The sequence below is a fragment of the Eptesicus fuscus genome, chromosome 13 (genome assembly GCF_027574615.1).
Source record: "Eptesicus fuscus isolate TK198812 chromosome 13, DD_ASM_mEF_20220401, whole genome shotgun sequence".
Classification (NCBI taxonomy): Eukaryota; Metazoa; Chordata; class Mammalia; order Chiroptera; family Vespertilionidae; genus Eptesicus; species Eptesicus fuscus.
In genome coordinates, this window is record NC_072485.1 from 82,713,046 (window position 1) to 82,844,801 (window position 131,756).

The window sequence follows — 131,756 nt, forward strand, 5'->3', positions numbered from 1 at the left end:
CACAGAGGGGGGTGCGGAGGGAGCCCTCACAGAGGGGGGGGGGCGGAGGGAGCCCTCACAGAGGGGGGTGCAGAGGGGGCCCTCATAGAGAAGGGGGTGCGGAGGGAACCCTCACAGAGAAGGGGTGCGGGGCAGGGAGCCAGGGTGCACGTGCCCAAGGACACAACTGTCAGCTACACCCCATGACGACGACGTCTCCGTGGGGACAACAGAGAGGGCCCGGCGCGGCCCAGGGCGCAGCTGGGAGGCGGTGGGTGGGGCCCGGGCCCAGGCCTGTGTCCTCGCTGGGACCGTGGGGAGTGGGGGCCCGGGCTGGGAAGGCGGGGAGTGGGGACGGGGCTGGGACGGCGGGGAGTGGGGGCCGGGGCTGGGACGGCGGGGAGTGGGGGCCGGGGCTGGGACGGCGGGGAGTGGGGACCGGGGCTGGGACGGCGGGGAGTGGGGGCCGGGGCTGGGATGGCGGGGAGTGGGGACCGGGCAGGCTGTGTCCTCACTGGGACCGTGGGGAGTGGGGACCGGGGCTGGGATGGCGGGGAGTGGGGACCGGCGCTGGGAAACGGGGAGGACTGAACAGACTTCTCCGGAGGACGGACCGAGGCCCGAGGCCCTGATCCTCGGGGACGCCGATCACAGGACAACGCGGTGCCTCCTCCCCCGTCAGAACGGCCATCAGCACAAGGACAGGTGCTGGCCGGCTGCGGAGGAAGGGACCCGGGCCCTGCTGGGGGTGCAGGCTGCAGAGCAGCAGGCGTTTCCTCAGAACGTCCCACATGGACCTGCCATGGACCCGACCCGGGGACCTGCCCTCAGGCACCCGGAGCGCCCATCGGAGAGCAGCACCCCGCTCGCAGCAGCACCCGAGGTCTGGGCCCGCCGAGCCCACAGCAGACGGAGGCGCGTCCGCACCAGGAGGGCCCTGCAGCAGGGAAAGGGGGCTCCCTGGGCCGGCGTGGGGGCCGGACAGCTCCATGCTGGGGGCAGTGAGCCAGGCCGAGGACGGCAGGCACCCCGTGCCCACCCACGTGTGAAGCTAACGGACAAAGCAAGCGGGGGGACGGGGGGGACCGGAGCCGTGGCGGCGGGAACGGCGTGCGGGGTCCGGAGGGCAGGCAGGGGCGCAATGGCGGCGTAGGCCCCGAGGGGTGAGGGCCTCACGGTGGCACCCGAATGGGGAGACGCCTGCACCCCCCCCAGCCTGGCTGTGCCCGGGACAGCGAGCCTGCGGGGGGAGGAGGGGGGAGGCGGAGGGGGGTGCCAGGGCTGAGCGGACGTGGTAACCGCCCCTGTGGCTGTAACCTGGCCTGGGCCTCGAGGGTGGGAGACACACACTGGGACCCAGTACTCATCCCCCAGAAACACAGGCGCCCCCGGGGTCCCCACTGGACACCCCCTCCTGGGAGGGCCCCCCATTTCTGTCCAGCGTGCGTGCTGGCGGCGCAGTGGCCACGGTAAACACGAGCAAGACAGAAGCAGCAGGGTTGATGCCAATGACCTCTTTCATCAGAACCAATATGTCGGACCTAGAATCTCAACGTGTAACCAAAAACGGTATTGACGGAATGTTTCAAATCTTACAAAAATTATTTTTTATTTTTCCTTCAAAACCCAACAACACTTCTTCACAGGATCGCGCCACAGCCCAGGGCGCAGTGGCCACCGTGTCCCCACGGAGCTGGCCGCCAGGGGGCAAGGCCGCTGTGCGTGGTCCCCGCCTGGGCTCCTGCAGGTGGTGGGGGAGGGACAGGGGCAGGGTCCCCGTCAGCGGCGACCACACTGGACCCGCTTCAGCACAGGTAACACCTCTGGCCGAAGCCCACACAGGGCCACGGGGTGCGCTGAGGCAGGAGGACAGAGGGTCCCGGGAAGGCGCGGCGGCCCGTGCGCCCCATCCTTCCCCTCCAGCATTTGGCCTGATGTGAAATGCTGCCCTGTGCCCCGCATCCTCCCTCTCCCACCCCAGCCGCCTCCTCCGGCATCCAGCGCCCATGTCCCTGCTCACGGCCCCCACCCCTGCCAGAGAGGGCCTGCAGGCTGCAGGGTCCCCTGGGACAGGCAACCTGGGCTGCTGGGTCCAGGCCCAACCAGGAGGCAGCCGCCCCACCCGCAGCGTGTGCTTCGGCGGAGCGGCCTGTGCCATGAGGGTGGGCTGTGGGGCGGGCTCACGCTGGGCTGGAGTGTGGGGTCCACGGACAACAGGGAGGGCCCTGCGGGGGGGGGGGGACCTCACAGGCGTGGGCCTGGGCTGGGGGAGGAGCGGAGGCTGCGGGCTGGGAAAGGCCTCCTTGAGGAGAGAAGGCCTGGGATGAGTGACAGACAGGAAACTCACACGAAGACGGGAGACCTCGGGATTTCCTCCCACCCGATCCGAGCAAAACAAGAGCGTGTGTCCCACCCCCTGACACCCAGCCAGACCATTAATTTTGAAAAGATCAGGAAATGGAAACTTAGAGAAATCAGAACTCCCCCAGGAGGGAGGGGCCTGACCACAATCCCAGCAGCTGCAGCCACTCTGCTCCGGGCTCTGACTCAGGACGCGTCCACATTCTTCACCTGGGACCCCACCTGCTCCCCAAACCGGAGATGATCAAGGAGGAACACGAGGTGACCTTCATGGGGGGTCCCCAGAACTCGGGGCCCGTGATGTCCACCGTGGTCAACGTCCAGGCGGACACGGCGGTGCCCGACCACATCGTCTGGTCCCTGTTCAACACCCTCTTCTTCAACACCTGCTGCCTGGGCTTCGTGGCGTTCGCCTACTCCGTGAAGGTGGGTGTGTGCGCGGGGCTTCCCCGGAAAGCGAGGGCGAGCCCCCACCGGTCTGCTGCCCGGCGGCCTTGGGGTGGGGAGCCCACGTGTGTGTGAGTGTGTGTGCGTGTGTGTGTGTGTGTATGAGTGAGTATGAGTGTGTGTGTGTGTGTGTGTGAGTGTGTGTGAGTGTGTGTGTGTGTGTGTGTGTGTGTGTGTGTGTGAGTGTGAAGGTCACGGTGAGGCTGCCTGGGGGCGGCAGGATCAGCCTTTGTCCCCTGGACTCCAAGGAATATCCTGTTGATCAGCCAGAAATTACGCTCCTCTGACTCCATGTGGCCTCAGGGCTCTGGCTGGAGAACAAAAGTTCTCAGAAAACCCAGATCCCTGGGGCCCTGCGAAGGGGCGGGAGGGGGGCCCTGAGGTTCTGGGGAGGCTGAGAGGCTGTGAGGGAGGCCCCCTGGCCTGGCCTGCTCAGGCTCCAGGGAACAGGGAGGGGGTATCTGACCTGGCTGAGGGCAGGTGGAGGCTGGTCTGGGCGGGGAGCAGGCAGGTGGGGGCTGAGTCACAGCACCTGGCTGTCCCCAGGGCCCGTCCAGACCCCTCACCATCTCTCCTCCCCCAGTCTAGGGACCGGAAGATGGTGGGAGACGTGATTGGCGCCCAGAGCTATGCGTCCACCGCCAAGTGCCTGAACATCTGGGCCGTGATCCTGGGCATCCTGATGACCATCGGACTCATTGTTCTCCTGGTCATTGTGCTCCCGGGAGTCATCCATGCAGTGCAGCAGAACCCCTACGGAGGCGGCTTCTAGTCGCTGCCACGGCAGGTGCCGAGTCCTCCCACCCCCCGCTGGCCCCGCCCAGGCGCCCACCCCTCACCCTGCCCCTGTACACACACCTGTCTGCAGCTGAGCTCAATAAAGTGCGCCTGTACGTGACCATCTGGCATTCCCTGGGCCGGGGCACTGCCCAGTCCCCAGCCCGCCCCTGAGACAGGCCCCCTTGCTGCTCGGAGGGTCCTGGCACTTTCTCAGATGTCCCTGGTTTCTGGCCTCCAGCTGGGAGCAGCCGCTGGACCAGGGGCCTAGGAGGGGTCCCCTCCTTCCCAGTGTCTGACCCTGACCCAAGGGGCACTGGGCCAGATCACCCTTGGCCCCGGGACAAGCCTTGCTGACTCCGAGGGGCTGGGAGCAGTGGTGCTGGGTGAGGGCGGCTGGCGGGTCCTCTGGAGACCGCGGTGTCTGCACGTGGGTGCAGGGGTGCAGCCCAGGCCCCAGCCCCTCCTGACCCGCCCTCCAGCCCACCAGCTCTGTCCTTGCTCCTCTGCAGGGGGCAGGGTGAGGGGCAGCCAGTGGCCCTGGAGGGACAGAGGCCTCAGCCTCGATGGACAGAAACCCTGAGAGGAAGGACCGGTCCTCCCACCAAACCGCCTGGGCCTGCTGGCTGGAGCTGCCGGTGCCAGGAAGGGTCTCCCAGGGACGGGCGCCCTCGGGCTTTGGGCCTGAGCCTTTGCCAGGGCCCGGATGCAGGTGGGCTGGAGCCATCCTCACCTCGAACCCAGGCCCTGCACAGGCGCCTGAGAGGCTGGGGCCAGGTGGCCGGGGCTGGTCAGGGAGGTGACCCCTCTGCAGGAGCCTTGCCCTTGGACCCGGCTCGCCTGGGCTCCAGCTGCGGGCGAGGTGGGGCTGCGGGCTCTGGTCTGTGGGCAGCAGCTGCTCCCGCTGGTTCTCGGTCAGTCCCCGTTCAGTCCCCGCCGCCAGAGGGAGGGACCACCCACACCCACACCCACACCCGCTGTGACCTCCCTGCAGCACCTAATCCAGGCCCAGCGCTGTGCTTTGTCCGTGGGGGTGGGGATGCCTGTCCTCCTGCCAGGCATCCCGCGTCAGAGCAGGAGGGGCTGAGGCCCAGGGAGGAGGGTCCTGCAGGGGGGAGGCTGGGGACCCCCTCCGGGTCGAGGAAGGCTTCGCTTCTCCAGGGACAGGAGAGGAGGCGCCGCGCGGGGACGCCGACCCCGGCCTCAGCGCCCAGGGCGGGTCGGAGATCCCCCGCGGGACCGCGGGCAGGAAGGGCGCTGCGCGCTGGAGGGAAGCCGCCGGAGGGGCTGGGACTTGGGACGGACGCGCCGCCGGCGGGAGACGCTCTGGTGCGGCCGGCAGAGCCCGTGGCCTCGGCCCTTGGAGACCTTCCACGGACCCCGAGGCTTCCCGCCGGCGGCAGGTCCCGGTGCAGCCGGCCGGGCTCGGGGGACGCGGCCGTGAGCTGGGGGCGGTCAGACGGCGGAACAGCCGCTCTGGCCCGGATGTGGGCGTCCCCCCCCCCGAGGTGGGCGTGGCTCGGCTGGTGGGCGCGGAGGGGACCTGGGCGGGGCTGGGGATTTGCTCGACCCCATTGGCGGGATGGGTGGGCGGGGCCTTGTTGGTGGGGCGGGGCCTAGCAGGGGAGGCATGGTGAGCGGGACAGGGTGTAGGCGGGGCACTGCGAGGGCGGGGTAGGCGTAGCGGGAAAGGCGGGCAGCTGGTTCTCCAGGGCTCGAACCGGGTGGACGCGGCCGAAGACCGGAAGGGAGGAGCAGCCTTGGATGCAGCGTCGAGTCGGCGGGACCGAATATGCAGGCGTGTCCAGGCCGGTGGGCGGGGCGGGCTGACGCTGCTCCAGTCGCCCAGCGGAGAACCGGAAGACTGGGAGGCGGGGCGGGGCGGGGCGGGTGCTCTGACCACGCCCATCCCGGCTCTTAACGTGGGGCGGGGCGAGGGCGGAGAGCGGACGGATGCTCCTGCCGGGAAGAAGGCTGGCCGCTCCCGGCTTCGGATCCAGACCCCTCCTGACCTCTGGGCAGCAGGCAGGGGTGGGCTGTCTCAGGGGCAGCTGGGCTCTCACAGGACCCTCCCCAGGTGAAAACACAGCCTTTCACATACATGTGCTTTATTGAACTCCATTGTAGACACCTGTGCGTCTACGCAGCTGGGAAAGGGGTGAGGGCAGCCTCCTGCCGGCATCCCCACCCCCACGGACAAAGCACAGCCGCTGGGCCTGGATTAGGTGCTGCAGGGAGGTCCCAGCGGGTGTGGGTGTGGGTGGTCCCTCCCTCTGGCTGCGGGGACTGATCGGAGAACCAGCGGGAGCAGCTGCTGCCCACAGACCAGAGCCCGCAGCCCCACCTCGCCCGCAGCTGGAGCCCAGGCGAGCCGGGCCCAAGGGCAAGGCTCCTGCAGAGGAGTCACCTCCCTGACCAGCCCCGGCCACCTGGCCCCAGCCTCTCAGGCGCCTGTGCAGGGCCTGGGTTCGAGGTGAGGATGGCTCCAGCCCACCTGCATCCGGGCCCTGGCAAAGGCTCAGGCCCAAAGCCCGAGGGCGCCCGTCCCTGGGAGACCCTTCCTGGCACCGGCAGCTCCAGCCAGCAGGCCCTGGCGGTTTGGTGGGAGGACCGGTCCTTCCTCTCAGGGTTTCTGTCCATCGAGGCTGAGGCCTCTGTCCCTCCAGGGCCACTGGCTGCCCCTCACCCTGCCCCCTGCAGAGGAGCAAGGACAGAGCTGGTGGGCTGGAGGGCGGCTCAGGAGGGGCTGGGGCCTGGGCTGCATCCCTGCACCCCACGTGCAGACACCGCGGTCTCCAGAGGACCCGCCAGCCGCCCTCACCCAGCACCGCTGCTCCCAGCCCCTCGGAGTCAGCGGGGCTTGTCCTCGGGGCCAAGGGTGATCTGGCCCAGTGCCCCTTGGATCAGGGTCAGACACTGGGAAGGAGGGGACCCCTCCTAGGCCCCTGGTCCAGCGGCTGCTCCCAGCTGGAGGCCAGAAACCAGGGACATCTGAGAAAGTGCCAGGACCCTCCGAGCAGCAAGGGGGCCTGTCTCAGGGGCGGGCTGGGGACTGGGCAGTGCCCCGGCCCAGGGAATGCCAGATGGTCACGTACAGGCGCACTTTATTGAGCTCAGCTGCAGACAGGTGTGTGTACAGGGGCAGGGTGAGGGGTGGGTGCCTGGGCGGGGCCAGGGGGGTGGGAGGACTCGGCACCTGCCGTGGCAGCGACTAGAAGCCGCCTCCGTAGGGGTTCTGCTGCACTGCATGGATGACTCCCGGGAGCACAATGACCAGGACAACAATGAGTCCGATGGTCATCAGGAGGCCGAGGACCACAGCCCAGATGTTCAGGCACTTGGCGGTGGACGCATAGCTCTGGGCGCCAATCACGTCTCCCACCATCTTCCGGTCCCTAGACTGGGGGACGAGAGATGGTGAGGGGTCTGGACCGGCCCTGGGGACAGCCAGGTGCTGTGACTCAGCCCCCACCTGCCTGCTCCCCGCCCAGACCAGCCTCCACCTGCCCTCAGCCAGGTCAGATACCCCCTCCCTGTTCCCTGGAGCCTGAGCAGGCCAGGCCAGGGGGCCTCCCTCACAGCCTCTCAGCCTCCCCAGAACCTCAGGGCCCCCCTCCCGCCCCTTCGCAGGGCCCCGGGGATCTGGGTTTTCTGAGAACTTCTGTTCTCCAGCCGGAGCCCTGAGGCCACATGGGAGTCAGAGGAGAGTAATTTCTGGCTGATCAACAGGATATTCCTTGGAGTCCAGGGGACAAAGGCTGATCCTGCCGCCCCCAGGCAGCCTCACCGTGACCTGCGCACACACACTCACACACACACACACACACACACACACATACACACACACACACACACTCACACTCTCTCACACATACACACACACACACACACACACACACACACACTCTCTCACACATACACACACACATACACACTCACACACACACACACACACTCACACACACACACTCACACACACGAGGGCCCCCCACCCCAAGCCCTCTGGGCAGCAGACCGGTGGGGGCTCGCACTCGCTTTCCGGGGAAGCCCCGCGCACACCCACCTTCACGGAGTAGGCGAACGCCACGAAGCCCAGGCAGCAGGTGTTGAAGAAGAGGGCGTTGAACAGGGACCAGACGATGTGGTCGGGCACCGCCGTGTCCGTCTGGATGTTGATCACCGTCGTCCTCGCTGCCATCGAGCTCTGGGGACCCCCCAGCACAGACACCTCGTGTTCCTCCTTGAGCACCTCATAGGACGGGGACACTGCGGTGCGGGCGCCAGGGAAGAAGGGCTGGGAGTTGGGGTTCATGGTGTCGGAGCGGAGCAGATGGCGTGCGGATCCGGATCCCAGGATAACGGAGCCTCAGTGGTGCCGCCTTTTCCTGGCAGTTTCGTTTTCCCCAAAGTTGCGTTTTGGCTGAGTTCCTGGAGGGCGTCCCGGCTGAGGGAGTGTCAGGTTGCACAAGAGCCCAGCAGGGAGAGGCCGAGGCCTGGGGGGAAGGGGGGCTTCCGGCCCCTGTGACTCCCGTCAGGCCGGTCTCAGCTCCCCCAGGTCCTCTTTTAGGCTGTGATGGACCCGGGGTGCGTCTCTAGCGTCTGGAGTCACCCCCTGAAGGGGATGTTACCGTAAAAAACCTTCAGATCTGTAAAGAATTTTCCGAGTGTATTTGTGCAGACTGGCGACAGATGCCAGGAAGCAGAACCTCAAGGAATTGAGAGAATGCTCCGGAGAATGGGCAGTTCATACGTTGTTTTTAGAAAATACCATCCAAAGGGAAATGGGTAATTGGGTTACTTGAAATCCATTGGTGATAGATTAGGGAGGCGGGACAAAGCAAAGCGGGGAACCTCTGGGATTGGGTAAAAAGTGAAATGATGGACGCGTCCTTCTTTTACGCAGAGGGCTACAGGATGGTTAACAGAGCTAACAGTTGATGATGAACATGATAACAATAACAATGAGGAAACATCCTGGTGCTATTTGTTGTGCCCTGAGGGGTGCGGGGAGGGGAAGGGAAGTTACAATTTACCCAGAAGTTTCACGGATTTGTTCACTTAGAGGAAAAAAAAAAAACGGGCTCAGGAAAGCTCTAGGTTGATCTTTGTCGGGGAAAATGCCGGCCTAGGACATGCCTGCCCACTGTAACCTGTTTGTAGTTGAATATTTAGTTTTCAGAGCATCCGTGGTGGTGATTTTAGGGCTTTGAGTTTGCACAGCCGCCAGGCAGGCCTCCCCGGAGCGGGCAGGTCAGCCTGTGGCCCCTTTCGGCCCCAGTCCACAGGGAGCAGCGTTTGCCCCGCGGAGGATGCGGCTTCGGCGTCGGGATTGCGGGAGGCGTCCTGTTTTGTGAATCAGAGACGCTCTGAAAAGGAAGTTGGATTCCCTTTGCAAGACTCATTCCCGCGGTCAGGGAGTCCGTGCTATCCGAAGAGGAGCTGGCCTCATCACTAGCAGCTCCTATTGATGAGGAAAATACGACATTTTTGGGGGGGTGGGGGGGCAGCTAGCACCCTCACCCTGTACCTAGTTAATCAGTTTCCCTAATGCACATTCCTGTTAGCCTAGAGCAGTGATGGGCAACCTTCTGAGCTTGGTGTGTCAAACTTCGCCAAAAAACTGAGCATACCTCGGGTAGTGTGTCACTTTGAGGAAAAAACTAACTCCAAGACTCTAGTCGCAAATGTTTCATCCTCAGGAGCAGCAAACATGTTTCATCCTCGGCATGCGGCCACGTGTCATCAGAAATGGCTACGCATGTCAGTGCTGACACACGTGTCATAGGTTCGCCATCACTGGCCTAGAGTCTAGTTGTCCCAATTTCTCCTTTAGGGACATAAGCATAAGTGACCAAGGGTCCCTCAGCCAGTCTTTATTTATTTATTTATTTATTATTTTAATTTTAAGATTTTTTTATTTTTATTTTTTTAAAATTTCTTTATTGATTAAGGTGTCACACATTTGTCCTCATCCCCCCATTCCCATCCCCCACCCCTCCCCACGGATGCCCCCACCCCCCTGTTGTCCTTAACCATTGGTTAGGCTCGTATGCATGCACACAAGTCCTTTGGTTGATCTCTCCCCCCTACCCCCACCCTCCCCTTCCCTCCCTCCGAGGCCCGACAGTCCGATCGATGCCTCCTTGTTTCTGGGTCTGTTCTTGTTCCTCAGTCTATGTTGTTCATCATTTCCCCTAGATGAGTGAGATCATGTGTCACTAGAGATATAAGAACTGAATGTGAGACGAGCAATAATAGTTATGCTGACAGGCAAATGAATCAGTCTGTAGTGAGCTTCTTTCTGGACCAACAGTTCTTTTGAGACCCAATTTCAATGTCCACCAGTTCCTTATGTGTACATGTCGGCACTGACCCCTCAGCTCTGGATGGTGGACAAATGGTGGTAATGCAGGTCCGACTCCCTCTGGTTTGGTCTCGCCCAGATCCAGGGACACGGCTTCACCTGGACTCAGGGGCACGCGGCCTCACCCGGACCTGGGACCCAGCCTCACCCGGACCCGGGGGCGCGTGGCCTCACCCGGACCCAGGTGTGCGTGGCCTCACCCGGTCCCAGGATCCAGCCTCACCCGGACCCAGGGGCGCGTGGCCTCTCCCGGACCTGGGATCCAGCTTCACCCGGACCCCAGGGCGCGTGGCCTCTCCCGGACCCGGGGGCGCGTGGCCTCGCCCTGACCCAGGGGCGCGCGGCCTCACCCGGACCCGGGACCCAGCCTCACCCAGACCCAGGGGCGCACAGCCTCACCCGGACCCAGGACCCAGCCTCACCCGGATCCAGGGGCGCATGGCCTCACCCGGACTCAGGGGTGCATCAGCCAGTCTTTAAACAGATACTGACACGTACTACCTAAGGTACTTACTTAATATTGACTGAGCATAAATTACACAGGGGACAGACATGCAATGCACGGATCACTCACGGTTTATTTACAGAGTCCTGGTGGTTTCTAGACCTCGGCAGGCCACCCGGGGATCCGCACCGACAGACACACACACTGGACGTTGGACGTTGCAGCTGCGGCTCGGCGTCTTGCTTGAGGCCTCAGTTTCCGGCTCACTGTTTGGACTCACAGTCCAGGCAGAGCTTGGGCAGATTGCAGGAAGGGGGGTGGAGAGTGACCGTCTGTGGAGGAGCAGAGCAGGCCTCTCTGATCTTCCTCTGGTGCTTCCTCTTTTTATGTGCCTAGATGGGCGTCTTCGGTGTGTCTTATCAGTGGGTCCCAGGAGCTCTGTATATCTGGCTTTACATAGGCCCCTTCCTTAATTATCTGGTCTTGCAAAACCTGTTTACCTAAATGCTCACATTTACAGAGGCCATAAGCCAGGAACCGTACACAACCCCCAGAGGGGGGTATCGGCACTGGCGCCAGGCCAGGCCTTTAGGTGTGGTCTCATGTCCCGCATCCCAACACACGGGGCTTTTTGCAAAGCCCTCGAAAGGTCCGGAAGTCTGATCCTTATTTGGGGGACAAAGAAACCAGAGGGTAGAAAGAGAAAGCTTCCTCCCTATTGGCTCGCTCAGGAGATGGACACAGGCTCCCCGGCGTCAGGGCGCTAACACATCTGGAAAGGAACGGGTTTTCCCGGATCTCCGGGTGCTCCTGTGTATTTTCCGGTCGCCTGGTGAGTTCTGTAACACCGTCCACGCCGAGCAGGCGGAGGCAGGTCTGTGTCCGTGCCTACCCTGTGTGCTGTGCTCCCCTGGCCCCCTCCCTTTATGGCCTCTGACCCCCCCCCCCCCCCATGGTTTGTGTTCAGCGGGAGGTGATGTTGATGGTGGCATTGTGGGCCTTTCCTGGGCAACTCGGGGTTCTGGGGGTCTCTTCCCCGGTATGCAGGAGGCACTGAAATTACTAATCTCTTGGTTTTGTACTGTTCATCTGGCTTTTGTTTGTGTTAATACTTACCCAAGGACATTTTAAAATTGCTTTTAGAGAGAGGTGAAGGGAGGGAGGGAAGGAGGGAGGGAGAGAGAAACATGGATGTGAGACAGGAACATCCGTCGGCTGCCTCCTGTGCATGCCCTGACCAGGATGGAGCCTGAAACCTAGGCATGTGCCCCGACTGGGTCTTGAACCTGCAACCTTTCAGTGCCTGGCCGGACGCCCCAGCCCACTGAGCAACACAGGGCGGCGCTGCTGTGCTTCTGTGTTTAATTCAGGGCGTCTCCGCCAGGGACCTCGCAGCGCTGCCACATCCACCTGTGTGCCGGCGCTTCAGAAGGTCAGAACTCAGCTGGTCAGACACTCCCCCCATGGTCTGTGGGACAAAGAAACCAAAGGGAAGATTTAGAGATTTTTTTTTTAAATATATTTTATTGATTTTCTTACAGAGAGGATGGGAGAAGGATAGTTAGAAATATTGATGAGAGAGAAACATCAATCAGCTGCCTCCTGCACACCCCCCACTGGGGATGTGCCCGCAACCAAGGTACATGCCCTTGACCGGAATCGAACCTGGGACCCTTCAGTCCGCAGGCCGACGCTCTATCCACTGAGCCACACCGGCCAGGGTGAGAAGTTTGGAGAAAGGAAAGGGTCATTGACCAAGAAGGCGCCAACCAAGAAGTTGGAAATCCTATCAGCTCCTCCGCTCTGTGGTGTTCACTGGACTCGGTTCCGGGTGCTCAGGGGCTTGGGGGGATGGTCATGGGAAGCCTGGAGGTCATCTCCTCATCGGGGGGCCTTGGAGCTCGGGCCTTTCCGGTAAGGGGCGTCCGTCTCAGGGCCCCCCGGACAGCAGGCCCTCTGCTTCGGAAAGGTCCGCGTGCACACCCAGCCCCGCCCGGCTCTTTGGTTCCGGGTGCGCACACACAGGTGTGGGCTCTGCGTGCAGCCCGAGGTCAACATTCTCACCTCTGCGCTGGCGCGGGCGTGAGGCCTTGGCCTGAGGGCTCTGAAAAGCGGCTCCGCGGCCCGTTAAGCTGGGCAGCGCCATTGGGAGCTGGACCTGAGGTCACAGAAGGGTGAGAGAGAATTATTTTCTTACCGCAACCACCCTCCCCCCAGCCCAGGCCGAGCCTGTGCCGCCCGCCTCGCTGTCTCCAGGCAGGGCCTACCAGGCGTCACACAGACCCCACCCTCCCACCCCAGGAAGAGCCTCCGCTTCCCCAGCCCACGCCGCGGCTGTGTGGGCCACAAACAGAAGTTGCGGTATTCCCACACCAACACCCACTTACTTGAGGAGAAGAAAGGGCTGCCACTGGACGGAGGGGGGGGGGGGCCTGGGCCGTGTGCCAGGAGCAGAGGGAGAAGCAGCACTTTCTCTCCCAGGGGAGGAGGAAGCTCCGAGGAGGGACGGTCCACCACAGAGCCCTGCTGTGGCCCCGACCCTGACCCCGACCCCAGGGCTCCTCCCCTCCGGCTCCGACTTTGTGCGCACCCAGGGCGGGAGGGCTCCCCTCGCCCCTCCTGACCTCTGGGTGCATGCAGGTCTCTGTTGGCAGCCTGGACATGCCACCCGGCTGGGGTGGCTCGGTGCTTGGGTGTCACCCTATGAACCAAGAAATCCCGGGTTGGATTCCTGGTCAGGGCACGTGCCCGGGTTGCAGGCTCGATACCCAGTAGGGGGCGTGCAGGAGGCAGCCGAACCCTGATGCTCTCCCATCATTGATGTTTCCATCCCTCTCCCCCTCTCCCTCTCTCTGACATCAATATAAAAAAAGAAATTAAAATTGGACATTTCCATCTCTTGATCAACTACGTTCTCTGAAAGCATCTGCAATCAACAGTCAGACCTTCCGATTTCCGTGGCCTTTGACCTTCGCTGCCGCTGAGGACCTCTCTGGGGCTGTGTCGCACCGGAGGGAAGGCACAAGGACCACAGGTGCCCCCGGCCAGGTTTCAGAAGCCACAGATGCAGAGCCGTCGTAGTAAAATATAGAAATGTTTAAAAATGCTTAAAGAATGTTAGAAAAGTTTAAAAATGTTTGAGTTACCTTTCCTTGAAACTTAAAGTGTGATATTAAAGACACAGTCCCCACTGCCCTGAAGCATGTGTACCCCAGAGATCAGGACTTGAACTGACGCAGAGTGACTTGTCAAGATAAACACTAAACTCCCTGGCCCCCTTGCCATGTTTAAGATTAACATGTGCGCATTGACGTAAATCACTGATAGCCCCCTGAGCTGCTACAGGACGAACAAGCTTTCGATATGGACCCGGCCAGCTAATGAAGCTCGCCTGTCAAGACAGCTACAGAGGCCCGTCCCTTTGTGGGTCTGACAAGCGCCGCCGCTCCACGCTCCTCTCCCTGCCAGACGACAGAGAGCGGCTAACAACCCCCGATTGATCGGGACGCGACCCAGCTCTCCGGTGAGGAACGCCGGCCCCCTGCATCCGGGCCAGGCCAGCTCAGCTGCCGGACCCCAGAGGACAGCACCACGGGGATCCCTCACCGAGCTTGTCCCCGCAGCTCAGGAACTTGTGTGAGTGATAAAGTGCGGTGCAGTTCCTCCGGCAGTTAATTGAATCATTTTGCATGTGCTTACAATTTAAATTAAAGCTTCTGGCCCCTCTGGTCCTACGCCTGCCACTTGGTCCTGCTGGGCTAGGGCTCCACGGCTATTTGGCTTCCCTCTCCGGCCGTCTTGCGCCCCCCCCAACCCCCCCACCCCAGGCCGGCTCACGCAGAACCTGCTGGGGCGGGTGGCTCCCAGGATCCAGGCATCGGCCCCTCTTCTCTGCGGCGGCTCCCCGCTTCCTGGGCTTGTTTTCTTCTGTTTCGGTTCCTCCTCCTGCAGGTGTGTGGGTGCGCACGCTCTGAGGCTTCCGGAAAGACCCTCGTCACTCGCTTACCTCTGAGCCACAAGCTTACACTGAGCCACAGCCCCACCGCGTAATGCCGTCTGGAATGTGTTCTCCGTGCTTTCAAACTCCACCTGAGCCTCTCTGGGAGCTGCTGAGGGATCCGGGATCCTGCAGGAAGGGGAGTGTGGTCCTCATGGGGGTCTATTTGGGGAAGTCCTCCGCGATGCTTTTGCATCCCCGCCGCCGGCTCAGCGTGGGCCACCCCGCCGCTCTGCACCTGCGGCACCCTCTTCCTCTCTCCTTCCTGCGAGGCTACTCCTTTCGTTCTTCGAGAGCTTCTTCCTCTCCACGTCCTTCCCTTTTGTTCCAGGACACACTTCCCGCTCCGTTTTACAACCCCGTGACCGCCAGGTGGCCTCCAGGTGGCCTCCAGGTGACCGCCAGGTGACCTCCAGGAGGCCTCCCAGGTGACCGCCCACGTGACCTCCATGTGACCTCCCAGGTGACCACCCAGGTGACCTCCTGGCCACCTGGGGGCTGATCTTGCAACACAGGCCTCTGCCCTTCGGGGGGGTCCCCGTGCCGCTTCTAATCCCGGCATCATCAGGGTACAGAAGGCCGCCCTCCCGTCACGAAGTCCGTGCCCGGCACTGTTCTGCGTGTGGACGTGGCTCAGTAGGTAACGCTCCCCGCACCCTGGGCAGCGCTGGCATCTCCGCATTTCGGAACAGGAAATGGACGCCCGGCCGGCGTGGCTCAGTGGCTGAGCGTTGACCTAGGAACCAGAAGATCACAGCTCAATTCCCGGTCAGGGCACATGCCCGGTTTGTGGGCTCGACCCCCAGTGTGGGGCGTGCAGGAGGCAGCCGATCCATGATTCTCTCTCATCATGGATGTCTCTCTCTCTCTTCCTCCCTCCCTCCCTGAAATCAGTAAAAATATTTTTAAAAATAGAACACAGCTGCAAAGCCAGGAGGTCACTGGGTTCGATTCCCAATCGGGGCACGTGCTCGGGTTGCGGGCTCCATCCCTGGCAGGCGGCTTGCAGGAGGCAGCCCATCGGGGACTCTCCTCGACGTTTCTGTCTCTCCCTCTCCCTTCGGCTCTCTGAAATCCACTTTGAAAAGACCGCTACTAAACTGGACCCCTGACCCCCGGGTCACCGGTTTGCACGGACGTCCTTGCCCTGTGCCAGGTCCCTCGGCCGACCGGTGACAGCCCTCCAGGGCCTGTCTTTCCCGGAGGTACAGCACCCACCGTCGCTGTGTGGCACAGCTCCCGGTTCTTCCCGGGGTTCCCATGGTCTTCGGCAACAAAGGTGTCGACCGGAGCTCCCTGCGCTGGTTTTCCGGACTGTGATGTGACCCTGATCTCTGTAGGGTGGTGTCTGCTGGGTGTCTCGATGTACAATAACCGTTTTGGGGCCCAGCCAGCATGGCTCAGTGGTCGAGTGTTGACCTATGAACCAGGAGGTCACGGTTGGATTCCCGGTCCTGGCACATGCCGGGGTTGCGGGCTCCATCCCTAGTAGGGGGCATACAGGAGGCAGCTGATCCATGATTCTCTCTCATCATTGATGTTTCTATCTCTCTCTCCCTCTCCCTTCCTCTCTGACATCAATAAAAGTATATTTTAATAAATTAATGAACTAAAGTCGCCATTTTCTTGGCACATCATTAATATGTGGTACAGACCCTGTAAGACTGCAGAACAGGTGCCTCCCCGAACTCTGACCTGCACGTCAGCCCACGGGTGGATCTTTCTAGGACGATCATTTCTGGGACATTTGCCTGCTGGCGCCTTTCCGTTTCCCTCTGTCCTCACTTCCTAGCTGCGGGCCCACGGCGAGGACAGCTGGCCCTTCTCTCCATGGCCCCGTCTAATCGGTTTCTTACTGAGACCCCAGAGGCCCTTCGTCCTCCTCGTGGCTGACAGTCCAGGGCGCTCAGGAGGCGTGGCTCGCGTGGACGAGACGTTGGTGCAGGCGCTCCCGCGAGGGGCCGGGTCCCTGCAGCCTCCTCTGCTTCCCGTGTCTGTGGGCCATCCCTCCATGGCGGGGCCTCAGGACACGCCAGGCCCATCGGCATGGCCGCCCAGCCGACCCAGTCCTCTCCCAGGAGCCCTGGTCCTTCATGGAGGAAGGTCTCTGGGCCGAGGCCGGGCCCTGGCGGGCTCCTCGCCCGGGGGTGTCGAGCGTCCAGGCCGCTCCGCAGGGGGAGACGGAAATACATGTACGTGAACTAACACGTGTGTGTTTCTGTCCATGTTCTGTGTCGCGATGGGGAACCACGACTTCCTAGGGCCCCTGGGGGCCACCCAACCTACCGGCCGCCCCGTCCCTCGGTGCAGACTCCGTTCTGAGCAGGGAGCCGTCCAGGCTGTGCACCGAGCTGGGCAGGCTCGGCTCTCCTGCAGGCCCGACGCGGGCTCCCGGCCCCACCCTGAGGTCCCTCCGGAGCCGGGACGCAGCTCTCCTCCTCGGTCCCTGCTGATCCAGGAGCCGCCCTTCCGGCCCGGGAGGGTGTCCTCCGTCATAGGCTCGGGGGATGCTAACTGGCCCGATGGCTCCCTGTGGATTTGGGGGTGCGCGCCGGGCCCTGGTGCGGGGGAGGAGCCGAGCCCGCTACCCCGCCACCGGCCTGGGGCTGGTTCTGAGCTGCGGCCGAGGCGACTGAGCCACAGGAGGAAGCAGCCTCTCCCTGACGGCCTGGGAGATGACGGGGCCTGAGCCTGAGCCAGAACCGGGCCTGGGCCGACCCCTCCTCATGGGAGACCTGCCTGCACGCTGACCCCGCGGTCCCGCCCCCGGCCCCGCCTCCTCCCCGCCAGGCCCTGTCCCAGGCCTCACCTCCCTCCCTGCCGCGCCTCGTCCCTGCATTGGGGCCCCGCTGCCCCATATTTTAAAATGTGCTTCCCTCCCGCCTGCCCGGCCGCACAACCCCGCAGGGTGCATGGGAGCCCCCCCCCCCCCCCGCAGGCCCAATGGCTCAGTCTCTAGAGACAGACACCCAGAGACGCCCTCCTGCCGGGCCCTCGCCCTTCACGCAGCCCCTCGCCGGCCACCCCGCAGGTCCGCAGGCGCCAGGCACTGGCACCCCCTCCTGCGCCAGGCTCACAGATGGGCAGACACCCCTGTGCGCCCGGGAGGCAGCCCCGCAGGTGCCCTCTGTGCTTCGGGGTCTCGCTCAGCGGGGGGCTGGCAGTCACCCCCATCCGGGTCCAGGGCCCGGCCTCGTCCTCTTCCCGGCTGCCTGGGCCCCGCTGTGGGGTCCGGGCTGATTCCACCTCCCCCACCCTCCCCGCGTGGGGGCCGAGGGGTGCGGGTGGGCCGTCAGCCCCGCGTGGCACTGAGTCCCTGTGCACACGCCCTTCTCTCTGTGGGAAGCGCACCTCAGGGTGCCTGGTCCAAGGGTGGTCCCCACAGGGGTCCCTCGGGGCCCCGGGGGGATTGGTTCCAGGACCCCAGGGACCCCCGATGCCGGATGCTCAAGTCCCTCACGTAAAATGGGGTGTTTCCTGTAAAGGGCCTGGGCGCAGGCACAGCAGGGTGACCCCACAGCGCTTCATCCCCTCCGCACAGTGCCAGGCAAGGGGCCCATGGCGGTGTTGCTTTCTGGAACTTTCTGGGGTTGTTTCTGAATAGTTCTGCTCTGAGGTCGGGAACACACGATGGGCAGCCCGTGGTAGGGAGGGCCCACTGTGTGCATTTGGGTTCAGTGTGACCCATGGGCCTCCCAGGTGTGGGGTGTGGGGTGTGGGGTGTGGGGACGTGCGGCCTCCTGCAGCCCCCCAACACTGGGCAGCTCATTGCTGCGTTTGATGGGCGGGTGGCCCTGTCTCGCTTTAATTTGCATTTCTCTAACGCGAGGGGACACAGTCCTTTCCCTGCTGGGCGGGAGCTTTGGCCGGGACCACGCTGTCCCCTGGCCTGGACCCGGATTCCCCGTCCGGAGTGGAAGATGGAATCCCCGGACAGAAGGTGGGGAGCCGGTGGAGGTTCATTAAAGATCAGGCAGACGCCCAGTGGGGAGGGGAAGGCCCCCCACTTCCTGTTTCCTGGTTTATAAAGGCTGCAGGTCCCGCGCTGACAGCCCTCTGATTGGCCACTGTCCCTTTGGAATGGTTACTGTAGTGACCCCGAGGCCGCCCCCTCAGGGCCCTCCCTTTCCCTCTGACTTTGTCCTTCCTCCTCCTCCGGACTTTGTCAGCGAGACCTTGTGGCTCCTCCTGGCCCAGCCCGGCTCCTGGCCCTGCAGCCGCGTGGAGACGTGCCTTCTGCAGCCTGCAGCCCCCAGTTCTCCCCTCCCCCAATCCTACACCCCAAACCTGCCATGTTCCCTAAGATCCTGTGTCCACATGTTTGAAGGTAGCTTTCTTTTTTTCCTCTTTCTTCTTTCTTTCTTTCTTTCTTTCTTTCTTTCTTTTTTCTTTTTCTTTCTTTCTTTCTTTCTTTTTTAAAATATATTTTTATTGATTTCAGAGAGGAAGGGAGAGGGAGAGACAGAAACATCAGTGATGAGAGAGAATCATGGACCAGCTGCCTTCTGCACGCCCCCAACTGGGGATCGAGCCCGCAACCTGGGCATGTGCCCTGACCGGGAACGGAACCTGGGACCTGTCAGTCCGCAGCCCGCAGCCCGATGCTCTACCCACTGAGCCACACCAGCCAGGGCATTCCTTTCTTTCTCTTCATGTCCGTGGTGCTCATGGTTCCCTCCATTGTTCTGGCTCAGCTTTAAGGTTCCCGGCACGGGAGGGGCCTTAGCCAGGGGCCTGCGGTTTAGGCCTGAACATTTCCTCCTGGTGTGTCCTCGGCCTTTGCTTTGTTTGTGGTGTTTGAAAGCCCCGTAGACACCGTCCATTGAGCCAAGGGGCCCTGCCTTCTCCTTTTCTGCGCCTGGACGTGAACTCTTGTCCAAGGCCTTTCTTCCCACCGTGGCTCGGCCCCCCCCCCCCCCCCCCCCCCCCCGTGTTCCCATTTCCTGTCAGACCCCAGCCTGCTCACCTCCAGCCTGAGCTCGGGCAGCCCGGGCTTCCTTCCCCTGCGCCGTGTCCGCCTGCCCAGCACCAAGCGTTCCCTCAGGGCCGGGCCGCCCTCGAGGCGTGCCGCTCCCGCTGGGTGCTCGTCTCTAAGGAGGGTGGCCAAGCTTCTTAGCGCCGGGCTCCCCCTGGTGTGGCCCCGCCCCTGCCAAGGGTGTCCCCTGGGCTGTTCCTTTATCTCCATCCTCTGGTCTGGGAGGGAGAGGGTGACAGTGACCGTCCAGGGCCCTGGGGAGAGGAGAGGTGGGGGGCTGGGAGGAGGGGACACCTCTCTGCAGCCAAACTCTGCCCATCCACCAGGCCGGCATCTTCCTCGCCAGAGCCATCAGCCTGGGCCCAGACCCAGGGCAGTCGGGCCCCCTGGCCCCCTCGGGGAGTGGGGGGGCGCCAGCCTGAGCTGTGTCCTCTGAACGGACCAGCCTGGCTCCCTCAGCCTCCCCTTCCCCCCGGAAGCCTCGCCTGGGTCCTGGGGAGCCAGGCCTTTGCCTGAGGGTCTGAGAAGTGCGGACACCCCACTTAGGCAGCGTGTGCAGACTGGTGATGGTTAGGGTCCCCAAAGGAGGCACGCACGAGGCCAAAAGAGTGAAGAATTACGAATCCACTAGAGGCCCGGTGCATGAAATTCGTGCACTGTGGGGAGGGAGCCCTCAGCGTGGCTTGTGCCCTCTCACAGTCCGGGATCCCTCAGTGGATGTCCCACTGACACCTCAGTGCCGCCACGGAGGTGGGAGAGACTCTGCCAGCACGGCTGTGCTCGCCAGCTGTGAGCCCGGCTTCTGGCTGAGCGGTGCTTCCCCAGTGGGAGCTCAATGACCACCAGGGGCAGCTTCTGCATTGAGCTTCTGCCCCCTGGTGGTCAGTGTGCATCATAGCAGCCAGTCATTCTGCCTTTCGCTGGATTTGCATAGTAGCCTTTCATTACATCGGATTAGGTCACCTGGGGACCAGATGGGCTGAGCCCGAACATGGCGCCAGCCCCCGGGGACAGGGAGCCCGAAGTTTTAAAGGTCTCCAGGCTGGCCCTAGCCTGTTTGGCTCAGTGAATAGAGCATTGGCCTGCAGACTGAAGGGTCCCGGGTTCGATTCTGGTCAAGGGACATGCCTGGGTTGTGAGCTTGGTCTCCAGCGGGGGGCATGCAGGAGGCAGCCAATCCATGATTCTCTCCCATCATTGATGTTTCTATCTCTCTATCCCTCTCCTTTACTCTCTGAAATCAATAAAAAATATTTTAAAAAATAAATAAAGGGCTCCAGGCCTGCTCTGTTGGGGTGGGGGGGGGGGGGAGCTGTCTGGCAGGGCCGAATCCAGGGGAGTTTTCTGGTCTCAGCAAGTGGGATGCAGTCTGAGCCACAGGGAATGTGGTTGTGAAATGACGGAAAGGCCAGCTCCCGGTGTGTGGGGGCGATGTTTGCTCAGACCTGGTGCCGGGAACTCGGCCCGCCTCCCAGGAGCCCGGGGTCTCTCCCAGGGAGGTTCTGGGCCTGTGGCTCTGACCCTGGAGGCTGCAACCCCACAGGCGGGAGGGAAGGCCTGGCAGAAGGTGACCAGGGCCCTCCCCTCCCCCTCCCCCTCCGGGGCAGCCACCGGAAATCGGAAATCGTGAGAAGGAATCAGAGCACAGCCTTTCCCACTGTCCCGGAAGCCTGAGCACCACTCCTACCCAGTTCCCTCCGGACCTGACTGCCAGGGGCCGGCACACCACCCGGCCAGCCCTGTCTGGGCAGGTCCCAGGGCGGATCGGCCCAGCCCAGCCGCCAGCAGCGGAGCCGCCCAGGCCTGGGTCACGTGGCGCCTCCATCGGAACCAGCCGGGCCTTTGCTGCCCCAGCAACGCCTGTCCCGCCTTCGAGGTTGTTTTCCCTTCTCGTCCTGGACTTTTTGGACTTGAACTTAAGAATTTTAGTCCAGCCCTGACTGGTTCGGCTCAATGGATAGAGCGTCGGCCTGTGGACTGAAAGGTCCCAGGTTCGATTCTGGTCAAGGGCATGTACCTTGGTTGTGGGCACATCCCCAGTGGGGGCAGTGCAGGAGGCAGCTGATGGATGTTTCTCTCTCATCAATGTTTCTGACTCTCCCTCTCCCTTCCTCTCTGTAAAAAATAAATATATGAAAAAAGAAAAATAATTTTAGTCCAATTTCTTTGAGTCTCAGCTCCCGGTGGGAAAGGATCCTTTGATTTAGACAATTTCTCACTGGTCCTCGGCAGCGGACGGACAATGTTACCAGAGTGTCAGGTGCACAGGCCAGTGGCTGGACAGAGCTCACCAGGTGCCCACGCTGATGACCCTCGTGTCCATCTGACGGCGTCCGTAGCGGGACAGTGTCACCAGCTGCACCCCCTGAGCGGGCCTGGAATCGGGGACCACTCTGTAAGTGCCAGTTCCTGCCTTTGAGTCCCCTCCCCGCTTCAGCCCCCCCACCCCCACCCCCGTCTGTTTGTTGTGTCATTTTGTCCTTTAGATCCCACGGGTGAGTGGGGCCCTCGGGCCTTTGTCTTTCTCTGTCTGACTCGTTTCACCCGCACAGTCCCCCCGGGCGCACCCACGCCTCGCCAATGGAGAGTCCACTCCTCTTCGTGGCCGAGTCCTAGGCCACGGCACGGCCACACCACTGCTTTCTCCCTCCTCTGCTGGCGCCCGGCTGCCTGTGCGTCTTGGCTGTTGTGAGTGATGCTGCGATGTATGTGGGGGTCACGAGCCTTTTCCAACTAGGGTTTGGGCTTCTTCGGAGCAGCAGCCAGCAGTGGAGCGGCTGGTCCTGCTTTGTCTCTTGGGAAAGCCTTTGATTGAAGGGCGCTCTGTCTGCTGTGAGTACTGCACCGCAGCAGCTCTTCCTCTCGCTCCCAAATCCACGAAGTCTCCCTTCCCCTGGAGAGAGCGCCTGGGGAGGCACGTGAGCATTTCTTCCACTATTGTCAGCGGAGTCCAGTGGCATTGGCAGAGCCACATCCTGGAAACGCACCGTGCCATAGGCAGGTACGTTGTCAGCCTGACCCTTAGCTCAGGTGCCCGGGAGTGTGGGGGGTGGGTGGGTGGGTTTCATTATCTAAGTTCAGCCGGTCGAAAGGAAAGAACGCAATTATCCAGGCTCAGCCAGGAGTGATGATTACAAAGAAGCCACAAAGAATGAAAAATTACAGCTTGATCTTTAACCATGATTTCTCATCATTTCCTTTGTTTTAAACTCTAGTAAAACTTCCTGGAATTACACTGTATAAAATAAACACGCTGCGGCCTGCCGGTGCGCCCCGGGTTGCGTGCTTGCCGGGTGCCTTGCCCACAACGGAGTCACCGCCTCCCTTCGCCCGGGACCGAGGGAGCACGCAGGCCCGGCCTTAGAGGGGAGCCCTGGGTCCCACCGGCCCCTGTGCCGGATGCAGAGTCCATGCGGTTCCTGTCCAGGTTAACCAGCTGCTCTGCCACCCCCATCGCTGCCCGGGGCGGGGCCAGGGGCCAAGGTGCAGGCGCTTCTCGGGGCGCCGCCTCCCCAAGGCTCAGACCTGAGGGCACGTCTGGGCCACGTGCGCGGCTCTTCTGAGCTGCACCCCGTCCCTGCTGGGGCCCCCGGCCCGTGTTCCCGCCCCCACCCCCTCTCTGCGCGGGTCCGGGTGCAGAGCGCGTCCTCCCCGCCTCCCGGGCCCTGAGCCCCATCCCGGGCCTCCCCCCGCCCCCCGCTCCCCGCCTTCTAACAACACCCAGGCCGCCCCCGCCCCCCCCGCCCCGCGCACGTGACTTCGGGGAAACAGAACGTTCTCCCCCAAAAGGCGGGAGCCTGGGAGGTGACCACCGCGCCCGCCCCCAGGCCCTGCGGCCCCGCCCCGCCCCCCAACGTCCGGGTCCCAGCGCCCATTTCCCCGCCGGGCTGTCCCCGCCCTCGCCCCGCCCCCAGTCCCCGGGAGGGTCCGCCCCGCCCCAGGGCCAACCTCATCCCTGCCCCCAACTCCCCCAAGGGGCCCCAGCGCCCCCTTCGGTGCCCCCCCTTTCTGTGGCCTGGGGGGTGGAGTGGGGGTGGGGGTGGGGGTCCCGGGACCTTCTGCCGCCCTCCACCCGCCCGCACGGCCTCGGGGCGGCGCCAGGAAAGGGGTCGCCTTCTCCGGACACAGCGCACGGGCTGCCCCGGCCCCGGCCCGGCCCCTCGGCCCGGCGGGCGCAGACCCTCAGCCCCGGCGGGCGCCCGCCCACTCAGGGGGAGCCCGGCGGGTCCCTCCAGCCACGCGTGGTCCTGCGCCGCCCCCTGGTGGCCGCCTGGCAAACTGCGAGCGCGGGGTTGTGGGGGGCCGAGAAGAGGGTGAGGGGTGGGCCCCCAGAGGAGCGGTGACCAGATGGCCGGCAGCCCCCCAACCCCGAAGTCAGGGCGGCCCGGGCCCTACAAGACCCCAACGCTAACTCCATCCGGATTCTGACCGCTCAGCCTCCACCGCTTTTCTGAAGACTCACGCCCAGAATGGACAGGCTTTAGGCAGGGGGGACCCAAACAGGAGGCGTCTCGTTTTGGTTTGGGGGGGTGTGTTTATATGTTTTTATTGATTTCAGAGTGGAAAGGAGAGAGAGAGAGCGATAAGAACATCAATGATGAGAGAATCGTGGATCGGCTGCCTCCTGCACGCCCCACACCGGGGGTCGAGGCCACGGCCTGGCGGGGAGTCCGTTTTAACCTGTTGCTGTGGGCCCAGGGCCCGGGGGAGGACCCACCCGGATGGTGGGAGGAGCCGGTGGCTGGCCGGGTGTTGTCCGCGGGGTCAGGGGGTCAGGGCCAGCGTACCCAGGTCAACCCCAAGGACGCCCCCACCCCAACACTGCACGATGCCCCCCAAAGACCCCCATTTCAGTGCTGCAGGACACCCCCAAAAAGACCCCCATCCCAGTGCTGCAGGACACCCCCAAGGGCGCGCCCCACTTGTTAAACAGCCAAGGGAGAGCAGAGCGGGGTGCAGAGGGGCTGGGGCAGGGCAGTTCGGGCAGCTCCCCAAGCCCACCCACCCAGGAAGAGGAGGGGGACAGCGGCCAAAGGCCCAGGCCGCCCGCGTGGAGCGACAGAGCAGCAGGGAGACGGCAAACAGACCGCGACCCTCAGACTGAGGGGGGAGCCCAGGCGTGTGCTGTGTGCGCTGTGAGGAGGGGGGAGCCCAGGCGTGTGCTGTGTGCGCTGTGAGGAGGGGGGAGCCCAGGCGTGTGCTGTGTGAGCTGTGAGGAGGGGGGAGCCCAGGCGTGTGCTGTGTGAGCTGTGAGGGGGGAGCCCAGGCGTGTGCTGTGTGAGCTGTGAGGAGGGGGGAGCCCAGGCGTGTGCTGTGTGAGCTGTGAGGAGGGGGGAGCCCAGGCGTGTGCTGTGTGAGCTGTGAGGGGGGAGCCCAGGCGTGTGCTGTGTGAGCTGTGAGGAGGGGGGAGCCCAGGCGTGTGCTGTGTGAGCTGTGAGGAGGGGGGAGCCCAGGCGTGTGCTGTGTGAGCTGTGAGGAGGGGGGAGCCCAGGCGTGTGCTGTGTGCGCTGTGAGGAGGGAGCCCAGGCGTGTGCTGTGTGCGCTGTGAGGAGGGGGGAGCCCAGGCGTGTGCTGTGTGAGCTGTGAGGAGGGAGCCCAGGCGTGTGCTGTGTGAGCTGTGAGGGGGGAGTCCAGGCGTGTGCTGTGTGCACTGTGAGGAGGGGGGAGCTCAGGCGTGTGCTGTGTGAGCTGTGAGGAGGGGGAGCCCAGGCGTGTGCTGTGTGAGCTGTGAGGAGGGGGAGCCCAGGCGTGTGCTGTGTGAGCTGTGAGGAGGGAGCCCAGGCGTGTGCTGTGTGAGCTGTGAGGAGGGAGCCCAGGCGTGTGCTGTGTGAGCGGTGAGGAGGGGGGAGCCCAGGCGTGTGCTGTGTGAGCTGTGAGGAGGGGGGAGCCCAAGCGTGTGCTGTGTGAGCTGTGAGGAGGGGGGAGCCCAGGCGTGTGCTGTGTGAGCTGTGAGGAGGGCAGGAGCCTCCCAGGAAGAGAGGGGGTGCGAGCCCAGCCCCAGGTACCTGGCGGAGGAGAGGGCTGTGCGCAGGCCCTGGGGTGCGCAGGGCCGTTCGCTGCCGGGGGGCGGGCACCAGAGGGAGGAGGTCAGAGGTCAGGGCCGGATGGGGGCAGCGGCAGGGCCTGAGCCTGCTGAGTGAGTGGCTGACCTCCCGCAGGGGTTGAGCGGCTCAGCCTCGTTCTGTTGGCCCTGCGGTCTGACCATTCAGCAAGGACATGCGGAACCCACAGCAGACAGCCTCCCTCGCTAATCTGACCCTCAGCTGACCTCAAATTGTCTCAGACTGGGCCACCCTGTCCCAGGGCGGACATGCTGACGGCAGGGACCACGCCCACTCATATTGTCCCACACATGCGCCCTCCGTCCCCTTGCAGGGTAAGGAGACCCGCAGCGTGCCCTCAGCCACGCTCCAGGGAGCCTGCCTCGGACCATGGGTCAGAGGGGGTGCAGGCCACACCTCTGACCCTTAGCTTCCTTTCTGAGGGCCTGACAGTGACAGCACCCCAAACACAGCGGAGGTGCTCCCCACGCGGCCCGCGGACCCTCCGGCTCCGTTGTCCTGTGACCGCGGGAAGCGGGGTTGAACCTGCCGCCTTAGGGCTGTGCCGACTCACCGGCCTGGCGGGCAGGGTCCTGGCATTGTCCCTGGGCACGGACCCCACTGCCAGGAGACCACCTTCACCCTGCTGCCGAAAGCCAGGAGTCTGCCCCCCACCCGGACCGCCTGGGGGTCCGAGGTCCGGGGTTCAGTGGCAACCACTAGAGGCGCTGGGCCGCCCTCTGCACAGCTCAGTCTGTGACCCCAGGTTGACCTTGGTCTGAGTCATCAGTTCCTGGGTTTGTTGAGGCTGTGGGAGCAATGTGACCAGCACCTGCGGCCTCCGTAGTCACTCTATGTGGCTTAACCCCAGCCCCGCTGCGCACACCCCAAAAAACAAGTCCCGCCCGGCCGCCGGCGTGGCTCAGGGGCTGAGCGACGACCTAGGAACCAGGAGGTCGCAGTTCCATTCCCGGTCAGGGCGCATGCTCGGGGTGCAGGAGGCAGCCGATCCACGATTCTCTCTCCTCGTGGATGTTTCTGCCTCTCTCTCCCTCTCTGAAATCAATAAAAAAAATACATTTTAAAAAAGTGAGTTGCAGGAGGGGAGAACGGAGGTGCAGAAGGAAGGTGGGGAAGGTGCCAGGCGCCCTGTTTGAAGGAAGGGTGACGGGACCCCATAACAGAGGAGCAGGGCCAACTCCATCTGTGCCTCGAGGTTAAAATGAAAGGACGAGGGACAGCGTGGTGCTGTGCGGACAGACTGCGACTTCGTGGACAGCCTTCCCTGGGGTGGAGTCTGTGTCCCCTCCTCAAACCTGTGCAGCCAGGGCGGGACAGTGTGCAGGGACTCACGGCCAGGCTTGCGGGAGCCCAGAGGCCACGCCCTGGATGGCCACGCCCAGGGGCAGAGCTGGGCCATCCCCTCCCCCTCCGGGGTGTGGAACTTCCCGAGGACCCAGCGCGGTCCAGAATCACCTGTTACTGGCAAGGCGACGAGACCTCGGTTCTTGTCTTCTAGAAGGAAAGAGTTCAGTCAAGACACAAAGGGCAAACCGGGCTGCCTCGGCTCAGTGGATAGAGCGTCGGCCTGCGGACTGAAGGGTCCCGGGTTCGATTCCGGTCAGGGCACATGTCCGGGTTGCGGGCTCCATCCCCAATAGGAGGCGTGCAGGAGGCAGCCGGTCAGTGGTGTTTCCGCCTCTTTCCCTCTCCCTTCCTCTCTGAAACCAATCCAAATATATTTTTAAAAAAGAGAGAGACAAAGAGCAGCAAAGCAGGCAAGGCTGCGTTGTCTGCAGCGAAGACACACTCAGGACAGTGGACAAGGAAGGGCTCAGCACAGCAGCCACAGGAGGGCCCAGGCTGGCCCCGCCTCACTGGGAAGTCAGGGGGGGGGGGCCTTGGAGACAGGGCCAGGGGGTGAGCCAGGCATGAGCTGCCGCTGCCCGCTGCTCCCCTGGGGGAGAGCGTGCTGGGTCCCTTGCATGGAGGGCGTTTTTCTTTCTCGCTCTTGCTCTCAGGTGGGAATCGTAAGGGAGGGCCCAATAGGATGTTCACCAGCGTTCTGGGGGTGCTCTTTCGGGGGGGGGGGGTCCACTAGCTGGTCGGAGCCAGGGCTGGGGGTCATCAGTCGATGCGGCTGGTCCTGAGGCTGCCACCGCGTCACTCGCTGGTTTTGCTGCTTGCCTGGGCCTGGAGCTGGAACAGCACGGAGCCCTCGAGGTTCTCTTTGGGAGGAAAGGGCAGGGGGTTAAGCTGCATGACGGGGGTGTGGAAGGTCAGGGGTCCGACCACCTGGCCAGAGACCTGCCAGGGGCGGGAAGGCCACCCGGGGGCGAGGTCCCCGTTTTCCCAGCACCTGCTCCCTGGTGCCCTTCTGTGCCTGGCCCAGCGCCCTAGCTCTGCTCCTCTGCCAGCCTGTGACGCCCCAGCATGCACGTCTCCCCTCCTGGGCCGCGACACTCGGGGCCGAGGGAAGCTGTCCTGTTGGGCCCTCGGTTCCTGACCTTCCTGACCCACAGGGCGCCACAGAGTTGCTTTACACCTCGAATGTGCGGAGCAAGGGAAGTCAGGGCCAGGCGGCTGGAGGGGCGGCGGGTGGGGGCGGAGCTGGGCACGGGGCTGGCGGAGCAGGCGGGGCCAAGTGCATCGGCACCCACACTCCACCAGCCGGGCAAGAGCCACGCCCCGGACCCTGCCACTCAGCCAGCGGTGCCCCCTGTGCTCCTTCCAGCGGGTCCTGCCCCTCTGCCTGGGCCTCTCCTCTCCTCCCCGCTCCCTGCCCTGCCCACCTGCCCCAAGCCGGATCCCTGGGTGGCTCCTCATCCTCCTCAGGGCGAAGCCTGTGCTGAGACCCCCCCTGAGCCCCCCTCCGCCCAGCTGTTGGCCCTGCGCACCCAGCCCCCCACCATCCTCATCGCGGACCCAGACCCAGCCACTTCAGTCCCCCAAATTCCCCTCTCTCCCTTCACCCTGAGACCCACCCTTCTGGTTGGCTGTTTGCAAAGGGGTTGTTCCGACTCCAAGGCCAGCTGTCCCACATCTCCCGCCTTCCCCGACATCCACCAAGCCCGTGCCCTGCCCTCACCCTGTTCCCCTTGCCGCACTGCCGCCCCCTCCCGCAGCCTGCACCTCGCACGGACTCCATCCCTACAGCCTGGTGCCGCCCTGTGTCCCCGCGTGTCCCCAGTCCCCTCCACTCCTGCGACCCTCCCGTCCCGCTGTGTCCGCGCCCTGTCCTCTCCGCACCCTCAGAGCATTCCCGTCTCGGTCCTCTGTGCCGCCCCCGCCCTAGTGCGCCGGGCCCCGCACCGCCGGGCCCCAGTGCTTTCCTCCCGACCCGAGTTTCCCTGCCCCGCGCAGTCCTCCGCGCCCCCCCCCCCGACCCCCCGCCCACCTGTGCATCTCTGACCCGGCCCTCCAGCCCCAGGGCCTCCGCACCTCCCATCCCCCCCGCCCCTCCCCGCGTCCTGCGCTCCCCTCGCCCCGCATCCCGGATCCCCGCGCCCCCGCGCTGCGCGGCCGGCGAGCCCAGGTGGATGCGCGCGCGTTGCGTGGAGACGGGCGCCCGGCACAGCCCAGCACGCCGGCCCGCCTCCCGCGCCGGGATTGGCTTCCCCGGGGCCGCCGGGACCCGATTGGCTCGCGCCGCGCGCAGGCCGGGCCCGTTTCACGGTGGGTAGCCCCGCAGCGTGGATGCTGCTCGGTCCCGCCGCGGCCCCAGGAGCGTGGAGCCCGAGCGGCGGGCGGGGGCGCCGCCGGAGCCGCTCCGCCGCCCACCCCGGGCCCGCGGCCAAGGGCAGCCGGGGGTCGCGGCCGCAGCCTGTGGCCGCGGGCGGCGGACAAAGGGCCATGCGGGGCCGGAGGGTGCGGCGCGGGGAGCGCGGGAGCGCGGGAGCGCGGCGGCGCTGAGCGGCCGGGCGGGCGGGGCCGCGATGCCGTGGTTCCCGGTGAAGAAGCTCCGCAAGCAGGCCAAGCTGCTGCTCCTGCTGCTGCTGCTCACCGGCGCCGCGTGGCTCACGTACGTGCACCTGAGCCTGGGGCGCCGGGGCCGCGCGCTGCGCCAGCCGCTGGGCTACGGGCGAGGTACGGGCGGGGCGGCGGCCGGGGGCGGGGGGCGGGCAGGGCCCCCAGCACCGCGGGTCCGGGTCCGGGTCCGGGTCCGGGTCCGGGTCCTCGTCCTCCCACCGCGCCCGGCTCCCGGCGAGACCCAGACCCGCCTGCACACCCCGTCCGCCCTTCCCCGGCTCCCAGCGCGGCCACAGCGGGGCGGGGGGCGGGGGGCGCGGTCCGGCTGGTCCCGGAGCCCGATGACGTCATCCGCGAGGAGCCGACCCTCCTGGGAGCGCCCCTGGACTAGGCGGACTCGGGGTCCGGCCTGGAGCCAGGAGCGACAGGGGGACGGGGCTCCTGGAGGGGACCTCCAGGACCTCTGTGTCCGCAGCAGAGCCTCGCTTTCCCCACCTGCGGGGTGTGTGTGGGGGGGGAGGTGGGGGGCGAGCTGGCCCGTGCAGTTGGAAGGCTCCCTAGAGGGGGTGCCCTCGGTGACCTGGGATCCGGGGTGTGTTGGGGACCAGCCTTGGGTGAACTCGCCCAGGCTCCCGGCACTCACTCCACTGGGGCAGACGGTGCACCCAGGAAGCAAGTCCGTTCCTGGCGGGCCAGTGGGAAAGAGCCAGGGGCGGGAATCCTGGAAGGCCCCTTGGAGGAGGTGACCTTTGACACATTCAGGGAACAGCATCCCAATAGCAGGAACAGCAGGAAAACCCAGAGTGCGATAGGAGGAGGGACAGAATCCCTGGAACCCCAGAAGAGGAACGGAGGAGAGGGGAGCACCTCAGGGAGGGAACATGCAGCCAGGCTGCACACCCTTCTCCAGGGAGTGAGGGTCCTTAGGACGGGGAAGGGGTGAGCGTCCTGCCTCCCAAAGACTTAGGAGAGTGCCTTTGACCATCCCCACTTGCTGAGGCCCCTCTGCCTCCCTGTGGTGTCCCCATCACCTGGCCTCACAGACCCCAGGCCACACCCCTCACAGCCACCAGGCGCTCGAGGCCTCCAGCGCTGCTCAGCCCCTGAAAGAGCCACCGCCGCCCCTCCAGCGAGCAGGACCTGGGGCAGGACCCCAGAGCGTGACACAGAGCAAAACCAGCCCCTGCCTGAGCTGGCTGCGTGGTTTTCTGAGCAACCACAGTCCTCCCCAACCAGACTTCCTGATCAGCCGGGGAGCCTAGCTCAGCAAAAGGGAGGGGTGGAGGCATGGGAACCCCACTTCTGAGAGCAGGGAACTGGGTGGGCTGGAGCTGTTCAGGGTCCTGGGGGATTAAGCCCCGTGTGGCGCCTTCCTGAGCAGCCGCTGCACAGACATCCTGACTGGGCCTGTGGCCTTCAGGGCCCCGGAGGCCACCTGCCTTCCTGGGGTCCGGCAGCCACGCGCTGGGGGAGAGGACGTGGGGGGCAGGGAGCCTGTGTGGACCTGGGCTGAGGCTGAGCCCTGCAGAACTGTGGTGGCCGCCTGGACGGGCACCCCGCTGCACCCCAAGGCCCACGGACAGCTTGGTGGGAGTGAGCCTCAGGCCAGGCTGTGGGATTCGGCTGGGAGGCCCTGGGGCTCACCTCCCAGCTGGGCAGGTGCCACAGGGTCTCAGACGGGAGACCACAGGCGGCCACCTTCCCCAGGGACGGGGCCCGAGACAATGTGTCCACAGGAAGCCAGGGGGTCTGGATGGAGGGACGGGCATGGATGGCAACGCCCGGGCGTGGCCCGGAGCAGTGGGGGCTCCTGGGCCGGTGTCCCCGGGAGGGGCCCCGGGAGGGGCGGGGTGGGGAGTTGGGGTCGGGAAACTCTGGAGATGCCCACAGTGAGACCTGGGAACGGCCCCGGGGACAGTGTCCCTGCAGGGCTCCCTGGCCGCGGACCCGCCGGCAGCCAGCCCAGTGCCTGTCCCTCCTCTGCCCAGGCTGGTGCCAGGGCTCCTTGGGCCCCAGACCCCGCCTCCCGGGCAGCAGGTGGCATCGCCACGGCCGGGGTGGCTAAACCTCCAGACCGCCAGCTCCGGCACTAGCCAGCCCTTCGCGCTCCGTTCCGGAAAGAGGCAGATCCAAGACATCCCGGCACGTGGGCAAAGTGCTGAGGGCCCAGGGCAGCCCTGGGGGTCTTCCTGGAGGTGGAGCCACTGATGAGCATGGCCAGATGGGGTGTGCACACATACACACTAGCATGTGCACACACGTAACTGCTCCCTCACCTCAGCGGCCGGGGGGCTGGGAAAAGCCAGGCAGAGGCTCTAGCACCCCCCCTCCCCCAGCACTTGTCCCAATGAAGGGGGGCAGCTGGTAGACGGGGGAGCATAAGGGAGAAGGGGACTCGGCAGGAAACGTTGGCCTTCCTGCCCTGGCCCGCCATGCGGGACGGGGTGCCTGACCCCAGCGGCAGGGGCTGCAGCCTTGGAGAAAGCCTGGCCCTGGGCACACCCCTGTGTCCCCCACAGACAGTGAGAAGCTGAGCGGTGTGACCGACGGCCGGGGGGTCCGGGCTGCACTGTCCACGCAGCGGGCAGAGGACTCCAGCGAGAGTCGCGAGGAGGAGCAGGCGGTGAGCAGGGCCGTGGGAGAGCACCTGGGTTCCGCACACGGGACCCTGCGGCCACCGCGTGGGCTGTGGGCGGGGAGGGTGCCGCCCGAGCCTGGGAGCCCCAGCCCCCGCGTGGCTGGACGTGGGCTCGCGTGGGCGTGGGGGCCGCGCTGCGGGGCTGAGGCCGGGACTGTGCTGGGCAGGGCTGTGGTCAGGAGACATTTCCCAGCTCGGACCCTGGGGCCCCTTCTCTCCTGCAGCCCAGCAGCCAGGACCTGAACGTGCTGTTTTCTGGGGGAGCCGGAAGGCCGCCCCCCCTGAACCTCACACATCAAGCACCCCCCTGGCGGGAGGAGGTGAGCTCTGCAGCCGCAGTGGCCGGGGGCAGGGCGGGGAAAGGCTGGGGGAGGGGGGGCAGTGTGGAAAGTGAGACCCCCTCCCCCCAGTACAAAGGGCAGGTGAACCTGCATGTGTTCGAGGACTGGTGCGGGGGCGCCGTGGGCCACCTGAGGAGGAACCTGCACTTCCCGCTGTTCCCTCACGTGAGTGCGGGGCGGTGGGGGTGGGGGCGGGGTCAGGGGACAGCTGGCCCCCCGGGGTGGGTTGAGGGGGCATTGACGTCAGAGGTCGCTGCCCCCAGACGCGCACCACCGTGAAGAAGCTGGCTGTGTCCCCCAAGTGGAAGAACTACGGCCTCCGGATCTTCGGCTTCCTCCACCCGGCGAGAGACGGTGCGGGAGGCGGGGACTCGGGGCTGGGGGGTGCGTCAGGGGGGCGTCCCGAAGGCCCACGGCTCCTGAGCCCCGGCCTGCGCTCTAGGAGACGTCCAGTTCTCTGTGGCTTCCGACGACAACTCTGAGTTCTGGCTGAGCCCCAATGAGAGCCCGGCAGGCGCCCAGCTGGTGGCCTTTGTGGGCAAGGTACCCCCACTCCCCCGCCGTGACCCCAGCCCTGCCCTCCATCCACACCTGCCTCTCTCTCCCCTGGGCGTCCTGTGGCCTCCGTCCCGTCTCCCGCAGCTTCTTAGGGATGGGGTGGGATGGGACGGGGCTCCCAAGGGTAGGGGGACCCCCTCCACCCCCCATGTCGCCCCCCACCCCCCATGTCGCCCCCCAGACCGGCTCAGAGTGGACGGCGCCTGGAGAGTTCACCAAGTTCAGCTCCCAGACGTCCAAGCCCCGGCGGTGAGCGGCCGGGAGTGCGTGTGCGCACGCGTGTGCGGGAGGGCCGGGGTGACATCACGCTGCATCTGGCTGCCCTGCCACACCGCCATCCCCAGGGAACAGGCCCTGAGCCCCGCCCCCGGCTCCATCCGCCTGGGGTTCTCGGGGCTCCGCAGGCCGGGCCCCTGACTCCGCGTGTCCCCAGGCTCATGGCCTCCCGGAGGTACTACTTTGAGCTGCTGCACAAGCAGGACGACCGAGGCTCGGACCACGTGGAAGTGGGTGTGAGTGCCCCCCCCCCCCCCCCGCCTCCCCTCCGACCACCACTCCCCACGGAGGGAAGGTGACTGGAGCTTCCTGTCTAGTTGGCATGGCAGCCCCTCAGGGACCCGGCAGGCAGCACGGCTGGGAGGCTGCCTGGAGGCGGTGGCCCGTGGGGAGAGGAGAGGCTCACAGGGGGACCCGGTGGGGGGATCCGGGGCGGGTGCACCAGGAGCCGCCCGGAGTGTCTGGCCCTGGGCAGCCGCAGGCCGCGGTGTGGAGAGAAGTCTGTGGGGGGGGTGGGACTTGTGCGGGACCCTGGTCCCTGGTTGGGGAGGTGGGGATGAAGCAGGGGCAGGACGCTGGCTGAGCATGACCGGAGTGCGGGCCAGTGACCTGGGGGGACCAGGGCGCCCCATCCCAGCTCCGGGGTGTGGCAGGTGTCTGGTGTATGGGGTGGGTGCCACCCAAGCTGGCTCGGCAGAGGGTCCAGGCTGAGACAGGTTTGGGGTGACTTTGCGGAAGCTGGGGGGGGTAGTTGACAGGGCCCACAGAGCTGGGAAGGGGAGAGGGCCCAGGACAGCCCCCAGACACCCCAAGTTGAACGGGGTAGGGAGGGACAGGGTCTGCAAAGGAGACTGAGGAGCAGCTCCGGGAGGGGGGAGGGAGGGGGGAGGGAGGGGGCCAGCAGGCCCCCAGGAGAGCAGTGGCTGCAGGGGGGTGGGGGGCGGGGGGAACCATAGCCAGAGGTGGAGGGAGCTGTGCCAGGCCCCCACCTTCTGGGTCACCCCCAGCTTCCCTGCCCCTTCCCAGACCCCTCTCCCATCCTCCTCAGAGCTTCCTGCATCCTTGAAGGGGTGCCCCCCCCACAGTTCCCCACTGCCTGTCAGGGAAGCCCCTTCCTCGCTGTCCGAGTCATGTTCCCCCCCCCACCCCTCCCCCCTCCGCCCTCTGGCCCTGACCCCCCTCTCCACCCCCAGTGGCGAGCCTTCCTTCCCGGCCTGAAGTTCGAGGTCATAGGGCCTGCTCACCTCTCGCTGTACACAGGTGCGAGGGGCCTCCGGGAGGGGGGCGGCCTCTAGGTGTGGGCAGGAGGGGTGATGGGGCTCTGGGGACCCCACACATCCCTCCGCCCCCAGATGAGTCCTCCCTGAAGATGGACCACGTGGCCCATGTTCCACAGTCCCCGGCCAGTCACGTGGGGGGGCGCCTGCTGCCCGAGGAGCCCAGAGCCGACATGCTGAGGCCAGACCCTCGAGACACCTTTTTCCTCAGTGAGAGGGGCTGTGGGGCGGGGGGGGGGGCTGTGGGGAGGGTAGGAGGGGCGGGGGGGGAGGGGGCTGTGTGGCAGGGGGGCGGTGGGGAGGGGGCTATGGGGGAGGGGCGGTGGGGGGGCGGTGGGGCAGGGGTGCTGTGGGGCAGGTGGGGCGGTGTGGCAGGGGGCGGTGGGGAGGGGGCGGTGGGGAAAGGGGGCGGTGGGGAGGGGGCGGTGGGGAGGGGGCGGTGGGGAAAGGGGGCGGTGGGGCAGGTGGGGCGGTGGGGAAGGGGGCTATGGGGCAGGGGGCGGTGGGGGGGCTGTGGGGGAGGGGGGCGGTGGGGCAGGGGGGGCGGTGGGGAAGGGGGCGGTGGGGCAGGGGGCGGTGGGTGGGCTGTGGGGGAGGGGGGCGGTGGGGCAGGGGTGCTATGGGGAAGGGGGCGGTGGTGGTGGGGGGGTCTGGGCGCGCCGTGACCAACCCTCCCGCAGCGCCGCGCGTGGAGCCCTCGAGCCTGGAGAACGTGCTGGAGCCGTGCGCCTACGCCCCCACCTACGTGGTCAAGGACTTCCCCATCGCGAGATACCAGGGCCTGCAGTTTGTAAGTGCCCCCCCCCCCGCCCGAGGCTGCCCCGGCCCGGCCCGCCCCCCGGGACTCCCGGCCTCCAGCCCCCCTGCGCCCCTGTGCCGCCCCAGGTGTACCTGTCCTTCGTGTACCCCAACGACCACACGCGCCTCACGCACATGGAGACGGACAACAAGTGCTTCTACCGCGAGTCGCCGCTGTACCTGGAGAGGTGGGTGCTACCTGGAGAGGGGGGTGCTACCGGGAGAGGGGGGTGCTACCCGGAGAGGGGGGTGCTACCCGGAGAGGTGGGTGCTACCCGGAGAGGGGGGTGCTACCCGGAGAGATGGGTGCTACCTGGAGAGGGGGGTGCTACCTGGAGAGGGGGGTGCTACCTGGAGAGGGGGGTGCTACCTGGAAAGGTGGGTGCTACCTGGAGAGGTGGGTGCTACCCGGAGAGGGGGGTGCTACCCGGAGAGGGGGGTGCTACCCGGAGAGGTGGGTGCTACCCGGAGAGGGGGGTGCTACCCGGAAAGGTGGGTGCTACCTGGAGAGGGGGGTGCTACCTGGAAAGGTGGGTGCTACCCGGAGAGGGGGGTGCTACCCGGAGAGGGGGGTGCTACCCGGAGAGGGGGGTGCTACCTGGAAAGGGGGGTGCTACCTGGAGCGAGGGGTGCGGGCGCGCCGGGGAGGGGGCGGGCCCTCTGCGAGCCTCCGACGCCCGCCCCGCCCCGGCCCCCAGGTTCGGGTTCTACAAGTACATGAAGATGGACCAGGAGGAGGCGGGGGAGGACGCCGAGCAGGCGCAGCGCCGAGCCTTCCTCTTCCTCAGCCCGGACGGTGAGTGCCCCTGCGCGGCCTGCCCGTGCCCCGTGGGGTGTCAGGCTGACGCCCGCTCTCCTCTCCGCAGACTTCCTGGAGGAAGAGGAGGAGGGGGAGCTGCTCGACAGTCTGGAGCCCACGGAGGGGGCCCTGATGCAGCGCCGCCGCCGCCCCCCCACCCCTGCAGCCCCCACAGAGGCCCGAGCTACCCCCGCCCCGCCCACGCCTCCCCGCGCGGATCAGGAGCGCACCTCCAGGCGCTCCCGGGCGCTCAGCTGGGCCCCCCGGGCCGCACCCCCGCTGCCCCTCCTCCTAGGCCGCCCCCCGCCCCCTCGCTCCGCAGCCGCGCAGCCGCCCCCCAAGGTCTACGTGACTCGGGTGCGGCCGGGTCTGCGGGCGCCCGCTCGGGCCCTGGCGCCGCTCAGCGCGGGCAGCGTGCCCTGGCCGCCTTTCCCTGGCATCTTCCTGCGCCCCAGGCCCCTGCCCCGGGTGCAGCTGCGGGCGCCCCCACGCCCGCCCCGGGCTCGGTCTCCGGGCCATAGGACCAGCGGCTCCCGGGCCACAGAGCCTAAGCCCCCCGCCTGGGCGCGGGCCACGCAGGGGAGCCGGGAGGGCCGGGCACCGCCGCTGGGACCCACGGCCCCCACGGAGAACTCGAATGCGCCTTCGGAGGCGCGCCCCGCGACCTCCTTCCTGAGCTATTCCCAGGTGTCCCGGCCACAGCTGCCTGGGGAGGGGGAGGAGGAGGAGGAGGAGGGGGACGATGACGGGGCCCCGGAGGACGAGGCCGCCTCGGAGGACAGCGAGGAGGCGGCGGGCCCCGCGGCGGGCCGCTGGCGCGAGGAGGCCATCGACTGGCAGCGCACGTTCAGCGTGGGCGCCATGGACTTCGAGCTGCTGCGCTCCGACTGGAACGACCTGCGCTGCAACGTGTCCGGGAACCTGCAGCTGCCGGAAGCCGAGGCCGTGGACGTGGTGGCTCAGTACATGGAGCGGCTCAACGCGCGCCACGGCGGGTAGGGGGCGGCACGGAGCGGAGGCCCTGCCTCCTTGGGACCCTCTGACCTTCCCGAGAGCTGGTCTGGACGTGGCCTCACCTTGGACCTGGACCCAAAGATGCCTCTGAGGCTCCCAGGCCACTCCTCCAGACAGACACCCCGAAGGTCGAGCTCAGCGCCCCAGCCCCTCCTCTCTGGCACAGTCCTGCTGGGCCTTCCAAGAGGGGTCTCCCCCTGACTCCAGGGAAGGCGCAGGGCTCCTGCCTCAGCGCTCTCTGGGGTCTCACCCAGGCCCGGGGCCCCCAGTTTGGCCTCCGTGGAGGCCCGGGGGTGGGGTGGGGGGTGCAGGGGGCCCTCTCAGAGTTGTTGGAGTCTGAGGGCAGAGCCTGGGTGTGGGCCCTGAAAGCCACTCGGGGACTCGTTTCTCTGACCCCCTCCTCCAGGCTTTGAGCAGGACAGGGGCGTGACCTGTGTGGGTTGAGGACAGACGGGTTGCTGCCGTGGAGGGGAGGGGACGGGAGGGGACTCCCTGGGGACATGACTGGCAGGCTTGCTGTGACCGTGACCATGGCAGTGGTGGGCGGCCTGGACGTGGAGGCGGGGAGATTCGATTCTAGGTGGCGGAGAGGTCACGTCTGCCCTCGGCTCGAAGCCTGAGAGCAGCTTGGGGTCCCCCCGGGCACAAGGGGGTCTGTTTAGTACAGTGGTCGTAACTGTGACCCCAAGCATGAGAGTGCAGACAGACCCAGAGCGTTTGGGGCAGAAAGCCCTGCTTTTAGGGAGAGAGTGGTGGGAGGGGGAGTCTGACCCCTGGGGAGTCACACAAGCTCCCAGTGTGGGGTGCTGCCCGCAAGGGGCCGACGTGGCGGAAGGTTAGGGTCCCGTTTTCCCAGGACCAGAGGAGCCTCTGCCAGAGGCAGAGGGCAGAGTGGGTGCCCGGCGCCAACCTAGGAACCAGGAGGTCACGGTTCGGTTCCAGGTCAGGGCACAGGCCCAGGTTGTGGCTCCATCCACAGTGTGGGGCGTGCAGGAGGCAGCTGATCAGTGATTCTCATCATGGATGTTTCTCCCTCTCCCTCTCCCTTCCTCTCTGAAAGCAATAAAAACATTTTTTTTTTAAAGAGCGGGGCAGAGTGGAGGGCAGGGAAGGGGCTCAGCAGGGAGGACCGAAGGGGAAGAGCTGGGGGCAGGCCCACTGGCTTCTTCCCTCGGGGACCAGGACAGCCCCTGCCCTAGTGCCAGGGAGGCCCCGGCGGCTTCTCAGAGGAGGGGGAGGAGGGGGCAAGCTGGCCAGAGGGACCCCGAGGACCAGGACCCCGTGGGAAAAGGACGTCTGCTCGTGCAGTGTGGGGGTACTGAGGCCTCGGGCTGGAGTCACGGTCCTAGAACGCAGCGTCAGACGCTGGGCCCTGTCCTGTGTGTGGCGGGTGCCACCGGGCGTCCTGAGCGCGTGGGAAGGAAGGCCCGGGAGGCAGAGAGGACAGACCGCCTGGGCTGGGGGCGCCTCCCCGCGTGGGCCTCCCTTCTGGGAACGGCCCGGGGTGTGAGGCGTGGCGGGACCACAGGCGGGCCCTCCTTTCGGGGCTGGGGCGCAGCGCGGAGAGGGGCCTGGGCTGACCCGGCCTTGCCTGCAGGCTCTACGCGCTCCTGCGCATCGTGAACGTGGAGAAGCGCCGCGACTCTGCGCGCGGGAGCCGCTTCCTGCTGGAGCTGGAGCTGCAGGAGCGCGGGGGCGGCCGCCGGCGCCTGTCGGAGTTCGTCTTCCTGCGGCTGCCGGGCGCCCGCGCCGGGGACGCCGACTGGGACGAGGAGAGCCCGGAGCCCGCGGCCGCCGCCCCCTCGGCCTCCGCGCGCCCCGACGGCCTCCCCGAGCTCTGCCGGCCACTGCGCCTGGCCTGGCGCCAGGATGTGATGGTTCACTTCATCGTGCCGGGTGCGCGCGGGCCGCGGGGAGGCGCTGGTTTGGGTGGCGGGAGCGCTCGAGGCCTCGTGGGAAGGGGAGGAAGCGCCACTGGCCTGGGTGGGCACTCCGTGGGGTGGAACTGGCTCGGCACCCCCCTCCTCCAGTGAAGAACCAGGCGCGCTGGGTGGCCCAGTTCCTGGCGGACATGGCCGCGCTGCACGCGCGCACCGGGGACTCGCACTTCAGCGTCGTCCTGGTGGACTTTGAGAGCGAGGACATGGACGTGGAGCGGGCCCTGCGCGCCGCGCGGCTGCCCCGGTAACGCACCCCGCCCCGAGCGCACACAGGGCGACCCGGCCGAGTGGGTGGGTCTTCCCTCCGGGGCAGGTGGGGTTTTCCGCCCCCAGGAATCACACCTGCCCCCCGCCCCCAGGTACCAGTACCTGAGGCGAGCCGGGAACTTCGAGCGCTCGGCGGGGCTGCAGGCCGGAGTGGACGCGGTGGAGGTGCGTGAAGCGGAGAGGGGGCGGGGGGGGGGGGGGGGGGGGAGGCGGGCCTTTCCCCAGGGCAGCGCCCTGACCTCCCGGCCCCCAGGACGCCGGCAGCATCGTGTTCCTCTGCGACCTGCACATCCACTTCCCCCCCAACATCCTGGACGCCATCCGCAAGCACTGCGTGGAGGGCAGGCTGGCCTTCGCCCCCGTGGTCATGCGCCTGGGCTGCGGGAGCTCGCCCGCGGACCCGCACGGTAATGGCCGAGCCCCACCAACGCCGGGGTCAAACCTGGGGGCCTCTCCCACCCCCAAGGCTGGCCTGGGATCCCCTTGAAGCCCGATAAAGCCCCGCAGTGTGTGGGACCCCCCCCCCCCCCCGCAGGGTGCCCAGGTTCTCCCCCAGCACTCCACCCGTGTGCAGGGTTCCTAGGTTATGACCAGCACAGAAGGGGGACGGGGAGCTCCCTGAGGTCTGGGGAGGCCTCCCAGGCCTGAGGTCTGAGGGGCACCCTCCCGCCCAGGGTACTGGGAGGTGAACGGCTTCGGCCTCTTCGGCATCTACAAGTCGGACTTCGACCGCGTGGGAGGCATGAACACTGAGGAGTTCCGGGACCAGTGGGGCGGCGAGGACTGGGAGCTCCTGGACAGGTGACCCCCACCCTCATGGAGACAGACCTCCCCTCTTCCTCCCTCACCCAGGACCTGCGGGCCTGCAGAGAGCCAGTGCCCACCCCTGACCGCCCCAGCCCTGACCCCCGTCTCCACCCAGGGTCCTGCAGGCGGGGCTGGAGGTGGAGCGGCTGCGCCTGAGGAACTTCTACCACCACTACCACTCCCGGCGGGGCATGTGGGCCACGCGCAGCCGTGGCCGTGGCCGTGGCCGTGGCCGGAAGGGCTCCCAGGCGGAGGGAGCGTGAGGGAGGACACCCGCCCAGTCGCTGCTGCAGTCCTGAGCCTGGTTCCTGGGACCCAGGGCCTTACCACAGGGCGCTGCCCCCTGTGCCTGCCCCCCTCTGGCCCCCCCAGGCCGCTGCCCCTCGCGCCCCTCCCCAGAGAGGCTGCGTGGACAGCGAGCGGGTCGGGCCGCCCGTCCCCACACTCTGTGCGATGATTTCTGTGAAATTTTGCCGTAGCGATGCCGTTGTTTTCAGGATTCCCAAGGGTTCTGTCTGTCCGTTTTTTATTCAGAATGAAATGAAATATTTTTTTTAGTTCTGACGGGTCCTCTGCCTGGCTCTCTTGGGAGAACAGTGACGCCGAGAGCCCTGCGCCTGTGGGTGGCCCTGGCCCTGCTCCTGATGGCCTCTCTGACCCCAAGCTGCAGTGGTCACGCGGACCCCACCCTCCACCTCCAAGGCCACTGTCCCCGTGGCATCCTTCCCCTCGGAGCTTCTCCCGTGGGCCTGGAGCGGGAGGAGCCTCGGACATCCTCCTTCCACTCTCTCTGAAAAGCAATGGGCCCGCGCTGGTGTGCTCGGTGGACAGAGCGTCGGCCTGCGGACCGAAGGGTCCCGGGTTCGATTCAGTCAAGGGCATGTACCCCGGTTGCTGGCTCCTCCCCTGCCCGGGCCCTGGTCGGGGTGTGTGCAGGAGGCAACCAATCGATGTGTTTCTCTCACATCGATGTTTCTGTCTCTCCCTCTCTCTCTTCCACTCTCTCCGAAAATCAATGGAAAAATATCCTCGGGCGAGGATTGAAAAAAAGAAGAGAAAAGGGAGGCAGACGCACTTGGCCTCCTGGGGTGCCTGTGAGGATTACGACCGAGTGTGGCACTTTGCAGCCCCCGCCTGGTGCTGGGCAGCCCTGATGCACCGTGGGTGCGCACCCTCAGCGCCGCTCTCTCGGGACTGACGGAGCGGGCAGCCCTGCCGGGAAGGGGACCAGCTGCCTGTCTGAGCTCGCTGCCCCCACCGGGTCCAGGCCACCCTCCCCGCTTCCTCTCATTCCCTCTCCCCGCCCGGGCTGATGCTCCTTCCAAACACACATCGAACAGCACCCAGGACGCCACTGCTCCTCCCACCTCCAGGCACTTTGGGGCCCCCGCCAGCTGCTCCCTCTGCCTTGAGAGCAGTTAAAGGGCCTCAGAGGCTCCCGGCTGCCCCACCGTCCTGACAGGCGTCACTGCTTGTGGGCCACCGCCCCCTTCCCCCCCAGCAGACCCCAACTGGGGGGCTCCCGTGAGAGGCTGCACCTATCATGGTCACACACACTTTTCCCAGGGATGAGCTGGGTGCACAGCGAGGGCTCAGGATGAGGGACAGGAGGGTGGGGGGTGGGAGTGGGTGAAGGTGCCATCTGGGGCCTATTAGGGCCTTTCCGGTACCTTCCGCTCCACAGGCACAGGGAGAAGGGGACACCGAGGATGCCAGGTCAGGGGTGCCCCACCCAGGTCACCGGGGATTAGGGGCGGGCCCAGGGCGGAAATCCAGGCAGGCTCCCCGGAGAAGGCGGGGACTGGGCTGGCCTTGGAGGGAGCCCAAACCGCCAGGGAGGTTGGAAGTCTGGAAGGTTTGGGAGTGGGTGCGACACAAAGCCCCCGGGGTCTCAGAGTCGGAGCCCGGATGCAGCAAACGCCGCACCTCTGGGGCCAGGAGGGCAAGTGCGCCCCAAACCCAGTCCGGCAGCTCGCACAGGGGCTGCGCTGACCCCGCCCCACCTGCGGCCGTGCCCACCCCCACCTGCGGCTGCTGCTCTGCGCCTGCGTGCTGCTGAATTTTGTTCTGAACATGACTTTGCTGCTAATATCGTCAAGCTTCCCCCATCTTCTGCTCCTAATACCCCCCTTCAGGCTCCCCTCCCCCAGCTTCAGTCACCAAAGCCGCTCTAGGGGTTGTCCTCGACCACCCCCTTTCTGGCTCTACGCCCTGAGGCCCCCCCCGCCCCCCCCCCCCCGTGCTTTAGGCGCCCCAGCCCATCCTTTCTGCCCAGCGCCCCCAGCCGCCCGCCTCCCCAGTCAGGGTCGCTCACTCGCCCTTCCGGGCCCGCAGGTCCCAGGTTTGCGCCCTGATGCTGCCCAAAGGCCCGGGGAGGGGTCACATGCAGGCCCCGGAGCCTGCCCCTCAGTGGGCCCCACTGTCTGTCTCAGCCCCGGTGACTCCTCCTCCCGCTGCCCCAGACCTGCCTCCTCCGGCAGCCCACCGCGACCTGTGCTCACCCCACACACGGCCTGGGAGCGGAGGACCGAACTGAGCGGGTCCAGGGTCGGAGGGGCTCCAGCCTGGGGTGAGAGCCGCGGGGACAGGTCCAGGCCACGGCCAGTCCCACTGGCCCTGCAGCAACTAGAGAAAGCGAGGCCGTGAGCGGGACCCCCGGCTTTCCCGGAGACCCAGAGCCCCCCACGGGGGAGGGGGCCTCATGGCCGCAGGGAGGCTCCCTACAGCTTTGGGCCCCGCAGCCCTCCCTGCCACGCGAGTGGAAGCTTCCCCGAACCGGCCCCGGGACCCTGCAGTGTTGGAAATGGGGCCACCCCCACCGGCACCCCCTCTCCCCCCCATGGCAGGGACCCCACCAGAGCCCCATCCACCCAACCCTCTCCTCACAAGCCTGCCAGACCTCCGCCCGGAACCCGGGCCAGGCCGGCCGCCAGGGCCCAGGGAGACCGGCCGGACCCCGCGGAGGGCGGGCCTGGCCGTGTCGGGGCGTGCGCGCCTCCAGGTGCGCTCAGCGCCGCACAAACTTGTCTCCCAGGATTTTTCCACACAAAACACGTCTCCCGGGAAGCAACCGGTCTGATGAGCTGGGTGCGCGGGCGTTCCCACCCCGCCCTCCGGGCCCCACACTCGGTCCCGCAGTGAGAGGCCTCCCCGGACGGACGAGCTCGCTGGGCCTGGGATGCAGCCGGGCACCCCTCAGCCAGCAGCCGCCGCCGGGATGAGCCGAGGGCCCCGCAGCGGCCCGACCACCGCCAGGGTAGGTCTCCCGTCCCCGCCGCCTCCCCCAGCCCAGAGGCCCCACCCCAGCCTCCGCCCTGACCTTTCCAGGGACCCTCTGTACCCCCCCACCCCCCCGTCTCTGACCACTCCAGGCCTCCCCCACCACCACACTGACCTCCCGCTGATCCCCCAGGCTCTGCGCCCCCCCCCATTCCCATCTGGGACCCAGTCCCTGCCAGGACCACTTGCAGGTTACGGCAATGCCTTGAGGGGAGGGTTCTACCACTGAACAGAGGGCCTAGGGCTGGAGCGGGCTCGAGGGAGAGAGGCTGTTAGTTAGAGGGGTCCCCCAGGACTCTGCCAGGAGAACCAGGAGGTACGTGAGGCCCCCCCTCCCCCCCCCCCCCCCCCCCCCCCCCCCGCCTCACTCAGGGTACCAGGGGCCTCTGCTGGATCCAAGCCAGGCCTACCCGGGCAGGCGGCCTTGGAGATGCCGGTCCAGCAGGGGAGGGACTCAGGGAGACCCGCTGGGCCTGCCCCCCCAACTCCGACACCTCTGAGTTGGGGCTCTGTGGGACTCCTGGATTCCACACAGGAGGCTGGGAGGAGGGCCCCTCTGAGTCAGCCCCCTGGGGCAGCCCCGCCCGCCCAGCGCATCACTGCCCTGAGGAGCCCTGACTCACGGGTTGGAAATGGCTTCCCACCCCCACAGCCTGGGGGGCAGGAGCCTGGGAGGGGTGTCCAAGAGGGCCCAGCCGGCCGAGGCCTCTGAGCCTGTGGGGGAGGGGCTGGACGTGGCTCCCAGCATCCAGGGACCGAGGTCTGGGGGGCCACACCCCAGGGTGAGCTTCCGGGGCCTTGCAGGCAAGCAGGGCTCCATCGGCCCCTTCCACCCGGACTCCTCTTGAGCCCTTTATCCGCAACCCCGACCTCAGCACTGACCCGGCCCTAATGGTGACTCCTAATGCCGACCCCTGCCTGGGCCCGCCTCAGCCTCAGGGTTGGGCCCCTGGAGCTGCCTAGAGCCCCCCCTCCCCCCAGAGGGACAGCCCGCCCCCAGAGAGGCGGCCGGCCATGGCACAATGGGGCCTGGTGAGCCCACCGCCACCCCGGCCTGGAGAGCCTTTACCGAGGGCACAGATCTGGGCCTGTCCCGGGATGGGCTGGAGGAGGGGCGGCCAGGCTGGGACCGGGCCACCAGGGGCCTGTTCTTCCGCCCGAATTCCGCCTCAAGCAGGCGGGGCCCGCCCTCCACCTGGCCAGGTGTCCCCGCCCCCCGCGCTGGGGCTGGGCGGCATCTGTCTCCAGGCGGCTCTGGGTGAGGCCAGCGGGGAGGGGACTTCAGGGACAGGGCGGCTCGGGACGAGACGTGAAGACAGTTCAGGCTGGAGGCGGCCTCGGCGGCCCAGGCCCGGCAGACCCAGCGCCGCGCCTGCCGCCATGCAGGACGGTAACTTCCTGCTGTCGGCCCTGCAGCCCGAGGCCGGCGTGTGCTCCCTGGCGCTGCCCTCGGACCTGCAGCTGGACCGCCGGGGCGCAGAGGGGCCCGAGGCCGAGCGCCTGCGAGCCGCCCGGGTTCAGGAGCAGGTCCGCGCCCGCCTCCTGCAGCTGGGCCAGCAGCCCTGGCACAACGGGACCACCGAGCCCGACGGGGTCACCAGGGCGGCCCGAGGTAGGCGGGGCCCGCAGGGTGGGCGCCGGGCGGTGGGGAGGCGCGGGGGCCTCCTCGGCGGCGGGCGTGGTGGTGCCGGGGCCAGAGGCCTGGTTGAGGCTGGCTCCAGGGTTCAGCTCCCTGACTCACTGAGGCCTGCACTGAGTCACCTGCCCCGCCCTGGCGGGCGTGGGAGAAGCCATGGGTGGGGCCTCCCAGCACCTACTGGGACCCTGGGACCCTGGGTCCTCCCGCCGAGCCTGGCTGGGGGGGGCCCACCTGCCCCCCAGCCCTGAGCCCCGGGGGGGACGACAGGAAGAGCAGCACATGGCGAGCCGGCCAGGCCCCTCTCGGGGCAAACCCAGGACGCACACACGTCCCTCCCCCATGACAGGCGCACACATGGTCCCAGACAGGCAGACACGGCAGCCCCCGGAGAGACCCAGCACCTCCCCGCCCCCATGCCCCGCGGGAAGGAGCAGACAGAAACAGGAGGGCAGGTCTGGGAATCCTGGACGGGAGCCACCGCCTGCTGGTCTGACCAGGGCCCCTGCGGGATTGCAGGGGAGGCCCCTGGACTGACCCAGATACTCTCCATGAGAACAGAGGGTGGGGGGCCTCGGTGCCAGGCAGCCTGCCCTGTGCAGGAATCCTGGCTCCACTGGTGTGTGTGTGTGTGTGTGTGTGTGTGTGTGTGTGCACCCTGTGAGCGTGTGTCCACGGATGTGTGTGCATCCCGTGTGACGTGAGTGTGTGTGCGTCACCGGTGTGTGTGTGTGTGCACTCGATGTGAATGTAAGTGTGTGTCCAAATGTGTGTGCACCCTGTGAGTCCATGGATGTGTGTGCACCCCGTGTGATGTGTGTGTGCGCGTGCATGGGTGTTAACGCCATGTCCTCCTCACCGAGCCACAGCAACTGGGACCAGTTAGACAGCAAGATGCACCTCCCAGGGTGTCGGGGCGGAGACCCCGGCCCACAGAGGTTCATGGGCAGGTCAGCCAGCACAGGGCCACCGGGCAGCCTGGGTCCCCAGGCCCTTCCCCCCACACCCTCCCAGCCTCACCCTCAATGGTGGCCTCGTTGGTGCCCAGGGGTCAGAGGGTGGAGGATGGCACCGGGAGGGGTTAATTACCACCCTGGCTGCCCTGCCAATTAGGAGCAGGAAGATTATAATTTGGGGTGGGGGCATGCCCCCCAGGCTGGGCCTCGCTAGCGTCAAAGGGTTAATAGCTCCGGCGGAGAAGCCTCATTAACCAGGGCGGGTCCGGACAATCCGGAGGGGACAGGCCCTCCCTTCACCGCAGGGACCCTGGCAGAGGCCGACCCCCAGGCAGCCCCTTCCTGTCAAAAGACCCTGCTCCTCGAATCCCAGGCGCCCACCCCCCCCAGTCTGCCCCTCTGCTCTGCCTTATGTGCCCATCATCTGCCCACCCACACCCCACCCATCTGCCTGTCCTCCCCGCGTCTGCCCCCCAGCTGCCTGCTCCCCATCCTTCCCACCCTCCATCCTCCAGGCTTCCCTCTCACTCTGTCTGTCCATCCTCACACGGTCTGTCTCCCGTCTCTCCACCCTCCATCCGCCCCCCCCGCCGCCTCCCACCGGTCTGTCCACTCACGGCGGAGTCGGGCTGGCGCCAGGGCCCTCAGTCAGTGTGTCGGATGGGGCGGGTGTGGCTCTGCCGGGTGGGACAGGGGACCGCACCTCAGGCCAGACTGGTCCAGGGCGACTGTGAGCAAAGCCTCACTCCTGCTGACCCCAGCCCAGGACCGGCTCGCAGGAGGTCAGTGTGCGGCCTGGAGGAGGGCGCCAGGCGCCGGGCCCTGCAGATGGGAGAGCTGATGCAGGAGTCCCTGGCTCACTGCCCAAGGGACTGGGAGGTCATGGGGTGAGCATGTCTGTCCCCCAGCACAGCTGGAGGTGAGGGGGGCTGTGGGAGAGGGACCACCAGGGCTGGCGTCAGCGGAGACAGATGGCAGGGACCAGAGCCAAGGCCCCCACCCCCCAACCGCCCAGTGGGTCCCGGGGTCCAGGAGGGGAGGCAGGAGGCCTTGAGCCGGCCCAGCTACCACAGTCCCTGCCCACAGGCGCGTCCCGGGGCCAGTACCACACCCTGCAGGCCGGCTTCAGCTCCCGCTCCCAGGGCCTGAGCGGGGACAGCGCCTCGGTGAGTGACACCGGCTCCAGCCCGGAGTCTGGGCTCTGCGGTCACATGGGGGAGGCTCTGGGGGAGGCTGTGGTCCCCCGGGTCAGGGAGAGCCCGGCCCCCACTCACTGCCATCCCCATCGCGCCCACAGACCTTCCGGCCCATCTCCAAGCCCGCCTATAGCCCGGCCGCCTGGTCCTCCCGCTCGGCCGTGGACCTGAGCTGCAGTCGGAGGCTGAGCTCTGCCCACAACGGGGGCAGCGCCTTTGGGGCGGCGGGGTACGTGGGAGCCCTGCCCGCCGCACCCATGCCCACCCGGCCCGTGTCCTTCCACGAGCGTGGTGGGGGGGGCAGCCGGGTGGACTACGACACCCTGTCCCTGCGCTCGCTGAGGCTGGGGCCCGGGGGCCTGGACGACCACTGCAGCGTGGCGTCGGAGCAGCTGGAGCCCGCGGCCGCCGCCTACAGGGCCTTCGCCTATGAGCGCCAGGCCAGCGCCAGCACCAGCTCCGGGCGGGCAGGGGGCCTGGACTGGCCCGAGGCCGCCGAGGGGCCGCCCAGCCGGACGATCCGCGCCCCGGCCATGCGGACCCTGCAGAGGTTCCAGAGCAGCCACCGCAGCCGCGTGGGCGCGGGGGCCGTGCCGGGCGGCGTCCTGGAGCCCGTGGCCCGCGCGCCCTCCGTGCGCAGCCTCAGCCTCAGCCTGGGTGACGCGGGCCACCTGCCCGACGTGCGCGGGCTGGACAGCTACGGCGGCCAGCGCGCTCTGCAGAGGCTCAGCAGCGGGTGAGCCGGCCTGGCGGGGGGAGGGGCGCTGCCTTGGCCCCCGCTGTCCCCAGGGTCAGCCTGACCCCTGACCCCTGCCTCTGCAGCTTCGACGATATTGACTTGCCGTCAGCAGTGAAGTACCTCATGGCCTCCGACCCCAACCTGCAGGTGCTGGGAGCAGCCTACATCCAGCACAAGTGCTACAGCGACGCAGCGGCCAAGAAGCAGGTAGCCGCCCTGCGACACCCCTGTGACCCCCACCCTCCCTGACCTCTGGTCCCTGACCCCACCTCTCCCTGACCTCTGGTCCCTGACCCCCTCCCTGACCTCTGGTCCCTGACCCCCTCTCTGACCTCTGGTCCCTGACCCCCCTCCCTGACCTCTGGTCCCTGACCCCCCTCCCTGACCCCAGGGGACTGTGCTGGCTTCATATTGCCAGAGTCTCCTCAGCAGAGGAAGAGCAAGAGGGAGTGGTTTGCATATGTCTGCATACGCCTGCACCTGTCTGCACACGCCTGCACACCTCTGTACATGCCTGCACATCTCTGTACACACCTGCACACGTCTACACACACCTGCACACCTCTGCACATGCCTGCACACCTCTGCACACCTCTGTACACACCTGCATACCTCTGTACGCACCTGCACACCTCTGCACACACCTGCACACCTCTGCACATGCCTGCACACCTCTGCATGCGCCTGCACACCTCTGCACATACTTGCACACCTCTGCACACGCCTGCACACCTCTGCACACCTCTGCACACGCCTGCACACCTCTGCACATACTTGCACACCTCTGCACACGCCTGCACACCTCTGCACACACCTGCACACATCTACACACGCCTGCACACCTCTGCACATACTTGCACACCTCTGCACACACCTGCACACCTCTGCACATGCCTGCACACCTCTGCACACACCTGCACACGTCTACACATGCCTGCACACCTCTGCACACGCCAGCACACCTCTGCACATGCCTGCACACCTTTGTATACCTCCGCAACCCCCCGCACCCCCCCGCACATGCCTGTACAGTGCGCACCCCCCCTCCCCGCACAGTGCGCACACCCCCCTCCCGCCCACGCCCTCCCCACACAGCGCGCACGGCGCTAAGAGCGCGCACGGGGCTAAGAGCGCGTGCTGTGCCCGCAGGCCCGCAGTCTCCAGGCCGTGCCGCGGCTGGTGAAGCTCTTCAACCACGCCAACCAGGAGGTGCAGCGCCACGCCACGGGCGCCATGCGCAACCTCATCTACGACAACGCGGACAACAAGCTGGCGCTGGTGGAGGAGAACGGCATCTTCGAGCTGCTGCGCACGCTGCGCGAGCAGGACGACGAGCTGCGCAAGAACGTCACAGGTGCCGCCGCCGCCCTCCCGGCCTGTGTCCCTCACCTGTCCCGTCCCCTCACCTGTCCCCTCGGCCTGTGTCCCCTCACCTGCCCCTCTCTGCCTGTGTCCCCTCACCTGCCCCTCGGCCTGTGTCCCTCACCTGCCCCTCGGCCTGTGTCCCCTCACCTGCCCTCTCTGCCTGTGTCCCCTCACCTGCCCCTCTCTGCCTGTGTCCCCTCACCTGCCCCTCTCTGCCTGTGTCCCCTCACCTGCCCCTCTCTGCCTGTGTCCCCTCACCTGTCCCTCTGCCTGTGTCCCCTCACTTGCCCCTCGGCCTGTGTCCCCTCACATGCCCCTCGGCCTGTGTCCCCTCACCTGTCCCGTCCCTGCCTGTGTCCCCTCACCTGTCCCGTCCCTGCCTGTGTCCCCTCACCTGTCCCATCCCTGCCTGTGTCCCCTCACCTGTCCCGTCCCTGCCTGTGTCCCCTCACCTGTCCCGTCCCTGCCTGTGTCCCCTCACCTGTCCCTCTCGGCCTGTGTCCCCTCACCTGTCCCTCTCGGCCTGTGTCCCTTCACCTGCCCCATCCCTGCCTGTGTCCCCTCACTTGTCCCTCCCCTGCCTGTGTCCCGTCACCTGTCCCATCCCTGCCTGTGTCCCCTCACCTGTCCCTCTCTGCCTGTGTCCCTCACCTGTCCCTCTCTGCCTGTGTCCCCTCACCTGTCCCTCTCTGCCTGTGTCCCCTCACCTGTCCCTCTCTGCCTGTGTCCCCTCACCTGCCCCTCTCTGTCTGTGTCCCCTCACCTGCCCCATCCCTGCCTGTGTCCCCTCACCTGCCCTGTCCCTGCCTGTGTCCCCTCACCTGCCCCATCCCTGCCTGTGTCCCCTCACCTGTCCCATCCCTGCCTGTGTCCCCTCACCTGTCCCTCTCTGTCTGTGTCCCCTCACCTGCCCCATCCCTGCCTGTGTCCCCTCACCTGCCCTGTCCCTGCCTGTGTCCCCTCACCTGCCCCATCCCTGCCTGTGTCCCCTCACCTGCCCCGTCCCTGCCTGTGTCCCCTCACCTGTCCCTCTCTGCCTGTGTCCCCTCACCTGCCCCATCCCTGCCTGTGTCCCCTCACCTGCCCTGTCCCTGCCTGTGTCCCCTCACCTGCCCCATCCCTGCCTGTGTCCCCTCACCTGTCCCATCCCTGCCTGTGTCCCCTCACCTGTCCCTCTCTGTCTGTGTCCCCTCACCTGTCCCATCCCTGCCTGTGTCCCCTCACCTGTCCCTCTCTGTCTGTGTCCCCTCACCTGCCCCATCCCTGCCTGTGTCCCCTCACCTGCCCTGTCCCTGCCTGTGTCCCCTCACCTGCCCCATCCCTGCCTGTGTCCCCTCACCTGTCCCATCCCTGCCTGTGTCCCCTCACCTGTCCCTCTCTGTCTGTGTCCCCTCACCTGTCCCATCCCTGCCTGTGTCCCCTCACCTGCCCCTCTCTGTCTGTGTCCCCTCACCTGCCCCATCCCTGCCTGTGTCCCCTCACCTGCCCCATCCCTGCCTGTGTCCCCTCACCTGCCCCTCTCTGCCTGCCCTCCCTGTCCCACCTCTTTCCTTGGTCCCCGTGACTACCCTGGGGCGGGTCTCCAGTGCCTGGGCCATGTCCCTGGGGCCGCTGCAGCCCCGCCCCCCTGCAGGCCGCACTCAGCTGTCCGGGGGCGCTCGGTGAGGCTCCCACGCCGGGCCCAGGCGGAGCCCGGGAGAGGTTAACCGCTTGCTCCCACCGTCCCCGGAAGAGCCAGCGGGACGGCTGGTCTGCCCCTGACCAGGGCCTCGGCCTCCCGCCAGGCATCCTGTGGAACCTGTCCTCCAGCGACCACCTGAAGGACCGCCTGGCCCGGGACACGCTGGAGCAGCTCACAGACCTGGTGCTGAGCCCCCTCTCGGGGGCCGGGGGGCCGCCCCTCGTCCAGCAGAACGCCTCGGAGGCGGAGATCTTCTACAACGCCACGGGCTTCCTCAGGTGCGCCCACGGGCGGGGCAGGGACGCGGGCGCCGGGGCAGGGACGCGGGCGCCGGGCGGGCTGAAGGAGGAGGCAGAGCAGCAGTCACCAAGCAAGACGTGGGTGCTGATGCCCCAGAGCGGCTCCGGGGCTGAGCGTCCACCGAGGAACCAGGAGGTCAGGGTTCCATTCCCGGTCAGGGCACACGCCCAGGCGGGCTCGATCCCCAGCGGGGGGCGTGCAGGAGGTAGCCAGTCAGTGATTCTCTCTCATCATGGATGTCTCTCTCTCCCTCTCCCTTCCTCCCTGAAATCATTAAAATTATATTTAAAAACTAAAAGACAGAGGTGCTGGCGCAGTGGGACTGGCGCCAGGGGATGTCAGTAGATGCTGGGCCCACAGGCTCAGGTCTCCGTAAACCAGGGACCTGACCTGACCTTCCTAACCGCCTCCGGGCCTTTGGGGGGGGGCGGGGGATGCAGTGGGACCAGGGGCCAGCGCAGGGGGGAGAAGGGGCGGGCACTAAGGGTTTTAGCCCTCAGGTCCAGGTCCTTGTGGGCTCCTCCCGGGGTCCCTGTGGGGGTCTCTGATCGGCCTCCATCCTCAGGAACCTCAGCTCGGCCTCCCAGGCCACTCGCCAGAAGATGCGCGAGTGCCATGGGCTGGTGGACGCCCTGGTCACCTACATCAACCAGGCCCTGGACGTGGGCAAGTGCGAGGACAAGGTGAGGGGTGGCCGGCGGGGAGGGCGGCCGGGGGAGAGGGGAGGGGCCCGCCCGTCCTGACCACAGTCCGCTCCCCAGAGCGTGGAGAACGCCGTGTGCGTGCTGAGGAACCTGTCCTACCGCCTGTACGACGAGATGCCGCCCTCAGCCCTGCAGCGCCTCGAGGGCCGGGGCCGCAGGGACATGGCCGGGGCGCCGCCCGGGGAGGTGGTGGGCTGCTTCACGCCGCAGAGCCGGCGGCTGCGAGAGGTGGGATCGGGCCTGGGCTGGCGGGAGCGGGGGGCCTGGCCTGACCCGACCCGGGCTGACCTCTGTGCCCACCGCCCAGCTGCCCATCACCGCCGACGCGCTCACCTTCGCCGAGGTGTCCAAGGACCCCAAGGGCCTCGAGTGGCTGTGGAGCCCCCAGATCGTGGGCCTGTACAACCGCCTCCTGCAGCGCTGCGAGCTCAACCGGCACACGACGGAGGCGGCCGCCGGGGCCCTGCAGAACATCACCGCCGGCGACCGCAGGGTGAGGCCGCGGCAGGGCCTGGGCGGACGGACCCACTCCTGGCCACGCGCAGGGGACACGCCGGGGCGGGAGGGCACAGGGCGTGAGGGCCTGCTCTCCGGGAGTGGACAGGCTGTCGGGAGAGGGACGGTGACGGGAGATGGACGCAAACTTGCGGATGGGCCAGAACGACCCAGGGAGGCCTCAGAGCTGGGCTGGAGGGACAAGAAGGAGGGGGCGTCTGGGGTGCTGCGCTGGGTCTGAGGGGAGGTGCCCAGCAGGTCTAAGTCCAGGGGGGCCCGCCTGGCGAGGTCCCGGAAGTCCTGCCTCAGTTTCCCCAGGGGTAGGCTGTGGGGATGCCAGGGGGGCGCTGGCGCCTTCACCTGCACCCACCAGCCCCTCTCCCACCTGCAGTGGGCGGGCGTGCTCAGCCGCCTGGCCCTGGAGCAGGAGCGCATCCTGAACCCGCTGCTGGACCGCGTCCGCACGGCCGACCACCATCAGCTGCGCTCGCTGACCGGCCTCATCCGAAACCTGTCCCGGAACGCCAGGAACAAGGACGAGATGTGTGAGTCCGCCCCCTCCCAGTGGGCTCTGCCCCCGCCCAGTGGGCTCTGCCCCGCCCTCCCAGTGGGCTCTGCCCCCGCCCAGTGGGCTCTGCCCCGCCCTCCCAGTGGGCTCTGCCCCTCCCAGTGGGCTCTGCCGCGCCGGGCTGGCTGCTGGGAGCTGGCGGGCAGACGGGCGGGAGTGGGGCTGACACTGACCGGCCTCCGGTCCCCGCAGCCACCAAGGTGGTGAGTCACCTGATCGAGAAGCTGCCGGGCAGCGTGGGCGAGAAGTGCCCGCCGGCGGACGTGCTGGTGAACATCATCGCGGTGCTCAACAACCTGGTGGTGGCCAGTCCCGTCGCCGCCCGCGACCTGCTGTACTTCGACGGGCTCCGCAAGCTGGTCTTCATCAAGAAGAAGCGTGACGGGTGCGCATCCCCCCGCCCGCCCCGGCCCCCTCCCCGCCTTCGGGCTGAGCCGTCCCCCCTGACCCCGCCCTCGCCCCGCAGCCCCGACAGCGAGAAGTCCTCCCGGGCGGCCTCCAGCCTCCTGGCCAACCTGTGGCAGTACAACAAGCTCCACCGAGACTTCCGGGCGGTAGGTTCTGGCGTCGGGGCAGGCAGGCCCCGGGGAGGGGCTCGGAGTCGGGGTGGAGTCGGAGGCCAAGGGAACAGGGTCCACCCCAGCCCCCCAGGGAGGGCGGGGTGGTGCAGGGCGGCCGGCACCCTCTCACTGGCACCCCCGCCTGATTGCAGAAGGGCTATCGGAAGGAGGATTTCCTGGGCCCCTAGGCCAGGCCGTCCCGGAGGAGGAGGACAGACTCGCCCGGCCTCCGAGGCCGGGCCCAGCCGCTGCTGGAGGCCGCCGGGAGGAGAAGGCCGCTGGCCCAGGGCCGCTCGCCGGAGCCCCGCGTGCAACTGGGAAGGGCCCGGGCCACCAGGGAGGAGGGACGGGGGCTTCAGCTGGGGACGTGGCTTCCGCAGGGCGGGGAGTGGGCAGGGCTTGAGGCTGCTCTGGTGCATGGGGTGGGGACCGGGTCACACTGGCAGAGGCGGCTGTCCAGGGCCCGCAGTGCCGCAGGACAGCCCGCGCTGAAATAAAGGTGGTCGTGAATACAGCAGCCGGTCCCGCGCGCTCCTTCCCTTTTATAAATGTGTTTTTATTGGCTTCAGAGAGGAAGGGGGAGGGAGAGGGAGATAGGAACATCAACGAGGACAGAGAACCCTGGGCCGGCCGCCTCCTGCACGCCCCCTGCAGGGGATGGAGCCCGCAACCTGGGCATGCACCCCGGTCGGGAACCAAACCGTGACCTCCTGGCTCACAGGTCGATGCTCAACCACTGAGCCACTGTGGCCGGACCCACACGCTTCTTTAGCTGGTCTGTCCCCTGGGGTACTCCAGGGTCCCCAAACACAGCCAGGCCTGCCCTGGGCTCACACAGGCCTCGCCACGCAGGGAGGAGCGCTGGCCAGGAGCGGAGGAGATGGGGTAGGCAGCTGAGGCGCAGGGCCCAGCAGAGCGGGGGACCATTCGTGTGGCCCTCCTTGGGCCTGGGGGTACCCTGACCAGGGACTCTTGAGCTGTCCCTCTGAGCTTGGGACCCTCCCCATCTCACTGAGCCGGGCCCCTTGGTAATGAAGCTCCCACTGATATTTCCCAGCCAAGGGCTCCTTCCGCAAAGCTCAGCACCCGGTCTCTGAGGGCTGACTCCCCGGGATCCGTCTGGATCAGGGGGACTGGGGACTCCACGCTGCCCCTCGCAGGGGGACCCAAGGAGGCTCCGGCAAGATGTACCTGAGCTGGCACAGGATGGAGAGGGGGAGGGCTGGCAGATGGAGGGGGAGGGTGGCAGATGGAGGGGGGAGGGTGGCAGATGGAGGGGGGAGGGTGGCAGATGGAGAGGGGAGGGCTGGCAGATGGAGAGGGGGAGGGCTGGCAGATGGAGGGGGGCGGGTTGGCAGATGGAGGGGGGAGGGTGGCAGATGGAGAGGGGGAGGGCTGGCAGATGGAGGGGGGAGGGTGGCAGATAGAGGGGGGGAAGGCTGGCACAGGATGGAGAGGGGGAGGGTTGGCAGATGGAGAGGGGGCGGGTGGGAGTGGACAGCCCGATTTGGTGACTGAGGCCACAGGGATGAAACAAGGGTGGGGTCGGGGGCCCTGGGGAGCCCGAGATGGAAGTGAGAGGTGCCCGACCCAGGACAGTCGCACCCCCTTCCTGCCCAGGAGAGGACAGGACCAGGCAGAGGTAGGGTCCAAAAGGACTTTATTTTCTGGCACAAGGAGGGGCACGGGGCCACCCCGCCCCCAGGGGTCCCCAGGCCGCAAGCAGGCGGGACTCCAGGTCCGACTCCCGGTCGAGGGGGGGAGGGGCTGGCTACATGTCCTCCTTGGACACCAGGCAGTAGAAGTCTGTGCGGGCGCTGTAGTTCCGGGAGCCAAGGTCCGAGACGTCCACCTCGCTGCCCCGGCCCTCTCCCAGCGAGGCCCTGCTCGCGTGCGGCGTCGCTGATGGCTCCCCAAAGACAGGCCCGCGGACACCTGGGGGGACCACCAGGCCTGAAGCCCGCTCGCTCCCTGCTCACCCTCCTGAGTAGTGACATTGGAGGTCCCGGAGGCGCTGGCCAGGTCTCGGGCACAAGCGCCTCTGAGGAAGAAGCCGTGAGGTGAGGGGGTCCTGGGCGGTCAAGCCCATCCCCAGACGGCAGGGAGGAGCCCCCCCACCTGGGCCCCTCTCTGGGCTCCTCAGCCCTGACTTCCCGGGGTTTGGGTGGGGCTGGGTGCACATACCCAGGTCCCCCTCAGGGTCGGGGTCCAGCTCGGGGTCCAGGGTCTGGCCCTCCGGGACGTGGCCCCGCACGATGAGCATGGGGTCTTTGTCATCCTGCAGCCGCGTCTGGGGGTCTCCCTCCATCGCCCTGTACTGCACCTTCCGCGGCAGCGCCAACTGTAGCTCTTTCCAAAAATCCGAGGACGGCGTCTGCGGGCCAAGGCGGGGGGGGGGGGGGGGGGGGGGCGCGCTTAGCGGGTGGGAACGCACGGGGGATGCAGACGCCGGAAGCGCCGGCACAGGGCCCCGAACCATACACCCGGTGCTCACTGGCTCCGGGAATCTCCAAGGAGGTTCCTGGGGCAGCGGCCACGGGACCCCCGCCCCTCAGAGCCCCCCCTCCGCACCACGGAGCCGGGCCGCCAGCGCAACAGGGTCACCAGGTGGCGGTGCTGGTGCAGCAGGTGCAGCGCGGGGTGCGCGGGGTCGCGCCGCTGGCCGTCGAAGGTGATGAAGATGGGTCTGCGCGTGAGCTCCAGCAGCCGACACAGGCCCTCCCTGCGGGGGCGGGGCCGTCAGCAGGTCGCTCCGAGCCACCCCACCCCCACCCAGCGCGGGACCCACCGGAAACTGTGGCTGCACCAGGGCCGCCCCAGGAAGGCGTCTGACAACACCACGATGAGGCGACGGCAGCGGCTCAGGTTCACCAGGAGGTCGGCCGAGGGCTCTGCGGGAACCGGGGAACCGGGACGGGCTGGGACCGACGCGGGCAGGGAGGGTCCGAGGCGAGACAGGCGGGGCCCTGGCAGGGGGTGGGGCCCTGGCAGGGGCGGGACCAGGCGCCTGGGGGGGCGTGGCCTGGTTAAGGAAGGCGGGGTGGAGGGGCGGGGAACAGGCTGCGACCTAGGGCGGGGCCTGGGTTCAGGGCGTGGCCCTGGGAGGGGCGGGGCCAGGCGCCTGGGAGGGGCGGAGCCTGTGTTAAGAAAGGGGTGTGGGCGGGGCCCTGATAGGGGGCGGGGCCAGGCGTCTGGGAGGGGCGGGGCCTGGGTTAAGGAAGGAGTGGAGGGGCGGGGCCCTGATAGGGGGCGGGGCCAGGCGTCTTGGAGGGGCGGGGCCTGGGTCCGGGGCGGGCCGAGGGGCGGGAACCGAGCGCGCCCGCACCTGCCCGCGGCAGGAGGTCGCGGTCGTCCAGGAAGAGCTTGTAGCCCCGACAGCGCTCCAGCTGCGGCTTCAGGATGAAGTTCACGAACTTGCGATCCTCGGGGCTGTCGCTGTAGGAGACGTAGGCATCGTACAGCTTCCCGTCTGCGGGCGGCAGTGGGTCAGCTCGGCCGCTCTCCAGGCCCAGGCCCCCCCCCTCCCCCCCCCCTCCAGGCGCTGTCTCCTGGGGTCTCCTCACGCTCTCACAGGGCTCAGGCCCGCCCACGACCCCTCCCCAATGCAGGGTGCCTAGTGGAGCCCTCGAACCAGGACCCAGGCAGCAGACCCAGGCCCTCCGGACCCGCGTGGAGTCCCTCCTTCCGGAATGTGTGCTCCCCGGAGCCCTCCAGGGCCCAGGTGTCCCTGTTCCCCACCTCCGAAGCCACCCCTGCGCTGACCCGTGCAGGCCGTCCGCCCACGCACCACGGCCCACGCACCGTTCACCTCCACCTCCCCGTAGGCGTTCTGGTACCAGAGCTGCACGTTGAGTCGGCACTTCAGGTAGAGCAGGGCCGCCAGGAGCAGGGCCAGCAGGACCAGCAGTGAGGCCAGCACGGCGGCCAGGTGGCCTGCTGGGGCTGGGGACAGAGCTGAACCCTGAGCCCCTGCCCCTCACCAGCACCCTCCAGCCTCTAGCTCCCTGCCCCCCCTCCCCCCTGAACCCCGGGGACCCCCTCACCAGCCCTCCAGAGAGTGAAGGAAGCGGAGCTGACGTTCTGGATGGAGCAGGTGAAGGCCCCGTAGTCCTCAGCACTGGTCAGGTTGACCCCCAGGACACTGGATACAAGCACCTCTGACAGGTTGGCCTTGACCCTGAGGAGACCAGGCCCCAACCTCTCACCGAGGGCCCGAGAGCATCGGGGGACCCCAGAGCCCCGCCCATCTGGGGTGCTGAGAGCCTGCGGTGTGGCCTCCTGGGCAGCCCTTGGGCCATGGGCTAAGAGAAGCGGCAGAACCTGGAGGGGGTACGGATCCGTCTGCGAGTCACCCTAATCCTGGGTCTGGGTCCTGGGGTGCTCTGATCCCAGGCGTGGCCCAATGGCCAGTGCCTCCTTCAGGCCTCAGCACTCTGCTGGCACCCATGGTCCCCGGCGGTGTGCAGAGTGCCTACCGGGCCGCCTGCCCCTCCGGTCATTGACCCTCAGTCTGTGTCCATAGGGGCACCGAGCCCATGTCACGTCTGGGAGGTCACGCCCCAGCCATGTCCAGGTGGGACAGACGAGGGTGTAGGTCAGAGGCCACTGGCCGTCGGTGTCCAGGGTGGTCTCTTACCAGGAGTCCTCACGAAGCTCATAATGGCTGCTGTTGCCCAGCGGCAACCCGTCTTTTAGCCACTGGACTGGGAGCAGCGGACAGCCGGGCGCGGAGACCACCCAGGCTGTGCAGTTCAGAGTGACCACACTGCCCAGGGCAGGCCCCAGAGCCTGGTTTCCGGAAGGGGAGAGGAAGTTGGGGGGCCTGTCGCAGACGCCTGCAGAGAGAGGACCCAGGGGGTTAGCCGCGCTCAGGACACCAGGCCCCCCCGTCCACAGACGGTCTGAGGGCCAGGAGCCACGAGGCCAGCCAGCGGCCTGGGCCGCTTGGTGGTCACACCATGTCCGTCCGCGAGTCCCATGGAGAACGGGGCCCAGCATCTGACGGCTCGTCCACCCAGGACCTGAGCCCCAGGCGCATGGCCTCAGCCCCACCCCCCACCGGGGAGCTGTAGTGCGTGTGGGCACCGTGGTTTGGGGGACGGGGCGCTGGGGGTGCCAGCACCTTCCCCCTGAGATGGAAGTCAGGGTCCCAGGACCCTCTGCTGACCACGGGCAAGCCTTCCCCCCTCCTGGGACCTGAGCTTCTCTCCTCAAAACCCATCGGACTGAGAACGAGCAGGCGTCAGAGCACACAGCCACCGCCTGATGGCGCAGTGCCCAGCGGCCCTCTCTCCCCGCCCACGCCCTGGGCCCCAGCAGCGCCCACCCCCACAAGCCTGGAGAGGGGGCGCAGAGCCTGGGCTAAATGGCACTCTGGCGCCAGGGAGGTGCTGGAGGTGAGCGTGGGGCCCGGGCCCGTCCCTCTGACCCATCTACCTGCCATGGTCTGACCAGGGCCTCCTCGGGCAAGCCGGGCAGGGTGCCACCCCTGGCTCCACGGCTCCTCAGCTGGGCAGGCTGGCCCCCAGGGCTGGCGGGCTCGCTCTCTGTCTCTGTGGCGGGTCAGTCAGGCTGCCAGGTCGGGTCAGAGGCTGCCGCATCCCCAGGGAGCAAGTTAAACAAGAACAGGACGAGTTAACCTGTAACGGCGCTGTGCGCTGGCTGCCTCTGGGGTGCAGCGGGCACCCGGACACCAGGTCAGAGTCGCTCTGAGCCCCTTACACCGGGCCCTCCACGCACCTTCCCCTGCCCCCGGGCCACCGAGACGGCCCAGGATGGAGCAGTGGGCATCCCTCTGGCACCCTCATGAGGCCTCCCCTGCACACTCACCCTTTCACCCCCTCTCAACTCACTTGTGCACAGGGCTCTCTGCACACCCTACCCCCCCCCCAGTGTCTGTGTTGCCCACCCACCCCCTGCACTAAGCTCCCACCTTGGCCTGTGTGCACACGTGGACACTCCCCACCCCTCCAGCCCTCTGTGGCCCACACAGTGGCACAGCCTGGAACAGTTCCTGGCAGGGACACAGCCAGGAGCACCTGCACGTCCCCACCACATACACGCCCACCCCCCTTGGCGCACACGCAGCCTCCTGTGTCCCTCGCTCTCCCAGGCACACGTGCTGCAGGCCTCCCCTCGCCAGGCTGACCCCACGACAGGCCTCGGGCCCGGAAGGCCTGGGAGGGGAGGGCTCAGGCTCCCGCAGAGCAGCAGGCCGAGGGGGGAGGGCGCCCAGTCACCTGGTTCCGGCTCCGTCCTGCAAGCAGCGCTGGTCATGGGTGTCATTGACCTGTGCTTGGGAGCGGCCTCCGCTCAGCAGGGCCCCGGCCCAGTCCCGCCGCGGCTGCCGGGGACCCATCGCCCAGCGGGGCGAGGACCTGGCTTTGTGTGTGTGTTTTAATCAGAACCTTTCCGAAGCTTCCTGGCCGTGCTGTCACATCCTCTCCTAACCCTAAACCCCACCCAGGCGCCCACCCCCTCCGGGCAGGCGGGCAGTGGGTTGGCCCCGCCCGCCCCGCCTGCCGCTCTTCCTGTAACTCTGAGTCAAGGGCTCCTTCCTCTGGGCCCGCCCCAGCGCGGGCACCGCTTCCCGGGGCCAGGCCTGAGGTGCCGGGAGGATGCAGAGGCTGGGGTCCAGGCGGCGTGCGGGGTCCTGGAGAGGAGACGCCCCGTCGGGCCGTCCCGCACACACAGGAGGGCCCGCTGGGCAGTGTGGCCGGCTTCCTGCAGACCTCACAGACACGACACCGGGGAAGTGGGGGCGTCCCCATGTCCTCCCCCCAAGTGAGCAGCCCCTGTGTCTCTAACCTCTGACCTGTTGGTGGGGGAGGGGTCCTACAGAAACATCTGCCAATAATGGGGCCTTGAGCAGGGCTCGCTGGTCCCCTCCCAGTGTGGCCCCCAAAGGTGAGCAGTTACAGGTGGGCTGAGGGGTCCTGTGGACCTTGGTTTCTGGCTTGGGGGGCGGGGGGCAGTGCTCCCTTTTCCGGGCAAGGAGGTCAACAGGGGCCTTAGCAGAGGCCAGGTGGGGGGCAGCCAGCGGCTCCAGGCAGACCAGGGACTCAGGGCCTAGCAACAGGTGGCTGGTACCGATGTCCATAGAAACGGGCCCCTGTCCCTACCCTCACCCACGCGGGGCCACCAGAGGAGCATCTTCAACGCATCAGGTTTCCGACACCCCCAGCCCTGCCAACCCCACTGTGGCCCTCAAGAATCCTGGGTGAGGGTCCCACAGAACCGAGCCTGGGCCCGCTGGAGAGACCAGCTGCCCTAGCCTCTCCTCGGGGTGCCAGCGGCCTGGAGGCTGGGAGGCCCCGGGCAGTTCCCGCGCTAGTCAGCGACCGGCCCAGGAGCACCCGGGGAGGCAGGGCTGAGCTCTCCCCCGTGCCCCCCGCCCCCCAGCCTCGCGGGATGTCAGCGCTCCAGCCAGACTGTCCCCCGATCTGTGTGCTCATCTTGCCACCAGCTCCCTCCACTAACGTCCAGCCATCCTCCTTCGCCGCCCGGGCCCAGCCTCCAAGGGGAGCGGAAAAACCCACGTGGCCTCAGGCACCCTCACCAACAGCCCTTCCGAACCCAAGCGCGCCCCCTGCAGCCCCAGCGCCCTGGGCTCCGCAGCCGCGGCTCACAGACAGCCGGCTCCTCCCCCTTAAGCCCCGGCCCCGCCGCCGGCCTTGCAGCTCAGCACCCAGGGTCTCCGAGCGTCTCCCCTCCGGTGGGGCGCGCAGCCCCTCTGCGCCCCCGGGCGTCTCTCCTGAAGCAAAGAACGTGCACAGGAGGCTGTGGCCACGCGGGCCGAGGGCTCCGTCCCGCTCTCCCGGGCCCACGAGCCCGGTCCTCCCCCCGCCACACGCCCCACAGCTCGCGCCCCGCCTTCCCCGAGGTGGACTTAGTGCCCACACTCCAGGTGCGGGGGGCGGCGGGGGCGGGGGCGCGCGGGGCGGGAGCTCCTCCTGGCGACCGGTGCGCCGCGCCCCCTGCACGTTTCTCGGGTCGCTCGCCAACCCTTACCCCGCCGGCTCTCTCCCCCCCCCCCGCCCCCCCGCCCCGGCCTTGGGAGGTTTCAGGTCTAGGATCCGGTTTGGGGCGTTGGGGGAGGTCCTGGCGCCCCCCTCCCCCTCCCGCGCAAAGGTCACAAGGAAGCCGCTGCTCGCGCGGACGGAGCGGGAAGGCCCAGGAGACCAGTGCGCGGACGGGCTTGGGCTTCCGGCGACGCGGGCAGCCAGCCCGGCTCCGAGCCACTTCCTGCGGGACCGCGCCCGCCCGGAGGCTCCTGGGGCGAGGTGCCCCCCTGGCTCCCCAAGCACCAGGCCTGGGTCCGGCTTCTGGGAGTCGGCGACCTCCACTCACCCCCGTGGGTCTGAGCCGTGACTGCCACTCATCCGCTGCCAAGACCTGGGCCGCGCGGCCGCGGGGCGGGGCGGCTCACCTGGGTCAGGTGCGCAGCGGCGACAGCCCGGGCGGCGCGGCAGGTGCAGGCCCGCCCATCACCCAGGCCGAGGGCGGACCGAGTGTCTCGCTTTGCGCCCAAGGCTGCCACTCAAGACTGGCGCCCAGCGGCCAGGCCTGGGGGCAGAGGCCAAACCCGCCAACCAGCCCTGAGCGTGGGAGCGGGGGAGGGACTCCTTGGCGAGTCCACCATCCCCGGGTCGCCGTTTGTGGTTCTGCTCCTCCTCCCCAGCTCTTCCTCTTCCTCCAGGAAGCCTGCCTTGACTCCAGCCCCCAAATCCCAGGTGTAGGGAGGGTAGGACCCTAAGAAGGTGCCTCTCACGCGGAAGCTCATGGAAACCCAGAGGAGGAGGGCCAGGAGGGTACCCCCAGACCTTGCCCACCTGAGCCTCAGTTCCCACCTCGCCCTGAGGGTAGACACAAGACACCAGAGGCCCAAACGTTGGCACAAAGAGGTTTTATTTTATTTTATTATAAAAAGTTCTGCTGGCTAAGGGCAGCCAGAGAGCTGGGGTCAGGGCCTCGGACTAGCCAGGGTGGGGGTGGGGCAGGATGGGGCCCAGCAGCCAGAGGGGGCCCAGCAACGGCTGCCTTTCCTGTGTTGTGACTGCATCAGGAGCACCCCACTCCGTGGTAGGGGGGCAGTGCTCACCCAGAGTTCAAGCCAGGGTTGGGCCAAGCCTGAGCCCCAACAGATGGAGCAGACAAGTGTGCTGCCCACTGATGCCCTAGTGTCCCTCCCGGGACCCCTCACATACACAGACCCCCCACCCCAGGATTCCTCATACACAGGGGCCCCCCCAGGATCCCTCATATACACAGGCCCTCCCAGGACCCCACATATACACGGGCCTCCCCAGGATCCCTCATATACACAGGCCCCCCCAGGACCCCACATATACACGGGCCTCCCCAGGATTCCTCATACACAGGGGGCCCCCAGGATCCCTCATATACACAGGCCCCCCCAGGACCCCACATATACACGGGCCTCCCCAGGATCCCTCATATACAGGGGCCGCCCCAGGCCACTCATATACACAGGCCTCCCTGGACCCTTCATATACACAGACCCCCCAGTGTCCCTCAGATACATGGGCCTCCCAGGACCCCACATATACACAGGCCTCCCGGGACTCCTCATATACATGGGCCTCCCAGGACCCCTCACATGCACCCACATACATGTGAGCCTTCTTACACCCCCTCCACACACACATGGCCATGAGCAGGGTGGAGGCGGCGGTGGCGGCTGAGTCCCTGCCCGGTGCCAGCAGCAGCCCCGGGCCCTTACACGTCTGTGCTCTTGAGGCTGGAGCTGGAGGCGGGAGTGGCCCCGGGGCCCAGGCCCGGCCCCCACCTCGGCCCGCCGCCCCACATCTTGTCCCGGAGCTCCTCGAACTTCTCCTCCAAGACCCTGTTCTTCACCGACTGCGGCACGTCCGGCACGAACCAGGCCGCCACGAGCTTGATGCACAGGGCCACGTGCTGGGGGCGGGGCGGGGCGGGGCTGAGTGAGGCGGCCAAGCAGGCTGGGGGTGGGGGTAGGGAGGAGGACCCCCCAGATCCGGCCCACCTCGAAGAGGATGAGGAAGGCCAGGCGGATGGCCAGGAGGATCCAGAACTGTTCCGAGAAGTTGTAGTCCTGAGCGTTGCGGTAGTCCCGGTACCTGGGATGGGGCAAGACCTAAGGTCAGGGGTCAGGAGTTCAGAGGGCACACATGGGGCGGTCGGAGGGTCCAAACCTGCATTCAGTGATGTTCCCTGGGCCCTTTATCCTGGCCGGGTCCCGGAAGTCCTTGGTGTGGAACACGGACAGACTGTGGTTGATGTAGCCCGTGAGGCAGCTGGCGGGAGGGGAGAGATGGGGCTGGCTGTGTGGGTGCTTCCGAGAGCTGCCTCCTGCCTGGTGGGTCACCGCAGGGTGGGGACAGTGCAGACCCCTCCGCATTCCTCCATGTGGCAGAGGGGCCCTGGGGGAGGCTGAAGGGGCTCCGGGTGCCAAGGGCTGAGGGAGCCTTAGGTGGCACTCTTGTGCCAGGCAGGCCACGAAGGGTCTGACTTGGGGGGCAGGTGTTCAGTGCCTGCTCAGGAAACAGCTGGTCTGGGCCCGAATCCCCCACTGGGGTCCCGGTCAGCACTCCTGGCTCCGGCCCCGGGTCCGCAGGGCAGGGCAGAGGCAATATTGGCAGCACTGAGCCCTCCCCGGCTCCCCTGCTGAGCTGTGGTTGGGCGTTTCCCCAGGGGTCTCTGGACAGTTTGAGCCCCACCCGCCCGCCCAGGGGCTGGGTGGCAGCGCCCCTTACTCGGCTGAAGGGTGGGCGCCCTGGCGGCACGGGCCGTAGCGGTACTTGTAGACCACTCTGGGGATGAACTCGGACGTGAAGGCGATGACCATCCCGTTGGCGATGACCGCCAGCACGCCGATGGTCTCCAGCACCTGCAGCCAGGTCCCTGGGCCAAGCGGGGCGAGAGGCTTCTGGCTCCTCCAGCCGTAGCCACTGATGCTGCCTGCCCCACCTCCACCGTCCATCCCCCAAGCCAAGAGCCTGGACGGTCTCGTCCCATCTCCGGGAATGGCACCCCGCGAGGAGACCCGGGCCAAGGCCAACAGCCCGCCTTCGCTCTCCTGCTCCCCTGGCTGGACACAGACGGGAAGGGGCTCCGGGCTCCCGGCCTCCCTTGTCTGTCTGAGCCCTCCGCTGCCCCCAAGCCTGCTCTACCTCCCGGTCCCCACCCCAGGGTGGAGCCCTGAGCCCAAGACGAGGCCTCTCTCACAGGTCCCTCCCTCTGCCCGCCCCCCGCCCCCCCCCTCTCTGTCCACCCCTGACACCTGCCCGTCTCAGTGCGGCCAGCCTGGGCCGCCTGCCCTCAGTCCCTGCCACTGCGGCTGCGCCCCTCCCTCCCTCCGCTCCCTGTGCTCTGCCGAGCGCCCCAAGGAAGCTGCGGGCCCTTCCGCCAGATCTGCAAAGTGGGTGCCAGCCTGCCCCTTCCCGGGGCCTGACCCGCATCTGGGCCGACAACCCAGGAAGACCGGGGGGCTGTCTGTGTGGGGAAGGGGAACAGCCTGGTCCCAGCGCCCCGTGCCACCCCGGCCCCCACGCTGAGCGCCCCGCCCTGCGCAGCAAGCCCCTTGGGCTCCTGACCGATGTCCTTGGCCTTGCGTGGCACCAGGCGCCGCCGCAGCCGGACCATCTTGATGGCGTCCAGGCGGATCTCCACGAGGTTGCTGAAGAGCGCGAGCAGCGGGGCCAGCGGGAAGGCGGCCACGAAGATGGTGGTGAAGCCGTACTGGATCACTGCGGGGGGGGGGGGGTCACCTTGAGCTCCGCGCCCCCAGCGGCCCCCCAGCCCCCAGCCCCACCCTGAGCCCAGCTCCGCGCACGCACTCATTTCCATGAACTCGTCAAACAGGCTGAAGGTGTTGACGCGGTTCAGGCGGTAGTTGCGCTGCCAGTCCCTCAGCTCGGGGTCCCGGGCCTCACTGCCCCGCATGGAGCGGTACTTGTGGGCCAGCCACCTGGGGGGGCAGGAGCCCGGTAGGGGGCAGGGAGCAGTGCTGGGGTGGAGGGCCCCAGAGCGCTGGCTCTGGGCACTGGGGAGGAGGATGGGGAGGGGGTGCTGGAGGGAGGTGGGAGGAGGGAGGGAAGGGGAAGGGGGAAGAGGGAGGGGGCAAGAGGTGTCCTCACGGGCTCAGGTACTCCATGCAGTTGCTGAGCGTCTGCTTCAGACCCATGATGATGGCCATTTGCACGAACAGGTCCATCATGCAGCCGCTGAGGTGGCACTGTGGGGGCAAGGGGAAGTCAGATGGGGGAGGGGGCAGGGCAGGGGCAGGGGGGAGGTCAGGCGGGGGAGGGGGCAGGGCGGGCATCCAGGACAGACTGACCTCCTCCAGCTTCCACAAGCCCGCCAGGCGCACTGAGTTCCCGGGGTGACCGTTGATCCTGGGAGGGATGAGAGGCTGAGCCCAGCACCTTGCCCCCAACAAGGGGGGGAGTGGGGCAGGACAGAGGGGGTGTGGGTGACGAGGGGGACAGTGGAGAGGAAGAGAAGGCAGCCAATCCATGATTCTCTCTCATCATTGATGCTTCTCTCTCTCCCTCTCCCTTCCTACCTAATAATAGAGTAATACACCCGCAAGCCATGCCCACCAGCCATGCCCATCAGCCAATCAGAGCGAGTATGCAAATAAACCCAACCAAGATGGCTACAGCCACAGAGAGCAAGGTTTCCTAGGCAACAGAGGAAGCCAAGCTTTCCACCTGCCCTTGCCTGGCCTAAGCCTCCACTCAAGCTACAAAGTTTCGATTATAGAAGGTAAACAAATCGAAACAGAAATGGCGGCAGCCATGGAGCTGGAAAGAGCAGGCCAGGGTTGTCCCCGGCAACAGAGGAAGCAAAGCTTCTGCAACCCTGGCCGGCCTAGGCCTCCACTCAAGGCTACAAAGTTTCAATTATAGAAGGTGAATTAACCCCAACAGAAACGGCTGCCGGCCACGGAGCAAGCAGGAGGCTTGGCTCTGCTCCAGGATACAAAGTTTCAATTGTAGAAGGTAAATAAGTTCCAGATACCAGGGCCTCCACTTGGGTCGCCAGGGGGCATGGCTGGCCTGCAAACCACCACAGGCCCCTTGCTCAGGCCGCCCCACGCCCCAAGGAAACCCCCATCCTGATCCAGGACACCTTTCAGGGCAAACCAGCTGGCCCCCACCCGTGCGCCAGGCCTCTATCCTATCTAATAAAAGAGGAATAAGCAGCTCAGCCAGGTGTAGCTCAGCGGTTGAGCGTCGACCCAGGAACCAAGAGGTCACTGGTTCGATTCCCGGTCGGGGCATATGCCCAGGTTGCAGGCTCGATCCTCAGTAGAAGGTGTGCAGGAGGCAGCCAATCAATGTTTCTCTCTCATCATTGATGTTTCTATCTCTCTCTCCCTCTCCCTTCCTCTCTGAAATCAATAAAAATAAAAAAATAAAAAAAGAGTAATATGCAGATTGACCATCACTCCAACACACAATATGGCTGCCCCCATGTGGACACAAGATGGCTGGCACAAGATAGCCAGCAGGGGAGGGCAGTTGGTAGGCACCAGACCTGCAAGGGAGGGCAGTTGGGGGTGATCAAGCCAGCAGGGGAGGGCAGTTAGGGGTGACCAGGCTGGCAGAGGAGGAAAGTTGGGGGCAAACGGGCTGGCAGGCAGGCGAGCAGTTGGGAGCCAGCAGTCCTGGATTGTGAGAGGGATGTCCGCCTGCCTGTTTAGGCCCGATCCCACTCGGGCCTAAACAGGCAGTCGGACATCCCTCAAGGGGTCCCAGATTGGAGAGGGTGCAGGCTGGGCTGAGGGACACCCCCCCCCTCCGTGCACGAATTTCGTGCACCGGGCCTCTAGTGTATATATAAAGAGAGCAGGTGTGCCCAGGGCTCAGTGAGGGAGGAGGGGGCGGCCTCACCTGCCCAGGATGAAGGCGATGTAGACGAGCGAGGAGAAGTGCGCGAAGAACTGCAGAGTGAAGAACTTCACCGTGAACTTGCTCTCTCGCTCCGAGAAGGTCCTGGACTTCTCTGGGGGAACATGGCTGCCTCACCTGTCCCTCCACGCGGCCCCCCGCCCTGCCCGCTGCTCAGCCCCTCAGGCCTCCTGCGCCCCAGCTGTCTCCCAGGGCCACTCCCGCCTCTGGGGAGAGGCAGCGGAGACGGCAGGGGTCCCCCCCCACCGTGTCCTCCTCTCACCGTAGTCACAGAGCTTCAGGGCCACGTACTTGTTGATCTGCGGGTGAGACGGGGGGGTTGGGGCTCGCTATGGGCTATGGGCCCCAGCGGAGGCCCCCGCCCGCCCACGCACCTTGGTCATGATGAGGATGGTCACGTAGTGCACCAGGGCCCCGGACACCACCACGGCCGTGGTCACCTGCTCCTCCAGGAAGGGCAGGGCCGAGCTGCTGAAGACGGCGGCGGCCGCCACGCGGTAGACCACCAGGACGTGAGCCATGCCGATCATGAGGCAGATCTGCGGGGGCCGGGGGCTCAGAGGCGCGCCGCCTGCCCACACCCCCCCCCCAGGCTCCGGGGCGTACCATGAGCAGGGACAGGACGAGGATGATGGTGCTCTTCAGGTAGGAGTGCTGGTGCCGCTGCAGCTTGTAGTCCGGGCAGTTAATGAGCTCCAGCGCCACCTCCTCCTGCGGGCCAGGCACGCCGCAGACACGGCACACGCCTCAGACACGGCACACGCCGCAGACACGGCACACGCCTCAGACACGGCACACGCCTCAGACACGGCACACGCCGCAGACACGGCACACGCCTCAGACACGGCACACGCCTCAGACACGGCACACGCCGCAGACACGGCACACGCCTCAGACACGGCACACGCCTCAGACACGGCACATGCCTCAGACACGGCACACGCCTCAGACACGGCACACGCCTCAGACATGGGCACATGCCTCAGACACGGCACATGCCGCAGACACGGCACACGCCGCAGACACGGCACACGCCTCAGACACGGCACACGCCGCAGACACGGCACACGCCTCAGACACGGCACACGCCGCAGACACGGCACACGCCTCAGACACGGCACACGCCGCAGACACGGCACACGCCTCAGACACGGCACACGCCTCAGACACGGCACACGCCGCAGACACGGCACACGCCGCAGACACGGCACACGCCTCAGACACGGCACATGCCTCAGACACAGGCACACGCCTCAGACATGGGCACATACCTCAGACACGGGGCACATGCCTCAGACATGGGGATTCAGCCTGCACTCGAGGTATGTGCCCTTGACTGGAATCGAACCCAGGACCCTTCAGTCCGAGGGTTGATGCTCTATCCACTGAGCCAAACCTCAGACACGGGACACATGCCTCAGACATGAGAGCACACACCTCAGACACGGGACACAGGCCTCAGACATGGACACATGCTTCTGATATGGGACACAGGCCTCAGACACGGGACACAGGCCTCAGACATGGACACATGCTTCTGATATGGGACACACACCTCAGACACGGGACACAGGCCTCCAACACGGGCACACGCCTCAGGCATAGGAACCGCCTCAGGTGCGAGAACACACAGCACAGAGCAGGCGCGGCCATCCGGCCGCTGGGAGAGGCCCCCCCATCCTCCGCCCCTCCTACCCCCCCCCCCCGCCCCCCGCCCGGCCTCACCTGGTCCTCGTCCCACCCGTACAGGTCCCAGTGCAGCACGACGCGGGCCCGCTGCCGCTTCCAGAACTCCAGGAACACCGTGGCTGCGGCGGAGCAGGGGTCACAGGCGTCCCTGGGGGGCCCCGGCGAGGGGGGCAGAGGGGCCCCGGCGTTCACCCCCCAGGTGCCCGCAGCAACTCACCCCACAGGGCCATGAAGATGGCGAAGATGACCGTGCCCTCGTTGTCGAAGAGGTGGGTGAGCTGGAGAGAGGGACACGGGGCTGGGCGCCATCCCCACCCCCGGGGCGCCCCGCGGGCAGGGAGGGCAGCAGGGCCGGGCCGGGCAGCAAACCTTGGCGAAGGTGCACGTGTCCGAGAGGCGCTGGTACCTGCGGCCGTGGTCGCCGCGTGGGCACATGAAGATGTCGTGGGCCTCACAGATCTCTTTGCTGGGGGTGCAGGCACCTGGCTGGCACGGCTCTTCCTGACCCCCCCGCACCCCCGCTCCCACCTGTCCTGACCCCACTCCTCCCAATCTGTGACCCCGTCCACCCAGTTCAGGCCCCGCCCCTCCGCCTCCCGCTTCTGGGGGGACCCCACCTGCTCCACCCCATCCTCCCCATTGCCCCCCATCCCTCCCGCCCCCCACCTGATCTGGCTGGCATTGAACAGCGAGAAGCCGCTCAGGAAGACAATGAGGCCGACCAAGGCCGCAGGGACCAGCATGTAGGTGTACCAGCCGAGCCAGGCGAAGTACAGGGCCACCTTCTCACCAAAGTAGTTCCTACGGCACAGCTGCCCGTCAGGGCCACCCGCCAGGGGTGGCGTCCCAGGCCTGTGCCCGGACGGGGCGTGGGGGGGCGGCCAAGGAGAGTCTGTATTGACAGCACATTTGCTAGGGGTATAGGGGTGTCTGTGGGGGTGCAGGTGCTTGTGGGCACATAGGTGTCTCTTTGGGCTACAGTGTGTCTACAGGGGGGTTGGGGCACAGGTGGGTCTGGGCACAGGTGTGTCTGGGGCACAGGTCGGGGCGCAAGTGTGTTTGGGCACAGGTGGGCTGGGGCACAGGTGGGTGCTGGGCACAGGTGGGCTGGGGCACAGGTGTGTCTGGGGCACAGGTGGGTCTGGGGCACAGGTGGGTCCGGGCACAGGTGGGTCCGGGCACAGGTGGGTCCGGGCACAGGTGGGTCCGGGCACAGGTATAGCTGTGAAGGGGCACACTGTGGCTTGGGCAGGGTTACCTGATGTCGTCGATGGGCTGCTCTCGGAACATGTTTCTCCAGCGGGCCCAGTTCCTCTTCAGGGGCTCCTCCCCCTGGCGCAGTGACTGAGTGAGAGCGCCTGCCTCCGCCCTCCCTCAGCCAGGCTCCCGGCCAGCCCGCCCCTCACCTTGTGCAGCGGAAACCGGGTCTCAAACACCCCGTCCTTCACCAAATCCTGGAATGTGTCTGAAGGTCACAGGGAGCCTCAGGTCAGCGGGGAGGGGGGAGGACCCGGCCACATCCTCCCCCGCAACACCCCCTGATGGCCACCGACCGGCCGCTGCCCGCCCCGTCCTCACCGCCAGCTGCCGTCCTGCAGTTCAGGATGAAGTTGACGATCCGGATTCTGAAACACAGGATGGCACCGTGTACCCTCGGTGGTGGACCTCGCCCCCTGCTAGCCGGGCCCAGGCCCCAGCCATCCAGGGGGAGCCCCGGCCTACCTGCCTCCCCACCTGGCCGGAGCCCAGACCCAGGTCTCCTCTGGGAGCCCATCCTGACCTCCTTGAATCCCGCCAGGGTGCAGCCACCCCGTGGCTCCAGGACGGGGCTCTATCTGGAGTGGTCCCTCTCCTCCGAGGACCCCAGAAGCCTGGCCTGACCCCCACCTCCGACCGCACTTCCTCCCCGGAGCTCCCACACGTCCGGGGCACACCCTACAGCTTTAGTAAGCGAACCCTCTTTCCATCCCTGGGCCTTTCCGCCTCAGGGAGACCGAGGCTCAGAGAGGCTGCGTGACTTGCCCGGGGAGGTGGCACAGGAGCATCTGACTGGAGAGCCGCACTCCTCCTGAGCCTTCTCCTATGAGACGTGGTCCCCCCGCCGTCCCAGGGCCCTCGCCCTGGCCTGGTCCTCCCAGACCCCATCAAGGTGCCTCTACTCATCGTCCTCCCCAAGACCCGCCAGGTCCCCTGCGCCCCCAGGAGCCCCTCCATTGCCTCGGGTCCTTGGCCAGTCTCACTACCACGGCCCCGCCGAGCTCGGGGGGCCTGGGGTGAGCCGGCAGGTGGTGGAGGAGGGGTGGGGGGACAGGTGGACCAGGCTGTAGAGCTGGAGCTTGGCGGGGGGGGGGGGGGGGAGGGGGGGAAGAAGCAGGTGCTCAGAGAGAGGCCGGCAGAGGGCCGGGAGGGAGTGGGGTCTGCCTGTGGGTTCAGAGCCAAAAGGGATGGCTGGGTGGGTCCTCTCGGCCTCTCTGAACCCTTCCCACCCTTTCTTTATTTTTTTAATGTATTTTTATTGATTTCAGAGAAAGGAAGGGAGAGGGAGAGAGAGAGAAACATCAATGATGGGAGAGAATCACTGATCGGCTGCCTCCTGCACGCCCCCCACTGGGGATGGAGCCCGCAACCCGGGCCTGTGCCCTGAATGGGACTCGAACCATGACCTCCTGGGTCATAGGTCAATGCTCAACCACGGAGCCACGCAGGCCGGCTCCTGCCCGCCCTGTAAGTGCCATGTAACTTCCAGAATACTCCCAGAGGTGAGAGCTGTCAGCGCCCTTCACAGGTGTGGGAACTGACACAGCCCGCGGCCTCTCCTGCGGGACCAGGCCCGGGCGGGGCAGGCGGGGGTCCGCCTGGCGGGCCTGGGCCAGCCGCTCACCTGGTGGTGTCCGGGATCGGGGGCGGCCGCGCTGACTCCACTCTGGGGGCCGGGCCCTCGGGCTCCATGAGGAGCGTGCGGTACAGGCCGAAGATCCTGCTGTCCGCTCTGATCCCAAAGAACACCTTCTCCTGGTCCTCCTTCACCTGGGGGGGCCCAGTGGACTCTCTGTCCCCCTCGGGACCCTCCCCCTCCATCCCAGCCACTGGCCCAGCCCCTTCACCTCAGGCACCGACCACGGGCCACCCTCCAGCCCCCTCCCCGGCCCCGCCGGCCCTGCTCCGGGCGGCCCACCTTGAACTGGAAGCCCTTGCCCTGCAGGCCCTTCAGGAACTGCCGCTGCCGGTGGACCTGACTGGGGTTCCTCTGGGTGCGGTAATCGGCCACCAGGACGTAGTCCGTCAGGGTCTGGTCGGGGCGGTCGGGCTGCAGGAGGGAGGCGTGAGCTGGGCATGGGGAGTGGGATGGAGCGGGCCAAGCCCAGAGGGTCTGAGCAGAGACTCACCTCAGGAGCGGCCATGTCCATCAGCGGGTAGCTGTCCCCTTCCATCCCCACCACCATCTGCAATCTCTCTTCACCCTGGGCCGGGGGGAGGGAGGGAGGATTGAGCTTGTCCCACCGCAGAGCATCTGCCATGCACCAGGGGGCTTCCCATAACCGGGGGAGGAGCGGGAGGAAGCAGACAGGAGGCCGTCCCTGGGCTTAGGGCAAGTGACCAGCCAGCAGCAGCTCCTCGGAAACATGGCCCACGGTCCTGAGCCCTAACGAAGGCCCTGCAGGCGGGGTTTCTGTTTGCTGTTTGCTTTTTGCTAACCCTCACCCGAGGCTGTTTCCATTGATCTTTTACTTTTTTTTTTTAAATATATTTTATTGATTTTTTACAGAGAGGAAGAGAGACGGATAGAGAGTTAGAAACATCGATGAGAGAGAAACATCGATCAGCTGCCTCCTGCACACGCCCTACTGGGGATGTGCCCGCAACCAAGGTACATGCCCTTGACCGGAATCGAACCCGGGACCCTTCAGTCCACAGGCCGACGCTCCATCCACTGAGCCAAACCGGTCAGGGCCACATTGACCTTTTAGGGAGAGTAGAAGGGAGAGGGACAGAGAGAAACAGCCATGTGAGAGAAACATACCGATGGGTTGCCTTTTGCACGTGCCCCGACCATGGCCCAGGCCAAGGAGGAGCCTGCAACCAAGGTACGTGCCCTTGACTGGAATCGAACCCAGGGACCCTTTGGTCCACAAGCCGACGCTCTATCCACTGAGCCACACCCACTAGGGCACAAACAGGGGCTTCACAGCCGTGGAGCACGCACGGGGGAAGACGTGGAACTCGGGAAATGCAGGAATCAGGCCAGGTGGCCGGGAGGTGCCTGCCGCCTGCTACCCCTTCGGTCACAAACGCCTGAAGGGGCTACAGTGCCGAAGTCGGCAGAGCCCCCGTGCTGCCCGGGAGCACACATGGGTACGTGGATTTGGTCAACAAAATGAACATCCCACAGCCCCGCCCCGCTGCGGCTGGAGACAGGGACAGGGCACTCACAGTCGCCAACGTCACACCGAAATGGAGGGGATAACGCGCATTCCCACGGCGGGTGCATGGGTGAAGACCCCGTGGTGGCCCCACGTGGGGCAGATCACGCCACCGGAACACGAACGGGCCGCTCCGCCCACGAGGCATTGGGGTCCCACGTGACGTATGACCCAGTTCCGTAAAACGAAGGCCAGTGAGGACCCGCAGGTCCGGGACAGACACACAGACGCTGCATCAGAACCTCAGGGGGGAAGCGGATACGTGCGGCCTCCCGACCCGAGTCTCACCGCGCACTGTGGCCCCGGGGAGCGGGAGGGAGCCTCATCCTCTCCTGCTGCGTGTGGGCTGCACTCAGCGGCCAATGGAGAGTGTGGGCGGAACAAGGAGTCACTTTGCAGAGCAGAACCAGGCGGTGAAGGTCAAGGTCATGGATGGCACTCAGAGGTCAGGGATGCGCTGCGATGGTGTGTGGTGCCCTCCCTAAAACCTGTAGTCCCGTCTCAGCATGGAAGACATCACAGGGACCTTCTCCAGACCTGAGCTGGCCCAACAGGCCAAGGACAAGGTGGGACGGGGACCTCCCGGACAGGGGGTGGCCAAATGCCACGCGGGGTCCCTCACCGACCGGCCAGGGAAGTGGGAAAGTGGGTGGCGTCGGAGTCGAGGCGGCTGTGCTGTCTCCTCATTTTTTAAAAAAATGTTTTTATTGATTTCAGAGAGGAAGGGAGAGGGAGAGAGAGAGAAACATCAATGATGAGAGGGAATCATTGATTGGCTGCCTCCTGCACGTTGGACCGAGCCTGCAACCCAGGCATGTGCCCTTGACCAGAATCAAACCTGGGACTCTTTGGTCCGCAGGCCAACGCTCTATCCACTGAGCCACACGGGTCAGGGCCTGGTCCTCATTTTGACCAGGGCCCAGGCGCTGGGCGCTGACGTCAGGGGAAGGGGCCCGCTCTGTATGTATAACTCCTTATAACATGGGACCCCATGCCAAACCACCGAGCAGGGGGAGCGGGATCGGGCGGGGGACTGAGACAGTGACCCAGGGCCCTCCATGGGGAGCCAGGCGGCTGGGGTGGGGACACCGTCCACAGTCAGAGCAGGTCACCTGGGAGACCTGAGCTGAGGGGCAGGGCGAGGGCCCTGGCCCCGGAGCCCAGAGCCACACGACCTCAGGCAAGATCACCCACCTCCTCCAGCCTCGGCCGTGACAGTGCCAGCCCCACCGGGCTCAGTGCCACACACCAAGCACCCGCGGCCCCCGCACAGCACCGAGCACGCTGTGCTCGCACGGGTGGCAGGGACCTCAGCCTGCGTCCCGGCTGGCAGCTCCCAGGGAGAAGGGTTTCGGGGGACAATCCAGGGGCTGTGTCCATCAGAGGACCCGGCGCACACCAACTGCTGGCAGGTCTGGGCACCCCCACCCCACCATGGCCCCCCTTGGCCCCAGGCTTCTGCCATGGCCCCCGCCCTCCAGAGGCCCCGGCTCACCGCCCTCACACCAGTCGCCCACGGCCGAGACTTCGGTCCCGCTGGTGCCCCACCTGCTAGCCTGTCCCTTCTCCAACCACATTCCTGCCAAGCTCAAGCACGCCTCTTCCAGAAGGCCTGACGGGACTGCTCCAGCCAGTCTGCCCTCCAGGACTGCCAGGGAGTGTGCAGGCCGCCTCGTCCCATTTGAGTTTCAGACAAACAAGATCCCTGTGAGTGTAAGTATGTCCCAATTACTGTTATCAGGGACAGGCTTACACTCTGGGGGTTCTCGCTCCCACCAGGAGTCGGGGCTGGGAAAGTGCCTTCTGTCTGTCCCTCCCAGTCTGGCTCCAGGTCACCAGCGGGACCAGCAACACGGCTGGGCGGAAGGGACCACCACCCAGCCTGGCCGGCGGGCTACACGGAGCACACACGTGTGACACCACGTCAGCGGCACACGGACGCATGTGGGCTTCCCCTCACCGTCTCTGAGGGTCACATCACACCCGGCCCTCCTGACTCAGCCCCGAAAGCTCGTCATCATCCAGCGAGGGGACATCCTGCCCCCACCCTCCCTGAGCAAACGCGCCCCCCTCCCCCCCGCCCACTCCGCCTCTCAGCTTCTGAAGCAGGTCTGCCCTCCCTCCTCCCTGCCCCCTCTCCCCCTCCCCCCCGCAGCTACCCATCTGTATGTCACTGTCGATTCATTCTTTTGTGTGCTGTCCATCCATGCGTCCCCAGACGCCCGCAGATGACGCGGCCTGCCCTGTGTGCAGCCCTCCTGGGCAGTGTGTGGAGTGAGGGGGCACTGGGCTCTGGAGGGGCCGGCACCTGCAGTCAGGGTGGGCAGCCTGGAGCTTGGCCTTGTGGGGCAAGAGGCTGGCAGGAGGCAAAAAAGTGGGAGTAGCTCCTGGGAGAGGGAAGCCGGCTCTGAGGAGAGCATGCAATTGGTGTCCAGAGACTCAGTACCCAGCACCTCCGAGGGTTTGGTACTCAGTACTCCCAGGACTCAGTATTCCCAGGGACTCAGTACCAGCACCTCTGAGGATTTGGTACTTAGTACTTCCCAGAACTCAGTACTCCCAGAGACTCAGTACTCAGTACCTCCGAGGATTTGGTACTTAGTACTCCCAGGGACTCAGTACCCAGCACCTCCAAGGACTTGGCAGTTCCCACTCCTAGGGACCTGGCACTCGGCGCCTGGGAGAGTTGGTAGTCACTCTTCCCGGGGACTTGGCCCTCAGCCCTCAGCATTGCAGCTTCGCAGAAGCATCAAGAGCAGAGGGAGTTGCTAGAGGCTGAGGCTGCAGGGTTGGCAGATGCCAGACCACGGAGGACTGCTCAGGTGCGGGAGCCTGGACTGCGGCGGGGGCCACGGGGAGCCCTGGGAGGGGTCTGGGCCGCTGAGCACGGCTGCCTGCGTCTGCACCTGCCCTGCAAAGGGTTAATTCTCTCACCTCCGCCAAGCCAGGTGCTGCCGCTCCCCCACCCAGCAGGGGCCTGACCCCCAGAGGGGGGGCAGCAGGGGAGCCTGGGTGTCCCGAGGGATCCGGGACAGACCGCCTGCTCTGGGAGGCCGAGCAGCCGGGCGGGCGGAGGCGGAGTGAGGCTGCCTCCGGCCCACGCCTGGGAGGGCCCCGCGTGGCCCCGGCAGGCTGGTTTCGCTCTCCCTCGCGGGGCCTCTCCTGCCGCCCAGGTGCTGGCCCGCCCTGCAGACTCCCTGGGCAGAGGGGAGAAAGGGTGCCTCCTGGACCTCCTCCTGCCACCTTCCCGCCTCACGCACCTGCTCTGTCCCCAAACCAGAATCCGGTCGCCCTCGGCCAACCCACCTCTGCCTGGGGCAGGACCCCAGGGAGCAGAGGGCCCGGCTGGCCACCCTGGCCCTGCCAACCCCCCGCCCCCCCCCCCCCCCCCGGAGGCCAGGGCACCCTCCCTCAGGCACCAGCTACAGGGCAAAGCTGCCCAGGCAAGGGAGGGGGTCCTCACGCTGACGCAGGGCCTGGGGGCGGACAGGCCTGCCCATCTAGGCCCCACTCACTCACTAGGACCCCCCTGGAGGCGCCGGGACCCCAGGAAAGCGCCCTCCTCCTCTCGCCTGAGGATGGAGTTGAAGCCCAGGCTCAGGGCTCTGTCTGCTTTGCACCCCAGCCTGGGTCCCAGGAACCCCGGGGCCGCGCCAGGGGAGGCGGGCAGAGCTGCTGCAGGGGCCACAGGGGGACCCAGCGCAGCCGACTCACCTGCATGTTGGCAGCCCTCGCGGTGGCTCAGCGGGAGCCGGGGAGCCGGGCGAGTCCTACCTGACTTCCGCGTGGGACTCACCTTCCTGCTCCCTCCCCGCCCTCCCGCTGCGGGCAGTGGGGAGGAGCCAGCGCAGGGTGCAGGGCACACCCCTCCCAAGGGCCTGCACCCTCACCTGCAGAGGTTCCCCCTGGAAGATGGGCTCAGCTGGACACCCTCTCCCAGGGGGGACCGGGGAGAGAAGGGGGCACACGAGCGCTCCCCCAATGCCCTAGCTCCCCTGCTCCCCTTCACCCTTCCTGAGCCCAGGACTCAGCTTTCCCAGGTCCCCTCCAGCACCCAGCCCCGACCCCCCAAGTCCAGAGTGGGTTCCCCTAGAGGAGAGACGGCTGGGAGGATGGAGGAGGAGGCAGACGCCACAGGAAAGGTCTCTTCTGCCCTGAGCCCCTGCTTTGTGGTGCCAGGCTCTGAGCGCTGAGGGCTCAGAGCAGGCGCTCAGCAGGGCGCGGCTGGCGGGGGGGGGGGGACAGGCAGGAGCACCCCAAGTGTCAGGGGGCAGGAGCGCCAGTGCTGTTGGAGTGCAGCCCTGTGCAGGCGGCCGTGGCTTCAGACCCAGGGTGACATGTTTGCTGTGGGTTCCCGCAGGGATGACACATTTCTGTTGGGGGACCCGTGGTGGGCTGTGACTGGGGGGGCCCGTGGTGGGCTGTGACTGGGGGGACCCGTGGTGGGCTGTGACTGGGGGGACCCGTGGTGGGCTGTGACTGGGGGGACCCGTGCTGGGCTGTGACTGGGGGACCCGTGCTGGGCTGTGACTGGGGGGACCCGTGGTGGGCTGTGACTGGGGGGACCCATGGTGGGCTGTGACTTGGGGGGACCCGTGGTGGGCTGTGACTGGGGGGGACCCATGGTGGGCTGTGACTGGGGGGACCCGTGGTGGGCTGTGACTGGGGGGGACCCATGGTGGGCTGTGACTGGGGGGACCCGTGGTGGGCTGTGACTGGGGGGACCCGTGGTGGGCTGTGACTGGGGGGACCCGTGGTGGGCTGTGACTGGGGGGACCCGTGGTGGGCTGTGACTGGGGGGGACCCATGGTGGGCTGTGACTGGGGGGACCCATGGTGGGCTGTGACTGGGGGGACCCGTGCTGGGCTGTGACTGGGGGGGACCCATGGTGGGCTGTGACTGGGGGGACCCATGGTGGGCTGTGACTGGGGGGACCCGTGCTGGGCTGTGACTGGGGGGACCCGTGGTGGGCTGTGACTGGGGGGACCCGTGGTGGGCTGTGACTGGGGGGGACCCATGGTGGGCTGTGACTGGGGGGACCCGTGTTGGGCTGTGACTGGGGGGACCCGTGGTGGGCTGTGACTGGGGGGACCCGTGGTGGGCTGTGACTTGGGGGGACCCGTGGTGGGCTGTGACTGGGGGGACCCGTGGTGGGCTGTGACTGGGGGGACCCGTGGTGGGCTGTGACTGGGGGGACCCGTGGTGGGCTGTGACTGGTACGCCGGAAACCCCACGCCGTGGCCGAGAGAAGCATCTGCAGGCGGCCAGACCAGGACTCGTTATTATTATTTTTAAAATATTTTTATTGATTTGAGAGAGAGAGGAAGGGAGAGGGAGAGAGAGAAACATGGATGAGAGAGAACCATCAATCCGCTGCTTCCTGCACGCTGACCACTAGGGATCGAGCCAGAAACCAGGACGGAAGGTGAAGCCCAGGCTCAGGGCTCTGTCCGCCTTGCCCCCCAGCCTGGGTCCCAGGAAGCCCCTGGGCAGAAACCACAGGGCAGGGGGCCAGGCCCTCCAAGGCAGCTTGGCCCCTGCCACCTGGCCGTTGGCACACTCCCCCCGGCCCCGTCTTGGGCGAGAACTCGGCAGAGGCCCACGGGAGCCTCCTCTCTTCCCCGTGGACCCTGGACCCTGACCCCTGCCCTTCCTCCTCCAACTCCACAGAGCCTGGCCTACCTGGCTCTTCCCTCTGAGGAACTGGGGCCCCTTCCCACTTCCTCCGCCCCTTCCCCTGGGGTCACTGGGGGCCCCCACAGTGGAGGTCCAGATGACAGAGCCTCTAGGAGGGCCCCAGGTGGGATGCCCCAGGCAGGAGCAAGCACCCCTGTCCTCCGCCCCGTGGCTGCACGTGGCCCAGACACTCGGAGGTCTCACCGAGGTGCTTCTCGGAGGCAGCGCAGGGCCAGCTGGCGGCCCGCTTCCTGCGTCCCCTCTGGGCTGGTCCCGGGCCCCCACCCCCGCCCCTTGGGCTGCAGGCCCCTGCGGGGGAGACCCTCGCCCAGGCTGGGCCCCTGCTGCCCAGGTCCGCGGGAGCCTGTCACACCAGGTGGCATCGGGGTCCCAAGAGACCCCTGCTCTCCCTCCACCACACGTTCCCACCAGCTCCCGTTCTCGCCTCAGGAACAGCTGTCCTGGCTGATCGGACACCCCTGCTGTCCCCAGTCTCTGCACCCACCCGCAGGGAAGGCCCCGGGGGCGGGTGTGCACGTGGGGGTACAGTGTTTTGTAACCCGCTCACCTCGACAGACGGACCAGCCCCGGGGAAGCGCAGTCATTGTTCCTTCACAAACCTGCAGGCTTCTGTCCCAGGTGTTTTAAGAGAGCATCTCCGCCAACGTCTCACCACCACGAAGGGGTCCCGCAGGCCCGAGGAGACCTGGGCGCTGCGGCCAGGCCATGCCCACGCCAGCTTCGTCTGGCTACCCCGGAGTCAGGCCAAATGGACACCTTCAAAGCCCGGCCCCGCCCTGGCCGCTGGGGCTGCTGGCGGTCAGCCCATCCCTGGAACGGCCTCCTAGGCGCCACGCCGCTCCCTCCCCGCTGGGCTCCAAACCCTGCAGCGGGCTCTGCCGCCCCGCGTGTCCGTGTCCGTGTCCGTGTCCGTGTCCGTGTCCGAAGGGGAGGGGCACGCAGGGCTGCCTGGGTGAAGGGGGGCGGTCAGGACAGGGACCGGGTGGAGGTGAGACCCGGACAGGCCCAGGTGCAAAGCTCCGGTGCAGGGCTCACTGTGGGGTCCCGGGGCGCGGGGGGTGGGGGAGGGCGGGGATATCACCCACTTTCTTGTGCTTGAGTTTCTCGGTCTCTGAACCGGAGATGGAACTCGGACCTGCGGGTGTAAAGATCACACAGCCGGCATTTCTAAGCCTCGGGAGCTCTCGCTGGCCAGAGGCCAGGGCTCAAAGGCGACTAACGAGTGATCCGCGCGGGGCAGAGGGCGCCCCGGCTCGCCCCTCCCGCCCTGCTCCGGCCCCGCCCCGCCCACGCTCGGTCCCACAGGCCCCGCCCCGGTCCCGCCTGGACTGGAACCCCAGGGCGCCGGTATAACGCCCTGCCCGGCCTCTGCGCTCTGGAGAGGCCGCGGGTCCCTCTGTGGAGGAGGGCTCCGGATGCAGGTTGGCAGACAGGCACATACCCAGGAATGGGCCCCAACAGCGCCAAAGCGATGCCCGGACACTAAGCGCCACCAGCTGGGGCGGGAGGCCAGGGTCCTGAAGGATGGCTTCAGCCCGTGGGGTGGCCAGAGGCCGGCTTGCTCTGGACGCTTGCTGCTCCAGAGTCCACATCCCTTCCCGGGCACAGTGGGTCCCACGGCGTCCGCTTGTGAAGGCCAGCGCCTGGGACCTGCTTGTCCTGGTCCATGAGTGCCTGTGGCCCTCAGGGTGGGGAGCAGAGTCCAGCCCTGCCTGTCCCCTCCAGCCTCACCGCCACCCACTCGCACACAAACTCCAGACTGGCCAGAGACGCTGGCCACCCTAGGAAGGCGCTGAAGCCTGGCGCAGGGAATGGGCCAAGGGCAGGCAGAGGGCAGCAGCAGGCCCGGGAAGGCCCCACGGCACACCTCCCGGAGCCAGGGTTTCCTGGCAGCCTGTTGGTCCCCTCTCTACTGGGAGGTTCCACGTAGGGGTCAGGGGCTGAGACTCAGGGACCCATCACCACCAGATCACAACCGGACCCCTTGCTTGGCAGGCCTGGCTGTGTGCGGGAGGAGCCCCCGCAAACACGGTTTTGCGGGTATATCTTTTTTTAAAAATATATATATTTTATTGATTTTTCACAGAGAGAAAGGGAGAGGGACAGAGAGCCAGAAACATCGATGAGAGAGATACATCAACCAGCCGCCTCCTGCACACCCCCCACTGGGGATGTGCCCGCAACCAAGGTACATGCCCTTGACCGGAATCGAACCTGGGACCCTTCAGTCCGCAGGCCGACGCTCTATCCACTGAGCCAAACCGGTTTCAGCTGCAGGTATATCTTAACAGCTCTATTGACCTATAATTCACATAGCATACGGCCCACCCAATTAGAGTGTACAGTTTATTAGTTTGTGTTTTTTAAACATATTTTAATTGATTTTTTAGAGAGAGAGAAGAAGGGAGAGGGAGAGAAACCTGGATGTGAGATATGAGATAGATCGGCTGCCTCCTGCACCCGCCCCCCCTCCTACTGGGGATAGCGCCCACACCCTGGGCATGTGCCCTGACCGGGAATCGAGCCGGCAACCTTTTGGTGCACAGGGACAACGCCCAACCGCCTCATTCGTTTTTAGTGTCATCACAGATATGTGCCCCCATCAACACAGTCCGCTTCAGAACATCCTCACGGCCTGGAAAAGGAACCGGGACTCTTTAACAGTCACTCCCCCGCCCCTGGGGACCACGGATCTACTCTCTGTCTCCACAGGTTTGCCTGTTCTGGACATTTCATGTAAATAGATCATACAATATGTAGTCTCTTGTGACTGGCCTCTTCCGCTTAGCATCCATGTTGCAGCATGTGTCACAACTGCATTCCTCTTACGGCCCAGGCATTTTCCATTGTGTGGAGAGACACAGTTTGTGTATCCATTCTTCAGTTGACGGACATTACCTGCTTCCCGCTTTTGGCTATTATGAACAACTAGAGGCCCGGTGCACGAAATTCATGCATGGGTAGGGTCCCTAGGCCCGGCCAGCGATCAGGGCTGCTTCCTTCCCCCGGCTGCCCGCTGCTGGCTGCTGGCTGCTGGCCGGGGCCTTCCTTCGTTCTGTGCTGCCCCCTGGTGGTCAGCGCACGTCATATCAAGTGGTCAAACTCCCGGTCAGTCAAACTCCTGAGGGGACAATTTGCGTATTAGCCCCTTATTATAAAGGATGCTGCTGTGAAAACGAATAAAACAAACCTCATTTAAATGGAGTCCGGAGGCCTGAAGGGGGAGCCCTCACACATAATTCCAGGTCAATTACACCCCAATGGGAAGAATCTCAGTTACAGACGCAACAGGCAAAGATACCTGCATTCCCAGCCAGATGTGTCCCTACTACCCCGCGGGGGAAGGCCCCAGCGGGAGGAAGGAAGGATTTCTCCTCGCCCAACAAGCCCAGCCAGTGGGAACCAGGGCAACTTGGCCAAGGAGCAGCCGCCACCGCCCCGACTCACTGTCCTCCAATGGGCTTTCGCTCACAGCAGCCTTTTTCTCTCTAAGTGACCTTCCTCTCCTCTGCCTGCTGGACTTGCCCAAAGTTCCTGCTATAGCACGTTTGTCCCAAATTGCAATCCTCTGCGGTTCCTGAATAAATCCACTTTTCTGGTAAATAACTGGCTGTTTTAATTTCATTTTTTAAAAAATATATTCTTATTGATTTCAGAGAGGAAGGGAGAGATAGAAACATCCATGGTGAGAGAGAATAATTGATCGGCAGCCTCCTTCACGCCCTACCCTGGGGATGGATCCCACAACCTGGGCATGTGCCCTGACCAGGAATCGAACTATGACCTCCTGGTTCATAGGTCAACGCTCAACTACTGAGCCACGCCAGTGGGCCTGGCTTTTATTTTTTTTTAATAACTGGCTGTCAACCTGTATACCTAGGAGGGGAATTGCTGGTCACATGGTAACTGTGTTTAACTGAGTTGTTGTCAGACTGTTTCTCAGAGTGGCTCAGGGCTAAGGTTTGTGCGGGGCGGTCTATATCAACAAATTGAGTCACCCCAAATCAACACGTCCTCACTACTCTATCCTGCAGGCTGGAGTCCGGAGATCCTGACAGCTCTGGTCCCTCGTAGCTGGGACAGGGGGTCCACCAGGAAGGCGCTCCAGGAAAGCGCGGGCGGGGCTGGGGGGGCGGCTTGGGTCAGGCCCCCTGGGGAGTGGGGTTAGGGGAGCCCCAGCATCAGGAGGCTCTCAGCAAGCCGCAGGAGGTTACCTAGCAACCGGGCGGCATCCTTCCCAGCAAGCACCGCTTCTAATCCTTGAGGTCGGAGACTACAAGGCCCAGCATGCCCCGCGGCCCAGAAAGTGCGGACTACACGTCCCACAATGCACCGCCTACCCTTTCCTAGCCGCCCCCAGCCCCTGCTCTCCGGAGACCCCGCCGGCGAGCGCCGCGACCCCTTCCCGGCGCTCCGTGCGCCGTGCGCGGCGCTCTCGCGGTGACCCGGTGAGCGTGAGGTCAAGGTGCGGGGAGGAGCGGCTCGGGGCCGAGGCGCCATGCGGAGGGGCGAGCGCAGGGGCGCCGGGGGGCCGCGGCCGGGGTCCCCTGTGCCCGCGGGCAAGGCCGCGCTGGAGGAGCCGCCGGACGGCGCGCCCGCCGGCCGCCGCAGCACCGAGTCCGAGGTCTACGACGACGGCACCAACACCTTCTTCTGGTGAGTGGCGGCGGCCGGGGGTCCGGCCGGGGTCGCGGGGGCGTGGCCACGTCGTTGGGCTCGAGGTGACGGGGGCCTGGGGGCCGGCCCCGCGGCTGCCCGGTGGTCCCGGCATCCCCGCTTCCCTCCCCCGGACCCCGGAGGACGTGCCTCAGCCTCACCTGAGACCGGCTTTTCCTGACCTCCCGGTGCAGAGTCCGCCTCTGCCCTCGTCGCGTCCCTTCACGGCGCTACCGCCCGCCGCTCGGGCGCCGGACCGGCCAGGGCTCCGGGGCGCGCGTCCCAGCCCCGCCTCGGGTCGGGCTGCCCCCGGGCTGCGGTGGGGGTCGCGGGGGACGGCGCCTCCGTTGGGAGAGCTCACGCTCCGGCTCTACGTGGGGTGGCCCTCGCGTGTTGGAGGGGTGGCCGGCAGGTCCCAGGGGTGCTCCCCTGCCCATGGCTCTGACCTTGGTCTAACCCTTCACCTCCCTGAGTCCTCTTTGCTCCGGGGGGGCGGGGAAGAGCCCCGCCACACGCGGGGAAGCGCCGGCGCTTTTCTTTGCGGGTGTCTGGGGTGTCTGGCGGGTCCCGCTGAGACACTGCTGGCCTGTGAGCCCGGGGGTGGAGCTGTGGCCTCTGCCCCCCGAAAGCCCCGGCAGAGAGAGGCAGCCCTGGCGGCCGGAGGGTGCCCCCCGGAAACGGCCCTCAGAGGACCCCGGGGTGGGACACCGGGGAGTGAGGAGAGCCGCCGGCCGCGCTGCCCCCGGGAAACCTCAGGAGACGGGTGTCGGGACCCGGGGTCCTGCTTTGTCTGACTCAGGGGAGATGCGGGGAGGCCGGTGTGGGGGCGTCTCTCCTGTGGGTGCCAGCAGCTGTTCCCTGTGGGGCGATAACATGCTGGGATGGGGTGGGGTGAGGGCCCAGTGGGCGGGAGAGAGGGATGGGGTGCCTTGTCCACAGGGGTGTGGCCCAGCGCTGCTGGGTCCTGCTGGACATGCTGCGGGGGCGGGGGGACGCACCATCTTCTCAGATGGCCGGTGACCCCCCGGAGACAGGTTCTGGAGCGCGCGGCCGGGCCCCTCCTGGGTGCCGGGGACGGTTCTGGAACTCAGCTGGCAGCTTCTGGCACGAGCCTGGTCTCCTGAGGCACAGAGCCTGCTGAAGGGACGGGGCTGTCCCCGCCCAACAGAAGCCGGGAGCACCCCCTCGCCCGGAGCCCGAACACGGTCCCAGGGCGCGTGGTCCGTGGGAAGTGGGGCTCCCAGACTGAGGCTGAAGCTGAGCCTGCCTGTGCGGAGGGCGACCGGCCAGGAAGGCTTTTCAGAAGGGGTGCCACGGGGCAGGCTGGTTGGTTTCGGGGGCCTGCCTTGCGGGTGGGGTGGGTGGTCCTGGCTCCCCACTGCAGGTGTGAGGTGCGCTGTGCTCTGGCGCCGCGGGGGGCCAGGTCTGTGTGCTGCCTCTGGGGCCTCGCCCTCGCCCGTGGGTCCCCCTGCCTGCCTGGCCGTCCTTCCCCCGCAGAGCTCAGCCGTTTGACCTCTGAGTTTTCCCGCGCTGACTGTGCTAGGACTTTAAAAACTCGTACTTCATTCCAGGGTTTTAATAGAAATTAACTAAAGACTAAAAATGCGTATTTGTGGAAATGACTACGTCCCGCCGCACTCGGGGACACTGTGCGGTTCGGAGTCTTGCTTTTAAGGTTTCCCTTTTCAAAGAAGGCTGGGCTTCTTTGGGGCCCGTGATGATGGTGGAGGCCACGTACAAGGATTTGGGGTTTCTCTATTACTGCTTATCAGCCACAGGGTGTGGGCTCCCCCAAACCGAGTCCATGGGAGGAGGGGTGAGGACCACAGGGTTCCAGGGTGGCAAAGACCCTGCTTCTTCTGTAATTGTGGTCTCAAGTGGGAGCACCCGGTGGCCACAGACACGGAGGAGCCACTCGAAGACGCGTCCGCTCACCTCCGGAGCTTGCTGGGGAGGTGCCGGCCACACGCCCCCTGCAGGTGGCAGGCCGCGGGGTATCGGGCTTCCTGGCTCCTGGGACATGGGAGTGCCTGCCGTGGGCTCGTGCCCTCACTGCCCTGAGGGGAGCACTCAGACCCACGCCCGCCTGCAGTGGGCCGCACAGGAGCCGGCAGGGTGCCGGGTGCTCTAGGCGCTCGGTCACTGTGGGCGAGGGGTTTCACCCACAGCTGGGAAGCATGACGCCCGGCTTCGCCCACATCTGTTGGTGTGCGGTCAGCGTCACCGCCGCCGCCCTGCACATCTGGGCCGGGCCTCTGCTCCGCCGCCGCTGGCCGAGGCGTTGTCGTGCACGTGTGTGGCCACACCTCTGTTTTCTCGAACGGGGTTGGCAGGCCTGCCTTCCTGCCCACTGCACAGTGAGTGGGTGACTGACAGCCGGGCATTTTCCACTCGCGGGCAGAGCGCCAGCTGTCCTCGCCCTCACCCTTGCTGAGCGACCGAAGTCACAGGGTTTCCAGCTGCTGTCGTCCTGTCCTGTCCTGGATCCCAGGGCCCACACCTTCCCCAGAGTGACCCATCAGCCACCAAAGCACAGGGTGCACGCCTGGCCCCGGCGGGGGGTGGGGGGTGGGCGGAGCAGTCTGCCTGCAGTCTCCTCAGCACCCCTCCCCCATTCCTTCCACAGGAGTGGAAATGGGCCGAGTGCGGGGCAAGGAGCATTTTCTGTTTAACCACACTTGCAAGTTAACACTTCTGTGCTCACTGAAAAGATGAGTCAAGTTGCTCAAGTCACCAAGTGGCAAAGCCAATGTTAAGTCCACATTTTCCTGCTGTGCTGCGTTGCCTTTCCGAGGGAAAGTCTCCAGGCAGGAAACAACTTCACACGAGATGGGAGGAGAGCACGGGCCAGCCTGGGCAGCGCCGGCCAGGGTGAGGGGGACCGGCCCGGTGAAGGGTCACATGGGGGCGCGAGCCTCGCCGTATAGATGCGGCTTCATCCTAGTAACCGCAGTTATGTCTGTACCCACACTCTGTCCCAGTAAAACTGGGCCCATCGGGTTGTTTCTTCGCCAAAGTGCTGTCCTAGTTAATACGTGGGAAGGCGCTCCGAACTGTGAATGCGGTGCCTTTTAAACCACTGCTTGTCAGCACAGCAAAATCTCAGGCTGTGCTTGGGCTTGTGAGCGCCGTCCTGGGATACCCACAGGGGCGCCCGTGCCTCTGAGGTCCCGCAGGGCTGGCCCTGCCCACGTGGAGGGGCTGGCTGGCCTGGTGCACTGCGTGCTGGTGGCCCTGAGGGGCACTGGCCGGTCCTGGGCCGCTGTCCCCATCTCCTCCCCGGGACGCCTGGGCCACGTGTTTTGTCGAAGACACTTGCCCAGCATTAGACCCTCTGGGTGGGGTGGCTGTCAGTCCCATGGCTGGGTCCCTGGGACGGTCCTGTCTGGTTCCCTGGTGGGCACCTCCTGCGTCCGGGTTACTTCCGTGGGAGTGGAAATGGGCCGTGTGCAAGGCAAGGAGCACTGTTGGCCGCCACGGGAGGTCGGGTGAACACTGGCCCACAGGGGTCCTGCTCCCTGCTCCTTCCCGGCCTGGTCTGGGGAGGGGACACTTCTCGGAGGCCTGCGCCCTGACCTGGTGCCCACAGGCGGTTTCATACTTTCTGGCGCGTTGTGTCCCTTAAGTGACCATACAGTGACCCTGACTCCAGGGCGTGCAGTTCCCTGAGCTTTCGCACCCGTGACTCCTGTAACCACCTCACCAGGAGGTGCGAGCCCGCCCTCCCCCCACGTGCCAGGCCTGCCCTCCTCCTCCAGACCCGGCAGCTGGTGCACCTTCGCTCCTGCTGAGCGGCTCCTGTGGGCTGTCTCTCTGAGTTGGGGTCCTGTGTCATCCCGGCATTCCCGGCATTCGTGGTTCTGACACGCTCGCACCCAGGGCCCGCTCTTCTGGTCCCCTTCCATCCTGCTTTCTTTGCTGTGTTCCGCCTCAGCCACTGTGTTCTTATTTTCTTCTTTAAAAAATATGTTTTTATTGATTGTTAAAGAGAGAGGAAGGGAGAGGGGGAGAGATAGAAACATCGATAAGAGAGACATCGATTGGCTGCCTCCTGCACACCCCCTCCTGGGGATGGAGCCTGCAACCCCGGCCTGACCTTTGACCAGAATCGAACCGTGACCTCCTGGTTCATAGTCGACACTCAACCACTGAGCCACACTGGCCGGGCACCATGTTCTTGTTTTCTGCCTCGTGTTTGGAGTGTTGCTCTAGGGCAGCGGTCGGCAAACTCATTAGTCAACAGAGCCAAATGTCAATAGTACAACAATTGACATTTCTTTTGAGAGCCATATTTTTTATAATTAAACTTCTTCTAACGCCACTTCTTCAAAATAGACTCGCCCAGGCCGTGGTATTTTGTGGAAGAGCCACACTCAAGGGGCCAAAGAGCTGCATGTGGCTCGAGAGCCACGGTTTGCCGACCACGGCCCTAGGGCTTCAGTGAAAGCCCCTAAGCCCTCCTCCTCAGCCACATCAGGTGCATGGCCACCAGACGGGGCTTCCGCTGGCTTGGAGGGCCGCGGCGCTCTCCCTGGTCCTGAGACAGCTGGCTGGTTCCTCCCTCAGGAGACCGAGAACAGCCTCACCCTGCTGACCCTGAGCCAGCTGCCCGTGCGTTGTCTGCTCTCTTCAGGGCCCATCTTGAGGCCCATCATTTTGTTAAAAATCTTCTCTCACCTGGAGCGACGTCCCCTCGCAGCCCTGCTCTCTTCACGAGCTGTGTGTCCTGTTGGGTGCCTACTTCTCTCTGCTTCTGCGGCGAGAATGACAGTGGTCCCCCGCTGGTGTTGCTAGGACAGCATATGCTTCAGAGACGCCCTGGGTCTGGGCTTGGCCCAATTGCTTGCTGTCTTGGTTTCCTCACCTGTAAAACAGAGACAGTAATGCTCTGATGCTCTCCTTTCCGAGCTGCAGCAAAGATTAAGAATGAAATGTGGCCCTAACCGGTGTGGCTCAGTGGATAGAGTGTTGGCCTGCGGACTGAAGGGTCCCAGGTTCGATTCCGGTCAAGGGCATGTACCTTGGTTGCGGGCACATCCCCAGTAGGAGGTGTGCAGGAGGCAGCTGATCGATGTTTCTCTCTCATCGATGTTTCTAACTCTCTATCCCTCTCCCTTCCTCTCTTTAAAAAATTAATAAAATATATTTTAAAAGAAGAATGAAATGTGGTAAAAAGAATAACACACGGAGAAGAGTCACTTCACATGCATTTCTGGTGCCCTCTCCTCCTTCCCGGTGGCCGCCGGCACTCCGGTGCTCCTCCCGTCTGCCGGGGCCTCCAGCAGTTCCCGCAGAGCAGGGGGTGGGCCGCCTGCCGCGTGCCCCGTGAGAGCCTTTCGTCCTGGAGGGTGTGCTCCCTGGCTACGGACTCCTCCCGAGAGGGCAGCATCTCCTGGAAATGGAGACACTGAGACTCCGGGTCCCGTCGTCTCTGCAGGGACCCCTGCTCGTTGGGGCCTGGGAGCTGGGCTGTGGCACCTTCGCAGAGGGCCCAGGCCAGTGTCTGACGCGGGCCACGGCGGCCCGCTTCCGGGTGAGCTGCCTCTCCTCCCACATCAGGCCGAGGGCCGAGCCCGGCGCGCAGGGTGGCCGGGACCAGAGCCCACGCCTCCCTCAGCGCCTCGCAGCTCTCCTGAGTGCAGGCTCCGTGAGGGGCGCCTCCTCGGTGGTCCTGCGGTCCCTCACCGCCTTCCCTTTCTTGTTTCCTGGGCTGTGGTCCTGGGAATCTCAGGTGTGGTCATGGCATGGCCCACAGGCTGGCATGACAGCTGCCCGCCCCGCGCAGCAGCACACGCGGCCCAGCCGGTCCTCTGAGTGCAGCCTCAGCGCTCCAGTGTGCTGAGTGCTCCTCCCCCCGAGTGCAGGGTCTCCCCCAAGCTCGGGGTCTCCCCAGCTAGGGACGCTCCGCCTGCTTTCTGAGTTGGGGGCGCGTGTCTCACATGAGGCCTGACGCCGCGGTGTGTTTGGTTTCAGGCGCGCGCACACCCTGACCGTGCTCTTCATCCTCACCTGCGTGCTGGGCTACGTGACTCTGCTGGAGGAGACGCCTCAGGACACGGCCTACAACACCAAGAGGTAACCTGCCCGCTGCCCTGCTGGGACGGAGGGAGGAGGCCAGCAGGGCTCGGGCACCAGGTGGGGCAGAGCCTTGAGGCCTGGCAGTGCCAGGGACCGCTGGTCAGCCGCGGTTGGCGGGACGGGCTGTAAACCCTCCCCGGGGAGCCAGCGCTGGCTTTTGTAAGTGAGGTCTGACACCTGCCGGGGAGTGTGCTGTGAGCCGCTAGGTGCGCTGCAGGTGTCAGCGGCCCGTGGAGAGGCCAGGTGGCTCCTGCCAGCTGTGTCCTGGGCCTGCTGTGGGGGGACTGGAGAGCCACCTGCAGCGAGCCTCGTCTCCCAGCTGATCCCCTGTTAGCAGTGGCTGCCAGGGGTCTGGCCTCAGGGCTGTGCTCCCTCAAGGAGCCCCGTCTTATCCTCACCTGTCATGCTGGTTCCACCGTGGGGCTTCTGCCCCTCTCCACGCCATCTCCCGGTCAGCGCTGCTGGGTCCTCTGCTTCACCCAAGCCTGGGAGTCAGCCCGGCAGTCAGCACCGCTCCCCCGGCTCTGCCTCCTGCTGCTTGTGCCTGCTCTGGCCCCGGCCCCTGATTGCACTCAGGCCTGTGGCAGGCTGGCCCTGGGCAGTGGGTCCTGCGTGGAGGAGGGAGTGGGGCTGTGCCTGGGCCCTGTGGCGGCCGGGACTGTGCTCTGCAGCAGGGCCCGTGGGGGGGACCCTGGACCTGTGGGTACGGGAGACACGGAGGCTGTTGGCAGGAGCCCGTTTGCCTGGAGGGGATTTCCAAGTAGAACTTGGCCTTTTCTGTGAGTTTGGCTGGATTTGTTGACTTGAAAAAAAATAAGTAATTTGACCAGAAAAAAATGGGTTTATTCGGGAACAGCAAAGAATTATAACTAGAATGAGCAAGTTACAGCAAGTGGAAGAAGCAGAGGAGAGAAGCGTTCTTTTAGGGAGAAAAGCGGGGATGTTCTTCAGGAAGGCCTGTGGAGGGCGGGAGGCTGCGGGCGGGACGGCCTCTCTCTGAGTCCTGGCAGCAGTTTCTTGGACACCGTTCTGTTGGGCCTGTAACTGGTGATCCTTCTTCTAGAGCCTTCCCGGGGTCCGTGAGGGAGCAGGGGGCTGCGTGAGGGCGCCTCCCTCTGGTGAGACTCAGCGCCAGCCAGGTTTCCTTTAGGTGTCTCGTTGTGTGGAGGGTCCAGCACAGCTGGGCAGGGAGGCCGGGCAGGACGTGGCCACACTGAAGGGGTGCCACCCGCTGTGGAATTGGGGCAGAGATGAGCAGTTCCGATGTCATGGGCAGGAACTGTCGCAGGAAGCCGGTGGCCCCCGCTGGAGTGGCCCAGGCAGAGTGTCCTGGGACGGGGCCTCCCCAGCAGGTGGCAGCACCTGGCCTGGGCTGTGCCCGGGCCCTGGCGGGCAGCTCCCTGCAGGGCTCCGATGCCCTCGGGCAGGTGCCACGCACAGGTCCTGCTTCTGTTCAAACACTGACACGGAACACCTTCAGTTCAGCTTGTGTGTGCCATTGTTCTTTTGGGGATTTAGCAGGCTGTCACTTTGGGGGAGCAGGGTTAATTTTCTATGCGTGTCACGTTATTGGTGTAGAATTTAACATACACGGGCCTCAGGCCGCCACCCCCTGTCAGCCAGGCCTCTTGCCCACTGCACAGCTCCGGGGGCGTCGCTCAGCGAGCACCTGAGTGCTGCTCCCACCGCACGGTGGTTGTGACATCACAGGGCGCCGCTCTGGCCCGGTTCGCTGCTGGGAGTGCCGCGGGCACGGCACACGTCCGTGGCCCATTTATCTGCTGGTGGCGTGGCGACGTTACTTAGTGGCATAAGTGTACAAATGATCCCCTGAAGACCAGGAAGGACCAGCCCCAGACGGCTCAGAAATGTTCGCAGAACGTACTGATGAGGGACTTGTTTCCAAAATACGCAGGGAACTCTTAAAGCGCCACCGGGAAACGCACACCGTGAAAGGGGCGGCCTGGCTGGCGGAGCTTAGGGGTTAGGGGGCTGGCCTGTGCACCGAAGGGTCTTGGGTTCGATTCCCAGTCAGGGCATGTACCTGGATTGCAGGTTCGTTCCCCAGCCCCCAGTCGAGTACATGCAGGAGGCAACCAATCCATGTGTCTCTCTCACCTCAATCAGTGACTCTCTCTCTTCCCCTCCCCCCTCCCTCCCTCCCTTCCGCTCTCTCTAAAAATCAGTGGGAAAAAATGTCCTCCGATGAGGATTAACAAACAAAAAGACTGATTATCAGCAGAAGGGTCTAGTTTCAGTAAATGGCCTACTCTTTGCCCAGGAGCAGCCGGAGCAGTGACTAGCCACTAGAGCAGGCTCCAGACTGAGCTCGACCTCGAGGCCAGAAAAGCCAAGGCCAGAGCTCGCTCGGGCTCCCCTGCGGGGCCTGTCGATGTGCGTGAGTTCCTGTCTCCTCCCGGTCCCCACTCTCTCGACTCCTGCACCTGCCAGGGAATAAGTGTTCAGTTCTGCTTACAAAGGTGCCACTTACCAAATTGCTCTAAGTTGTAGCGAAGCCAAGAGAACGTTGTCTTTGTGTCCGGGGAGAAAAGGGAGCGAGAACCGGCCGTGTTCCAAACAGCGGCACAGCGACGGCCGCCACCCCACCACGCGGGCCGTGTGGTCCGCTCGCTGGGACCCGGTTTCCGTAGCCTGTGGCCTGGCTGCTGGTCGAGGTGATGGGCGGCCTGACTCCAGGGGGTGTGCAGGCCTCCGGCACGCCGAGGTGCTCACGACCACGGGAGGCGGTGGACGGCGTGCCACGTGGACACCGTTTTCCACCAGCCCCGGCACTGCGAGGCCTCGCCCCAGCAGTGGTGCACGCAGCAGCACCTGACCTCCCGTCCTGAGGTCAGCGGCGTGGGGGCCAGCTCCCCGGCACTGCACGGGCGAAGGGGTGCAGACGCCGGGAGTGGGCGGCCAGGGTGCCCATAGGGGGCGCTGTTCAGTTCACAGCCGTGGTCACCCATCGCCCTGCCTCTGATTTAGGAGCAGACTGTGGCGTGGACAGGGCGTCAGGATGGCGGGCTGGCGCTGGGTGGGAGGACGGGACGTCGCCGCAGCAGCAGCACGGGCCCCGCCTTCGCACGTTGTGGCTGAGCCTTTGCGTTTCAGACGCAGATACGGCTCCTGCTGTGGAGAGCGGCGTTCTCACAGAATCGAAGGCCCGACGCGACCGCATAAACAGCAAGTTCTCTTCGAGCCGCGCGCTTTGCTTCCCAGGCAGGGAGTTTTCAGTGTCTTCTCGGGGAGACCAGGAGGTCTGTCCCTGACCGATCAGGAAGCGAGGCTCATCCACTGTTCGTGGGAAAGCTGTTTAACAGCCCTCCATCCGCTCTTCCCATCTCGGTCACACAGAGAACCTCCTCCCCAAGAATTCTCTTCCTGAACTTCTCACAGCTCTCTTTCTCCCTTTTAGCTCGTCTCTCGTTCTCTGACTCACTCGGAAATCACAGGACAAAATCACTGCCATGTCCCGTAACGAAAACACATCTCCACGCCTCCCACCTGTTTTTAAGCCAAAACACGCCCTATTTTTCTGGTGTACAAAGTTGTTTTCCCTACTTTATTATTATTACTAGAGGCCCAGTGCATGAAATTCATGCACGGGGTGGGGTGGGGTGGAGGGGAGAGGGTCCCCTCAGCTGAGCCTGTACCTTCTCCAATCCGGGACCCCTCGGGGGATGTCAGACTGCCGGTTTAGGCCCAATCCCGAGGATGGGGATTGGGCCTAAACCGGCAGTTGGACATCCCTCTCACAATCCAGGACTGCTGGTTCCTAACTGATTACCTGCCTGCCTGCCTGATCACCCCTAACCGCCTCTGCCTGCCAGCCTGATCGCTCCTAACTGCCCCCCCCCGCCAGACTGGTCACCCCCAACTGTCCCCCCCCCCGCCAGCCTCGTTGCCCCCAATTGCCCCCCTGCCGGCCTGGTCGCCCCACGCAGCCTGCTGTTCGGTCATCCGTCCGGTTGTTTCGGTCATGATGGCTCCCGGCTTTTTGTATATTAGGATGATTATTATTATTATTTGTGGTTTTAATTACATATATTGGAATTCTTTATAGAAACTTTAATTTCTGGTGAAAACTAAGAAGTAAGCAATTGTGAACTGTCACATCAGTGATCCATAGGTTAATAAATTTGTGAATACATTTCATAATTTCTAGAAATTGTGATTTTTCATTGTATGCTCTTTCAGTGAGGCACAAGACGTGTTTACTAAGAAAGCTGAATATCATTGGTTCCTCTGTGGTAAGACACTAAAGTAGATGAATCTATGTTCAGTAATTAATGTTTCATTATTTTATCTTATTTGGAAATGGTCTGGATATCCAGTGAATTTCCATCATTTAATGTAGTTAGTAAAACTTGAAAGTTTCAAAGAGATTCAGGAAACTGTTTTTAAGTGCACATCAAATATAGCCATTGCTAAAGACCTCACCCCAGCCCAGCCGGCGTGGCTCAGTGGTTGAGCGTCGACCTATGAACCAGGAGCTCATGGTTTGATTCCTGGTCAGGGCACAGGCCCGGGTTGCGGGCTCGATCCCCAGTGTGGGTGGTGTAGGAGGCAGCCAATCAATGATTTTCATCATTGATGTTTCTATCTCTCCATCTCTCTTCCTCTCTGAAATCAATTAAAAAACAAAATATGTCCTCAGGTGAGGATTAAAATAAAAAATAGAGGTCTTTTACAAATTAGTAGTATCAGCAGAGGTAGAGAATGCCACACAGCACACCTGAGCACACACAGATGCACGGAGACCTGGAGCCTGGGGGGAGGGAGGGGTCCCCGGGAGGTGGAGACTCTGAGGGTGTCTGGAGAGCTCGGTAAAGGTCTGCATGTGTCCCTGGCCCGGGAGCCTGGGGCCAGGGGAGCGGGTGTGGGCGCCTGTGTCTTCAGCCTTGGAGAGGCAGGTGGGTCAGCTCCTGCAGCTGCATCCTGGCCTCCCCGAGGTTTGTGAGATGTGTCATCTGCTCTGAATTCCCCAGGCTGGGTGAAAAATCAGTGACGTCAGGGGCTGACCTTCCTGTCTAACTAGCTACCCCTGACCGGCTTCTGTCCCTGGTGCACACGGCTCAGGGAGGGGCCTTTAAAAGCTCCCGCAGGCTCTGCGCCTGCGTCACCACATTTCTGGTCAAGAAGTCACTGCATCCTCTCAAGTATCTTAATGACCATCTCGGGTCCCCACCTGGGACGAGTGGGGACTTTCCTTTCCGCCTTCCTCTGCTCCTGTCAGGATTTGCTTTAGTCACCTGATTTCTCAGTCACCTGGAAAGGCTCTCACCTTTATGGCGTCTCCCTGGGGCCCCCCCCTTTCTGTTGTTACGTAACCTAACGTGTGTGTTTTTGTTTTTAATCCTCACACGGGCATATTTTTTTCCATAGAGTTTGAGAGAGAATGGAAGGGGGTTGGGGGAGAGAGAAACATTGACGTGAGAGAGACACATCGACTGGTTGCTTCCCACACACGCCCCAGCTGGGGCTGGGGAATCGAACCTGCAACCACGGTACATGCCCTTGACCGGGAATCAAACCCGAAACCCTTTGGTACGGGGTGGTGGTGCTCTAACCACTGAACACACTGGCCAGGGCTCATTAACCTAACGTTTTATTAGCACGTGTGGGGCTCCTGAGGGGAAGGGGAGAGAGGGAACTCAGTGAGGCTCCGGGCGGTTTCTGTCTGTGAGGCTTGTCACTAGATCTCTCTGCTCGTTTACAAAATAGTCTGGGCCTGATGGTGTCCTCGGTGGTTGAACATCGACTGAGGAACCAGGAGGCCACAGTCGGTTCTGGTCAGGGCACAGGCCCGGACTGCGGCTCGATGCCCAGCAGGGGGCGTGCAGGCGGCAGCTGCCTGGTCAATGGCTCAGTCATTGATGTTTCTGTCCCCCTCTCCTTCCTCTCCGAAGTCAATAAACATAGACTTTAAAACAATAATGATAACGCGGTCTCCTGTGGTTATCAGTGGAAGTGCCGTCATGTGGGAGCTGTCCGAACGTTTCTCAGGGGAGAAGCTTTTCCAGTTGAGGGTCTGTGTCTGTGGCCGGTGACCGTAGGGTCCGGTCGTCGCCCTAGCGTTTCCCTCTGGGGAAGGCTCCGTGGTGCAGGCAGCGCGGCCCGGCCACACTCCACCCCCGACGTGGCGAGGGCACGGGCGGCAGGAAGGCGGTGCGCCCTGCCTCTCCGGCTCCCACAGAACATGAGGCACCTCCCGCCGCCACTGGCTAACCTGGGGCCCCGAGAGGCGCTGCTGGGTGGGATTGTTCCAGAACCAACAAGTAACGCGGGTGGAGACAGGCCCCAAGGGGCACGCTCCCCGGAGGCGGGCGCCGTCGGAAACGGACACTGGGAACCCAGTCTGCCCCACTGCCCGCCTGGTGCGCCCGGCGGTGGGCCTTCTGGAGGTGCAGACCAGAGACCAAGCCCGGCTCCTGGGACACAGACCCGGACGGAAGGACGGCCTCGTGTGGTGAGCGCGGAGACTCAGCGGCGGCAGGCTCGGCAGCCGCTCCCGGGCCTCTGTGCCTGTGTCCTGTCCGCTGTAGTTCCTGCTGTGGCAAACGACGCCAGGGATGTGGACGCAGAAAAACGGCATCTCTGGGGGGGAAGAGCCAATGAAGAAAACCTAGGAGTGAGTCTCCACGCCGCGGAGCCAGTTTCACTCTCGCCAAACTGACTTCCGCAGCACCGAGGAGGAGGCCAGGAGGCCCCTGCTCCCGGCCACAGCCTGCGGGGCGCTCCGGCTGGCTCGCCAACGGGGGCGGGAAAACAACTCTCCTCCCACCTGTCTCAGCGTGCTGGCGGCACGACAGTCCCGGTAACCGGTAACCAAGGTAACCGGTAACCGAGCGGCTGAGCAGGAGCAAAGGACAGTTCACAGTTCACCACGGGGGGCGCGGGTCCAGGCGGGGCGAGCCCCAGCGTCCGAAAGGCCAAGCCGGCGCGGCGGGGCAGTGACTCGGGTGCACGCGAGCCAGTGTAGGGCCCTTCTCCGTGTAGGGCCCCAGCCTCGCTTCCAGCCACCCTGCCCCACCGGGGTCGGCTGTCACTGGGTGGGCCCCCCCGCCTCCCGCCTGGGAGAAGCCGGCGTGGACCTGCGCTTACACACACTGAGGGCTGTTTGTTCTTTATTCGCAGAGGTATTGTGGCCAGTATTTTGGTTTTCTTATGTTTTGGAGTCACACAAGCTAAAGACGGGCCATTTTCCAGACCTCACCCAGGTAACTTGCCATTTCGTTTTGTGTGTGTGCCCGCGCGGCCGTCCTGTTCTGCGTGGCTGCTCTGTCTGTGCTGCTGGGTGTGTGCCCTGCCCTGCCCTCCCGGCCAGCCACCCGCTGTGGCCGTCGAGGAGGGCGAATGGGGGTGTTCCTGTTCTTTCAGGCCCGCCCCGCCCGGCCCCCCCCGCCTCCGCCCCCGCCTTCCCCTGGCTCCTGCAGGGAGGGGCCCGGGGTGGCTCCAGCGGGCAGCCGTGCCTGGGGCGTGAGGTGTCCGCCCTGCCATTGAGGCCCTGTCTGCGGCACGTGGTCTCTGTCCCTGTCCCCCGAAGTTAGGGGGAGTCCTGACAACCCCGGGCCCCGCCTGCCCGTCTGCGTGTTAGGGCTCCAGCTCCCTGGGGGCAGCGGGCTTGGTTTCCCGGAAGGGTCACATGTAGTAACATGTTTCCTTCTGTCTCAGTAGGGTGGGTATTTATTGTAGAACATTTGGAAAATGCAAAAATATTTTTAAGTAAAAATAAATCCCACTCACCACATGACACTGCTAAGCTTTGGCGTGTTTGTAGACTTCTGTACGTACATTGCTTTACAAGTTGGAAGCGTGAGATGGCCTCGCGTCATGGATTTCCACGCAGGCATCTCATTTGTTTGACAGCTGGGTTCCTCCGTCCGTCCGTCCTTCCTTCCTTCTTCATCCTCACCGAGGATATTTTTCCCATCGACTTTTTTTAGAGAGGGGGGAAGGAAGGGAGAGAGGAGGGGGAGAGGGGGGGCAGAGATTGACGTAAGAGACACATCGATTGGTTGCCTCCTGGGGACGAACCTGCAACCAGGGACCTTACCCTTGGCCGGGAATCAGACCTGAGAACCTTCGATCCTTGGGCCGACGCTCTAACCGCTAAGCACCCGGCCAGGGCGGGCAGCCTGACTTATGGCTGCTTGCTCAGCCGCCCCCGAATGTGCCCAGTGAACCAGTCCGCGGAGGCTCCTCGGCCCCGGAGCTGCAGTGAGCTTCCCGCCGGCTGTGCGCACATCTGGGCTCTCCATCGGAGTCCCGGGGGAGGAGCCGTGACCGCCACTGGCCCGCAGAAGGGACGTGTTCGAGGCCTAGTGGGCACCGTGCTTGTGAGCAAGGGCCCCGTCTCCGAGCCCCCGAGTGGCAGGCCCCGCCGTACGGAGGGCTGGGGCTGCAGGCGGGCCCACCCGGAGCTGCAGGGCCTCCCCGCGGGGTCTGCACCCCCCTCCTGCCTTGGACAGCGTGCCTCCTGACCAGCCCGGGAGGTGAGACCACCAGGAGCGCACGGAAAGCCGCTGCAGGCAGGTGGTGGGCGATCTGGAAGGAAGAGTGAGGCTGGCTCGGAGCTCGGCCTAAGCTGGTCGGTGCCGAAGTCACCGTCATCTCTCACGGGCACCGGGCACAGACACAGGGTGAGGGGACAGACGGCCTGCAGGGCCAGCTGCTGCTCTGGCGCTTGGCCCCGGTCACCTGTGTCGGAAAGCTGCCCCTCTGGTGCTTTGGCGGGTGAGCCTGAAGCCGCCCCTGCAGAGGGCCGGGCGGGCCTGCCCGAGTCAGCTCTGCCCGCCTCTCCCTCGCTGGCTCCGCAGACTCCCTGTCCTTGGCCTGTGGTGTGGCTGCGGTGGAGCCGCCCGGGCACCTTCTCCCAGGGCCTCCTGAGCCAGTGGTTGGCAGGGAGCTCGCCACGCCTCCCGCCAGGCGAATGCCCGGCCCTGCACAGCACCCCGGGGGACGTGGGAGGGGGCTCTGGCTCCACAGAGGAGTGTTGTGGGGGCGGCCCCCCACCCCGGCGTCACTGGGGGGCGGCTCTCGGCTTCTCTCTCTGGAAACCTGGCCGTCCTGGAGAAGGCACTTCCCTTCCGATGTGTCTCCCTCCGAAAGCCCGGGCCAGACAGGGCGGCACGGCCAGCGCTGTCCACGGCCAGATTCGATGTTCAGGAAGAAAGTCGGGGGCGTCCTGAATCGGGGCTGGAGACCAACCTCCTAGTGGTGGAAATGGGGGTGCTGCTGGATGTCCGGGGGAGGGGTGGGCACCACAGGGTGACAGTGAGGGCGCTCTGAGGTCGCCCACCCTCTGTGCTGGCAGGCGCGGGGTCTGGGTGCACAGCAGCAGTGGGGGAAGGGATGCCTTCAGGCTTGGTGGGCGCCCGTGGGGAGCGATGTGTGGGGCACCTATAGGCAGGGAGGCCCCAAATCTTGGGGTGAGGGCAGCCCCCGTGATTTCACCATCAGCCCAGTAACTGCTATCGCAGCCCTTGGACCAGGGAGAATTTTCCAAGCTTTTGCCACTGTGAGCGCAAGGAGAACGCCCCTGTCACCTCGGCTGCTCCTGCCCAGGCCCAGGGCTCAGCCGATGCCCTAGCCCAGTGGTCGGCAAACTCATTAGTCAGCAGAGCCAAATATCAACAGGACAACGATTGAAATTTCTTTGGAGAGCCACATTTTTTAAACTTAAACTATGTAGGTAGGTACATTGTTATTAACTTAATTAGGGTACTCCTAAGCTGGCCTTTGCTAAAAAATCAAGGGGCCAAAGATCCGCATGTGGCTCGCGAGCCGCAGCTTGCCGACCACTGCCCTAGGGCACCCGCACTGCTTTCTGCGGGCCGCCGGTCTTCACGTGGCAGGGAGGGGAGGGTGACAGCTGTGACACAGACAAGTGAGACAGGACCACAAGCAGTCACCTCAGAAGGAACTGACCCGCTCACACCTCACCTGCTGCCCAGCCCGGCCCTCCCGGCCGCTCCTCCAGCACAGGACGCGCAGGCCCTGCGGGCTCGGCGGCCCAACACACTCTGGGGGCGCACCGCCTGGCGCTGCAGAGCCCTCACTCCCCACCTGGCACCTCCCCACTCCCCACCCGTCCTAACTGGGGGCACGCTGCACAGGGCGGGGAGCTGGAGACGTCCCAGAACGACCGGCCAGCCCCTCCCCTGGCCCGGAGTCCAAGAAGCTTGTGAGCCACCTTCCCAGTCCCCGGGAACTCGTTCTTCAGAGTCGGCGGGGGGTTTGCATCATCTGCAAAGGAAAGGAGAACCCTGGAGCTTTTATTAAACGGGGTTATCGGGGTTCTTGAAGGCAAGTTCCCCTTTGCGTTTTAGAGTAGCTGTAGACGCCCTCCCGTGACCTCCGCCCGCAGTGACAAGCTGACCTTCCTGCTGGGGTGCCCAGCAGCGGGGGAGAGAGGAGCCCGGCTGAGGCACAGCCTGCTGTGTTCTGGTGTAGCACATGCAGGACACACACACACCCACATCCCACACACACACCACACATATACCATACACACCACACACACACCCCTCCCACACACACCCCCACATCCCCACACACACACACACACATACCATACACACCACACACACACACCCACACACACACCCCCCCACATCCCACACACACACACACACACACATCCCACACACACACACACACACCCCTCACCCCCCACACACACACACCCCTCACCCCCCCACACACACACCCACATCCCACACACACCCCCACACACATACCATACACCCCCCCCACACACACCCCCACATACCATACACCCCACACACACACACCCACATCCCACACACACACACACACACACACCCCCCCACACCCACACACACACACACCCCACACCCCCCACACACACACACCCACATCCCACACACACCCCCACACACATACCATACACCCCCCCCACACACACCCACACACACACACATACACACACACCCCACACACACACACCCCACACACACATACCACACACACATCCCACACACACCCCCACACACATACCATACACACCACACACACACACCCACACACACACACATCCCACACACACCCCACACATACACACCCCCACACACACACACCCACACCCACACACACCCCCACATCCCACACACACCCCCACACACATACCATACACCCACACACACACACCCCACACACACACACACACATCCCACACACACCCCCACACACATACCATACACACCACACACACACCCACACACACACACACACACATCCCACACACACACCCCACACATACCATACACCCCACACACACACACCCCCCACACACACACCCCCACATCCCACACATACCATACACCCCCCACACACACACACCCCACACATACCATACACCCCACACACACATCCCACACACACACACACACATACCCCACACACACATACCATACACACCCCCACATCCCACACACACCCCACACACACACACCCCACACACACACACACCCCACACACACATACATACACCCACACACACACACCCCACCCCCCCTCACACACACCACACACACACACACACACACACACAGTGATGCCGTGTTTTGGTGACGAGAACATTTAAGATCTGCTCTCCTCACAACTCCACCCTAACAGTCACCACAGGGCCCCGCTCCGATGCCGCCGGAGACAGAGACAGGCCCTCCGGCCGGTGTCACAGTGGCCACGCTAGGTTCTCCCAGGGACTCGGGCCAGTTCGGCATCGGAGCCTGCGTTAATGTGTTCACCGCCAGCACCACAGAGGGAGCTGGTCCTCTCCCTGCAGAAAACAGTCTTACACTCACTGTGGTAACAGCGTACTGGAGTTACAAGAGGTTTTTTTGTTTGTTTGTTTGTTTTGTTTTTTTAAATACATTTTATTGATTTTTTACAGAGAGGAAGGGAGAGGGAGAGAGAGCTAGAAACATCGATGAGAGAGAAACATTGATCAGCTGCCTCCTGCACACCCCCCACCGGGGATGTGCCCGCAACCAAGGTACATGCCCTTGACCGGAATCGAACCCTGGGACCCTTCAGTCCACAGGCCGACGCTCTATCCACTGAGCCAAACCGGTTTCAGCACAAGAGGTTTTTAAAAATATTTTTATTGATGTCAGAGAGGAAGGGAGAGGGAGAGATAGAAACATCAATGATGAGAGAGAGTCATGATCAGCTGCCTCCTGCACGCCCCACACTGGGGGGGTTGAGCCCACAACCCAGGCATGTGCCCTTGATTGGAATCGAACCTGGGACCCTTCAGTCCCCAGGCCAACGCTCTATCCACTGAGCCAAACGGGCCAGGGCTAAAAGAGTTTCTTGATAGCCCTGCTAGTGTGGCTCCGTGGTTGAGCATTGACCTGTGAACCAGGAGGTCACAGCTTGATTCCTGGTCAGGGCACATGCCCAGGTTTTGGGCTCAATAGCTGGTGAGGGGCGTGCAGGAGGCAGCCAACCAGTGATTCTCTCATCATGGATGTTTCTGTCCTCCTCTCCCTCTCCCTTCCTCTCTGAAATCAATAAAAACACGAAGAAAAAAGAGATTTTCTGGACATGATCGAAGGTGTCCACCAGCCCCTGCCTGCGGCCCGGGGGGTGCTGAGCCAGAAGCACGGCTAGTGAGCGCAGGACGGCCCTCTGCGCTGCAGTGAGGACGGGAATGGGAGAACGAGGAAAACCTTTGGAGAGAAATGTGCTCGCATCTGAGGCGGGTCTTGCTTTAAGGAACCTGCTAGACGGAGAGGGGCAGACCTGAGGTGCGCCCAGACGGCGGGCCGGCTCGCTGACACTGTGCTCTGTCTTGCAGCGTACTGGAGGTTCTGGCTGTGTGTCAGCGTGGTGTACGAGCTGTTCCTCATCTTCATCCTCTTCCAGGTGAGCCGCTCCTCGTGGTGCGCCGGGACTTAGGTGATGGGAAGACGGCGGTGACAGAGGCTTGCACCGCAGCCCCTCGCGCTGTCAACAGAAGCCCGGCTGAGGTGTGGAAAGGGGGGCTTCGTTCAGGGGGACGGCCTGCAAACCGGGAACCGAAGGGCCAGTGCCTCCTGCAGGCACAGGAGAGGCTGTCTCTGCAGAGCAAGTTCTTTCCTGCCCTGGTTCCCATTGGCCCATTTCTGCGCAATGAGGAATCCAGATTTACAGTCTGATTGGCCAGCTTCCTGCCTTCTGATTGGTTGTAACGGAGCTGCTCTGATTGGTCAGTATGATGCAAATGAGGTGTAGCTGTGCAGCTTGGATTGGATGGTGCTGGTCTCAGCCTGTTGGTGGACAGGATACAGGAGCTGCGTTACAAGGTCTGCTCGGCCACAGGACACTGTGCAGGCAGGAGGCCCAGGGCTCGGTCAGAGGCTTGTCCCTGAAGTGCAGTCTGCCTGGGAGGCCTCTGTCCCTTAGGGCTGCCAGGTTCTGGTCATGAAATTTGCCTGGTTAAGCACAGGGAGTCCTCCAGGTCCACTGAAGCAAGGCTGAACCCCAACAAAAGTGAGCAGAGGCCCGGCCGGTGGGGCTCAGTGGTTGGGTGTCGATCTGTGAACCAGGAGGTCACGGTTCCATTCCCAGTCAGGGCACATGCCTGGGTTGTGGGCTTGATCCCCAGTAGGGGGCGTGCAGGAGGCAGCCGATCGATGATTGCCTCTCATCATTGATGTTTCTATCTCTCCCTCTCCCTTCCTTTCTCTCTAAAGTCAATAAAAGCTTTTTTTTAAAGTGAGTGGAGGCTGTGAGGGCCTTGGAACGCCACCTTTCAGCAGAAGCTGTTCTGAGCCCGGAGCTCCGCCTGGGCCTCGGGGCAGGGGTGCTGCGGGGGCCGCCCTGGCTTTGAGGCAGGGACTCGGCCGGGGCAGGACCAGCGCTGGGACAGAAGCACGGCTGTCCGGGACCTGGTGCTCTCCGTGGTCAGGCGGCCCGGCGTGCTCCCCGGGGTTCTGTGTGGCTCCGTGTGCTTCTCTCCCGCGCGGCGCGTCCTGCGGGCGGTCAGGGGAGGGTGGGCTGTTGGGTCAGCATCTGCCGCCTCTAGCGCCCGTGCTGGTACTGCCTGGGCGGGGTTGTGTCACGGTACCGTCTCCTCCTCCGGGCAGGCGGCAGGCCCGGGAGTGCTGACCCCTGTCCATGTCTGAGCACAGGTGGGACCGGGTGCGGAATGCTGCTGGGCCCTTGTTCTGTGATGCAGCCTCGTTCGCCACCAGAAGCCCTGCTCAGCAGCAGCTTCTCCGTTAGGGTTCCCGTCCCAGGACCCCACCGAGCACTCGGGGTCACACCTCCTCAGGCCCCTCGGGGCTGAGACAGTGATTGGCGTCGGGCGTCCCTTCGGAGGGAAGTGGAGTGGGAAGTGCGTGCTCCTGCTTTTCCAGGGGGTTTGACCCCCGAGGTCTCTTGCGGTTGCAGGTGCCTTTCAGGGTCCCCGTGTCTGTTTCTGTGGCGGCGAGTGGGGTGCTGACGGCCCCTGGGGTGCGGCCGGGCGGGGGCGCCTTCCACCGGGAGCACAGGGCCTCCGTCTTGAAGCTCAGGGAACGGCGCTGGCACTTCCTCGTGGTTCCGCCTCCTGGCATTGCGGGGGGCTCAGTTCCATGCCGCTGTGCTCGGCAGCGTTCTCTAGAAACGGCTCGTTTTGTGCGCGGAGCTCGTGGCTGGCGACGGCTGAACTGGCTCGTTGTGACAGGGCTTTGCCGCAGTTTGGGCGGGTTTCTGGGCGTCCTGTGGACACGGGTCGCGCCACCTGCACAGGGCGGCCCTGTGCCCTCCTCTCTGACCCGGTGCCGCCTCCCCTCTCGCCGTCACGCTGCCCGGCCAGGCCCCGCCGCAGCCAGCCTGGGAGGTGGGCAGCGGCGGCCGCTTTAGGGAAGAGCCTCCTGCCGTCCCTCCGAGTGCGGCAGTGGGGGCTCCCTGGTGCCCTGCGCGGAGGCAGCCCCCGCTCCCACAGGAAGTGAGTGTCTTTCTCCTGAAAGCGTGTTGGGGTTCGTCAAATGAGGTGAGCGTGTGGGTGTCCCTCTACGGCGTGATGTCTGTACGACATCAACTTGCTTTCTTATTTCGAGCCAACTAGCGTTTCGGGGACCCCCCCCCCCCCGCGTGGTGAGCAGCCCGGGGCTGTGCTCCTTGGCTGTGCTGAGGGCCTGCGCCCGTGCCCACCGGTGTGGGGTCTGGTGTGCTGTCAGCGTCACCTGGGATTTATCCGGTGTTTTCCTCGCGAGCTGACAGGTAAAGGTGTGAGCGGCCAGCATCACGGTCAGGTTCCCTCCCTGGGCTCGGAGGGTGTGGCTGCGCCCAGCGCCTCCTGCCCGCCGCACCCCTGGGCGGGGACTTGCCCTGCCCGCGGTCAGCGTCCGGCGAGTGTGTGAGCTCAGGGAGGCTGTGTGCTCTGGGTCGGACCCAGCACTTCACTGACTTCATTGCCCAGTGGCTTGGGCCGTGGGGAGCTCACTCGCGTGGTTCCTGCGCGCCTCACCCCCGGCTTTGTGGGTTCCGGGCGTTTTACTTGGTTTCGTCTGTCCTTTTGAGCACTTCCCTTCTCTCTGGCGCCAGAAGGACCGCAGGCCCAGCCTGGCATCCCTGCCCGCCGGACCCGGCCTCTCGCAGAGCCCGTCCTTCCCTGGAGGAAGGTCTGGGGGCCGAGGCCCAGGGGTGTCGGAGCCACACTCGTGTCTGTAAATAAACACTGCGGTCACTCTCACACCCTCCTTCCCTGCGTCCCGTCATGGGAGCCCCGTCACAGGGAGGGCCAGGCCTCACTGGCCTTTGCGGAGTGGCCTCACGGTCTGTCTGCCGCGGTGGCCCGTCCTCCGATGACTCTTAATCCATGCGGTGTTCACGCTGCAGGGCTGAGTGTCCAGGACTCTGCCCCTGCTGCTGGCCACTGGCTCAGGACTCGGCCCTGCCCACCCTCAGACCCCTGGTCACAGAGCACACGGTGACCTCCGCTCTGCCGCACATCCCTGTCTGAGGGGCGCTTCCAGAGAGCCCGGGCCTCGCCGTGGGACAGGAGGGCTCAGCCGAGGGGCAGGAGGGCTCAGCCGTGGGGCAGGAGGGCTCAGCCGTGGGGCAGGAGGGCTCAGCCGTGGGACAGGAGGGCTCAGCCGTGGGACAGGAGGGCTCAGCCGTGGGACAGGAGGGCTCAGCCGAGGGGCAGGAGGGCTCAGCCGAGGGGCAGGAGGGCTCAGCCGTGGGGCAGGAGGGCTCAGCCGTGGGACAGGAGGGCTCAGCCGTGGGGCAGGAGGGCTCAGCCGTGGGGCAGGAGGGCTCAGCCGTGGGGCAGGAGAGCTCAGCCGTGGGACAGGAGGGCTCAGCCGAGGGGCAGGAGGGCTCAGCCGTGGGGCAGGAGGGCTCAGCCGTGGGGCAGGAGGGCTCAGCCGTGGGGCAGGAGGGCTCAGCCGTGGGGCAGGAGGGCTCAGCCGTGGGACAGGAGGGCTCAGCCGTGGGGCAGGAGGGCTCAGCCGTGGGGCAGGAGGGCTCAGCCGTGGGGCAGGAGGGCTCAGCCGTGGGGCAGGAGGGCTCAGCCGTGGGACAGGAGGGCTCAGCCGAGGGGCAGGAGGGCTCAGCCGAGGGGCAGGAGGCCTCAGCCGTGGGACAGGAGGGCTCAGCCGTGGGGCAGGAGAGCTCAGCCGTGGGACAGGAGGGCTCAGCCGTGGGGCAGGAGGGCTCAGCCGTGGGGCAGGAGAGCTCAGCCGTGGGACAGGAGGGCTCAGCCGAGGGGCAGGAGGGCTCAGCCGAGGGGCAGGAGGGCTCAGCCGTGGGGCAGGAGGGCTCAGCCGTGGGGCAGGAGAGCTCAGCCGTGGGACAGGAGGGCTCAGCCGAGGGGCAGGAGGGCTCAGCCGTGGGGCAGGAGGGCTCAGCCGTGGGGCAGGAGGGCTCAGCCGAGGGGCAGGAGGGCTCAGCCGTGGGACAGGAGGCCTCAGCCGTGGGACAGGAGGCCTCGCCGTGGGACAGACGCAGGTCTGAGTGCCGCCTGTCGTGCAGCCTCTCTGCTGCTCCTTGGGGAGGGGTGTGGGGACAGGGTCTTAGTGATGAGCGTGTGGGGACGCCTCCTCCATCACCGTGGTCCCAGCGTGTGTGCTTACGTTGGTATGTGCGAGAGGGAGGGGCTTCCTGACGCTGTGTGACGTGGGGAGGGGCAGCGAGACCAGGGATCTGAGACCCCAGTGCTAGGGCCGCCCCGTTCCTCCCACGGGAGGCACACCCGTGACCCACACGGCATGGTCCTGTGGGGGGCGGAGCGTCACCTGGAGCTTGGGACTCGCCAGTCTGCTCAGCCCCAGAAGGGGGACGGGGTGTGGTCAACAGAAGCGTCGTCTGCGCGCCGCACCCGTCCACCTGGGCGGCTGGGGGTCTGCCGGGCGGGGCGCCGGCCCCTCACGCGGATGCTGGCCTTGCAGACGGTGCAGGACGGCCGCCAGTTTCTGAAGTACGTTGACCCCAGGCTGGGGGTCCCGCTGCCAGAGAGGGACTATGGGGGGAACTGCCTCATCTACGACGCAGACAACGAGGCAGACCCCTTCCACAACGTCTGGGTGAGGACGGCCGGCCCGGAGGGGGCGGGGCCGGGGCAGTGCGGAGCCGTCCCCAGAGCTGCCCCGTCACGCATGGTGGGGGCGGTCCCCGTTGGAGGGCACCCTGTGTCCTCGGGGTTAGGGTGTGTCCACACACGCCTCAGCGCACGTGTGTGAGACCCCAGATCGTCCCTGGGGCCTGGCAGGCGCTGTTCAAGGGGCCCTGGGGGCACGGGGCGGGCGGCCTCGGGCGGGGCGGACGTCACAGGACCCGTCCGGGCAGGGCTGGGGGGGCACAGGGAGGGGAGTGTATGAGGCCTGCGTCTCGCACCCACAGGACAAGCTGGATGGCTTCGTGCCCGCACACTTCATTGGCTGGTACCTGAAGGTGAGGCTCTCGTGGTCGGCTGGCATGTCCTGTTCGCCCCCCGCCCTGTGGTCTGGCCGTGGCTGGTCATGGGTCGGACTCTGATGAGCATCGGCCGGGGCCACAGCGCAAGACCGCCGGGCGCCCGTCCGCGGCATGTGGTGTGGGGGCCGTGAGATAATGGGGAAGACCCCGGCCTCACCCTGTGCCTGCCCTGCTCCCGAGTGAGCGGCGGCGGCGGGAGGGGCTGACGCAGCGGGCGTGCCCTCGCCCCGGCCCGCAGACCCTGATGATCCGCGACTGGTGGACGTGCACGATCGTGAGCGTGATGTTCGAGTTCCTGGAGTACAGCCTGGAGCACCAGCTGCCCAACTTCAGCGAGTGCTGGTGGGACCACGTAGGTGCCGGTGATGGGGGCTTCCGCCCTGGCCTGGCCTCAGGCCTCGTGTCCCGCACCCAGGCCCGCCCACCCTGTGAGGGAGGGGGAGGGGGGAGGGGAGGCCGGAGGAGCTACAGGGTCCACGGGGCTGCCTCCCGCCTCCAGTGGATCATGGACGTGCTGATCTGCAACGGGCTGGGCATCTACTGCGGCATGAAGACCCTCAAGTGGCTGTCCCTGAAGACGTACAAGTGGCAGGGCCTCTGGAACATCCCCACCTACAAGTGCGTCTGCCGAGTGCGGTGCTGCAGGGCCTGGGCATGGGGGGGGCCTGGAGGGGCCCTGAGGGCCAGGCCCTGTGCCATCCGACGCGTCTTGGGAGGGGGCAGACGAGGGTTTTGCCTCCTGGGCTGCCCGCGGGAACCTCGAAGGCCCTCCCAGGCAGGGCGTCAGCCCGTGCTGTCTGGCCACGGCCGCCCTGCTCTGAGGCCGCCCTTCTCAGGGCGTGGTCGCAGGCTCTGCCTTTTTATTTTGAATTTAAAGAAACAGTCCAGGAAAAGACCTGGAGGCCGGGGCTGGGGAGTGGGGTCTCCGCTCCTGTCCATCATGGGTGTCTTGGGGTGGAGGGCACGGGACTAGGAACCTGCTGAGCCCCCCCCCCCCCCCCCCGCCGCCCCCTCCGCTCCAGGGGCAAGATGAAGAGGATCGCTTTCCAGTTCACGCCCTACAGCTGGGTCCGCTTCGAATGGAAGCCCGCCTCCAGCCTGCGCCGCTGGCTGGCCGTGTGCGGCATCATCCTGGTGGTAAGGCCGGCCGCCTCCCGCGCACGGCCCGCTGGGCTCGGCTCGCCGCCCACACTCCCCTGTCCCCCAGTTCTTGTTGGCAGAGCTGAACACCTTCTACCTGAAGTTCGTGCTGTGGCTGCCCCCGGAGCACTCCCTGGTCCTGCTGCGGCTGGTCTTCTTCGTGAACGTGGGCGGCGTGGCCATGCGGGAGATCTACGACTTCATGGACGACCCGTGAGCCGCGGGCGGGGCGGGGCGGGCAGGGCCTGTGCCCACGCGGGCGGTCCGGGCCCCTCAGCCGCGTGCCTCCCCTGCAGGAAGCCGCACAAGAAGCTGGGCCAGCAGGCCTGGCTGGTGGCCGCCATCACGGCCACGGAGCTGCTCATCGTGGTCAAGTACGACCCGCAGACGCTCACGCTGTCCCTGCCCTTCTACATCGCCCAGTGCTGGACGCTCGGCTCCGTGCTCGTGCTCACCTGGACCGTCTGGCGCTTCTTCCTGCGGTGAGGCCCGTCCGGGGCGGGTGCAGCGGGTCGGGTCCTGGGTGGCGCTGTCCGCCCCGCTCAGCGTGCAGGGCAGGCCCTGGGGCCCCTGCAGGCCGAGTGACCCGCCCTACCGCCCCAGGGACATCACCCTGCGGTACAAGGAGACCCGGCGGCAGAAGCGGCAGAGCGGCGGTGACCAGGGCAACACTGGTGGCCACGTGGACAGGCAGCGGTCTGGGCCCGACAACCCCCCAGGGCCCCTGGAGGCTGAGAGGGAGGGTGAGGGGCACCGGCTCTGAACTGCCCTGCTCCCCACACCCGCCAGGACACAGGTTGTGTCCCCTCCTCCTCGGATTCCCGTCAGGAGCTTCCGACAGGCCTCCCCCTCCCCCAGCAACAGCGAGGCTCTGGAGGGGCATGGAGGAGGCCCCTCCCACAGGGCTGGTGTGCGTGTGGCATGCGTGCACACGCGTGCACTCCCCGGGCTCTGGGCGACTGGCTTCTCATGACAGTGTGGCTGGGGCGCGCCCTGGGCAGCCTCTGGGCCACATCGAGCCCTGGCGCCTAGCGGGCCGGGCCCCGATCCCCGCCAGCCCCTCCGCCCCGTGCCCCACGTGTTCCTGAGGGGTCCACCAGCTCCTGAGATGGCCGAGACGGGCAGATCCGAGCTGCAGCCCTGAGCCGTTTCCTCGGAGCCTTCCTCCTGCCCAGCTGACGCAGAGGGCATGGGTGGGGGGGGCTGTGCCCAAGGTTGGAAGGAGGGGTCCTGGGTCTCTGGCCCCAAGTTGGTCATCTCCATGAGCAGACAGAACAAATAAATGGCGATGGTCTGAAGCTCGTGTCCTCACTGACCCCATGCCCCCTCCCTGGGGTCGTCGCCCAGAGGCAGGAGTCCAGTGGCAGGGCTGCCAGGCTGAGCCCAGGGGCCACCCCTCTGCCGTGTCTGCCCCTGGCGGGGCCTGCATGGGGGGACGGCCTGGGAGCTGGTTCTGGGTGGGGTGTGGGGGGGGGTGGACCCTGGCTGGGGGGCTGAGCGCATCTGCCCTGAAAAGTACTGAGTTGCTGAGTCCCACCTGCTGGGAGGGTGGTGTCCTTAGCTGTTGGATTGTCAACTCCTTTCGGGGAGTTTCAGACCGAGAGGTAACGAGAAGGCTGTGGAGCACGTGGGCCCCCAGCTGCCCTCCCCTGAACCTGTCCCGGCCACGGGCCGCCCTCACTTGAGAAGTGTCCGGGACTGGCTGGCTCTGCTCTTGTCCTGAGCTAGACCCGCTCAGTGCGCGTCCCCCAGGCTGAGCCGCACCACGGCAGGTGCAGTGGTGCCGTGTCCCTGGTCACGCCTCTAGGTCCCAGCCTCCCTCCTCGCTCTGTGCCGTCCCGTGGGTGGTGGCCGAGCTCCCCTTGTCCTGGCTGGGCCTCTGGGCAGCCCCAGGCCCTCCTGTACCAACTGCAGGTACCGACTCAGCTGCTGCGGCCAGAGTGCCTCCTGACTGTGCCCGTCAGGGCAGGTCACCCTGTGCTGGCAGGTGAGGGGCGCCAGGAGCGCGCTGGTCCAGCAGTGTGGAGGCCTACGGCCACAGGTGAGCCAGGCCTGAGGCAGAGAGCACCTTCTGGTGCCCCTTGTGGGCAGCCCTGGCTTCCTGTCCTCTCAGGCCCTGAGGAAGGGGCTGCGGGGCGGCGGCCAGGGCCGCAGGGAGCAGGTCCCCTGGGGCACACCTGGCCAGGCCTGCAAGACGCGCACGTGTTTTAGCTGCCACATCGGCGTGGTCTCTGGGCAGCAAGGCCTCGTTCGTAAAAGCATCACCTGCGATGCAGAACCTCAGACCCACGGGAAGCACAGGACCGTCTACCCAAAACGCTTTAATAGTTATAAAGTCCAGCATGTGTGCAGAGCTGGTGTGAGCACTTCTCTTCAGTGAAAGCTAAGGCACCGGAGTGAGAGCCCCGAGAGCTGGCCAGCCCCTCGGACGGGGGCGCCGGGGCGGGGCCGGCTCAGCAGATGATCTTCAGGCCCGGCTTCTTCTCCTCCACGGCCCGCAGGAGGTTGTCCGTCTCCTCCCTCCAGTAGATGTCGTACAGGCTGTGCGGGGGCAGGGAGCGTGTGGGCCGGGGCACAGCCAGGGGACCCCCACCTGCGTCCTCCCTGGTCTGGCTGAGCCAGCAGCCCTGGACCCCCGTCCGCCCATCACTTACACCAGTTTCTCCAGGGGGCAGCTGGGCTGCTGGGCGCTCTCCACCAGCTTCAGGACGCCCACCTCGCTCATGCAGTTGTTGCTCAGGTCCAGTTCGAGCAGGCTGTGGTTGGCCAGCAGGAGGGCGGCCAGCCTAGCGCAGCCCTGGTCCGTCACCTCGCAGTCCCCCAGCCTGGGCGGACAGGAGGGCAGAGGTCAGGACCAAGTATACCCTCAGGCTGCCAGACTGGCTGCGTGACCTGGGTCTGTGCCGCCGCCACCACGTGTGGGCCACGGGGGTCCACACGCCATGCCCCGAAGCCCTGAAACGGTTCCGCCCACTCGACCCCGAGGCCAGAGCCGTCCCCAGGGAAGCACAAGCTGGACACAGAACAAAGACGAGACTTGTGACGGACAGAAAAGGAAAGAGGCAGAAGGCAAAGCGAAGGAAAAGGGTGGGCCCCGAGGCCTGACGGGGTTCCTGAGCGCACCCGTCGGAAACAGGCAGCCCCCCAAGGCCTGACGCTGTGAGCACCCAGAGCCCCACACAGACCAAGCAGGACCCGGGGAGGACAGCCCAGGACGACCCAGGGGCTCCTCTGTGAGGGAGGCCTGGGCCACGATGGATGATGGGGCCCGACCGGCGTGCTGGCCCCCCCCCCCCCCCCCCCACCACACACACACACACACACACACGACGCTCACTCACGAGAGCATCCGCAGGGTGGTGCCCGGCTGGTCCAGGCCCTGGCACAGCACCTCCATGCCCGCATCGCCCAGCTTGTTGTTGCTCATCTGCAGCTCCTGGAGGCTCCGGTTCCGGGCCAGCATCGCACTGACGTGCGGGCAGCAGGCGGCCGTGAGGCTGCAGGACTTCATCCTGGGGACACGGAGGAGGACCTCAGCCCAGGCCCTCGGGCACCCTGGGGGCTCCCATATCCCGCCCAGAGCATCTCAGCGCCTTCCCACCTCCATGGCCCGACATGCCTGCCTCTCCCCCTCGGGCGGCAGCAGGTCCTGGTCCTCAGCCCCCGCAGTGTCCCCACCAGGCCACCCCTCCTCCAGGGCCACCTGGCCTGCGGGTGCCTCCTCAAGAGGGCCCCTCAGGCGTCTTCTCCCTTCACAGGCCCGTCCCCGGGGGCACTCACCACAGGGACTCCAGCTGGCAGCGGGGCTCCTGCAGGCTCTCGCACAGCAGCCGCACGCCCTCGTCCCCCACCTCGTTGCCGGCTATGCTGAGCTCCTTCAGGCTCTCCTTGGCTCGGAGCACCCGGCACAGGTCCTTGCAGCCACTGGCCGTGATGTCACACTCCCAGAGCCTGCAGGGGCAGGGGACCGTCACAGCAGGGCCACCAGGGGCATCCCCGCCCGCCCGGCCAGCCCGCAGCCTCGGGGGAGGGCGGGCAGGCGGGGACACGCCTGGGCAGAGCTACCCTGGACCCCACGGCCCTCTGCCCAGGCCCCAACTCACCACAGGGTCTTGAGCCTGGAGCCGGGGCTCAGCAGCCCAGGGCACAGCTCCGCGATGCCCGCGTCCCCCAGCTTGTTGTTGCCCAGCTGCAGCTCGCTCAGCGAGGCCTTGGCGGCCACGATGCCGCACAGGTCCGCACAGTTGGCCGTGGTGAGGCCGCAGCCCTCCAGCCTGGGGCACAGGAAGCGCTGTGGCAGCTGCAGACGCCACCCCCGCCCCGCTTCCCACCCCAGCCCAGCGCTTACCTGAGTGACTCCAGCGGGCAGGTGGAGTCGGCCAGGCCCTGGCACAGCATCCGGGCACCAGCCTCGCCGATGTCATTGTTGCTCACCCCCAGCTCCTTCAACTCCCGCTTGGCCCTGAGCACCGAGGCCAGGGCCTCGCAGCTGGCGGCCGTCAGGTTGCTGTACTCCAGCCTGGGGACAGGTGGGCGGTCAGCCCTCCCCCAGGAAATCTCCCTCCTGGGCCCCGGCCGCGGACACGGAGGGCTGCCGGGGGGAGTGACCCTCCTGGAGACCACCCACCGGCACAGGTACCCAAGCTCAGGAGTCCTGGACCCGGAGCAAGACGCCCAGCCTCCCCCCATCGCTGAGCCCATCTGCGGGGTCACAGTGCCACGCCGCCCGCCACACAGCCAAATGCGGGGCCACCGGCCAGCTGCCAGCTCCTGTGAGAGGGTCACAGCCCCACAGTCATGGGAGGAACATGTGCCGAGAGCCCCTCCTCACACCTCCCTGCACCAACGTGGGCGAAGCCGAGTGACCCCGGCAGGGAGCGGGCATCAGGGACCCGGTAGGGGCACACTCACTGCAGCCTCTCGATGTGGCACTGGGGGTCCAGGAGCCCCTCGCAGAGCAGCTGCAGGCCCGCGTCCCGCAGCTGGTTGTAGCTGAGGTCCAGCTCGCGAAGGGAGGGCAGGGAGCGCAGCACGCTGGACAGGGCGCCGCAGCCGGCCTCCGTCACGTTGCAGTTCTGGAGGCTGTGGGAGCGCATGTCCATCACAGGGAGGCCACGCCCATCGCAGGGAGGCCACGCCCACCACAGGGGATGTGTGGCCACGCCCATCACAGGGGTTGTGTGGCCACGCCCATCACAGGGGATGTGTGGCCACGCCCATCACAGGGGATGTGTGGCCAGGCCCATCACAGGGGATGTGTGGCCACGCCCATCACAGGGGATGTGTGGCCAGGCCCATCACAGGGGTTGTGTGGCCACGCCCATCACAGGGGATGTGTGGCCACGCCCATCACAGGGGATGTGTGGCCAGGCCCAGGGCAGGACGGGGAGCTTGGAGCGGGGAGAGAGGCCTGAGATGCGCCTCCTTAGGGAGCAGGACGGGTCGCTGTGCACCTCCCTCAGGAGCAGGGGGAGCCCCGGCTCACCTGAGCTTCTGGATCTTGCAGGTGGGCTGCAGGCCCTGGAGCACCAGGTGAGTGCCGGCATCGCCCAGCTCGTTGGAGGAGAGGCTGAGCTCGGTCAGGGCGGAGTTGTCCCGGAGCGCGGAGCTCACGTCCTTGCAGCGCCCCCCCGTGACGCCACAGTCGACCAGCCTGCGGGCGGGACACGCGGTGGTCATGCCATGCAGCAGCTCATGGCCCGTTAGTGGGCCAGGAATAAGGGAGTCACACCTCGACGTTTTAAATGGAACAGAAAGAGTGGGTCGTCTCGGGACGTGGGTGGAAGACATTGGCAGGCACGTGGATGTGTTGGGTGCTGTGGCTCGTGGGCGTGGCCAGCGGGCCAAGCTGCTCTCACCTCCCAGGAAGCGAGCGCCCAGAGGGCACAGCCAGGGGGAGACCTGAGCAGAAGACGGCCCTGAGACCAGCAGCAGGACCAGGACGCTGATAGCACGGGGGGCGGGGGAGGGGGACCGACAATGTACTAGGAACTGAAGGCCCGGCAGCCAGGCCGTCGTGACATCCTGGCACAGTCCTCCGAGGGATGCCAACGTCCGGAGGCAAAACTGCGCAGAAGCAGGACGCGAGCTGTGCCCGGCACGTCGCCCAGCTGCTTATCGACGACCACGGGAGAAACAGTGGCTCCGGGGACAACTGGCAGACACCCCCTGAACAGGCGGGCAGTGACCGGGTGACCACGTGATGCCATCGCGACCACACATCCACACCACGACCCGCCAGCAGGACTCCGCCGCCTCATTTCTGTGTGTTGCTGCCAGCGCCATGGGGTTCAGCCAGAGACCTCACAGGGACCCTCCCGGACCTGAGCCGACCCAGCAGGCCGATGGGCAAGGAGGGGCGGGGGGGGGGGGACCGTCCCAGTCAGGAGGGGCCAAATGCCACACGGGGTCCTGCACTGACCAGACGGAGGGCCAGTGGGAAAGCCGGGACGTCAGAGTCGAGGCGGCTGTGCTGGCTCCACATTTGACCAGAGCCCCAGGCCCTGGGCGCCGACTTCAGGGGAAGCGGGGCAAAGGGCAATGGGCGCCCCGAAACCATCTTCATAACCCTCTGGAACCGAAATCTATTTAAACTAGTTAAAGAGACACCCAGCAGGCACCTGCCCTCTTGTGAGGCCCAAGGAGCTGCTGGGCTCGGAACCCGACACCTCCATGTGGCCAGCCGAGCGGCTGTCCGGAGGAAGGGGCCGGCAGGGACCCCGCCAGCTGCTCTGCCCACGCCTTCGGAGCCTCCGTGCCAAGTCCCGCCCACTGGCTTGAGCCAGGAATGGATTTACATTTTTAAATGTTTGGGGGAAATTACAAGAACATTTCACCCCGTGTGAAAATCAGTTTCCACTGTGCCCCAATAAGGAGGCACACCAGGCCCTCGGGGCGCAGCGGCCCCCCCCCCCCCCCGGGACCTGGCCAGTACCTGACCACCTGGTACTGCTGCATGAGAGGCAGGAGCTCCGTCCACCGGGCGTCGCTCAGCTGCTGGTAGTGGAGGTCGAGACTCATGGTGAGGGGCGAGTGTGCTCTGGGGGAGCAGAGGGAGAGGGGGGGACATTGTAGCCAGATTCTCTCAGCTCGCAGGCCTCTCCCTTGGCCAGTGCTGTTTCCTTTCTTCGGCACCTACACCCCTGTCGCCAGGAGTGAAAATGGGGGAGGGCAGAGGGAGGCTGCACCCAGTGGCCACAGAGCCTGGGGTCATGGGCGGCCAGAGGCTGGGGTCATGGCTGCGGGAGCAGCGGCTGCATTCCCCTCGCGGCCTCTGCACCCGCCTTTTGGGCACCTCCTGCCTGGGAGAGGGTGGGGCGTGGGCCTGCCACCCCTCATTTGCCCCGGCAAGGGCAAGGACGGGTTGAGAGGGTGGCCTGTGGGCCTGGACACAGCAGGGGGACCCCAGCGGGGGACGGGGGTGGGGGCACAGGACCGGCAATCCATGCCGTGCTGTGGAAACCCTGCCTGCCTGCCTGCTCGGCCAGCTTTCCCCTCTAAGAGCATCCCAAAGCCAGCGGCCCCTCCCCGGGATGCCAGCAGCTAGGCCTCACCCCGAGGCAGCTGGGGGGGAGGGACAGGAGCCTGCAGTCGCGTAGCAGCTCTCCGGCACCAGCCACGGGTGCCCAGAGGCACATGCAGGTGGGGTGCGGACCTCACACTGTCACTGCTCTGATCCCCTCGGAGGGCCGGGGCTCTGGGCAGGCCGGGGTACGCCCTCCGCACCTGGGTGAGCCCACGGGGAGCCAGGTCACCAGGCAGGCTGCGGGGCGCGAGGCCTCTGGCAGCAGCTCTGCGACGGGAGCAGATCCCAGGGCCTAAAACCTCCCAGGGACCAGCTGCGGCCTGGACAAGCCTGCGGCCTGGAGGTGGGCAGGGCAGTGCCCGGGGCAGGGCAGGGATCCGGTTCGTTCCAGAGCAATGGAAAGCCCGGGAATGATGTGATTTGAACTGGCCGTTAGAATGCCCTGCCAAACAGGATGACTCAGCCCATGCGAGGTCCTGGCTCCCCGAAACCCCAGGCTTCCTGAGAACTCAGCCTCACTCGAAACCCTCGGTTCCTGAGAAGTCTCCCGCTGGTGTTTGCATGGAGCCTGGCACTGCCCCGCCTTGCTGAGGGGGCTGCCCCTCCCATCCCGGCTGGATCCGGGCCCAGTCAGGGGGCAGGGCAGCTGGAGTGACACGGGCAGCCAGTCCTGCTTGCAGGTCCCCACACACGGGCCTGATGAAACTGGGCCGAGGGCGGCGGACTGGCCGTGTCACCACTGCTGTCACACAGGAGCCGGGTCTGCCCACCGCCCAGAGCACGTGAGCAAGAGGGAACCCACCCGCCCTGGGAGCCAGGGTGTGGTCACCAGACACTGACTCAGAAGCCACCCTCCCGCCCCTGGGGGAGGCAGAGGCCAGAGCACCCGTGCTGACCCCTCCCTGCCTAGGGGACCACCTGACCCCACTGCTCTCCCAGGCGCCAGACATGGGGGCTCCACCCACCCAGAGGGTCTGAGGTTAAGGACAGGACCGGAGAGGACACCCATCGCAGAGCGGCCCCCCCCCCCCCGGGGCTTACGAGACATTGGGGCATCCCGGCGTTGGGCCTTTGAAAACCCCATGAAAACGTGTGACATGCCCCCCAAGAGCTGCCCCAGTGCAGACCCCCAATCTAGCCCGGCACAAGCGCATCCGCCCCCAGCCGGCAGCTCCGAGCCCCAGGCCGGGCCGGGCCGGGCCGCTCCCTCTGGTTCCCCGCGCAGAGGCCGCGGGGGACCTGCGCCGGGCGGCCTGGGCTCCGCCTGCATCCAGGGGTGGGGGGCCCCGGGCCCACGAGCCGGCGCCCCCTCTGCAGCGGGGGCTTCCCGCACGGTCCTTCCAGGACAGGCCGCGGTCCGCCGGCGCGTGGTGGCGCATCCGGGTCCGGCTGCGCCCTTTTCGGGCCGCAGGAAACGCCCGCGGGAACCCCCCGGGTGCGCCCGCCCCGCCGGGGGCGCCGCGGAATGTCCCCCGCGACCCGCCGGCCGGGAACCCTCGGCCCCAGACCTCACCTCGTCCCCCCAACCCCAGACCTCACCTGGCGCCGCCGGTGCTGCTCAGACTCTACCAGCTGCTTCCGGCTGGGGCCGGGGATAAAGGCGGGGGCAGGGGCGGGGCCTGAGCGGGGATGGCCCCCAGACCGGTCCGCGCCAGTTCTCTGGCCCCCCCGCCCCCACCTTATGGCCCCCGCCCGGCCTTGGAGCTCTGTCTGTCAGAACCGGGTCAGGGGACCCGCCAACGCCGGGCGGGGGCGCCAGCCGGGGGCGGGGGCGGGGGCGGGGCGCAGGGAGGGGCGGGCTGGCCCTGGAGGCCGCGGCCGGTCCCCTCCGCCCTCTCCCAGCAGCTGGTTCCCCTGGAGCCAAACAGAACACCTGAGCCCCGGGGCTGCCGGACACTGGCCGAGAGGACGTGACCGAGGTGCTTGTGGACGCGGTGCGAGGGGAGAACACGGCACCTCCCGGTCGGCCCACCAGAGAGGGACTGTGCGCCTGGGAGGCAGCTGTGTCCGCAGCCCGTGGTGGCCGTCCAGCCCCGAAGGCCCAGCAGCAGGAAAACACGCCCCCTGCGGACCGAAGGGCCCCTACCCTGGCAGCTCAGGGGAGGCCTAAAGCCACCACGGGACGGTCTGGAATGACACTTTAAAGCAGTGATGGTGGGCAGTCACCTCCTAGGCCGGCACCCTCCCTGACAAGGTCAGCCTTTACCTGAACTGAGCCCGTCTGTCTTTTGGCGTCTGCGGTAACATACCCATCCTGCAATGCCTGGGTAACCTGTAACGCCCTGCTCCGGACCCCTGGGGCACAACTAAGGTGCTGGGCGAGGAGATACCAGATTCCTTCCTTGTTGTCATGTTCACTGTTGACTGTGAACTCTCCTGCACCCACCTAAGCATGTGTCCATCATTTCACTTTTTATCCAACCCCAGGGGCTCCCCCGCTTTGCTTTCTCCCACCTCCCTAACTTATCACCTATGGATATCGTGTCACCCACCCACGTGCCCTCCTTTGATTGAAATGTATAAAAACAGATGAAAAAAAAAACCCGCCACTCTCTGCAGCATTCTCCCAATCCTTGAGATACTGCTTCCCAGCAACTGGCAACAGTTTGGCTCAAATAAACTCACAAAAACTCTTTGCTTTACAGGTTTGAATGTTTTCACGGTAGCTCCACACACGGACATCTAAGAAAAAACGATTCCTGACCGGAGCGGCCCGGGCGGACAGTGGGATTTCTAAGCTGCATCACCGACACAGACGTGGTTTGAAACACTCGCCGCCGGAGCAGGCACCGCCGCGGGCGCCCGCAGCTGGCGTGTCCCCGGCTGACGTCGCTATCAAGTGACCCCTCCTGACTCATGCACTGTGTTCTCATCACTCGGGCAGCCAGCGTTCAGCCGGCCGTTCAGTGTTCACGGAACACCTACTGTGTGCCCGCCAGTTCCTGGGCCGCTGGGTGAGCGAAGCAGGGCCAGCTCCCGGCCGGTGCTGGTGGAGCTCCAAGTCCGGGGTGGACGTGAAGTTCAGAAGTAAACCGATAGTGTTTAGACTGAGGAGAGTGCGAATAAAGGGGAGCCCCCTCCCCTTCCTTCCCCCAGCTCTGCTGACGGAGCCCAGCCTGCTCCCCACTTCTTCCCTCCAGGCGGTGCCTCCGCTCCAAGGCCCCCTTCCTCTACAACCTGTTTCCTGAGCCTAGGCCGCCGCGCTGGCCCACTTCTGCTACCTCTGTAACTTCCTCAATAAACATTCTCTTATCATTAAAAAAAAAAGGGGGGGTTGGGGGGTCGGGGTGCTGGAGCAGCGGGCGGGGTGAGGCGGGTCCCCCAGGCGGCAGCAGCCGGGTGGCTGGCTGGGGGAGGGGCTGGGGGTTGGGAGGACCGGTGCCGGGTGGTCTGTTCTGTGGAGGGATGGGGAAGCGCCCTCGGTCTGGGAGAGCCTTCGGCCGGCCCGTCCTTGCTGGGTAGCAAGGGGGTCTGCGGAGCCCAGGACTAGGCTGGGCAGCCGCCAGGCACAGGCCCCGTCCCCGAAGCGGCCCCATGGCAGGTGCAAATTGTCAACTTGAACTTCAACATGGCTTTTGTGCCAGGAGCAGGATGTGCTCTTGGAGGAAAGCGGACAGAGGCAGGAAGATGGAAAGCCCGGGATGCCCATCTCCGGCACCTGGGCACGGGCTCCGGCCCTCCTAACACAGCGCGTTGTCCAGTAAAACCCGGATGTTAGGAATGGTGGCAGAACAAAGGCCCCCAGAGGTGGCCATGGCCTCATCCCCAAGCCTGTCAGCAGTTCCTCTACACGGCAAAGGCGTCTCTGTGGCTCAGCGGGGACCCCGGCGGGGGCGGGGGGCTGTCCTGGGTTACCTGGGGTCCCAGTGGAGGAGGATGCGGCAGTGGTTGCACTCTGAACGGGAGGAAGGCGCCCGGGGCTGGGCGGGTCCAGAAGCAGATTCTCCCGGAGTCTCGGGAAGGAGCCGCCCTGTGGACCCTTTGATTTGAACCCGCAGCCCATGTTGTGTGTGTGTGTTCATCCGATCTCAGAGATCCCCCCACTTTTGCTTTCTAGCGCCCCCTTAACCTACCACCCGTGGATTCCATGTGACCCGCCCCCGCGCCGCCTCCTTCTATTCTAACTTGAACAGAAGCTGCACAGCCCGCAGAGACGCTGCTCCCAGGCGGGCCGTCCGCTTGGCTCTAGAAGTGCGTCAGCAGTCCCACAGGCTTGGACATTTCTTACCTCCACACCATCCTAGAGGGGGCCCTGCCTGGGCCTACGGTGCCTCCAAGGCACCGCCGACCTGCCGTCCTGCAAAGCTGCACACGTCCACCAGCTCTCCCCGCCCCCGCGTGTCTCCACACCGGCGTGGGCGCTCTGGCCGGTGCCCGCCCAGTAACGCCAAGTGTGGGCCCCGTGTCTCCATGTCTCCAATCCTTGTGCCATCCGGGACCCGCGGCCCCCCGACGTGCTGTCCCAATGACGTCTTCTCTCCCCCGCCTGAGTTGCCGAGCCAGCGCCCCCCAGGTTCTCAGGTGACCCAACGGGACCGGGTTCCCCAGCGGGCACATGGCCACGCCCCCGGCCAGGGTTGTCCGTGCTGGGGGCCGGCTCCTTCGGGAACAAGGCCGAGGATTACTGACGTGGGGGAGAAAGTCTGGCTAAACCGGCCTTGGTTGGTCGGGCGGGCTGGGGGCCACCGCACCGGGGGTTCCGGGAGGCACGCACCTTGACCACGCAAGATGCAGCCACGGAAACGCCCCCCGCGCAGGCGCAGCGCCGCCGCGCCCAGACTCCCAGCGTGCCCCGGGAGCAGGGCCGGTGCGCACGCGCAGAGGTGCGTCGGACGCTCTGACGTCCGCGGGACGCGCCGACGTCCGCCCGCGTCGCCTGCCCCGCCCCCGAGCCCGGCCGCCACCCTCTCCCCGCCCCTGAGCACTCCCCTCCCGGCGTCTCCCACCCGCCTCGCGAGCGCGTGCCGCCTGAGCAGCGTGACCGCGTCCACAGGCGGCCCGACCGAGGCCGGCGCCGGTAAGGGCGGCCCGGGCAGACCGCAGTCTTATTGGCCCTCGGGTGGTCGGGCTGCGGGAGTGACCGACCGACCACGGGGCCACAGCGGACTGTCACGGGCCTGTCACCGGGAAGGAGGCACGCACTCCGGCGGGAGGCGGGGTGGGCCTAGCGGGGCGAGGCCTCACTGCCCGGTCCAGACCCGCGATGGGGGCGTGATCCGGCCTGGGCGGCCCAAGCCTAGCGGGCGGGGCCCTGTCGAGGGGCGGGGCCCTGTCGAGGGGCGGGGCCCTGTCGAGGGGCGGGGCCCTGTCGAGGGGCGGGGCCCTGTCGAGGGGCGGGGCCCTGTCGAGGGGCGGGGCTTGGGCGGCTCCGGGTTGCGGGGGGTGAGCGCGCTGGACTTCGCGTGGGGCCCGTGCCGCTCTCTTGTGCGGAGTCGCAGCGGGGAGGGACGGAGGTCCAGGTGCGGCCTTCTCTGCCGCCCACAGGGCAAGGCTGGGACCTGGGGTGGAAGGATGAACGGGCCTCGGACGTAGGTCACGGTGAGGGCCCGCCTCTCCGGGGCCGGGCCATGAATGTGCGGGCAGGGGGCTGGGCCCGTGAGTTGGAGCAGAGTCCAAGTCTAGGTGCCAAGATACTGCACAACAGTCCTCGGAGCCCCGACTCTGCCGCACAGCGAGAGACAAACGGACCTTGATAGACTGGTAGGCCCACACGAAAGGAAGGATCATCGCTATTGTGTAAGTTTCATTCATCAGGCATTGTCAGTGTTAACGTAAAAAAACATTGAAACCTGTAAAGAATTTGTGTGTTTATTTGAGCCAAACTGTCGACATATGCCGGGAAGCAGAACCTCAGCGAATTGAGAAAATGCTCCGGAGGATGGCGGCTTACATCTGTATTTATACATTGCCATCAAAGGAGGGACATAGGTGGGTTACAAGAAATCCATTGGTGATGGAGTAAGGAGGTGGGATGGACACACACTTAGGTGGGTGCAGGGACAATTAACATGATAATGAAGGAATTTGTGGTCTCTGTCCTGGCGCCCAGCACATTTGGTTGTGCCCCAGGGGCTCCAGAAAAAGGGAAGTTACAAGTTACCCAGACACTTCAAGCGCATGTTACCATAGCGGCAAAAAGATACATAGGCTCAGTTCAGGTAAAGGTTGACCTTGTCAGTGAAGATAACAGCCTAGGAGGTGACTGCCCACCATCACTGCGTTTAGTTACAGTTTAATTTCAGACCATCCTTTGTGGTGACTTTAGATCTCTGAGTTTGCAAGACCGCCACGCAGGCCTCCCCTGAGCTGTCAGGTCAGCATGTGGCCCCATCGTCCACATCAGTAAATGGTGGTGATCGCCTCACCTGAATGCACTCCTGCAGTAAACACCGGGCCACTCCGTGCCGCTGTGTGGTTCGTGCTGAGGGTTCAATTCAACATGGAGCAGAACAGACAGGAATCCTGGGAGGGCTGCATGTGGTGTAAGCTCGCTGGGGAGGGATTCTGCGTCTTGTTACCCTAAAATGTCCGTGTCTTCTGTGTGTGAAGGGCATTTTCACTGTGTAGGGTCACAGGCCTGCACACTCCTGCCAGCACTCCTGGAGGGCGTTCCATTGCCTCTGGCTCCCAGGCTTTCGGTCACTTATTCCTTGGAAGAGGCATGTCTTCCTGGGTGCTGTGAAGCTTTCCTCTTTTCAGGGTGGGGCCAGCGTAGGTTTACAGATGTTCTTTTTTTTTTTTTAATATATATTTTATTGATTTTTTTACAGAGAAGAACGGAGAGGGAGAGGGAGTTAGAAACATCGATGGGAGAGAAACATCGATCAGCTGCCTCCTGCACACCCCCTACTGGGGATGTGCCCACAAACAAGGTACATGCCCTTGACCGGAATCGAACCTGAGACCCTTGAGTCCGCAGGCCGACGCTCTATCCACTGAGTCAAACCGGTTAGGACTTTTTTTTTTTTTTTTTAATATATTTTTACTAGAGGCCCATTGCATGAAATTCGTGCAAGAATAGGCCTTCCTTCCCCTGGCTGCCAGCACCAGCTTCCCTTGCAGCCCCGGCTTCATCCAGAAGGTTGTCCAGAAGGACGTCTGGTCTAATTAACATATTACGCTTTTATTATTATAGATTATTATTATAGAAGATTGCTTTCAGAGAGGAAGGGAGAGGGAGAGATAGAAATATCAAGGATAAGATAGAATCATTGATTGGCTGCCTCCTGCAGGCCCCCTACTAGGCATCTAGCCCGCAACCTGGGCGTATGCCCTTGACTGGAATCGAACCTGGGACCCTTCAGTCCGCAGGCTGACGCTCTATCCACTGAGCCAAACCGGCCAGGGCTACAGTTGTTCTTATGGAAAATAATACAGTAGCCCAGCCTGCATGGTTCAATGGTTGAGCATCGATCTATGAACCAGGAGGTTTGATTCTCAGTCAGGACACAGGCCCAGATTGCAGGCTCAGTCCCCAGTGTGGGGTGTGTAGGAGGCAGCCAGTCCATGATTCTCTCTCATTATTGATGTTTCTCTCTCTCTCTCTCCTCTCCCTTCCTCTCTGAAATCAATATATTTAAAAAAATAATAATACAATAACCCTGGCCAGGTAGTTCAGTTGGTTAGAACAGTCCCAATAGGCCAAGATTGTGGGTTCGACCCCTGGTGGGGGCACATACAAGAATCAACCAATGAATGAATAAATAAGTAGAGCAACAAAAGGATGTCTCTCTCCCCCCTTCCTCTCTAAAGTCCATAAATACATAAATGTTTAAATGATACAGTCATTAATAAATAATAATACAAGAATAAACTCCTGCCCTTGGCTTAGAGTTTAATAAACTCTTGGCTTGGCTTAGTGGATGGAGTGTTGGCCCTTGGACTAAAGGTCACTGGTTTGATTCTGGTCCAGGGCACGTACCTTAGTTGCAGGCTCGATCCCCAACCCCCATCAGGGCATGTGCAGGAGGCAACCAATCAATGTGTCTCTCATACATCAACGTGTCTCTCTCTCTGTCTCTCCCTACCCCCCCACTTCCACACTCTCTCTAGAAAAAAAAAAAAAATCAATGGAAAAATATCCTCGGCTGAGGCTTAACACACACACACACACAGGATAGCTGTTTTATGTTCTCACAACTGCAAACCTACCTGGGATTGGGCCTTAACTGACCGTCAGACATCCCCCAAGGGGTCCCGGATTGGAGAGGGTGCAGGCTGGGCTAAGGGGACCCCCCTGCACATATTTCATGCACCAGGCCTCTAGTGTTTATATAAACTTCTATTACAGTTATTGTTATAATTGTTCTAGTTTATTACTAGTTATTAATCTTTTTTTAAAATATATTTTATTGATTTTTTTTACCGAGAGGAAGGGAGAGGGATAGAGAGTTAGAAACATCGATGAGAGAGAAGCATGGATCAGCTGCCTCCTGCACACCCCCAACTGGGTATGTGCCCGCCACCAAGGTACATGCCCTTGACCGGAATCAAACCTGGGACCCTTTGAGTCCGCAGGCCGATGCTCTATCCACTGAGCCAAACCGGTTAGGGCGTTAGTTATTAATCTTAATGTGTCTAATTTATTTTTTTAATATGTTTTTATTGATTTCAGAGAGGAGGGAGAGAGAGACACAGAAACATCAATGAGAGAATCATTGATTGGTGCCTCCTGCACGCCCCCCCACTGGGGATCGAGCCCACAACCTGGGCATGTGCCCTGACCAGGAATTGAACTGTGACCTCCTGGTTCATAGGTCGACGCTCAACCCCTGGGTCATGCTGGCCAGGCTTCCTGTGTCTAATAAGTAAACTGATCTTTATCCCAGTTGTGCATGTCTAGGAGGAAGCACGGTCTGTGTAGGATTCGGTACATCCGTGACTCAGTCCTCCGCTGGTTTGGAATGTGTCCTCTGCTGATAAGGGGTTACAGCTGTGTTGTGCCTGGATGTGTCTTTCCTTGTATTTATCCTTCTTGATGCCCATCGTGCTTCTAGAACATGTAGCTTGCTATCTTTTATCAGTTTGGGGGAATTCTTAGCTTTTTAAAAAATATATATATTTGCAACGCACGTTCGTGGGGAACCTGGCGCTAAACCATTCGTAGACGACCTGCTTCTGGGTCGGGGTTTCGTACGTAGCAGAGCAGCTCCCTCGCTGCGATCTATTGAAAGTCAGCCCTCGACACAAGGGTTTGTAAAAAAAAAAAAAAAAAAACAAAAAAAAATAAATAAAAAGAAGAAAATATATATATATATATATTATTGATTTTTTACAGAGAGGAAGGGAGAGGGATAGAGAGTTAGAAACATCGATGAGAGAGAAACATCGATCAGCTGCCTCCTGCACACCTCCTACTGGGGATGTGCCCCCAACCAAGGTACATGCCCTTGACCGGAATCGAACCCGGGACCTTTCAGTCCGCAGGCCGACGCTCTATCCACTGAGCCAAACTGGTTAGGGCAGCTCTTTTTTTTTTTAAGAATAGTTTATTTTTAGAGGGAGGGAAGGAGAGAGAGAAACATTGATGTAAGAGCGTAACATCGATTGGCTGCCTCCTGCACGCCCCCTACCGGGGAGCAAGCCCCCAACCCCGGCATGGGCCCTGATGGGAATCGCACCCGCAACCTTTCCATACACGGGATGACGCCCAGCCCACCGCGCCGCACCAGCCAGGCGTAGCTCCTCTCCTGGGTGCTGGGATGCTCGTTCTTGTTCTGCTCTTCCTCTGCGCTCGTTACAGACGTGACGCACCTTTTCGCCGTGACCACGCCTCCTGCTCGTCACTAGCTTTCGTCTCCTTTGATGCTCTTCATCCTAGACACGCCTTTCCCAGCCGTCAGGTTCACGGTTCCGCTTCACCTCTGAGCAGCCCACTGCCGACCCTCCAGGGCGTCCTCCACTTCTTCTGTTTTTGTCTTTTACAATTTTTATTTGTTTGTTTTTGTTTCAGGTCTCCCCCTGCCCAGATTTGTTAATCTCATTTTTTGGCTCCTTGAGTGCAATAAGTAAAATTATTTAAAGCCCTTTCCCTAAAGAGTTACCAGTATTTTAAAGATAACTCCCTTACCTGCATCTCTTTGGGGTCTTTTTCATCACGTCACACCTCCTGCGTGCTGGTGGCGTCTGCCTGCGTGCTGCACGTCTGTGTGTAAGAAGTCATCGGGAATTGGGTGACGGGGTGGTGCACGGGGGGTCCTCTCCCCTCCCACAGCAGACGGCCAGGTAGGCGCACCAGCGGAGGTCAGATCAGCTTCCTCCCACGGCGACTGGGATCCCTCGAAGCCCAGCTCACTTCCTCCTGCTCTCTGGCTCAGTCGCTCCTCCAGGATCCAGCCCTGGAGGGTTTACGGCCTCCCCTCACACAGCCCTGAAATGCACTGTCCCTCGGCCCGTGCTGCGGTCTCCTGACTCAGCAGGTGCTCCAGGTGACGCGACATTCCTCCTGTCTTGGTGGCAGTCTAAGGGGTGTGTGGGCTTTTGTCTTAATACTGTGCCCCGCCCTTTAGTTCTCAGGAAATGAGACCCCTCCCTCTTTCAAGACCACAAAGTGCAGCCGGTACAGACAGTCCTCGGGTCACGTCAGACTCGACATATCACTTCGTGGTTACGTCGCCATCTCCCATTTATTTATTTTTTTAAAAGTTCCGTCATTTCAGCGTATGTACATATGTGCTTTATGTTTATTATTTACTAGAGGCCCGGTGCACGGAATTTGTGCAGGGGGGGGGTGGGTCCCTCAGCCCGACCTGCACCCTCTCCAGTCCGGGAGCCTGATGGCTTAGGCCCACTCCCCGTGGTTCTCTGCTCTCTGTAGGGCCTGGCTGCTCCGTGCCCACTGCCGAGAGGCCCTCCGTGGCCGGGGTGGAACGCTCACGCTGCACGCTCTCAGCGGCCGCGCCCCCAGGACTGGGGGACTCTGGTGGGGCTGAGGGGACTGGGCACCGTCATCTTGTGGCTATGGGCGCTTCCATCTTGGTGACCGTGGCGGTTAATTTACATATTACCCTTTTATTAGCTAGGATTCACCACAAGTAAACGTCAGGAATTACCTTTTAAATTTTTTTTACTGTGTCACTTCACTCCTGCTGTGTCTGTGCTCCATGTAGGTGGGTTCCGACTTCGGGAAAATCGCGTTACATCGCGCCGTAGGAACGGATCTCCGACGGAACCCGAGGGCTGCCTGTACTTGGTTTGCACTCAAAGCCCTTGGGCAGCTCGGCAATAGATGGGCTGAGAAATAGGTGTCACTCGGTGCTTCCATCCGTGACCCCAGCGTCTGTGTGGGGTGGGGAACTGTGTGGTGTGTGGCCGGCGCCAGAGGGGACGGCCATGGGAGCTGAGGAGGAGGTGGTTCTAGTGAGAAGATGTGCGTGAGCGAAGAAACTGAACAGGACTTGATCCAAATTACAGACCTGCACGCGACGGAGACACTTCCCCAAGAGTGGAAAGGAGGCCTGTCCAGGCAGCTCCGTCAGAGCGCGGTCCCGATCTGGGCTCGATCCCTGGTCAGCCCGTTACGAGAATCACCCAGTGGATGCATCAACAGCAAATTGCTTTCTCTCTCTAGCTAGCTAGCTCTCTCTCCCCTTCTTCTAAAACCAATTTTTAAAAATTGGTTTCTTTAAAGAAAAGCGGGGGGATGAAAAGGAGATACAGAGCCTGGCTGGTGTGGCTCAGTGGTTGAGCATCAGCCTACCAACCAAGAGGTCCCTGTTCAATTCTGTTGGGGCACATGCACGGGTTGCGGGCCACATCTCTCCAGTAGGGGGCATGCAGGAGGCAGCGGATCAGTGATGTTTCTCTCTTTTTTTTTTAATTCTTTATTATTTAAAGTATTATGTAAGTCTTCTTTATCCCCCATTGATCTCACCCCGGCCGCCCCCAGCCCCTAGCACATGCCCTCACCCCCCTACTTTCTGTGTCCAGTGGTTATGCTCATATGCATGCATACAAGTCCTTTGGTTGATCTCTTACCCCCTCACCCCTCCCACCACCACCACCACCACCACCACCACCACCCCCCTCATAGGTTGGACAGTCTGTTCTATGCTTCTATGACTCAGGTTATATTTTTGTTTATCAGTTTATGTTGCTCAGAGATGTTTCTCTTTTATTGATGTTTCTATCTCTGTCCCTCTCCCTTCCTCTCTAAAAAAATAAAAAATTCAATAAAAACATTTTTTTTAAAAAAGGAAAGCTACAGAGTGAGAAAATATTTGCAAATCCTACATCTAATAAAGGACTCACAGAGAACTGGAACACAATATTGTTAAAACTCGATGAAACAAATGATCCGCTGAAAAACGGGCCTACATTCTGAACAGACACTTAGACAAAGACGAACAGACAGTCCTCGGGTTACACTGGACTCCACACACGTGGTTACTCGCCATCTCCCAGCCCATGACCAGCGAGAGGCAAGCCCTGCACGGAGAGCGCAGGCAGGGGAGCCGCCCTGCAGAGCCCCACGGCCTCGGCCTCTCCCATCAGCCGGGGAGGCCGCCTCCACCGGCCTCGGGCTCTAGCCACAGCCGAGCCCTATCCCATCCCCATCCCGACGCTCCCACATCCCGCTGACCCTCTGCCTCACGCCTGGCGCACCCAGCGCCTCGGGCCGTGGCGGGACAAGGCCCAGACGGCGGCGTGTGCCCCAGCCTGACCCCTGAGCCCAGCAGGTGTCTGCACTCTGACCCTCGGAGCTGGGCCCCTTGCCCACTGTGGCCATTGTGGGGAAGGGGCAGCCAGGGCTGGGTGCCCCATGCTGGGCCTCAGTGAGGGCCCGTCTTTGGCCCCTCAGTCCTCTCTGAAGGAGCAAGCCTCCTCTCGGGTTGTCGGCACGGGGGCCACACCGTGGGGGGCGGCCAGTGCCTGACCTGGGAGCAGGCTCTCATTTGTTGGGGGCCCTGGGGGCTCCTCAGACTCCTTCAGTCCCGGGGTCCCAGGCCCATCGTGAGCTCATCGTGGGAAAGCTCTCCCAAAGGGGAAACCGCACTGGTGAGCACAGCCCCCCCCCCCCCCCGCAGGGCTGACCCAGGCACCACCCGGAACACCCTCTGCTCCCCACAGGTGGTTCCTCCGGGGCTCCCTGCCCAGAGACGCAGTCACCGGATGCTCTGTCCCTGGGCCCGCTCAGCCCAGTCCCATCCGCCCTCACACAGCCAGGCCGGCCCTCGGCGCTGCGGTGCGGGACAGGGTCAGGGTCAGGGCCCGTCCTGGAGTCCTGGGGACGCTCCTCCCGGCTTCCAGGGCTGGGGCAGCCCTTGGCCCACTTGGGGGCTCCTCTCGGGTCCGGGTCGTTCCCACTGAGCGGCAGGCGCGTTGCCCCGGGTTACCAGTCGAGCTGAACTGGCCTCCGGACCGAGTGGCCTTGGGGGGAGCAGCTTTGTCCAGGTGCCACGTGCCACCTGCAGGTCAGCCGAGGAGCTCTGAGGGCCCCCGGGGGGACTGCCTGGACCAGAGGCAGCGGGCCCTGCCCCGGCCCTTCTCACCCTGAAGCTGCGGGACGCCCACACCCTGGAGGCCAGCATGGGCCTCAAGGTGCACAGAAGTGACCGTGCGTGCGGCCGAGTGCCCAGGCCACGGAGGAGGTGCCGGCCGGAGCTGGGCAGGGCCCCCTCCATTGAGGCCACAGGAATGGGCGGGCCCTTTGCTGGCCAGTGCCCCTCACTTCCCCCTCCCCCACTGTGCAGAACACAGCAGCAGCCCCCCTCCCCCCCAGCCGAGGCACCTTGGGAGACAGGTGGGGACTCTCCCAGCCTGGCACACGCGCCCACACCTAGAATGCCTCCTGAGCTGCCCCTGGAGGCCAGCCTGGACCCTGGTGCTGGCTCAGGCACCTTCAGCCTCCATGGCGGAGCTCCGAGGGCTGAGGTGTGCCCTCCCCTCCCCCAGGGGCTCAGCACAGGGCCCTCCTGATTCACCCGCTCGGGGTCACAGGAGTAGGGAGAGCCCCGGTCCTGTGCACCTCCTCTCCTGCTCTGACTTGGAAAACCAGGTTGGGGCTGACCCTGGGGGTCAGCAGCCTGGGGGGTCAGCAGCCTGGGGGTAATCAGGGTCAGCCAGGGCAGCCATGAGAACACCACAGGGCACACTCTGCGCCAGCCACGCGGCCCAGGAAGGAGCTCACCCAGCCTGCTGACTTCCGGCGGGACCTGAAGCGTTCCCCATGATGCCCTGGGCCTGACGCAGTCTGCATGAGAACGAGCCCCCTGTGGTGGTAGGACGGGCCCTCAGAGAGGTATGTGGCCACCTGCGCCCCACAAAGCCACCTGGGTCGGTGACGGGAGTCGGCTCTGGGAGCAACAGGGCACCCCGGAAAGGGACAGGCAGGCCGGGCCAGACCCTCAACAGAGAGGGCAGCAGGGTGACGACTCAGGCCGAGGGGCCACTGGCTGGAGGAAGCTGAGGTCCGAGGCCCCCCTGACCCCCCACCCCACGAGAGACCACACACCATAGCTGGCCAGACGCCAGGGTCAAGACCATCAAATAATTTACTGCAACTGAACCTGCGCCCAGGGGGCCGGGACGGGCTGCAAATAGAGGCGCGGCTGGGGCCGGCGGCCTCAGTTCTCCAGTCTGTGCAAAGCGTCCTGGGAGGTCCGCGGTCACTCTGTCCCCCAGCCCTGGATGGCCAGGCTCTGGCAGTACTTCCTTCCTTCCTTCCTTCCTTCCTTCCCCTCCTCCCAGCATCCGGCACCTCCGGGGCTCCTGTGCGGGGTGGGCACACAGGCCGCGCGGGGACGTCAGGAGAGCAGGCACTTGCAGCTCATGCAGCCGGGGCCGCCCTCGTCTGGCGGGCTCGGCTTGGGCACCTTGTGCTGCCGGATCTCGCGCACCAGCGTGTAGAAGGCGTCCTCCACGCCCTGGGGAGAAGGAGCCGCTCAGAGGGGACTCGGGGCCTCGGCGCCTCGGCCTGAGGGCCCAGCAGGGGAGGAGACATGGAGACCTAGGGACCCCGCCATAAGCTCCAGCAGAATCCCAGCCCCTCCCCACCTGCACCCACAAAGAGCCGTGCGCTGCTCCTCTCACTGCCTCAGGGCCCCCCATCAGACACCTGCTCCTCAGCAGCTCCCCCCGGGGCAGGGTGGCCCCAGGCCTGGCTCTGAGCCTGACCACCCTGTGCCCACCTGTGAGCTACTGCCCTTGTCCCCAACAGCCCTCCCGCTAA

At 65.0% G+C, this 131,756-nt stretch overlaps 9 protein-coding genes and 1 long non-coding RNA gene across 16 annotated transcripts in view; 5 read left to right on the forward strand and 5 right to left on the reverse strand.

The window, feature by feature from the left end:
- Positions 1–2,450: 2,450 nt before the first annotated feature.
- LOC114229029 (interferon-induced transmembrane protein 3-like) lies at positions 2,451–3,685 on the forward strand. The gene is made up of 2 exons (XM_054725602.1): positions 2,451–2,766; positions 3,371–3,685. The coding sequence occupies exons 1-2, from the start codon at positions 2,581–2,583 to the stop codon at positions 3,557–3,559; spliced, it is 375 nt and encodes a 124-aa protein (XP_054581577.1). The 5' UTR covers positions 2,451–2,580; the 3' UTR covers positions 3,560–3,685.
- Positions 3,686–6,651: 2,966 nt separating this feature from the next.
- On the reverse strand, positions 6,652–8,021 carry LOC129151275 (interferon-induced transmembrane protein 1-like). Its single transcript, XM_054725566.1, has 2 exons — positions 7,628–8,021; positions 6,652–6,964 (listed from the first exon to the last, which is right to left on the reverse strand). The coding sequence occupies exons 1-2, from the start codon at positions 7,874–7,876 to the stop codon at positions 6,776–6,778; spliced, it is 438 nt and encodes a 145-aa protein (XP_054581541.1). The 5' UTR covers positions 7,877–8,021; the 3' UTR covers positions 6,652–6,775.
- Positions 8,022–29,321: 21,300 nt separating this feature from the next.
- B4GALNT4 (beta-1,4-N-acetyl-galactosaminyltransferase 4) lies at positions 29,322–40,333 on the forward strand. The gene is made up of 20 exons (XM_054725394.1): positions 29,322–29,472; positions 31,875–31,978; positions 32,218–32,313; positions 32,404–32,499; positions 32,598–32,688; positions 32,777–32,877; positions 33,074–33,141; positions 33,326–33,404; positions 34,362–34,428; positions 34,521–34,655; positions 35,126–35,235; positions 35,331–35,431; positions 35,942–36,039; positions 36,110–37,037; positions 38,654–38,952; positions 39,087–39,240; positions 39,356–39,428; positions 39,517–39,670; positions 39,938–40,064; positions 40,186–40,333. The coding sequence occupies exons 1-20, from the start codon at positions 29,322–29,324 to the stop codon at positions 40,331–40,333; spliced, it is 3,180 nt and encodes a 1,059-aa protein (XP_054581369.1).
- Positions 40,334–43,143: 2,810 nt separating this feature from the next.
- On the forward strand, positions 43,144–53,814 carry PKP3 (plakophilin 3). Its single transcript, XM_054724663.1, has 14 exons — positions 43,144–43,326; positions 44,766–44,961; positions 47,028–47,107; positions 47,239–47,873; positions 47,960–48,083; positions 49,026–49,230; positions 51,026–51,200; positions 51,788–51,905; positions 51,984–52,154; positions 52,234–52,419; positions 52,813–52,966; positions 53,182–53,374; positions 53,456–53,543; positions 53,702–53,814. Exons 1-14 carry the CDS (start codon positions 43,249–43,251, stop codon positions 53,735–53,737), a joined length of 2,439 nt encoding a protein of 812 aa, XP_054580638.1. The 5' UTR covers positions 43,144–43,248; the 3' UTR covers positions 53,738–53,814.
- A 1,385-nt stretch (positions 53,815–55,199) lies between these two features.
- Positions 55,200–61,994, reverse strand: SIGIRR (single Ig and TIR domain containing). 3 transcript variants are annotated; one of them, XM_028136551.2, is made up of 10 exons: positions 61,899–61,994; positions 58,986–59,140; positions 58,186–58,384; positions 57,593–57,726; positions 57,351–57,491; positions 56,875–57,018; positions 56,338–56,440; positions 56,121–56,271; positions 55,734–55,923; positions 55,200–55,484 (listed from the first exon to the last, which is right to left on the reverse strand). In XM_028136551.2, the coding sequence occupies exons 2-10, from the start codon at positions 58,990–58,992 to the stop codon at positions 55,321–55,323; spliced, it is 1,233 nt and encodes a 410-aa protein (XP_027992352.1). In that variant the 5' UTR covers positions 58,993–59,140; positions 61,899–61,994; the 3' UTR covers positions 55,200–55,320. The 3 variants fall into 3 exon arrangements, with proteins under 3 accessions (XP_027992352.1, XP_027992351.1, XP_054580829.1); XM_028136550.2 differs by lacking the exon at positions 61,899–61,994 and adding an exon at positions 59,789–59,958; XM_054724854.1 differs by lacking the exons at positions 58,986–59,140; positions 61,899–61,994 and adding an exon at positions 59,789–59,958.
- Positions 61,995–63,287: 1,293 nt separating this feature from the next.
- On the reverse strand, positions 63,288–77,295 carry ANO9 (anoctamin 9). Its single transcript, XM_054725727.1, has 23 exons — positions 77,290–77,295; positions 72,541–72,615; positions 72,330–72,461; positions 72,036–72,181; positions 70,733–70,779; positions 70,561–70,619; positions 70,413–70,486; positions 69,821–69,955; positions 69,524–69,620; positions 69,372–69,432; positions 69,191–69,273; positions 68,072–68,176; positions 67,840–68,004; positions 67,728–67,764; positions 67,448–67,559; positions 65,887–65,944; positions 65,687–65,784; positions 65,387–65,517; positions 65,144–65,296; positions 64,304–64,451; positions 63,743–63,844; positions 63,574–63,667; positions 63,288–63,485 (listed from the first exon to the last, which is right to left on the reverse strand). The coding sequence occupies exons 1-23, from the start codon at positions 77,293–77,295 to the stop codon at positions 63,288–63,290; spliced, it is 2,316 nt and encodes a 771-aa protein (XP_054581702.1).
- A 6,305-nt stretch (positions 77,296–83,600) lies between these two features.
- On the forward strand, positions 83,601–110,354 carry PTDSS2 (phosphatidylserine synthase 2). Of its 2 annotated transcripts, XM_028136545.2 has the most exons (12): positions 83,601–83,928; positions 89,902–90,003; positions 97,147–97,229; positions 102,836–102,903; positions 107,397–107,531; positions 107,848–107,898; positions 108,161–108,274; positions 108,422–108,540; positions 108,945–109,059; positions 109,130–109,275; positions 109,359–109,544; positions 109,666–110,354. In XM_028136545.2, exons 1-12 carry the CDS (start codon positions 83,771–83,773, stop codon positions 109,823–109,825), a joined length of 1,437 nt encoding a protein of 478 aa, XP_027992346.2. In that variant the 5' UTR covers positions 83,601–83,770; the 3' UTR covers positions 109,826–110,354. The 2 variants fall into 2 exon arrangements, with proteins under 2 accessions (XP_027992346.2, XP_054581458.1); XM_054725483.1 differs by lacking the exons at positions 83,601–83,928; positions 89,902–90,003; positions 97,147–97,229; positions 102,836–102,903 and adding an exon at positions 102,926–103,007.
- Positions 110,355–111,368: 1,014 nt separating this feature from the next.
- Positions 111,369–121,229, reverse strand: RNH1 (ribonuclease/angiogenin inhibitor 1). 2 transcript variants are annotated; one of them, XM_028136542.2, is made up of 10 exons: positions 120,816–121,229; positions 115,997–116,101; positions 114,548–114,715; positions 113,974–114,144; positions 113,411–113,581; positions 113,166–113,336; positions 112,843–113,013; positions 112,404–112,574; positions 111,717–111,887; positions 111,369–111,603 (listed from the first exon to the last, which is right to left on the reverse strand). In XM_028136542.2, the coding sequence occupies exons 1-10, from the start codon at positions 121,142–121,144 to the stop codon at positions 111,516–111,518; spliced, it is 1,716 nt and encodes a 571-aa protein (XP_027992343.2). In that variant the 5' UTR covers positions 121,145–121,229; the 3' UTR covers positions 111,369–111,515. The 2 variants fall into 2 exon arrangements, with proteins under 2 accessions (XP_027992343.2, XP_008157842.2); XM_008159620.3 differs by lacking the exon at positions 120,816–121,229 and adding an exon at positions 118,127–118,303.
- A 704-nt stretch (positions 121,230–121,933) lies between these two features.
- LOC129151198 (uncharacterized) lies at positions 121,934–128,564 on the forward strand. Its single transcript, XR_008557944.1, has 3 exons — positions 121,934–122,323; positions 122,405–122,515; positions 127,696–128,564. It is a non-coding gene; the product is annotated as an uncharacterized LOC129151198 (long non-coding RNA).
- A 2,497-nt stretch (positions 128,565–131,061) lies between these two features.
- The window catches only part of HRAS (HRas proto-oncogene, GTPase), a 3,022-nt gene continuing 2,327 nt past the window's right edge, over positions 131,062–131,756 (reverse strand). For 2 of the 3 annotated variants that reach the window (XM_054724916.1, XM_054724917.1), the window contains exon 5: positions 131,062–131,451. In XM_054724916.1, coding sequence (XP_054580891.1) covers positions 131,332–131,451 — 120 coding nt within the window. In that variant the 3' untranslated portion in view covers positions 131,062–131,331. The remainder of the gene's footprint in view (positions 131,452–131,756) is intronic. The other variant, XM_054724918.1, reaches the window with a different exon arrangement.

Bases quoted from the DNA above. Each gene is read 5' to 3' on its own strand.
- LOC114229029 (XM_054725602.1), top strand. From the start codon at position 2,581: ATGATCAAGGAGGAACACGAGGTGACCTTCATGGGGGGTCCCCAGAAC. The intron at 2,767-3,370 runs GTGGGTGTGTGC...CTCCTCCCCCAG, and splicing joins CGTTCGCCTACTCCGTGAAG to TCTAGGGACCGGAAGATGGT.
- LOC129151275 (XM_054725566.1), bottom strand. From the start codon at position 7,876: ATGAACCCCAACTCCCAGCCCTTCTTCCCTGGCGCCCGCACCGCAGTG. The intron at 6,965-7,627 runs GTGGGTGTGCGC...CTCGTCCCCCAG, and splicing joins CGTTCGCCTACTCCGTGAAG to TCTAGGGACCGGAAGATGGT.
- B4GALNT4 (XM_054725394.1), top strand. From the start codon at position 29,322: ATGCCGTGGTTCCCGGTGAAGAAGCTCCGCAAGCAGGCCAAGCTGCTG. The intron at 34,656-35,125 runs GTGAGAGGGGCT...ACCCTCCCGCAG, and splicing joins TCGAGACACCTTTTTCCTCA to CGCCGCGCGTGGAGCCCTCG. The intron at 35,236-35,330 runs GTAAGTGCCCCC...GTGCCGCCCCAG, and splicing joins GATACCAGGGCCTGCAGTTT to GTGTACCTGTCCTTCGTGTA.
- PKP3 (XM_054724663.1), top strand. From the start codon at position 43,249: ATGCAGCCGGGCACCCCTCAGCCAGCAGCCGCCGCCGGGATGAGCCGA. The intron at 47,874-47,959 runs GTGAGCCGGCCT...CTGCCTCTGCAG, and splicing joins CTGCAGAGGCTCAGCAGCGG to CTTCGACGATATTGACTTGC. The intron at 52,420-52,812 runs GTGAGGCCGCGG...TCCCACCTGCAG, and splicing joins TCACCGCCGGCGACCGCAGG to TGGGCGGGCGTGCTCAGCCG.
- SIGIRR (XM_054724854.1), bottom strand. From the start codon at position 59,834: ATGACACCCATGACCAGCGCTGCTTGCAGGACGGAGCCGGAACCAG. The intron at 58,385-59,788 runs GTGACTGGGCGC...CTCTCTCTGCAG, and splicing joins CAGGACGGAGCCGGAACCAG to GCGTCTGCGACAGGCCCCCC. The intron at 56,272-56,337 runs GTGGGTCCCGCG...CCGCCCCCGCAG, and splicing joins TGGTGCAGCCACAGTTTCCG to GGAGGGCCTGTGTCGGCTGC.
- ANO9 (XM_054725727.1), bottom strand. The intron at 69,274-69,371 runs GTGAGTTGCTGC...GCTCCGCCGCAG, and splicing joins CATCTTCATGGCCCTGTGGG to CCACGGTGTTCCTGGAGTTC. The intron at 63,845-64,303 runs GTAAGGGGCGCT...CCCTCCCGCCAG, and splicing joins GGCGCCCACCCTTCAGCCGA to CTGCCTCACGGGCTACATCA.
- PTDSS2 (XM_028136545.2), top strand. From the start codon at position 83,771: ATGCGGAGGGGCGAGCGCAGGGGCGCCGGGGGGCCGCGGCCGGGGTCC. The intron at 102,904-107,396 runs GTGAGCCGCTCC...CTGGCCTTGCAG, and splicing joins TCATCTTCATCCTCTTCCAG to ACGGTGCAGGACGGCCGCCA. The intron at 109,060-109,129 runs GTAAGGCCGGCC...CCTGTCCCCCAG, and splicing joins TGTGCGGCATCATCCTGGTG to TTCTTGTTGGCAGAGCTGAA.
- RNH1 (XM_028136542.2), bottom strand. From the start codon at position 121,144: ATGTGCCCGCTGGGGAACCCGGTCCCGTTGGGTCACCTGAGAACCTGG. The intron at 116,102-120,815 runs GTAAGAAATGTC...CTGCTCCCCCAG, and splicing joins CCCTCTAGGATGGTGTGGAG to AGCACACTCGCCCCTCACCA. The intron at 113,337-113,410 runs GTAAGCGCTGGG...CCTGTGCCCCAG, and splicing joins TGCCCGCTGGAGTCACTCAG to GCTGGAGGGCTGCGGCCTCA.